This window comes from Budorcas taxicolor, chromosome 7 (assembly GCF_023091745.1).
Source record: "Budorcas taxicolor isolate Tak-1 chromosome 7, Takin1.1, whole genome shotgun sequence".
NCBI classification, from domain to species: Eukaryota; Metazoa; Chordata; class Mammalia; order Artiodactyla; family Bovidae; genus Budorcas; species Budorcas taxicolor.
This window is the reverse complement of record NC_068916.1, coordinates 70,839,351-70,977,377: the sequence shown is the minus strand read 5'-3', so window position 1 is coordinate 70,977,377 and position 138,027 is coordinate 70,839,351. Positions and strand designations below refer to the sequence as shown.

Genomic DNA, 138,027 nt, shown 5'->3' with positions numbered 1-138,027 from the left:
GTGGCAAGAATACGCAGAAGAGAACTATACAAGAAAGATCTTCATGACCCAGATAATCACAATGGTGTGATCACTCACCTAGAGCCAGACATCCTGGAATGTGAAGTGGGCCTTAGAAAGCATCACTACAAACAAAGCTAGTGGAGGTGATGGAATTCCAGTTGAGCTATTTCAAATCCTAAAAGATGATGCTGTGAAAGTGCGGCACTCAATATGCCAGCAAATTTGGAAAACTCAGCAGTGGCCACAGGACTGGAAAAGGTCAGTTTTCATTTCAATCCCAAAGAAAGGCAACGCCAAAGAATGCTCAAACTCCCGCACAATTGCATTCATCTCACACACTAGCAAAATAATGCTCAAAATTCTACAAGCCAGGCTTCAATAGTATGTGAACCATGAACTTAGAGATGTTCAAGGCTGGATTTAGAAAAGGTAGAGGAACCAGAGATCAAATTGCCAACATCTGTTGGGTCATAGAAAAAGCAAGAGACTTCCAGAAAAACATCTACTTCTGCTTTATTGACAACGCCAAAGCCTCTGACTGTGTGGATCATAACAAACTGTGGAAAATTCTTAAAGAGGTGGGAATAACAGACCACCTGACCTGTCTCCTGAGACATCTGTATGCAGGTCAAGAAGCAACAGTTAGAACTGGACATGGAACAACAGACTGGTTCCAAATCAGGAAAGGAGTACGTCAAGGCTGTATATTGTCACCCTGCTTATTTAACTTCTATGCAGAGTACATCATGAGAAATGCCAGGCTGGATGAAACACAAGCTGGAATCAAGATTGCCGGGAAAAATATCAATCACCTCAGATATGCACATGACACTACCCTTATGGCAGAAAGTGAAAAAGAACTAAAGAGCCTCTTGATGAAAGTGAAAGAGGAGAGTGAAAAATTGGCTTAAAACTCAACATCCAGAAAACTAAGATCATAGCATCTGGTCCCATCACTTCATGGCAAATAGATGGGGAAACAATGGAAACAGTGACAGATTTTATTTTGGGGGCTCCCAAATCACTGCAGATGGTGACTGCAGTCATTAAATTAAAAGACCCTTGCTCCTTCAAAGAAAAGCTATGACCAACCTAGACAGCATATTAAAAAGCAGAGACATTACTTTGTCAACAAAGGTCTGTCTAGTCAAAACTATGGTTTTTTCAGTAGTCATGTGTGGATGTGAGAGTTGGACTATAAAGAAAGCTGAGTGCCGAAGAATTGATGCTTTTGAACTGTGGTGTTGGAGAAGACTTGAGACTCCCTTGGACTGCAAGGAGATCCAACCAGTCTATCCTAAAGGAAATCAGTCCTGAATATTCATTGGAAGGACTGATACTGAAGCTGAAACTCCAGTACTTTGGCCACCTGATGCAAAGAATGGACTCACTATAAAAGACCCTGATGCTGGGAAAGATTGAAGGTGAGAGGAGAAGGGGACAATAGAGAATGAGGTGGTTGGATGGCATTACTGACTCGATGGACATGAGTTTGAGTAAGCTCTGGGAGTTGGTGATGGACAGGGAAGCCCAGCATGCTGTAGTCCATGGGGTCACAAAGAGTCGGACATGACTGAGCAACTGAACTGAACTGGATGAATCACAAGGTGGAATCAAGATTGCTGGAAGAAATATCAACAACCTCAGATATGCAGATGATACCACTGTAATAGCAGAAAATGAAGAACTAAAGAGCCTCTTGATGAAGCAAAAGAGGAGAGTGAAGAAAGCTGGCTTGAAACTCAACATTAAAAAAATTATGATCATGACATCCAGTCTCATCACTTCATGGCAAATAGATGGAGAAAAAGTGGAAGTAAAGACCGATTTTATTTTTTTGGGCTCCCAAATCACTGTGGCTGGTGACTGCGGCCACAAAATTAAAAGACACTTGCTCCTTGGAAGGAAAGCTATGACAAACCTAGACAGAGTATTAAAAAGCAGACACATTACTTTGCCAACAAAGGTCCATTTAGTCAAAGCTATGGTTTTTCCAGTAGTCACGATGGATGTGAGAGTTGGACTATAAAGAAAGATAAGTGCTGAAGAATTGATGCTTTTGAACTGTGGTGTTGGAGAAGACTCTTTAGAGTCACTTGGACTGCAAGGAGATCAAACCAATCAGTCCTAAAGGAAATCAACCCTGAATATTCATTGGAAGGACTGATGCTGAAACTAAAGCTCCAATACTTGGGTCACCTGATGTGAAGAGTGAATTCATGGGAAAAGACCTTGATGCTGGGAAAAATTGAAGGAAAAGGAGAAGGGGGTGACAGAGGATGAGGTGGTTGGATAACATCACTGCCTCAATGGACATGAATTTGAACAAGCTCCGGGAGATAGTGAAGGACAGAGAAACGTGGCATGTTGTAGTCCATAGGATTGCAAAGAGTCAGACACAACGTAGCAACTGAACAACAAAACAGTGGTTACTCCCTCTTCAGTTTTTTGGCAGAAAATGATATAAACTAGAAGACAAGGACCCACAGGCTTGGCACATAATATTTAATGCACATTAGAGACAATAATAATATGTGACAGGCCTTATGACAATAGCTGGGTACAGGACACCTAATAAGAAACAGTCCCTGCCTTCTTCCATCCTCATGAGCTCACAGGCTAGAGGCGAAGGCTGGGAGACTGGGAATGAAGGAAGGCATTAATGAGCCGAAAGGAAGAAGCACTCCATTCTTTTCTTTTTATATCAAGAACAAACAAGCAGTTCGACCTGTTTGGTAGATCTTCACTAAGAAGATATCTGAGTTAGTCGGTTGGAGGAGGAATAATTCATTAAGAGGATAAAAAGGACAAAAAGAGAGGTTGGAGGACGTCAGGAAAACCTTTGGAGCATTTTGGGGAACGAGGAGGAGTTGGGTGTTGCAGAGGTATAGAGCATGAGACAAAACATTTTTAGAGATGCAAGCCCACCAATCAGTTCTGGAAACTAGAGATTTTGTCTCTTCGTTCTTGCAACCCTGCTCTGTAAAAGGAAAAGAAGTGTTTTCCATCCAGGGGGTGGTTCTGTTGTGATTTTCCCAGTGCAGAGACCATGTCTGCTTTGTTTACAGTTGTAAGGGGTCAGTGAACATCCTGCTATCACATGGGTGAATGACCCTCTTTCAGGAATTTATAGCCGAAACACTGAATAACCCAGTGCTCTCATGGGTTGTGTAGTATTTTGAGGCTTCTGGAATTTCCTTACACCATTGTTGTGAGAATTAAACACAGAAAATTAAGTGCTCAAGATAGAAAAAAAATTACTAAGTGCTAACTAATAAAGTGATAGTAATATTAATAGTACTTAGCATGGCAAGTGCTCCACAAATATTATTAATGAAGGTGTTACAGTATTACCACTATTAAGACCAATTACTAATAGTAATATAACTTGATTATTAGTGTTACTAATGATGACCAGTAATATTACTAATAGTGATCGTATTTGTGAAGTTTTCATTCACATCTCACAAGACAGGGAACTGATCACCTAAGTTTGTTGAAAGAATGAAAGCTGAACATGAATGAATGAATAGTGAATGAATGCTAGGCAGCATACTAGACCCTGTGGTGGGTACAGTGATACATCTGGAGAATAGCAAAATAATCATTTACTCTTTATTTTTCTTTCTGGAGGGAGCAACTGGGTGATTTCTCAGTGGCACACACCCATCTCTCAATCATAAGGAGTTGCTCACTTAGTCGTGGCCTGCTAGCTCAGGGCTGGGAGCAGAGGCGGGACTAGCAAGGGGTAAGCAAGTCTCAGCAATGGCTAGAATTGATGGAAGTAGAGAAGAAGTCTTATATTCAAGGGTGGTCCCTTGGGTCACTGGCATGTCAACAGGATTACTGCCTGTATGGGAACTAAGAATGTAGGTTCTGGTGTCAGGCTGCCTGGGTTTGAATCCTTGCTCTGCTTCTTAGCAGCTGTGTGATATGACTGATCTTGGACAAGTCACTAAACCTTAACACCTACCTCAGAAAGTTTCATGAAGTTTAAATGGGGTGACAAACCTAAAGCACTACATACAGACCCCGGTACAAACTTCAACTATACTTTAAGTTAAAGCAATTTATTTAATTGCTTTGTGGAGAATCTGCAGGCAGAGATGGAAATCACTCCTACCTCTCCCAGTGATTTACTATGAATACACTGTCCTAAACCTTTAGGAGGCTCTGTGCATCTATGCTCCCTGGAGCTGGAGATTTCAATCTCTGCTAGACTTACTCGATCCTTCTCTTGCTCAAAGTGGATATAATAATACCACAAGGTTACTAAGCCTGGCTTTGGGGATTCAGCTTTACACCTGCAGGTTCTCTAAGTCCTGGCTCCTTCTCCCAGAGTTGGAGTGCTTGAATTTGCTAAAGTAAGGTTCAATATCCAGGAATAGTCAGGGATGCCAAAAGAATTCCCTGAGGTTAAGATACACATCAAATATATAATTAACATGCAGATTCTGTATTCTTAGTGTTTCCAAAAGATGCTATTGCTTTTTATTTTTTGCCAGTTCTAATCTTCAAGTTGAGATTTCTAGATAGGAGACATAATCAAGAGTTAACATCCTGTGCATTTAAATTTCTAGATTTCTGTCTCTGTTTGACCAGCATGTCCAATAGTAATACACGTGAGACACTTATGTGTAACACACAAGAACAAACCTGACTCCATATTGGATCTATTTCTTTAGCTCTAACCCAAGTGCTCTGTGGCCCATGCTTAGTCATGCTGGCTTTGCACCTTTGTAAAAGAATGTTGCCTATAGCCTGCAATATACAGGAGAACCCATTCTCAAGGCTCTGACCTTTAAAGATACAACACTTTCCCTCTAAAGACCACAGAACAAAGAATGACATTTGTCTTGTTGGAGGTTTACAGGAACATTGTTACCAAACAGACCTACAGGGAAGGCAGGAACAAAGGATTCTGGCACCAAGGTTTGCAACATCGAGCCACACCCCCTTTCCTTTTAGCATAAAAGAAGCCTGAATTCTAATTTAGGGAAGATAATTCTTTGGGACACTAGTCTGTCATCTTCTCAGTTGGCTGGATTGCTGAATAAAGTCTCTATTCCTGTCCCAACATCTCATCTCTTAATTTATTAGCTTGTTGTATGGCAAGAAGTAGTAATCTTGGACTCAGTAACATATGTTAATTTAAATTTTTTTAAAGCTTTAAAAACAGTAAAATAAGTGAAATTAATTTATTTAAATAATATTTAATTTAATCTAGTATGTCCTAAATTTGAACATGTAATCAATATGAAAATTATTAACAATTTTACATTTTCTTTTTCATACTAAATCTTTGAAATCATGTGTGCATTTTACTGTTATAGAACATCTCAAAATTTGGACATTAAATTTTCATCAAAAATAGTTGAATCTGTACTCAGATTTCATAAAATTTATAGCTAAAAAATAGATTCATATATCCAAGTTTTTCAAAAGTACTTCCAAAGTGACGAGTCAAATACTAGTTTTTAAATTTAATTAATATGAAATAAAATACATTTGCATGATTGCACTAGTCACATTTCAAATGCTCAACAGCCACATGAAGCCACTGTCTACTGTATTAGATAAGACAGGCTTCGATTTTTCAGAAAAACAGCTAACTAGCATTCATAGAGAAATTCTTTGTGTCAGGAGGTATGCTCATTTTTTTACCTTTGTAATTTTAGGTAATCCTTACAACCTTGGCCTCCCTGTTTTTACTCTTTTCCCCTATAATCCCTTCAATATGCAGTAACCAGACTGATCTTTTAAACATGCGAACCCTATATGTATCTCAATCACTTTCATTGGCTTCTCAGGCTAATTAGAATAAAACCTTCAACTCCTTGCCATGACCCATAAGGCCCATGTGAGCTGGTCTCTAGCCACCTCTCTGACCTTGTCTTGTACCACTGCCCCTGTTGGATACTGACTACTCTGTCTTCCTAAAACACATTTTCCCCGCCTCCAGACCTTTCTGCCTCTGCCTGATGTCATTTACAGCTCTTCCCATGGTTTGCTCATTCTTATTCTACAGGTCTTACCTCAGTATCACTTAAGTAGTTCATTCTATTACATCACCCTGTCTCCTCCATATCACTGATCACATCTGTAACAATCTTAAGTATTTACTTGATTATAATAACTCCCTCTACTAGACTATAAGAGCCACAAGGATTGAGATCCTTGTTTGCTGTGAAATCCAAAGAGCCCAGCACGGTGCCTGGCACATATGAAACACTCAAATATTGTATAAATGGATGACAGTAATAGATATTATTATTACAAATGACAAGACTGAGGATCAGAGAAGTTAAAAGTTTTCCCCAAGGTCACACAGCTAGTTGAACAGAACAAGGACATAAAGCCAGGTCTAACCACAAAGTCTGTGTTTTTCTAAAGAACCAAAGGGGTGGGCAGATATAGTAACCTTAACTGTTAAGAGGAGAAGTGGCTTTGAAGGCAATTTATATCTATAAAAAATATATGGATATATACTTGGCAGGAAAACTCAGCAGTTTTTCACTGTCAAGCAAATGGCCCAGAGCCCGGTTAAAGATGAGGCCTTTAATGTTGGTAATGGATGGATGAAGGTACCATATAAAATGGAGACTGACAGTCTTGGAGGGACTCATGCAGAAGACTGACAAGGCAAGCATCGTGCACCCACTTGCCCAACCCCCCCTTTGCCCTCAGCCTTGGCCATTTGGATCAAGAAAGGGAATCTGCACCCCAACCACAAATGGAATGACTTAGCTAGCACATTTTTCCCCCTTGGGACTCATCCACTGGACCAAACAATTTGTTCTGAGTATAGGACACATACTTCCAACCCTCACTTTACTATATTAAATGTCAATGCCCATTTTAAAGCATAAAGCATTGTGTTCATGATGTATAAACCTTTGCAAGTTTAGGCAGCAGACCAATTTTGGTTCAGCTGGTGGCAAGGATGGGAGACAGAAAGAAGAAGGGCTGTTTGGAAAGTGCCAGCTGGGTGTCAAGGACCATGCTGAACATTTTTATCTGTCATTCCCCTCACTGAATCCTCCCAGACTCCCATTTAAAGGGAGAGGCAACCTTTTAACTCCAGAAAGGAGACTGGCTTCTTTGTCATCCTTTGCAGATGTAGTGGATATAGGGGGAGCTAAATAAACTACAAGTTCTTCAGCGAGAAGCTCTGTCCCAGGTTTCAGATCTTAGTTTGGAGGTCCCCTCTCTGGGGACTCACATTTTAAAGAGCTCATGCCCCGCCACTCCAGTGATTCTCTTTCACAGGGTTCCATTTCATGAATCATGGTATGTTAAAAAATTATTTTCAATTATTTTACGTACCTCTTGTCATTTCTGTGGGAGAGGAAGCAGCAGGAGTTGGAGTTTTAGAGCAGTCTCTTTCCTGTAAAGGGACAGGTAAATATTTTAGGCTGTATGGGCCACGTGGTCTCTGTTGCAACTACTGGACTAATACTGTTACATGGAAGCTGCCAAAGGCATCATGTAAATGAATGGGAACTTGTCTGTTTCAATAAAACTTTATTTACAAAAGCAGATATTGGGCTGGACTTGGCCAGTGGGCTGTAGTTTGCCAACCCCTGTTTCAGAGCACAGATTGTGGCATCAGATTGGCCAAGACTGAATCTCAGCTCAGTCCCTGACTAGCCCTGTAAACCTGAACAAGCTCCTTAAACTTGTGATTCCTTACCTGTAATGTAACGTGGGGTAACAGTATTTTCCTTCTAGGGTGACTGGGAAGCGTTAATGAATTCACATAAGTAAAATACTTAGCACAGAACCTGTCTCTCAAAATTTTTAATGTTATCAACATTAGTCTTAAGTGTTAGGAGGGCAGGGGCCACATCTGTTGTGCTTGGCATAGTGCCTTGCTAAAGGTGGGCAATCAAGGAACACTTGTAAATAAATGAATGAATGAATGACCTCTTATTAATATCAAGATAAGAAAATCAGAGTTTTTTCTCTGTTTTTTTTTTTTTTTTTGGAATATAGAAGTAGGCTTTTCTTTTTCTATTTTAGTAGAATAAAAATTTTCCTCAATTCTATCTTTTAGCCGAGTTCTTCTCTATCTGGCTAAGACAGCAGAATCAGACTTCCATTCTCTCAAAGCCAGAAAAAAAAGGGTAGCTTCCGTTGTGCAAACCAGACATCCTCTTCAACAAAAACATCCCAGGGTATTTCCAAAAGTCCCTGGGGAAACCGATCAAAATATCACCTTGTTTAGGAACCATCTTTCTTGGCCAAGCTGACTACCTCCCAGTACACTGTGTCTTTGAGTTTAAGACTATGAAAGCATGAAGTTAACACCCCAAACAATTTGAGCTCATTTCTAAAATATTGTTGAACAAATAAGATATTTGCAGATATTTACTTTGCTACTTAAAACATTAATTATATTCACCTCAGCAGATTTCTTGGATGAATAAATATTTGGTAAATACTCACAGATATTTTAAAGGCACAGACTATGAAAGAAACAAACCAACTTTCCCAACTTTCTAGTCATTTGTCCAATTATCCCTGTATTTAAAGATTACAGAGGAAACGACTGATTGAGCTGTGATTTTTTTCTTTTAACCATGGTTTATTGACTGAAGTTTTTCAGAAGTGAAGTGAAGTCACTCAGTGTGTCTGACTCTTTGTGAGTCCATGGACAGAGGAGCCTGGTAGGTAGGATTTTCCAGGCAAGAGTACTGGAGCGGATTGCCATTTCCTTCTCCAGAGGATCTTCCCAACCCAGGAATCAAACCTGGGTCTCCTGCATTGTAGGCAGATGCTTTACCATCTGAGCCACCAGGGAAGTCCAAAATACTGGAGTGGGTTGCCTTTCCCTTCTCCAGGGGATCATCCCAACCCAGGCGGATTCTTTACCAACTGAGCTATCAGTGAAGTCCAGCTTCCCTGGTGGCTCAGACAGTAAAAGTGTCTGCTTGCAATCTGGGAGACCTGGGTTCAATCCCTGGGTCGGGAAGATCCCCTGGAGAAGGAAATGGCAACCTACTCCAGTACTCTTGCATGGAAAATTCCATGGCTCCTAGGCTCCTAGTTTCTCAGAGCCTAGGATAATTGGAGTTATATGATCCATTGGGAAAAATCTCATTTTATCTCCTGTGTTCTTAAGTAGTTCTATCCAAGTGCATTTAAGGTGCAATTTCCCCTTTATTATTGAGTTTTTTCCTAGTCCCAATCTATATGACTATCTCAGGACACTTATCTAGAAGTGATTGGAAAAATCAGCATCTCTGGGAAATAGGTCTAAAGCTGAACAACTTAATGACCCTCATTTATTACCACTTCAGAAGCTGACTCTGCACAGCTGAACAGGCATAAGCTCTGCATCTGTGTGTACTCACATGCAGATTTCTCTTGTTCTCTTAGCTCTTAACTAAATAAGGCTAGTATTATTCCCATTTTACAGAAGAGAAAACTGAGGAAATAGAGCACTGAAGGAAGTTGTTCACGATGACCATGATAGTTAGTGGCATAGTCTCATTTACAGCCAGAGAGGCAGAGTTCTCATATTTCAGGAGCTTTGTCTTATTTGTTCCATGGGCTCTTTGGCAGTCCAATGAAGCCTATGGATCCCTTCTCAGAAAAAGTTTTTAAAGGCGTAAAGCAAAATACACATGATTATGAAGAAAATAAATTACTTTGAAATATGCATGCTCAGTCACTTCAGTGATGTCTGACTCTCTGCAACCCTATGGACCTTAGCCCGCAAGGCTTGTCTGTCCAGGGGATTTCCCAGGCAAGAATACTAGGGTGGGTTGCCACGCCCTCCTCCAGGGGATCTTCCCAATCGAGGGATCAAATGTGAATATCCTGTGTCTTCTGCATTATAGGCAGGAGAATCTTTATCACTGAGCCACCAGGGAAGCCCCATTTTTTTAAGTTACTAAAATATTAAAAACAAAATTTGTAAAGTAGATCTATATAGATGTATGCCTCTCAATTAACATATTAAATATGGCAGCTCTAATAATGACCACAGTTTTAGGTAGTGATGAACATAAATGACATCTTAACATATCTGAAACAACTATAATAGGCTGTAAAATATCTGTGAGTTCCTTCGGTAAAAAAAAGTCACAGAATCTGCTACTATTATTGTGGTCTGTTGCCTACAGTCATAATAGAAGGAAATGCTAAATTTCAACTAGAGGTTAGAGAAAATAAGAATGAAATGGTTTTCCCCATCCAAATTCACAACCCTTCTTCCTGGGTTTTATCCATGGTCCCTGTAAAGGTCTGGAGACTTTAAAAACTCCTTCTCTAGTCTGGTCCTTCATAAAACAGATGAGAAAACTGGGGGTCAGAGACAGAAAGTGATTACTTTGGATTGCTTAGCTATATAATAGCAAGGATAAAACCAGAGCCCAGGGGTTGTAAAGAGCTCTCATACAGGGCTGTTATGAGGAATAAATACAATACATGTAAATGTCTGGCACAGTATCAGGCACACAATAGCCATCTTGCAAAAAAAAAAAGGCCAGGTGATACAGTAGAAGCACATAGAGATAGAACTTTCTAGAAATCTCCTTAAATAAAAGGGGGACAGAGTCAGCAGTATGTACCTTTTGTTCTTGTCCCTTTCCTTTTCCTGTCCAGAAGAGAGACTTGGTTTCCACATTAGAAGGACAACGCAGGCAAATACTAGAAGGGACACGGGGCCTCCATCCTCAATGGTAAGGAACAACCACACAAGCCCTGGGTTAACTATTCCCCAACTTCTCACATGAGAAAAAACATCTGAGTTGTTCAAGCCACTGCTACTTGTGTTCTGTTATGTGTAGCCAGTTCACTCACTGACACACACCTCTTACTGGTTGGTGGCTGACTCTCTCTGAGCTTTGCATCTCTAAGAACAACATCAAGGTTTTCTGGTGAGGATCAGAGGATACAGAGGACTCAACACAATGCCTGGTTCAATTTGAAGTACACAGTTAAACGCAGTTGTTGTTGCTCATACAACTTAACAAAATAAACCGAACAACCCAATCAAAAAAATGGGCAGAAGATCTAGACATTTCTTCGAGAAAAAAATGCAAATGGCCAATGAGCACATGAAAAGATACTCAACGTTGCTAATTATCAGAGAAATGCAAATCAAAACTATGGTAAGGTACCACCTTACACTGGACAGATGGCCATCATTAAAAAGTCTACAAATAACAAATGCTGAAGAAGATGTAAAGAAAAGAGAACCTTCCTACACTGTTGGTGAGAATGTAAGTGGGTGCAGCCACTATGGAAAACTGTATGGAGGTTCCTCAGAAAACTAAAAACAAAATTACCATATGATCCAGCAATCCCACTCCTGGGCATATATCCAGACAAAACTCTAATCCAAAAAGATACATGCACCCCTATATTCCTAGCAGCACTATTCACACTAACCAAGACATGGAAACAACAGATGGATGGATGAAGAGGTGGTTCATATATACAATGGAATACTACTCAACCATAAAAAAGAACAACAAAAAATAAAAAAGAACCAAACAGTGCCATTTGCAGCAACACAGATGGATCCAGAGTTATCATACTAAGTCAGTCAGAAACAGAAAGACCAATACCATATGTTATCACATATGTGGAATCTAAAATGACATAAATGAGCTTATAGAGAAACAGACTCACAGACATCGAGGACAGACTTATGCTTGCCAAGTGGGGAGGAGGCTGGGGGAGGCATGGAGTAGGAGGCTGGTGTTAGCAGAGGCAAACTATTATATAGAAGGGATAAAAAACGGGGTCCCACTGTATACCACAGAGAACTATATTCAATATCCTATGATAAACCATAATAGAAATGAATATAAAAAAGAATTTGTACATATATATAACTAAATCACTCTGTTGTACAGCAGAAATTAACACAACATTGTAAATCATTATAAATCAACTACATTTCAACTTTTTTTTTGGAAAAAGGCAGCTGCTGTTACTATTATTGTTTCAGTGCCTTGCGGTTCATTTTAGTGTCTTGCGGTTCAGTGCTCTTTCTTCCATATTGGCTCACAGCTGCAAAACCACATACACAGCCTCACCATTCCTATCCACCCTCCCACCCCTCAAACCCCTCTCCCCCTCCCTCTGGTACACATGCCTCTAACTCAACCTTGATTAAGTGCTTATCATGTCTCACAAAAAGGAATAGTTTGTGAAAATACTGACAGAGGCAAAACACCTAATAATTAGTGGCTAACAACCACAGACATGGAAGCAATTAGGAGGTTTATACAAATTCAGGGAATGAAAGCAACTTCTCATTTATTCCTCAGATTTCTTGCATAAGCCCTGGAGATGTTATTTCCAACCAACAATGCTGACTTCACAGGAAGACTGTGGGATGAGAAGTGAGTGGAGAGGTTGGAGGGTGTTGTGAAGAACCTTCAGACCCCAAATGCCCCTTCCACCCTGCTCCTGTGGCTACTCTGCTGGACCTTTACCACCCAAGCTGGGGTCCTATGGATGGCACTCTTGCCTATGGGTCTTGACAACAGGATGGTGCTATTTCCCCACTTGGTTGTTTCTTTCCTTAGACATCACTTGTCCCAGCAGTGATGGGCTGGGGACCACTTGGGATGCTAATGCCTTCCAAGTAGGCTTCCTTAGCCATGGAGCACTTCTCTGCACTCAGGGCTGGTTGGGGCTCTATATGTGTAGCGGGCAGCAAAATGAAGACTATTTAACAAATTACCCAGTCCTCATAAACAGGTCCACACTATGCATTATTTAGTATCAAAGTTTCAGCTATGGTGAGGCTAACTTCAAATATTTTTGGCATGCTTTAGTTCTATTCCATCTACATGGTTCAAAGAAATTTATCACTTTTTACCACCAGGCACTTAGGAAGAAAACTACTTATTCTCTCATGTAGGCATAAAGGAAAAGCAAGAAGCAACATCAACTGTCTACCTTCCACTCCTCTTTCTCCTGACTTCGGGACAAGGGCCACCCTGAGATTGGGACCTATTTTCTAGGTGGAAATCTCTTACCCAAAGTCACTGTTCCTTCTGGATCAGAGTGTAGAACTTGGGTCTCTCCCTCCTGTGTCTAGAAAAGCCCAAGGACAGAGCTGCTCATGAGGCCATGTGCCAATGATACATATGAGAAGTTCCGGGCTCCAAAAAGGATCCCTTCCATGCCTGACCTTCCAATCTTGCCCCTAAACTAGAACCAGGTTCCTACTGCCCATCTCTTCCATGTTTGTAAACAGGACTATTCTACCCTAGGAGCTGAGTTCAGCTGGGGAGGGCTTTCTTTTGGCTAGGGTCTGCTGGGGAGTTATACAAAGTTATATGTTGATTTGTGACACATTTTGTGCCAAAATACAGTCACTATTTGAACGTCTTTTCTTTTTTCCTTAATTGTTTTTAAAGGGAGAAGAAACATTTGTATGAGAATGTTCCCAGGCACAGGCAGAAGTAGAACTTTAAAAATACTCTCTTTACTGTGATTACTAATGTTTTGTTGACTCTGACCAAACACGTGTATTGCACAAAGTTAGGCCTGTGTAAGGCAAGAGTGGGTTAAAAAAAAAAAAGTCCACATCAAGAACTGTCTTTTAGAGCACGAATGAGACCAATTAACTTTTCTACTTATTTACGCCAGTGAAGTTTTAGCATTTTTTATAGATCCCGCTACAGAACTGGTGTTCTATTTAATCCAGTTGTCTACACTAAAGTCCTGGGGCTCCCAAAGCATCAGTTTGAAGGACACTGGAAACACCTCAGAATGTTTTTTCTTATCTAGGAAGATTTTTCTAAGAACTAAAATGCAGAGAGCTGCTTTTATTATACCTTAAAATGAATAGCCTTTTAGATCTTAGATTTAGAAATAGTGCTCATTTGGGGGCTTCTTAGTAATCATTGCTCTGAGGGGCTCCTTGAATGGATGAATGATGAAGTCTGAGTGCTTGTCGAGGCTACTTAGAGAGCAGTGGACTCTGCTAGTAGCATGCTCGTGGGAGGATAGCTATAACCAGCACTGTGAACATAGCTCATGAAGACCCGTTTCTAGAAGATCCTCTCACTTCAGGAGGATGAATTGGGGTTTGGGAAGTAGTGAGACTGACAAGACTGACTGATTCTTGGGGACTTTCCTGTCCAGTGGTTAGGACTCGGAGCTTCCACTACAGGGGGCATGGTTCCATTCCTAGTGGGGAAACTAGGATCTCACACGCTGTAGCACAGCAAAAAGAAAAAAAAAATTAAAATAGTTTTGAAACACATCAAGTTGGTTGATTCTTGTCACCACTCATCCATCCCTTCCCCTGTTGAGGACTTCTGTGAGAGAATCATGGCTGAGTCCCCAGTTACCCTCGAGGTCAGCTCCAAGGGCCTTGGGGGAAAAGCCAGATTCTGCCTCCTAAGCTTTAATTTCCAAGCCGCAGGCCTCCCTGGCTCACTCCACTTACTCCCTTAGAGTGACACAGTGACAGGGTGGGGACGGGTGGGGGCTGCTACAAGTTGAGCCTTAGCCAGAACTTGGTCCGCAGCCTGTAATTTCCACAGGTTTGATGGGCTCCAGTTCCTGAAAAGTAACAGTATTTGAACAGTGTATTGTTTCCCAAACTTCAGTCATTAGTACAGTCACCACATAATTTTTGCTATTTCTGGGGTCCTCTATTATTTCTGTATATTTAAGATAATACAAATAATAAAATATGTATATTTAAAAATAATGTCTGACTGAACGAAAAATAACTTCACCACTTAAAAAATCTATTTTAAAAGGAAAAATTTTATGTCATCTGCACAGTTGAAATACTAGTGCCGCTTGCTCTAAAGAGAAGCTTTCAGCAGAAGTAAATACAATGAAAACGAAACAATATGATTAAAGTTGAGCTCTGAGGCTGCCTGCCTAAAGCCCTGGGCCTGAGGTGTGCTACTACTTTACTTAAACAAGAGAGGGAGGGAGGAAGAGAGAAACAGAGAGGGGTATTTGGGCTTTACTAGCATCAAAGTCAGGACTAAAAGAAACTGAAAAGAGAGTACTTTCTCATTTTACGGTCTAATATTATTGCCTATTCAGTGTTCTACTTAAGTCATCCTATAGGTAGGCAGCGTGCAAAGTACACTAGCTGAGCAGTTACGGGATCTTAAAAAGTTAAGATCAGGGACTTCCCCAGTGGTGCAAGCAGGGACCACGTTTGATCCCTGGTCAGGGAACTAGATCCCACATGCTGCAACTAAAGACCCCATATGCCACAACAAAGATCAAAGATCCAGAGTGCAACAACTAAGACCCAGCTGCTGTTGCTTCAGTCGTGTCCGACTCTGTGTGACCCCATAGATGGCAGCCCACCAGGCTCCCCCGTCCCTGGGATTCTCCAGGCAAGAACACTGGAGTGGGTTGCCATTTCCTTCTCCAGTGCATGAAAGTGAAAAGTGAAAGTGAAGTCGCTCAGTTGTGTCTGACTCTTAGCGACCCCATGGACTGCAGCCTACCAGGCCCCTCCCATGGGATTTTCCAGGCAAGAGTACTGGAGTGGGGTGCCATCGCCTTCTCCATAAATGTTTCTTAAAAACGGATCAGAAGGTCATAATGAAATCAATTTCCTTCTTGCATAGATAAAGGGAGATGAGGACAAACTAAATTTTTTATTGTAGTCAAATACACATGAAATTCACTTTAGTGACATGTAGTATATTCACAGTGTTGTGCAACAATCACTGCTGTCTAGTTCCACAACACCTGCATCATCCCCAAAGGCCTCCCTGGACCCATTATCAGTCATTCCTCATTTCCCCCTCTCCTAGCCCTGGCAACCACTAATGTGATCTCTGTTCCTATGGATTTGCTCACACTACAATTTTATATAAATGGAATCATGCAACATCTGGCCTTTTGTATCTGGTTTCTTACACCTAGAATGATGTTTTTAAGGTTCATTCATGTTGTAGCACGTATTAGTACTTATCATTATTTTTTATGGCTAAGTAATATTCCATTTATATTCCACCAGGGACTTCCCTGTCGGCTCAGACAGTAAAGCATCTGCCTACAATGCAGGAGACCTGCCTTCAATCCCTGTGTTGGGAAGATCTCCTGGAGAAGGAAATGGCAACCCACTCCAGTATTCTTGCCTGGAAAATCCCATAGATGGAGGAACGTGGTAGGCTACAGTCCATGGGGTCACAAAGAGTTGGACGCGACTGAGTGACTTTACTTTCACTTTACTTTCAATTTTCCATTTATAGTTTTACCACATTTTGTTTAGCCATCAGCTGATGTACATTTGGGTTACTTCCTCCTTTTGCTCTATGCTGCTATGAACATTCATATACAAAGTTGTGTTTGAGTTCTTGTCTTCAGTTCTTTGGGGTATATACCTAGGAGTGGAATTGTCAGGTTAAATGGTCATTCTATGTTTAAGTTACTGAGGAACTGCCTATCTATTTTCCACATAGGTTATACCATTTTGCATTTCAATCAGTGATGTACAAAGGTTCCAATTTCTCTGTATCATTGTCATCACATGTTATTTTCTGAGGTTTTTGTTTGTTTGTTAAATTGTAGCCATTTTAGAGAGATGGACTAACTAACTTTGATTGAACACTAACTCTCCATTTCTTTTCTGATTAATTCTCCACTCAGCAGCCAAATTAGTCTTTCCAAAATGCACATTTGATCACATCATCTGATTTTTGATCCCAATCTCTTAGGATGAAGACCAAAAACATCCCAAGTTCTCCAGACTTTGGCCTGGTCCTTGTCTGCTTTTCAACCGGCACCATTCCACCCAGGCCTTTTCAGAAAGCATCCTCTTGCCAGAGCATGGAGAGCTCCCTCTGCCTGGAATGCTCCCTTCCCACACCCTCAAAGCTTAGCTCAGGCTTCATTCTCTCAGGAAAGCCACCCCCCACCAGGCCAGCGGGCTTGTCCTCAGCTCTTAGAGCACTGTGCATTTCGCCTTTTTAACACTTTTGCCTGTTTGCAGTTACATATTTATTCATGCCATTATTTGGTCCTGTTGGAGAGCTCCACCTTCACTCTACAGAACAGTTAGCAATGAGGCCTTGGACACTCCTTGAACTTGGACCAGCTGTCTTTCCCCTTTTCCATTCAGTCCTCCCAACGAAGGAGGATGAATTTTCCTTTCTCTGCATTCCTTTGCTCTAAGAGCAAGTTTTCCCTTCCTCAAAACCTCTTCAAGCATGCAGGGTTGTCTGCTGGGTTTGCTTGATTCTTAAATTCAAAAAACACTTATAGGACAATAAAAGCATGAACACTGTTCAGGAAATGAAAAGATGAGACAAACTGGGAGAAAATATTTGCAAAGCATATATACATTCAAAGAATTGTGCTTAAGATATATAAAGAACTCTTAAAAGTCAATAAGATTTAAAAAAACAAAAATGAGCAGACAATTTAGACATATGATCAAAGATGTAAGCACATAAAAAGATGTTCAATATCATTAGTCATTAGGGAGATGCAAATTAAAGCCACAATAGAAGCTATATACCTACTGCTGCTACTGCTGCTGCTAAGTCGCTTCAGTCGTGTCCGACTCTGTGCGACCCCATAGACGGCAGCTCAGCAGGCTCCTCTCTCCCTGGGATTCTCCAGGCAAGAACACTGGAGTGGGTTGCCATTTCCTTCTCCAGTGCGTGAAAGTGAAAAGTGAAAGTAGAGTTGCTCAGTCGTGTCTGACTCTTAGTGACCTCATGGACTGCAACCTACTAGGCTCCTCCGGCCATGGGATTTTCCAGGCAAGAGTACTAGAGTGGTCTCCATTGCCTTCTCCGCTAGAATGACTAAATTTGAGAAGACTAGCATTACCAGGTGTTAGTGAGGATATGGAGCTTCTAGAGATCTCACACATTGTTGACAGGAATGCAAATGGTACAGTTATTTTGGAAAACAGTATGGCAGTTTTAATAAAGTTACCATACAACACAGCAATTCCACTCTTAGCTATTTACCCCAAAGAAAGGCAAACATCCATATGTTCGCACACGAAGATCCTCAGCTGCTGGCTGTGCTGAAGAGGTCTCCCCAGCAGAGGTCAGTCTGCTGTGTGTTGACAGGGTATTTTCAGCCATCACAAAGGAGACATATAAGAAGTTATCAGTCTTGCCTTTGCTTTTACAGAGTTTTCCAGGGGATGAAGTTAAAAAATGCCAGATAAAAATGCTATATAGGCTTTGTTTTCAGACACTAGAAAAAACTCCAAGTAGCTCATAAGATTCCACTGTGAGAAACACAGAGTCTGATGAGGGGAATGAGTCAGGCTTCCCTGTGGCTCAGCTGGTAAAGAATCCACCTGCAATGAAGGAGACCTGGGTTAGATTCCTGAGTTGGGAAGCTCCCCTGGAGAAGGGAAAGGCTACCCACTCCAGATTCTGACCTGGAGAATTCCATGGACTGTATAGTCCACGAGGTTGCAAAGAGTCAGACATGACTGAGTGACTTTCACTTTTCCCATATTTAGTTCCCATAGGGAGGATTTCTTATCTATGACACTGGGGAAAACTATAGGGAAGATCAGTGGTTTCTAGGACTGAAAGTGGGAGGAGAGCGGCTACAAACAGGCATGAGTGAAATTTGGGGGTGTTGAAATCTAGATCTTGATTTCAGTATTGGTCACACAAATGCATACAGTTGTCAAAATTTATCAAACCATACACTTCAAAAAAGAGTCTAAAAAGATTTTTAAACTAAGAAAAACTGAAGTATAATTAATTTACATGTTGTATTAGATTCAGGTGTACAGCAAAGTGAGTAAACTATATATTTTCCAGATTCCGTGGCATTACAGGTTATTAGAAGACATTGAATATAGTTCCCTGTGGTATACAGTAGGTTCCTGTTATCTATTTTATGCATAGTAGTGTGTATGTTAATCACCAACTCCTAGTTTATCTCTAAGAGTTTTATTTGATATAAATTATACCCAATAAAACTGACTTAAATACTTGAAATTCAACCATAAAAAAGAAATAATTTAATTTAAAAATGGGCAAAGGACTTCCAGCAAGCATGTAAAAGACGCTCAACATCACTAACCATTAGGAAAATGCAAACCAAAACCACAGCAAGAGGGTCTTCCCTGGAGGTCCAGTGATTAAGACTGCCTTCCAACGCAGAGGGTGCAGGTTCAATCCCTGTTGGGGGAGCTAAGATCCTACAAGCCTTCCAGCCAAAAAAACCAGAACACAAAATACAGAAGCAATATTGTAACAAACTCAATAAAGACTTTAAAAATGGTCCATTAAAAAAAAATCTTAAAAAACCACAATGAGATACCATCTCATACAAATTTAGATGGTTACTATTGAAAAAAAAAAAAAAACAAAGTAACAACTATTGATGAAGATTTGGAGAAACTGGAATACCTGGGCACTGTTAGTGTGGATGTCAAATGGTGCAGTTGCTATGGAAAACCATATGTTAGTTCCTCAAAAAATTAGAATTGTCAGATGATTCAGCAATTCCATTTTTGGATAAATATCTAAAAGAATTGAAATCTGAGTCTTGAAGAGGTATACATACACCCATGTTCATAGCAGCATTATTCACAAAAGCCAAAAGATGGAAGCAACCTACATGTCCATTAGAGAATAAATGGATAAACAAACTGTGGTATATACATACAATGGAATATTATTTATCCCTAAAAAGAAAAGAACTGACATATGTTACAACATAGGTGAACATTATGTTAGGTTAAATAAGCCAGTTGCAAAAAGACAAATACTGTATGTGAGGTGTCTAGACTGGTCAAACTCAGAAAACAGAATGGTGGTTGACAGGGGCAGGGCAGGGAGGTGGAGGGTGGATAAGGAGCTGTTTAATGGGTACAGAGCTTCAGTTTTGCAAGATGATTCTGGAGATTGGTATACAATAATGTGAATATATTTAACTCCATTGAATTACACATTTAAAAATGGGTATGACAGTAAATCTTATGTGTGAGTGAAGTGAAAGTCACTCAGTTGTGTCTGACTCTTTGCAACCCCGTGGACTATACAGTCCATGGAATTCTCCAGGCAAGAATGCTGGAGAGGTGAAGTAGGTAACCATGCCGTTCTCCAGGGAATCTTCCCAACCCAGGGATCGAATCCTGGTCTCCTGCATTGCAGATCGATTCTTTACCAGTTAAGCCACCATGGAAGCCCTATGTGATGTGTATTTGACTGCAATTAAAAAAAAACACAAAACACCTTAGAGCACTTTAGGAATGTGTGTGTGTATATATATGTCCTGTATACAAAAAAGCCAAACAGGGAATATATGAAATAAAAAGAAAAACCTTTCTCTGTTCTTTTTTCCCTCTAGTACATACTCTCATTCCCATTTCCTGTTAAGAGTCACACACACAAATATATAGCTTTAAAACGTACATAAATGGAGTGAAACTATATGTATGGTTAGGTAACCTGCCCTTTCCCTAGTGTCCACCTCATTTTAGTGATTTTCTATGTCAGTATACAGCCAGTGACTGCATTCCTTCTAACCATCATACTGCATTTCATAGCTGGGCTGTGCATAATCTATTTAAGCATTTTTCTCTGGATGGATAGTTACATAGTTTCCATTTTTTCCTTCCCCTGACAAAGCTGCAGTAAAGATCCTTGTACATCCCTGTGGGCTTGTAAGAGTCTCCCTGTGGGTCACAAGCCTACAAGTGCTCTGCTGAAGGAACATTCCCTTAAAATGTTACAGATATTGCCAAACTGCCTTCCAAAACATCTTCGCTAAGACCACCCCCCAGTACTGCATGAGGTTGCTTTGTATTCACACTCTCACTAGATTATCAATTTAAAAAATATTTCCTGCTGGGCTTTCAGAAGCCCCCAGAACCCCAGCCAAATAGCCCACTTTTTCCACTGACACAGTGGCCACCAGCTAGGTCTTGTTCTTGCTATCTCTTTCTCTAGGAATGTCCTCCCGAACCCCACTACCCCCAGTCCCTTCCAAATCCTTCAGGTGGGCTTCAGCTCCCCCACCTCAGCGTTTTCCTGGACACCCGGGCCTCACCTCCTGCCTGGAGGCCTCCATGGAGTCCAGGCCTATCTAACTGCACCTTCCACTGCTTCTTCAACAGCACCTGTTTCTTAACCACCAAAATCTCTCTACCCACAGGAGAGAGTGAAAGCAGAACCCGGAGTGTCTGGGGAGCACAATTGCAAGGCTTCCCCGGTGTCTCAGTGGTAAAGAATCTGCCTGCCAATGCAGGAGATGCAAGTGACATGGGTTCCATCCCTGGGTCGGGAAGATCTCCTGGAGGAGGAAGTGACAACCCACTCCAGTGTTTTTGTTTGGAGAATCCCGTGGACAGAGGGGCCTGGCAGACTGCAGTCCATGGGGTCTCAAAGAGCTGGGCACGACTGAGGATAGGGAGAGGAAAATTTCTTTCAAATCCCTCGGTTTCAGATTCTAGTTTTATATTTTAAATGTTTTAATACATGTCTCACCCCACACAATTGGTGGTTCAGGAGAGGCCCCACATCGATCCCACATTTCTGTGAAGCCCCTGGCCCATCTGTATACCCAGGTAGAAAAATGCAGTCTTAGTTAGATCTTCCTCACTACTCCTAGAGTTCTCCAAAAGAGACAGACTCAGATGTAGACTTACCTGTCCGGTACAGGGAGGAAGTTCAGTAAATTCACTCAGTGTTTGGTGCACTTTCCCTCTCTTTGACTTGTCAGTTGGGGAGGTCACGGAATTGCAAAGCAGTTTCATGCCTTCACACTCCTCTCGCTTAGGCGCGCTGGACGACAGGTGGCGCCCGGGTCCGCCTCACCGCGGAGCTTGTCCCGCTCCCAGCACCTGCTCCGGAGAAGGAGCCCTGGAGCGGTGTCGGTCACTGCAGTGTCTAAAGTACTGTTTCCCAGTCTCTGCACGTACACAGGAAGGAAGCTCGACTCTGGGAGGCGAGGAGCGGTCCCGGGAGGCTTCATCTCTGCTGTGCGCAGCTGGAGACGCGGGGGCGCCAGCCCCGCAGGAGAGCCCAGCGCACCTCGGCGCACTGAGTCCCCCGCCCCTGAACAGCGATCCCAACTCCTGGCAGCAGCAGAAAACAGAAATCTTACGCCACTTATTTATGAGCCTGCTAGAGAAGGAAATTGAAACCTCTTGGTGTGACTTAAAAGACATGGTAACAACTGCTGTGTGATTTCTGGGAACTGGCTCCCCAAGCTTGTTACAACACCGTCCTTTCCCCGCCTCCTCTCACCCCCTCTCCTCTTCTCTCCCCGCACCCCGCACCCCCACGCCCCGGCTTGGCTTCTTACTCGCTGGTGGCAGAGGTGGGAGGTCAACAACTTGGGACAGAAGGATCAGAGGAGAAAATTCGTTTTTCTGAAGCCACCTAGGCTTAAGGCAGATGGCCAACTCACTGTTTACCCAAGCACGTCCTGGAAAACAGCAGACTCTGGTGTATGTGGAAGGGGAGTAAAACCTGATCCTTTTCCTGACAGGGTGCATGTGCTTCTCCAGATGTGGTCTACCCACCAGTGGAATCATTTGCGAAAAAATGCAGATTACCGGGCTTTACTTCCATATAACAAATCAGCTGGAAGAGGCCAGAGGTGGGTCTGTGTTACATTTGTGGGAGAAGTTCTCTTCGGAGAAGGCAATGGCAACCCACTCCAGTACTCTTGCCTGGAAAATCCCATGGGAGGGGCCTGGTAGGCTGCAGTCCACGGGGTCTCGAAGAGTCGAACTCGACTGAACGACTTCACTTTCACTTTTCACTTTCAAGCATTGGAGAAGGAAATGGCAACACACTCCAGTGTTCCTGCCTGGAGAATCCCAAGGATGGGGGAGCCTGGTGGGCTGCCATCTATGGGGTCACACAGAGTCGGACACAACTGAAGCGACTTAGCAGCAGCAGCGATTATTCTAGGGATTATCTCACTACCATCCACCCAACCCTTTGAGGTAGGCATTTGACCCCCATTTTACAGGGGTCCTAAGATGATATAAAACTTTCCCAACCCAAACATCTTCCCAATTCTTAGCAAAGGTTCTTCTCCAGGAAGGACAGGCGACATTGGAAAACAGTTACAGCTGAGTTTCTGGTCTGAGATAAGTAGAAACCCTCACCTGGAACAGCATTCCTTAAACTACGGTTCTTGCACCGTGAAATTGAGTTAGTGGGCCACAGTTAGCACTATTTTAAGTGACCATCTAATTAATAATACAAAATGAGAAATAGAGTACATTCTGTAAGCAAGTATAAACTTTATGAAACTCTTGTTCCTTATATCTGTATGCCTCAATGGTTTTCAGCCGTGGACAATTTTGTCTCCTAAGGAGACGTTTGGAAATGTCTGGAGACAGTTTTGATTGTCACAACTATGGTGAGACAGGAAATGCTTCTGACATTGAGCAGGTAGAGGCCAGGGATGCTGCTAAGTAACCTACAGTTCACAAGAGAGCCCTCTCCCCACTCCCTTAGGAATAAATTATCCAACTCAACCCCTCAAGAAACCCTGGTATATGTATATCTATATATCGATTATCTACGTGTACTGGGTTGCAGTGTGCAGTGTTTCATTCTGTGGGTTGTAGTCAAAAAGCTTGAGAGCCCGTAGCCTAGAAGACTCCTTGGAAATCCAGCTCCTGAACCTAGTTCTGCCACTGAGCTTTGCTCGCCAGGCCTTAGTAGCATCTGTCCCTGCTCAGAGGATCTGAATGCACTATTTGTTTTCTCCTGGTTTACCTCGATTGTCAGATCTCCCCAAATAGGATTTCACCCAGGAGAGTTGGAGTGTGGACATAAGTAGCTTCAGAAGAGAACCTTCTGGGACTTCCCTGGTGGTTCAGGGGTTAAGACTGTGCACTTCCAATGCAGGGGTCTCGGGTTTGATCCCTGGTCAGGAGACTCTGATTCCACATGCTGGAGCGGAGCAGCAAGAAGAGAACCCTCTAACACCCATTAACCCTGGTTCAGACAGAAGATTTTCACTTTCCTGTTGGCCAGTTCTGAGACCCTTGGTTTTCCTTGTGTCCCCACACTGAGCTAATCACTAACACTAGTTGAACACTTTCTGTAAGCCCAACACTTCTCAGTTCCATGCATTGGAAATATTTCTTCCTCATAGCAACTGTGTGAAGACGATTCTGTCATGGAGGTTTTACTAGTGTGGGAACTAAAGCTCAGAGAGGTTAAATCACTTCACTAGGACTGCACAGCTCGTAAGTTGCAGAGCTAGGGTTTGAACTCAGCCTAATGGCCAGGCTATACTGCCACTTTCCAAGCTATGTTCTGATTGGAACCTAGGCTTGAAACATGCCTATCACACAGACAGACCTGGTAGGAGAGGACGAATTCTAGGCTGGGGCCAGGCAGTGTTTAGTCTTGTTCTGACTCTCCCCTTTATCAGCCATGTGACCCCGGGAAGGAACTTTTAGAGGTTCAGCTTCCCAGTCTGTCAGGTGGGGATTCCTGTACTTGCTAAGCCTGTCTCAGGAAAACTGCTCTGGGAACACTATGGACATGGAACGGCTTGGGCCAGTCCTTTAAAGACATCCACCCTGTCACCTCTCACCTCTTTGACATGCCTCTTCATCCAGGTTCTCATTTGTTGCCTCTTAGAGCCTCCTGTATCCATCAGCTTGGGCTGCCAAACAAACTCTACAGACGGGGTGGCTTAAACAACAGACATTTCTTTCTCACAGTTCTGGAGACTGGAAGTCTGAGATAAGGCACGAGCAGACCTAGTCCTTGGTGAGGACCCTGTTCCTGACTTGCAAGTGACTTCCCTCTCACCGCATCCTCTCATGATGGAGACAGGATGCTCTGGTGTTGGTTCCTCTTATAAGAGCACCCATCCCATCATGGAGGCCCTACCCTCCTGACCTCAACTGAACCTAATTACCTCCCGAAGGCTCCACCTCCTAACACCATCACATCGAAGGTTAGGGCTTCAACTCGAATCCTTTCTCCCTGGAACTCCCAAAGCCCTTTATCTACTGGCCTCCAATGGCAACGACACTGGGTCCTTCCAAAATTCCTGTGTCTTCAGGGAATGTCCAATCTCCTCTTCCAGACTGAAATTTTCACAAGACAAACCTTGTGTTTTATTTGCTTTTGTTTCGCTGGCTCCTGGCTTTGTGTGGGTGCTCAACAATCGCTTGTAGGATAAATGAAAGGACAAGTGGGGGAGTGAAGTACAGGTGTGAGTGGTTGCCGGCTTTCAGGTGGTGTTTGGCAGAGACTCAAATGTGCTTCCAGCAGTAGCGGCTGGCACTACACGTGAGAACAGTCACCAGGTTTTTACACTTTCATCTGCTCCTGAGCTGTTCTGGAAGCTTTGTATATAGATGCTGCTTTTCTGAATGAGGCCATCAGCAAGGGCCAGTGCTCTTTATCTTACTAATCCCAATGAAGTTGTCTCCACAAATAGCTTGTCTCTGAGGATTGTGCTTTGAGGAGAGAACAAAAGCGGAATCATAGATTGGCAGAGCTTAGGGGTTGTCTTTGACTCAGGGCCTCTGAATGTCAGACAATAGACAGAAACCTAGAGAGGGGTGGGGACCTGGGGGCTGGGCTATGACCAGATGCCTGGCCTTCAGACTCCCACCTCCACTGAGGGGTATATGAAAGCACTAACTACGAAAACACAAGGGTGCTGGGTAGGCAGGACCCAGCTGACATTCTTCAGATGCCACTTCCTACAGGAAGCCTTCCCTGACCAGGACTGCCCCTGGCCCAGCTCCCAACATCAGGTTAGAGGTAGGAGCCCCTGCCATGAGGTCCCTGAGCACTCTGTTCTGCTGTGAGAGCATTCTGACACTCATGGGAGGTAACATATACTCATTCATTCAAAAATATTCAAGCACCTACTGTATGGGAAGCACTATTTTAGATGCTGAGGATATAATAGTGAACAAAACAGACAATAATACCCACTCTCATGAAGCTTGTATTTCTAGTGAGCATAGGAAGACAAAAAACATGAAAACAGATAAAAACACGTAACATGCTCAGTTCAGTCACTTGGTTGTATCCAACTCTTTGCTACCCCATAGACTGCAGCATGCCAGGCCTCCCTGTCCTTCACCATCTCCTGGAGCTTGCTTAAACTCATATCCATTAAATTGGTGATGCCATCCAACCATCTCTTGCTCTGTCATCCCTTTCTCCTCCTGCCTTCAATCTTTCCCAGCATCAGGGTCTTTTCCAGTGGGGCATATGACATGCTAGGCATCAATAAGCGCTGAATGATGTGGGCGGTGAGGAGGTCAGTTTTAAATAGGACAGCCAGAGGAATCAGATGACCCCTGAGAGGTGACATTTGAGGAAAGATGGAAAGGAGTTGAGGGAGGAAGCCACATGGACAGAGGGGGAACTAGGCAGGGGTGTCAGCAAGTGCAAAGGCCCTGAGTAGGGAGCAAGGCTCCCCAATTTGAGGACCAGCAGAGGCCAGTGTGGCCACAACGGAGCGAGGGAAGGGGCGGGGCCTGGGAGAGAACGTCAGAGCAGACTGAACATTTGTTCACTCCCCACTTCCCAACCCACACTCTTCAGTGAACTAAACAGGAAGACAAACACGACCAATTCCTGGCTGTTAAGCTTCAGAAGGTAGGTCCAGGTACAAGGTGGGAGGACTGTGAGAGGATGCAAGTTCTTCTGAAGTGACATGACATTTCTTCATATCTTCACTCTCACCCTCAGCCAGCCTAAATAAAGATTCTGTGGACTGATGGGGTAGGGTGAAGATGGTCCTGAAGGAATCGACTGAGAGCAGGTGGGGTCGCTGGAAGCTACCGTGTCTGTTTCCAGGGCCAGGTGGAAGTCCATGGGAAGTCCACCTCCATGCCCCAGATGGTAGATGAAGCCTGACACTTGGGGTCTCACCAGGAGAGGATGGTGGTAGGCACCACCCCACCCCCAATCCTGTCACACATGTAAATGGGATTCCCTGGTGACTCAGCCACCTCTCATCCAGGCTGGGCTCCATGAGGGCTCCATCTCTCCTGTGTATGTTTCTCTCTTGATTTGGCTACTTCTCTATATCAAGAGAGTAAAACAGATACATGTATCTGTTAGGAGATTTGGGTTGTTCTGCTCAGTTTTCTCTGGTTTTTATCAGACTCTCAAAGGAGCTGTTGGTTTAAGAAGGTTCAGTACACATAAGTGGCCCACAGATATTAAAAATAATGCCCAGTCTGGCCAAGCTCTTCTGTATTTTGTCTCATCCCAATGTGAGGTCAGTGCTAACTGTATCCACTATTTTCATGCAGGGCGTTCAATCTCAGGCCTGAGTAGCTGGTTCAGACAGTGGAGATGGGCCTTGAACCCAGGTACATGTTCAGAGCAACCCAGTGTCCCCTCCGCCCACTCCTTTATCATGGGATGCACTGTCTCTAAGACACCCAGGCTTCCCTCACACGCATATTCTGGCTTTGTCACTCTAGACTGTTCTATAACATTATTATTTTTTTAAATTAAATTTCACTTTTCCTTTTAGTTTGGGCTGATCACTGCTTTGAGTAATATGTTTCTTCATGCTATAAGACACAAAATTCTTTTACTCTGTTATAAACTTGTGTCTTTTTTCCTCAAGTTGGACCTGAGTCCTAAAACCCTGACAATAGCACTGAATTTTTTTTCTTTGTCCTTTTACTCAGATTCTCTAAACTTCATATATCAAAGTAATGAATTGAATAACTAACACTCTGCGAATAGCTACCCTTTACTGGATGTTTTCCAGGTGACTGGCACGGTGTTGTTTTACCCTCGTAATCTCATTAGATCTTTCTAATATCCCTATGAAGTAAGTATTATTATTATTACTATTTTATAGTTAAGGAAACTGAAGTTGTGGCAGGAGTGGGATTTGAGCCCAGAACTGCAGGATTAACTACTGCCCTTGCCAAGCCACTGCCCTCTTTACTTTAGTTGCTGTAAAAATGTATCCCCGTGCATGCCTCAGGGGTTACAAATGACCCAGCAGTGGTTGGGTGGCTGGAGATGATAAAGTAGGGCTGCTTTATGGCTAGTTGTGAGGTCAGAGCAGAGAGGACCTGCTCTCCCCAAGGGCTCTTGATGAACTCGTGGCTTTGGCTGGGGTACACCGCAGTGAGGCTTCCTGGAGAGGTCAGCGTAATGCAGGCCCTGGCTGGGGGTAGATCTGGAACCTAGCATTCTCCGGGGATGTGAGCCATGGCTTGGTCAATTTTCCTTCTGGAAAGAGGTATGAGGCTGTCACTGCTATTTTGTGCTGCCTGGGTGGCCTCCAAACACCAATCATGTCTGAGGTCATTGGAACTGAGCAACTCAAGGAATACCTTTGGTGACTGTGGCTTCAGATACCCGAGGTCCAAATTATAACTTGCGTCCGCCCAGTGATTCACAGTTCAGTGTTTACACCACAGTGAGCTCATTGAATTCTTTGTGCTTCCTGCTGGGCTCTGATGATCCTGTCCATTTGATAGATGCAGAAACAGATGAGAAGAGGCAAGGTAAATTGCCCAAGATCTTGAACCCAGGTCCTGTTGACTCCAAGTCCCGTTCACTGGTGATCTTCAGACTTCATGCTGTGGAGCCCTTGAGTGTTTGGGGCAGGCCAGGGAAAGGGCTGAGGAGGTGGAGGAGGAGGCCAAGGGGCTGAGGCTCTGTCTTCCTTTTCCTACTTCACGCCAGGCCACACTTGCATCAGGATTCTGTGACAGACTTCTTTGAAATGTTTGTGTTGCTAAGAAAATATTTCCAGAGGACTCTCTCAAATGGTACTTTCTTCTCTGGGAATTGGGTGCAGGCTCTTCCTTCCCTAGGACTCCCTTTTTTCTATAGTGGCAGGGAGATACCTGCTCTTTGTTGGAGAATATACTCAATCCCAAGGTGGCAGCACAAGGGAAGGGAAACGTACTGGACAGGGTTGCAGCAGGTCTTAGCCCTAGGTTAGTGTGACTTGGCAAGTTATTTACCTCACCCTCTGTATCTGTTAAGACAAGGGCATTGGCCTACATAATTCTGAACATCCAGTTTCATTCAAGTCACACCAGTGAATCTGGGATATCATGCTTAGTTCATAGGATCTTAAACAGAGCTGAGTCACTTGAAATTTGATGAACATGTAGTAATTTTTTTTGTATGCATTTTTTTTTTTCCCCTGGAAGGTGTACCTATAGCTTTCATCAGAGTCTCAAAGGGGTCCGTGATACAGAACATCTAGCATCTAAGGATTTTTTCTTTTTCTCTTTTTGGCAGATATGCTGGGGAATCATATTTCTTCTTAGGGAGGGGGCTAAAGTTATAAGAATGGTGTGAGAAAGCTATTTGGAGAAAGGAAACAAGGGAAACTTATGAAGACAAGCAGAGCTAAAAGATGGAAGCTATATCAATGAGTAAGAGCCTGTGAGCAAGTGGGCAGTACTATTTAAGCTCCTGGATCCAGCCATGCCTGATACCCCAACACTTGTCAGCTAAATAAATGACTGCTCCTCCCTTCTTAAGGCACTTTCTATTTCAATCATCTATAGGATAAATAACTGATGTGCTAACATTATTGGAAGAAGCTACTGCCATTTAAAAAATTAATGAATCACAACATAGAAAAAGCAAAACAGGAAGAGAAAGGGATTGAGGGGGTTTCCTCTTAGGTTTTTTGTTTTCAACTTCAGGGAAGAAGAATGCTCCTTATTTTGTTCCCCATCCTTTATTCTTTTAGCAAACCAGTGCCTTTGAGAGGCAGAAAAGACCTTAGAATCAATCTTGACATTACACAGATGGGAAACCAAGATCCAGAGGAGATGCGACTTTCTCAAGGTCATATACTAAATTGGAAGCAGCACTGAGAGTCGAACAGAAGTTACCTTCTGCAAGGTATGCTCCGCCTCTCCGCAAATCTTTCCTCAGTGATTGTTTTCCAGGCAGGCTCTTCAGCTAGCAGAGCTTAGGAAAGTTCTTACACCCACATGTGTTGTATCCACACATGGATCCTTATCTTGTCCAAAAAATTCTGCAGTCTGGCTTTCTTTTTCCAGTTCCATGGGCACAGGCAAACAATGCAGTGTTTTGTCCAAAGATGCTGGAGGAGGTAAGGGACCCAAGCCCTCACAGGTGACAGGCCCACCTAGGTAGCCCCAGCTAGGATTGGGGTCCTGGGGATCTGGACCAGTGCAGGCATTGCCCACGGCAGGAGGATTTACAACTGCTAAGGGTCAAAAGGAGACAAGCGGGATTTATGGGACAAGTCCAGGGGTCACTTTCAGCCGCAGGGTTAGATTAGTGCAGCCCTCAAAGGCAGGAATAGCAAAGGCACAAACCCGGGCTAAGCCAGGGCCAGTACAGCCATTACCCATAGGGTCGGCAGGAGAGAGGGGCATACCTGAACGCGAAGGTAAACGAAAGTCAAGAGCCTACCTGTCACTGCATTCACAAACCACTCAAAGCTGCACAGGAGAAATGACCTTTAATGACCAAGTTTTGTTTCCAACCCCGCCAAAGTGACACCCTTCAGGGAAGTACAGGAGGGGCTTGAGAGGTAAGAAATCAGCAGACAGACAGCGCCCCGGCGCCTCCTGGGCGCACGCACACTCGCTCTGCCCCCCTCGCGGGCGGCCCCACACACGCACACACGCAATACACGCACATCGTACAGACACACGCACGTGACCCCACAGTTAAATACATGTACAGAGGGACTCGTTTAGATATATACAGAGAGAGACGGAAATCCCGGCCGGCGTCGGGTCCCCCAGGCTCCCAGCATGCTCGGCCCAGCTCTCCGCGCTGTACCTGGCACCCATGCCCCTGCCAGAAAAGCAGCTGCCCCTCTTCCCGCCCCCCTCCCCCCGTTTCCCGGTGGGGCCCCGAGTCTACCGGGCGCCGACACTCCCCTCCCCCCTCCGCCCGCCCTCCCCCCACGATGATGGGCTCCCCAGGAAAAGGAAGCGGTGCGCGGGGACCCTAAAACTGCCCGGGCGCCAGGGGCATGTTGCTTTTGAAGCCGGGCTGCCCGTTGGCCACGTCGGCTGCGGCCTCGTGGCCGGCGTCCGCGTCAGTCCCGGGGCTCTCGGGCTCGGCAAGGAGCGTGAAGGTGAAGAGCGGACCCGAGTCGCGGCGGCCGCGGCGGCCCGGGGGCTCGGGCGCGGGCAGGCTCAGGAGGGCGCCGGGCGCCTTCCACTCCGGGAAGGCGCACAGCTCGACGGGCGGCGGCGCGCCGCGGCCCAGGTAGCCGGGGCTCGGCGAGGCCGAGGGCAGGGTCCGCTGGCTGCCGCTCAGGCAGCTGCCGCTGTCGTCCAGCGAGTCCTTGCGCGACTGCGAGCGCTCCAGCGAGCCGCCGCGCGTCCACGGCCGGTAGGTGTAGCCGCAGCCGCCCAGGCGCCGGCGGCGGCGGCGGCGGCGGCGGCCGCGGCACTGGCACCCGAGGATGCGCACGAAGGCGCGCTTGAACTCCTTGCTGGAGCACGGGTAGATGATGGGGTTGAGGCAGCTGTTGAAGTAGCCCAGCCAGAAGACCACCTTGAACACGGCGTCGGGGGCCTTCAGGGTGGAGAACAGGGAGCCTGCAGGGGGAAGGGGTGGGGTGGGCACGGGCAGAAAGACAAACAATCGGTGAGCAATCAGACCCTCGCTTCCGCGTGATTTGCCCACAACTGTCAACCGGTGGTATTCCTGTCTCCTGCCTCCTTTGCCCAGGCCAGTTCCTCTGCCCGGAATACTGCCTTTCCATCTCAAAACACATGACTCCTACATGCTTTTTTAAAGTCCAACCTCCATCTCTTCACCTTCGCCCATAAAATCTTTCCTGATTTAGCTAAACAGGATTCAAACAACTGCATCTATAACGTTCTTGGGACAGCGCTTACCACTTTCTTCGTGAATGATAACCACACACAGCTCTTGTACAGCTGTTGGAACGGCACTGTATTGGTTCTTCACCTATTTTATCCTTCACAGAATGCTATGAAATATGAGACGTGTTAAAGACCTAAAGGTGAAACCTTTATAAGGTAAAAGAAGACAAGGTAAACGACAGTCTTAGATGGAGAGGTGAAGAAAAACGACTTTTAGATGGGGAGGTGAAGAAAAACGACTTAACACTTCAAAAAGATAAACTATGGGGCAAGAGTCAGAGAAGATATTTACAATGTCTTAAGACTAAGGTCCGTCTAGTCAAGGCTATGGTTTTTCCAGTAGTCATGTGTGGATGTGAGAGTTGGACTGTGAAGAAGGCTGAGCGCTGAAGAATTGATGCTTTTGAACTGTGGTGTTGGAGAAGACTCTTGAGAGTCCCTTGGACTGCAAGGAGATCCAACCAGTCCATTCTGAAGGAGATCAGCTCTGGGATTTCTTTGGAAGGAATGATGCTAAAGCTGAAACTCCAGTACTTTGGCCACCTCATGCAAAGAGTTGACTCATTGGAAAAGACTCTGATGCTGGGAGGGATTGGGGGCAGGAGGAGAAGGGGACGACAGAGGATGAGATGGCTGGGTGGCATCACTGACTCGATGGATGTGAGTCTGAGTGAACTCCGGGAGTTGGTGATGGACAGGGAGGCCTGGCGTGCTGCGGGTCGCAAATAGTCGGACACAACTGAGCAACTGAACTGAGCTGAACTGGACACCTAGTAACCATGATGGGGTGAGTTCTTTCTGCCCATGCAGATGGTCTTGTTTCTGTCACAGAGTCTAAAGGGAATAGTTAAAATGGTCTTGACAAAAATGGGAAACTGGAGAATAAGTCTGGGATGAGGAGAGAGGGAGCTAACAGTTGGAAACCTTCTGCATTATTCTGGAGGGTAAATGTTGGTGAGCATGTGCACAGGTAGGCACATCATCCATGAGGACATGTTAAGACCTGGATTGAGCTGGGGGGAGGGCACAGACAACTGTGGCAAAGGCGGGGAGGGTCCAGAGCAGGAGAGCATCCTTGCTGAAAACAGACTTGTAACTCTGCTTGCCAACCCTGTTGAAGATGGTAGTAAAATGGCCTAAAGAGGGTGTATCCTGAAGGACCAGCTTTTAAAGGATACACGAATTACAATAATACTAATAGCTAATATTCATCAGAACCATCAGTCACATTGTGTGTGCTTTATGTACATCCCGCACTAAACCCTTTACACCATTCACCTGTTTAATGATCACAATAGTCTCTAGATGAAGGGACTATAGTTGGTCCCATATTATGGATCAGGACACCAGCATATGAGTGGTAGCTTTTTACATATTTATACATTCATTTTTTCATTTGTTCATTCATTCATTCCACAGATATGGAGCTCTGCTAAGTGTCAGGCATGAGGCCAACCTGTGGGGATACAATTAGGGGTGTTTCTGTCCTGTGGCAGTCCACAGGCTTCTGAGGAGGCAGTTCATTGCACCGGAACACACACAGCATTATGATAGGGGCATAAATGCCATTCTCTCCTTCTGTGCCATACGGCATTTCTCTCTAGGTTCTTCTTCACCTGCATCACACTGAAAGCACCTTGTTAGGGATAAAGATGGGCTGGAAGTTTGTCTTTATTTTTTCACAAAGCACTCTCCAAGGACCAGTGGGCTGAGATGTGCTCAGCCAAAAGGAAGGGGGATGATGTTCATCTTCTTATGGTGTTCACTTACAGCCACAATTTGAGCTTGGGCTCCCTGAGATGCCTGTTCCTCTGAGAAGAAGGTCATTCTTTGCCTTTAGCCAATTTAGGCAATGTGGCCTGGTGAATTGAGCTCAGAGTTTGGGATCACAGAGGCCTGGTTTTGCATCCCTTTTTTTGGAGTATTGGCTGTTTGACTGTTGAAAAGTTAATTGGCTCTCTCAGGCTAAATTTTCTTATCCATAAATTGGGGTAACATCTGCTTCATAGGATTATTCTGAATACATGAAAATATCCATGTGAAAATACTTGATATGGGGTCTGGCACCTTGAAAATTGATAAATGGTGGCCATTTTCCAAATATACATTGTATCCTGGCCCATTCATTGCCATCCTCCAGGAACTCTGCTGATTAACCCTACCCGACTCAGAGTGACTCCCTTATTCTGTACCCCTCAGAACATAAACAATCAGATCTTATTCTGTTATTTTATTGTTTGTTAATGTTGCTGAGCCATCCCAGGGCTGACTAAGTCCTTGTTTGCCACCCAGACTGTAAACTCCTTCTGGGCAGAAACCATATCTTTATCTCTTTTCCATTCCAGGAAAAGAATATTTTTATTACATTTTATTAATATTTTATATTTTTATTATAAAAGTGACACAATGGAGAATGAATAGGGGGAGCACAGAGAATTTTTAGGGCAGTGAAATTTTTGGTATGATACTATATTGGTGGATATATGTCATTATACATTTGTCCAAACCCATAAACTGTACAACACTAAGACTGATCCCTAATGTAAACTGTGGACTTTGGGTGATTATGTGTCAATATAGATTCACCACAGTACCTTCCTGTCAATTTGGACGTGAACCTAGAACTGCTCTAAAAAATTAAGACTATTAAAAAAACCTCACATCCTTAAAAAGAGGGTTTCCCCGGTGGCTCAGATGGTAAAGAATCTGCCTGCAATGCAGGAGACCCAGGTTCGATTCCGGGGTCAGGAAGATCCCCTGGAGAAGGGAATGGTAACCCACTCCAGTATTCTTGCTTGGGAAATCCCATGGACAGAGGAGATTGGTGGGCTATAGTCCAGGGGCCCCAAAGAGTTGGACACGACTGAGCGACTCACACACAATACACATATCTTCACAAAGCTAAAAATAGAGTTTCCATATGATTCAGCAATCCTATTTCTAGGCACATATCTGGAAAAGATGAAAACTCTAATTCAAAAAGATACCTGCACTCCAATGTTCACAGCAGCACTGTTTACAATAGTCAAGACATGGAAGCAACTCAAGTGTCCATCACCAGATGAATGGATGAAGAAAATGTGGTGGGCACACATGCACTTGCACACACACACACACACACACACACACACACACACACACAGAGGAATATTGCTCAGTTACTAAAAAAATGAAATGATGCCATTTGCAGCAACATGGATGGACCTAGAGACGGTCATATTAAGTGAAATAAGTCAAAATGAGAAAGACAAACACCGGATGGTGTCACTTACATGTGGAATCTAAAATATGACACAAATGGGACTTTGTTGGTGATACGGTGGTTAAGACTCTGCACTGTCAATGCAGCGGGCCCGGGTCTGACCCCAGGTCAGGGAGCTGGATCCCACGTGCTGCAACTAAAGCGCCTGCATGCCACAACTAAGACCCAAAGCAGCCAAATAAAGTGATAACACAAATGAGCTTATTTACAAAACAGACTCACAGACACAGAAAACAAACTTACGGTTACTAAATGGGAAGCAGGGCAGGGATGCATTGGGCGTAGGGGACTTAGAGATCCACACTACCATATACAAAATAAATAAACAACAAGGATTTACTGTCTAGCACAGGGAACTATCTTCAATAGATTGTAATAAACTATATATAACACCATTGGAAAAGAATATCTATCTATATATATATAGATATAAACAAATCACCTTGTTGTATACCTGAAAGTATCAAATACTATAAATTACTTAAACTTCTACTAAAAAAACCTGTCTTATTTAAAAAGTGACACCTGCTAAATTACACACTATAAAAAAATCTATGGCGGAGCCTGGTGGGCTCTTGTCTATGGGGTCGCACAGAGTCGGACACGACTGAAGCGACTTAGCAGCAGCAGCATAGAGTGAAAATTTTTTCTCAAGTAGATAGGACCAGAGTTAACAGTTCTGTTTTTATCCTTTCAGATGGATTTTTAAAATGGGGTCATACACATACCTTTCCCCAAATTTATTTCTTCACTTAGAATATATAAAAGACATTTCCTCATGTCATAACATTACATCCTGCTGTCTGGATATACAGTAGTTCACTTAACTCTTTCCTGATAGTAGTCAAATAGGTAATTTTCAATTTCAGGCTATTACAAACTGCAGTAATGAAAAGCCTTGTGCATCTTGTGTTTTTGCACACTTGAGGGTTTCTGCAGGATAACATTCTTCATGAGGAATCACTGGGTAGGTTCCCCATTTAACTTCTGACAGCTAGCCAAACCGCCTTCTGACTGGCTGTATCAATTTACTATCCCATTGACTGTGTAATGAGTGTGATATTTTCCCCACATCTCCACAACTTTGTGGTGTGGTGAGTTTTGAATCATCGTGTATCTGGGAGCTGAATAATGACCTTGCCCACCCTCTTGTTCCATTTGCATTCTCCTTTATTTTGTCCTCCAGCAGACCAAAATGGCTCTCCCACCTTGAGCAAGCCCTCAGTGATTTCTGGCCCTTTTCTCATTAGATTCTGACTCTTGGGATGGAATCCTGGTTCTCTCACCAGACCCATGACCTTGGGCAAGCTTCATACTATCCCTAAGCTTCTTCAGTTTCCTCATCAGTAAAATGGGTCTAATAAGAGTATCACCTTCCCTGGGTTGTTTTGAGGATTAAACAAGATAAAACATGTAAAGCTCTTATTAGCATGCTGGGTGCCAGGTTCCTGCCACCTAAATCAACTCTGCATTAATGCTAATTAACCAAATGGTAATTATTCCTATAAACCACTCATTGGGCTAGAAATCTAACTACAGGAGATCGATGTTTGTTAACTTGATGTATCATTTTGGGTCAGTTGCTTTCCCTTTCTGGGCCTCAGTTTCCCTCCTTTAAAAATGTATTTATTGATTTTACTGAAATAGAGTTGATGGACAATATTATGTTCGTTTCAGGTTCAGTACCTAATCACTTGACGTAGTTTCCCTCCTTTAGTTGAGTGGTTTGATCCAAGTCCTGTCCAGCCGTATCATTCACAGTCTCTATGAGGCCAGCGCTAGAAGCCCTGCCCATCCCTGCTTCTCCAGACCCACCACAGAGGGGCAGTGCGGGTCAGGGACTGGACTGCCACGCGCCTCGGGTTCCACACATATTTCGGCCCCTTCCTTCCTCTCTCTCCTGCCAGCAGCAAAGTAGCCATCGGGATTAGGGGCTCTGTGTGCAACACCAGCATGCCCCGGTGGGAGCCAAGAGCCCTCATTAATTAGGGAAGGTGCCAAGCCTCCTTGGGCATGAAAGCATGTTGGTGACAGGAATCCTTTTTTCTCTGGGCACAAAAACAGACCTTTGGGCACCAGTGAAGATGCCAAGGGGCTTCCCTGATGGCTCAGTGGATAAAGAATCTGCCTGCAATGCGGGAGACACAGGAGATGTAGGTTCCAGCCCTGGGTCATTTGGAAAATCCCCTGGAGAAGCAAAGGGCAACCCACTCCAGTATTCTTTCTTGGAAAAGCCCTTGGGCAGAGGAACTGGTAGGCTATAGTCCATGGGGTTGCAAAGAGTCAGCCATAACTGAGCAACGAGCATGAAGATGCTAAAAGAGGGGGCAAATATCAATGGGAAATGTAGGTTCCTGGAAGCCTGCTCTCTCTGCTGGAAGTAAGGCTGATGTCTGCTCTTTGCCAGGGTTACCAGCTCTCAGTGCATGTCCTTGAGCCTGGCTCCACATCTCCTGCCCATGAAATGTTCCCACGTGCCTTAGCCTTGAGTCTTAGCATCATGGCTTGGCAAAACTGAGAAACCTTCTTCCTTAAGGGAAGGTCAGTTAGGGTGAGTGACTTTTACAAGGTCACTTGGCTGGTGAATGGCAGTACGAGAGCCAGAACCTGTTCAAGTGTCCTTCACTTGATCCAAAACAACATTTATCGAGACAGTGGAGCTCAGTGATTAAGGACCTGTTCAGCTAACACAGGCAGGTACACCTGGGTTCAAGACCCTGACTTCTTAGCTGAGTGAACTTGGAGAAACTGCTTGAGTTCTGTTTCTTGGGAAACAGGAATGGTCATAATTCTTTTCTGAATGGATGAGTTGAGCTTAGGCTTGGTAAATGCTTGGCATGTTAAAAGTACTCAATAAGTACAGCTATTTGACTGCTGCAAACACAATTACTGTTACTACTGCCAGTACTACTGCTATCAAGATGAAGGGAATGGAGAAGAAGACGAGATCTCCTGTCTAGAGCAGGTGTCAGGACTCTCACCCTGCTGCTCTTCCCAGCACAGGCCCAGGGATAGGGCTGCAGGTGGTTCTGGAACTTGATGAAACTGTGTGTGATATTCATGCAGTTTTCTGGGGAGAATCCATAGCTTTCATGGGCTTGATGGGGTCAGCAGCCCTCAAAGGTTTAAGCCTCACCCATCTCAAGTCTAGAGCTTCCTAAGCATCAGTCACTCTACTCCTTGGACCACCCATTACTTAATGTTTTTCTCTAAATCAACTCACTTTTGGTATCTAAATTTTTTTTTAAAAGAAAGCTTTTTATTACTGTTTAAAAACCTGCATTATTTGCTATAAGCAATGCAATGGCAGAGAAAAAGAAGATGAAGATAAAATGTTATTAGTAGCTCTGGATGGCTCCATAGTGTAGCGTGTCTGAGCCTCCTCTCTCTTTTTCAAAGAGGGAGATTAGTTCGGGTTGAGGGGTGTTGAAGACTTGCTGGCCTTAAACTGAGGGGGATTCATTCCTCTTTGAGGACCTGAAGGATTGAAAGAGAAGTGAACAGGGAATATTTCCTCACTAGAGAACCCAGCCCCTGGCACATAATAGTGCTAAATAAGTATTTGTTCACTGATTGACTGACTGAATATGTGAGTCAGTTTTTTGGTGCCATCTCTGGCTTGCATCTCAAGCCATCTTGCACATCACTCAGATCTGTAGTCATTTTGACCAGTGTGGGCACAGCTCTGGGAAACCACCTGCAGGAGGCCCCATGCCTCCATTAGGGTGCCTCTTGCTAGTGTCTTACTGAGGTTTTTTAAAGAGATCAAATGAGACAACACTTCTGAAAGGGCTGGGAGGGGTTGAAAGCTTCACATCTGGGTGGGGCAAGTAAGAGGTAGAACTTGAGAGGAAAGGGATAAAGCAGCAAGCAGATGGTGCAGTGAGCCCACTCATATCACATGGGCTTTGCCTGCTGAAGGGTGACTTAGAGGGATGAAGTACAAGGTTCCAAAAGCTAAAGTGAAGCAGGATCAGCACAAGGAGAAGCACTTCTTGGCTGGACTGTGGTCCGGGTGGGTCATCCTTAAAGTGCTGTTCAATGAATCTGAACAGTGAATCCCCACTCTTCAAAACCGTAAGGTTTGTTTCTAGAATAGTAGCTCCTATGAAGATCCCCTGGGGAAGGAAATGGCAACCCACTCCAGCATTCTGCCTGGGAAATCCCAGGGACAGAGTAGCCTGACGGGCTACAGGCCATGGGGTCACAAAGGAGTTGGACGTGACAGAGGGACTAAACAACAACAACAAATTCTGTGTCAGTCACTGGCCACACGCCTAATCATCTTTACAGCCTTTTTAACTTCGTCACCCACCTCTGTTGCTAGGACAGCTCAGCGTGACTGCACCCTGTCTGGCTCTAGGGGGCGCCATTCTGCCCACTTGGACTCCTTGGTGTCTGAGGGTCCAACCTAAGGGCACTCACTGGAGGCCACGACTATTACACTTGAGGGGACGGAACTAGCTCCAAGTCACAGAGCTAATGGGGGCAGAGTTTGAATATGAGTCCAGGAAGCCCTTACAGAGGCTGTTAATCACTTTCAATACAATTCATGGGGAAACAAAATACACATGCTGATGTGTAAAAAGGCCTGGAAAAATAGACATGAAAGCAGACATCAACTGTGTTTATCCTTCGGTGTTGAAAGTATGGGTGAATTTTTATTTTCTGGGCTTTTTGGTGTTTTCCAACATTTTCTCCATAAACATGAATTACTTTTGTAATTGGGAAAAATCCAATGAATATTACTTAAAAGATGAAAAAATGAACCAAAATACACTTTTTTAATGTTCCATTTAAATATAATCCACATGACAGTTCTTTGAGCAAAGTGGGATTATCCATACTTTTCAGATGAAGAAATAGAGCTGTAACTAGAAGGCAGCGCTTGCTCAAGGCTCTCTACAGGTAAGGGGGGGAGGGGGGTTGAAATGAGACCTTTTGTTGTTAAGCCCAGCGGCCTCCTTTGTTAGTTCCTGATGTGTCTGTGGTCCCCTGATGTACCTTATTCTTTTACTATGGACCCTGTAATATTCCTTCATTAAATACTGGTTGAAGGAATGACCAGCGGGTGGGGATTGCACCAAGGCATAGACAGATGCAGAGCATCATTTGTCCGGTCCCCCCAGGGCTGGGTGGTTTGTAACATCCTTCTGAGTTCTGACAATCTGGGTCTCTAGGATTATAAATTTGATTTGACTTATTTCACAGTCAGCATCACACGAGCAGATGACCTCAAGGGAGCCAGTGGGTGGTAAAACCATTTTGATCAGCTTGTAAATAGAGTGGAACTCTCTTTCAATGGGGCTGTTATTAGGAGCATTTGGCTACACCTTCAGCCAAGCCAAGTCTTCCCAGTGCAAACAGTTTGCCCAATAAAAACAAAACAAAACAAAAAATGTCAAATACTAGTTACTAATTCTTTCAGCATTGAGAAGGAGGTTTCCTTGGATTTGGAAATTCCCTTTGAGGTTTTTCCATTTTCATTTGCCACTTAACCCTGGAAAGAGATCACAAAATTGTCCAACAAATACAATATCCTCAGGGCCAAACAGACCCATGTTAAGTTTTAAAGCAAATGCTTAAAACAATAATAATCACCAGAGCCACCATTTATAATGAACTAAGAACCAGTTATTAGGTACTATGCTTACAAACATTCTTTCATCCAATCCTTCCAGAAGCATTGCTATTATTATATTTCATTCTATGGATGAGGAAACTGAGGTTTAAGAGATTAATGAAGTCACATGTCTAGTAAGAGGTAGAGTTAAGATTAAAATCTAACTCTAAAGTCTGGGTTCTTACTCATTGCTTAATAATAAGAAAAAGAAGCTTCTATTCATTTCTTTAAGTACTAGGCATTTCCCCCTCAACTGGAACAATCTTTCTCTTCACTAAACTGTCACAGTATTTTATCTGAAGCTAAAATATGGCATTTATTACTCTCTATCTTGAATTACAGTTGCTTAGGGCTATGCCTCATCTAAGATTAGACTGTGAGCTTCTAGAAAAGAGAGTTCATGTCTGATTCTTCTCTTTCTACTCAGGGCCTCGCACAGTGCCTGACACAGAATAGTCACTCAGTCAGCATGTGTTACAAGGATAATAATTAGTAATAAAGACAGCAAGCCAAAATACATTAGCCCTTGGCTAATCAAGGTGAGGTTAACGGATAAACAACATCAACATCACCTGAGTGCTTGCTAGAAATGCAGAATCTCAATGATCCAGTGAATCAGAATCTGCTATTTAACAAGATCCTGAGGTGAGAAGCATTGCCTTAGTCCACATTACAATTTTATTTTAAAACTTGTTTTCCTGGGTATCTTGGAATTTATGGATGATGAGCAAAGGCTGGGCCGAAAGCCACCTCAACATGGGACTGACTTCCTTGTCCCAAACCCTCCAGTGGCTCCTGTAGTTTATAGGATAAATTTCAAACTGTTTAGGTTGGAATTTAAGACCTGTTCAACCCGGCTGCAATGGACTGATTCTTCGCAACGTAAGAGTTGACTTTTCTTGCTCTTTTCCTTTCATCTACTCTGTCCACTGATTTGAAATGCCGGTTCCTTTCCCCTCCTCCTCTCCATCCCTTCTAGGCCTGGCTCAAATTCCTCCTTCTCATAACCTCAGCCCACAATGCCCAGCTTCCTCTGAAGTGTGAACATAGAAGGAAGGGGCAGGCTGTGAAGACCTGCTCAGATCCAGGTAACTGACACAGCTTAGCTAACCTCACTCTCACTGTGAGGCAGGAGGGAGAAGTGGGTTCTGTAATTAACTTAATTTAGAGATGGGGAAATCAAGTCTTCATGAGCTACCCAACCCTGCATGAGCTTCCCTGGTGGTTCAGACAGTAAAGAATCTGCCTGCAATGCAGGAGTCTCGGGTGTGATCCCTGGGTTGGGAAGATCCCCTGGAGAAGGTAATGGCAACCCACTCCAGTATTTTTGCCTGGAGAATCCCATGGACAGAGGAGCCTGGAGGGCTACAGTCCATGGGGGTCACAAAGAGTCAGACATGACTGAATGACTAACACTTCACTTCATTGCCTGTCCCAAAGCTGGGCATTTTTCGTAACAGACAATACAGCCTCTGAACTCTTAAAACACTTCTAAGTTGGGGGAAGACCAGAATTATTTACTTTCTATTTGTAATGGTGTCTTTATCTGGCCATTAAAACACAGAAACCAAGAATTTTGTGGCACTGTACCTCAGTGGTTCTTAACCTGAGTATTCTGGTTATGCAAGTAATTTAGCACTGCATAATTTCAGGAGTTCACAGACTCACTGAATCCCGTCCATGGGTGCCCAGGAGATGCAGTCACCAGATTAAGAGTCTCTGCTATTCTCTCCACAGAATTCTATCACAACAGCTGCTGAACTTATTTATCTAAGAGTCTGTCTCCCTTGTTCACAAGCTCCTCAAGGCCAGGGTCAGTCTTACTCGTCTTGTTTTTCTAGCACCAAACACAGAGCTTGGGTTATAGTGAATGCATACAACTATTTGTTGAGCACATAACCTCCTCTTCACGTGCCTAACTCAGTATCTATGTGATTCATGGCAGGTGTGGGGTGATTTTCTTGCTTATAATGTGCTTCATTCCTCTTCTTTATTTGTTTAAATGGTAACCTCAGGGACTTCGCTGGTGGTCCAGCGGTTAAGAATTCACCTTCCAATGCTGAGGACATGGGTTTGATCCCTGGTCAGGGAACTAAGAGCCAACACGTCATTAGGCAACTGAGCCCATGCACTGTGGAGTCTGTGCACCATGCCTATTGAGCCTGCACACTCTGGAGAGAAGCCAGTGTGCTGCAACCAAGACCTGCCGCCCCCAAACAGAGAACTATTTTTCAAAAGGTGACCACAGGCCAAGGCCCAGTTCAGTTTTTGTCTTCTTCCTGAAATCTTTCCTGACTTCTCCAGGCCTCTTCTCCTGTATTTTCCATCAAAACACAGGCCATGTCACATAGATCAATACGGAGTGTCATTCTTAAGTGCCATTTGTCTCTTTAGACAGCATCAAAGCTGTTTGAAGATGGAGTCTGTCCTGTATTTCTAGCACAGGACTGGGGATCAGGTCAGGGACATCAATTGCCACTGGTTAATTGATGGACCCATTCCCACATCAAAGAGGGAAGCTATCTCTTGGCTTAGGCCCAGAGTTGGGAGCAGATGGGATGGAGTGGTTTCTATAGCACTTAAGGGTCTATCTTTGATGCCAAACTGAGTGTGTTCCACACTTTGACCTTAATGGCAATTTCCCAATAGAACCCTTTTAAAACTGAGCATTGATGGGATCTATGTGAAGGAAGCCATACGACTTTATGAATGGACATCAAAGGAAGATGTGTAAAGGGAGAGATGTAGCTTGCTTTAGTATGTTGCTGTTGTTCTGTTGTTAAGTCATGCCCAACTGAGACCCCATGGACTGCAACACGCCAGCCTTCCCTATCCTTCACTATCTCCTGGAGTTTGCTCAGACCTGTGTCCACTGAACTGATGATGCCACCCAACCATCTTGTCTTCTGTTGTGCCTTCTCCTCCTGCCCTCAATCTTTCCCGACATCATGGTCTTTTCTAATGAGTATAGAAAGTCTCTATCCAAGACAACTTCATTTCTCCTTGAATTCATCCGTAAATTCAAGACAATCTCATTAAAATACCATCAGGGTAGTTTTTAGGGACTGGGGTGGGTAGAGAGAAGAACCTAAATGATCCCAAACTAAATATATGGAAGAATATAGATGATAAAAGAATAACCATGAAAAAAATATCCAGGTTAATTAAAACAAGTAAAGAGGGATGACAGGTGTGGTGTGTGGAAGCTTACCTGTATAGATAGTAAAACGTACCAAAAAGTCATCTCCCATTATAAAAGTATTTAAAAACTCTAGGGCAGGAAGTGCAAGAAAAGGCAGATAGATCAATGCAATTATATAGTTTATAAAGAGAACCAAATATCCACGAGAATTTGATATGTCATTTCAATGCTTGTGGGAAAAAAGATTATTCTGTAAGTGGTGTTGGGACAACAGTCTAGCTATTTAGAAATAAATAAAGCATATTTCTATATTTCTTACATTAAAATAAACCCAGATGGATCTAATATGTTAAATATTAAACATTATTAAAAATATCATAAAATATAATAAACATTTTTATATGATTTTGAAATAGGAAAGACCTTTTTAAGCATGACAGGAGTTCAGGATCTGTAAAGTATTGCTGTATTTGCCTGGACATTTAAGGTCACAAACTTTGAAAACAAAGCTATAAGAACTGAGAGAAACATTTGTAACTCAAACAAGAGTAAAAGCAATAATATTTCTAAAACACAAAACTCTCTTTCAAATCAAGAAGAGAAAAAATTCAGTAAAAACAAAGGAAACCATATGGATAAGCAAATAACAAGAGTAAGTACAATGGCCAGTGAATTCATGAAAACACCATAAAATTCCTTTACCAAGCAAATAATGCAAATTAGGAAGCTGCAAAATATTTCAGGTCTATTAGTTTGGCAAATATATGGAAGATTTTCATACATTCTATGTGGGAGTGCAAATTTTGGAAAAAAAAAAAACTGGTGTTATCTAATACAATTAAAATGATCTTAGCTTTTGCTTTTGATATAAATACTCCACATCTAGGAATATATCCTACAGAAGTACTCATAAACACAACAAAGGTAAAAGTACAGAGGACTTCCCTGGTGTTCCAAAGACTAAGACTCTGCACTCCCAATGTAGGGTTTGATCCCTGGTCAGGGAACTGGATCCACCTGCCACGGCTAAGAGTTAGCATGCTGCAATGAAGATCAAAGATTCTGTGTGTTGCAACTAAAATCCAACACAGCCAAATAAATAAATAAATATCTTAAAAAAGTACAGGATACTCCAGTAATGTCCCCCCCAGATGGGAAATTACCTACATTCCAGCAATAGGGGATTGTGAAATAAACCATGAAGCATTCATGCATTGAAAGACCATACATCTATTAGAATGGTAAGCTAGGTCTACCTGGAATGAGGCTCATGACCCAGTTAAGTAGAAAAAAGCAAATTTCAGGAAAGAAAGTCTAGTATGATCTGATTCTTGTAGAAAAAATGTGTGTGTGCACACGTGTGCATGTATGTGTGTATGTGTCTGTGTGTATGTTCTTAGGGCTTCCCAGGTGGCTCAGTGGTAAAGAACCCACCTGCCAATGTAGGAGGCGCAGGTTTGATTCCTGGGTCGGGAACATCCCCTGGAGGGGGGCATGGCAATCCACTCCGGGATTCTTGCCTGGAGAACTCCATGGACAGAGGAGCCTGGCAGGCTACAGTCCAATACGGTTGTGGAGTTGGACGGACATGAGCACATATACACGCGTGTTCATAGGAAAAATCTGGGTGGAAAAAACTTCGTAACGGTTATCTTTGGAGGAAGGCTTTAGGGGAAGATTTTCACTTTTTATTTAAAATTATTTTTGCAATGAATAATCATTACTTTTGTAATTAGAAATAGGGAGAGAGGGGAGATGGGAAAAGGAGCTAGAGAAAGAGAAGTCAAAAATATTAGCAAAAAGAGCCAGCCTAGGGCTAAATAGCTGACTGACATATATGCACGGTCATCACATTTCTGGGCCCCACTTCCTCATGTGTGAAACAAAGGGGTTGCATTAGCACCCCTGCTCCCTGCTTCTTGGATTCTCAGCTGTGTTCACCCCACTGTCGAGGTGAAAGGGAGACTAGAGGAGAAGGCAGGAATATACCTGTGGCCAGAGTGCCTTTGAGCCTGTAACAAACAGGCAGTGAAGTATTGGAGCCTGCCCTCTGAGGAGCAGATAGCTTGCTGCCTGGCCGAGATGCTCAGAGCAGTGGGATGAAAGGCTCCAGAGAGAACAGGGACCATTACTGGCCTTGGGGAATCAGGTGGTAAAACGCTGAGATGGGACCACTTAGGCCATTAGGCACTGTGCGATGCCTTTCATCCCTTCTCTGAGCAGCTGTCTGCTGACCCCCACTGCCTTCCTCTTTCTGACTCATCCCTCTGTTCTGTCCTTTGGCTGGTGGGAGTCCAATCTTATCTGCTGGCTTGCCGGGTCCAGGCTGGGACCCCTGGACAGCTCTGCATCTCCTCTCCACCGGTCTGGCCTGGTTTAGGACACGCTCCTCCAGAGGGGACCAGACCCGGGCGTCATGCCTCCCTTGTCACCTGCGGCCCTCAGGGTGCATGGTGCCAGCCCGCTCTATCTAGGACGTCTTGCCTTCTCACCAGAGCCCTCGCCTGTCTTTCTGTATCCCGAGGGCCAGGGACATTGCTGGTGTCATGAATATTGTATGATGAAATGATTAGTCTTTGCTGCTTAATACGTGCTGCTGTCCAGATTTCAGCAAATCCTCGTCCTGCTCCTCAGCCCAGGTTCACAGACCTGCCATAAAAGGACCCCCAAACTGCTGCCCTTTCTCACAGCTCAAAGGCTTCTCGCTGCTAGGAAACTTTGCGGATGCAAGTGCCTAGGAGACCGTTCAGAGCTCAACTCGGAGATGGCCTGTAGGCCAGAGAGCTGGCTGGGCTTGCTGAGACCCTGGAAGAATGTTTTCTGAGAATTTCCGTGAAGGGACAGGATGTAGTTGTGCGGTACTTACTGCCTATGCTGTTTATATACATACGTAGGCCTGACATAAATTGGAGCCTTTCCTCCCCTTGAAAGCTAGGCAAGGTGATCTTGAATGTCCCTTTTCCATAACCCCGGGATGTCTGAAACTCTCCCTCAGTGTTCCTGGCTCCTGGGTGGGGCAGGGGGGATATCTTCATCCCTCTCTCCCCTGTTTCTTGGCTCTATTTCCCTAGATGCCTGCTGTGCTTATAGCACCCTGGAGCAGTGAAGAGGAAAGTCGCCTGCACCAAGTATTTAAAGCAGTGCTCAGGGCTGGGCTCCCTGCCCCTCTCCTTGCCCTCTCTCACCTCAACTCCTTTCCTCCCACATTGCTTCAGGGGTTCCAAATTCTTATTGTTTTTAGGGCAATAATTTCTGTGCTCTCTTCTGGTAGCTTTGGCATCAGCATTATTGAGGGCAATGAGGAAGACAGGATGTGGGTAGTGATGTGAGGAGATGGATTTCACTTTCCACCTTCAGCTCTAATTAAGATATTTTCTTAAAGACAGTTCCTCTCCTCAAAGAACCATATTTTCAGAAAATACAATTTCTTCACCTCTTTCATGTAAACAAATGCTTCTTTCTCAGTTTGATGTAGGTTTTTAGGTTACTGCTTGCAGTGGGAGGGCCCCAAACTTTGATCCATTTCACAGAGTCTTTATTGAACAACATCTCCTAGGTGTCTGGAACTGGTTGAGAATTTAATCCAGGAGATTAACACTGACTGGGAAAGCAAGGAGATTTAAGCCACTGAGTTTAAAACAACCATCATGCCCATTTTATGGATGAAGAAAACTATGGTTTAGAGCAATTAAAGATTACATAGTGGTGGAGATAGGATTCAATCCCAGGCATAATCCCAGAGCATCTGATCTTTCTGCATCTCAGTGCTGATTCCCACAGACCAGAGATTTGCTATTGCCCTGGAACATTCTTTGTGAAGGGGCCTAGAAGAAAACCAAGAGATGCTGGTTACTTGCCAAAATGGAGAGGTGTTTGTGGGTGATAGTTTCGGAAAGGGTCATTAGATTTTATGCTTCCCTGATGGCTCAGCTGGTAAAGAATCTGTCTGCAATGCGGGAGACCTGGGTTCAATCCCTGGGTTGGGAAGATCCCTTGGAGAAGGGAATGGCTACCCACTCCAGTATTCACACTGTAGAATTCCATGGACTGTATAGTCCACGGGGTCGCAAAGAGTTGGACATGACTGAGCGACTTTCACTTCACTTCATTAGATTTTGCTACTTTCAGAGAAATTTCCTGCAAAACCAATTCCATCTTGGCACATTTTGAGGAGACAGGAGCTGAAAAGACAGGGAATTGCTTCCCCTTTGTGAGTGAGGGTGTAACAGCAGTGGGGCAGGTGTGTTTCTGGGGGCAGGTGTGTTTCAGAGAGCTGGTGACCTTAGACTATTTAGTGCTTGAGTAGGGAGGTCTGATGTCCTATGCAGTGTCCTGATCACAAGGAAGGTGGAGAAGTTGGGGTGACTCTCATGATAGCTAGAAATGGACTCAGTCCTTATGATGTTGCCCAAGAAGATACAGAAGATGGTGGTGATCTGAATTTAACAATAACAACAATAATAATAGCCGTTACCATCTACCAGGAGCATATCAGAGACAAGGGCTGTACTGAACCCCTAACACGCATTATCTCAGTACCCAAAACAACTCAGTGTGGGAGGTACAATTACTGTCCCCATTTTACAAATACTGAAATTGAGGCTTAGAAGAGAAGTCACTTCTTCAGAATCACAGAGATATTAAGTAGTAGTCTCTGCTCTCCTATCTTTTGCCATTTGGACCTGGTGAGAAAGGCCACCAAAACAACAAGGACAAAAAGGACATTTTAAAAAGTGGAGCGAGAGGATACAAGAGGGTGAGGGGAAACAGAAGAGCTATGTTGGGGTGTGAATATATTAGTTTTCAGATGACTCATATTCCCAGCCAAATCCAGGAGGAACTGTAATTATTTAGAATTGAAAAGTCATTGTCTGTCAGCTCCTGGCCTTGTGAAAGTAAGCTCCAGGGGCCCAAAAAGGTGGGGGGTAAAGGGACATTTAACCCACAAACCCTTCCATCGCCTGCAATGCTGAGAACAAATGTGAGAGGATAGGGCCTAGGATGAACAAAAAGTAATAAACAGAGATGAAAAGAAAGAGTTAAGCCAGACAATAAATGGACAGAGCAACTCCCTTTTCATTACCACTCCTCCTCATGTTTCTGACAAGAATATGGTTGTCCTGTGCAGAATAAGACCTCCGAGGTGGCCACGGACAGGCAGCAAGGACAGGGAGCCCAGGGTTCAGCCTGAGGAGCTGCCTGCAGCCTTCGTGTGTGCCTCCTGGTGGTCTGGTGGCCCCAGCCTGTCTATCCAGATGGAGCTAAACCTTCCACTGGGTCACCCCAAAAGGCAGTGCACTCAAGAGTGCTGATTCCTCTGTCCCCCTCCTTCCTTGAAGGCTTGGACCAGATGTTCCACCCCTAATTCTGAAAATGCCACTGAGCCCTCAACAGATCATTATTAAAAACGGCCCCCAAAGCATGTGCTCTGGCCAAAGGAAGTTCCCAGAAAAAACCTTCCTGGCAGAGCGGCATCACAGCAGATGGATGGGCGAGATCCCGGCCCTCATGCTCCCCTCCCCTCTTGTCTTCCTCCACTGCTGGTGATAGGAGAGGCTTGATGGATCTGGGATGAGGTTTTCCAAACCATAAAGGAGCAGGATGTGAGGGGAGATCGTGAAAGACACTGGTGTGTGAAAAAGTGCATTTGGCAGAAGGAGCCCAGCCTTGTTCTTCGGAGGCTGCTGAAGCACAGGAATGGGGGCAGGCCAGGGCTGGCCTGTCCATCTGCTCTGAGGTCTTGCTGGTTTGGTGAAGGACAGCACGATCTCAGAAGAGAGTTTTGACCTGGGTACCACCCCTCCACAGGGCAAATGGACTATTATTGTGCCTGGGCATTTTATTCCAGCTTTTTCTGATCTGGTTCCTTACACTGCAGGACTGTTAAAAAGAATCATCTGGTCAAACCAGCATTTGACGAGGTTCATTAGCCCTGTTTTTAGTTTTAGTTTCACTGAGAGCATAGGAGTCCTTAATGGTGTCCGTGAATTCCCAAAAAACACAAGGTCATCTGATGTGCATGTGTGCGTTTTCTGTGTAGCTGCTTTAGAGCTTCCATTAGATTCTCAGAGGGGCCTACATACCAAAAAAAGGATAAGAACAATTGGTTTAAAGAAAATCAATGTTTTTATTGGGAACCAGATTGCACGCATGCTCTAAAAAGCATGAATAAGCTATCAGAAGTCTGGACTTTATTTCTCTAAGGACAACACAGATTAATAATGCTCAGTGTTGGCGATGATGCAAGTGAGCGGGCATTCATATCCTGATGGTGGAAATATGAATTGGAATATGCTTTCTAGAGGGCAATTGGGCAATATGACTCAGAGATCTTACAATCTGATGTATTTAGTTATCCTGAAATTACAATCCTAAGAATTTATCTTAGTGATTAAGGACGTTGCCTCTGGAGTCATTATCTATGTCATTGTTGGCAAATTACTCAATCTCTCTAGGCCTCAGTTTCCTCACCTATGAAATGAAGGTAATATTATTTATTCATAGGACTCTTGGGAGGGTTAAATTTGATAATACAAATGAGGTACCACCTCATACTGGTCAGAATGGCAATCATTAAAAAGTCTACAAGTAACAAATGCTGGGGAGAGCATGGAGAAAAGGGAAGCCTCCGACGCTGTTGGTGGGCATGTAAGTTGGTGAAACCACTATGGAAAACAGTAGTGGAGGCTCCTCAGCAAACCAAAAATAGAATTACCAGGGACATATACCCAGACAAAACTACAATGTAATTCAAAAAGATACACGCACCCCCACGTTCACAGCTGCACTGTTGACAATAGCCAGAACATGGAAACAACCTAATTGTCCATTGACAGATTAACGGATAAAGAAAATGTGGTACTATACAATGGAATATACTTCCCTGGTGGCTCAGATGGTAAAGCGTCTGCCGATAATGCGGGAGACCTGTGTTCAATTCCTGGGTTGGGAAGATCTGGAGAAGGAAATGGCAACCCACTCCAGTATTCTTGCCTGGAAAATCCTATGGATGGAGGAGCCTGTAGGCTACAGTCCACGGGGTCTCAAAGAGTCGGACACAACTGAGTGACTTCACTTTCACACAGTGGAATACTACTCAGAGGTTTGACAGAAAACAACAAAAGTCTGTAAAGCAATTATCCTTCAATTAAAAAAATAAATTAAAAAAATGAAATAATGCAATTTCCAGCAACATGGATACAACCATAAATTATCACACTAAGTGAAGTAAATCAGAATGAGAAAGACGAATACTGTATGATATTGCTTGTATGTGGAATCTAAAGCATGGCACAGATGGACCCATCTACAGGACAGAAACAGACTCACAGACATAGAGATCAGGCTTACGGTTGCCAAGGGGGAGGAGCGGGGAAGAGGGATGGCCTGGGAGTTTGGCATTAGCAGATGCAAAATAGCATATATAGAAAGGATAAACAACAAGGTCCTACTGTATCACACAGGGAACTATATCTAGTCTACTGGGATAAACCATCACGGAAAAGAATTTTTCAAAAATGTATACATATATATGTGTATAACTGAGTCACTTTGCTGTATTGCAGAGAGGGGCACAACATTGTAAATCAAGTATACTTCAATAAAAATCAATCAATAAATAAAGATAATACATGTAAAATGCTTAGTACAGAATCTGAGTAATAAATGCTCAATAAATGTTAGTGATTATTATTTAGATAAAAGAATTTTGTTGCCACATTATTTATCATAACTAAAATTTTGAACCAATCTCAAATATTCAATAAAAGTCTTTGGTTTAATGATCCATATATCTCAACCATTAAAGATTAAATTAGTGAATATGTTTGGAAAAATGTTCACAATAGTAGGTTACAAAATAGCATGTAGGGTATCATCCCATAGAAAAATGGCTGAGTAAATAAATATACATCAAACATTTCAGTGGTTATGTGTGAACAATGGCATTTTATTACCTTTTTGTTTTTCTGTATCTTCTAAAAATGAACAATAAGACAAAACTAACCCAATAAAGGAGAAGGCAATGGCACCCTACTCCAGTACTCTTGCCTGGAAAATCCCATGGACGGAGGAGCCTGGTAGGCTGCAATCCATAGGGTCGCTAAGAGTCGGACACGACTGAGCAACTTCACTTTCACTTTTCACTTTTCACTTTCAAGCATTGGAGAAGGAAATGGCAACCCACTCCAGTGTTCTTGCTTGGAGAATCCCAGGGACGGGGGAGCCTGGTGGGCTGCTGTCTATGGGGTCGCACAGAGTCGGACACGACTGAAGTGACTTAGCAGCAGCAGCAGCAGCAACCCAATAAAAGTTACTTATATAAAAAATAAAAACAGATGACTAATCTTAGTTGAGAAATACTGCATGGCCTTGAGTAATTATTTCTGTGAAGGTTCCTTTCTTTGTGTCTAAAGTGAGAGCTGTGCCTCTTTCTTCCTGAGAAACCGGGAAACCCAAATGGATGGGTGGGGTGAATGTGCTTTGTGAAGGGTGATACCTGACGTGCACAGAAATGCAGGGGCTCTTAACCAGAATAGCTTTCCCCAAATAATCTGCGTTGTCATGCAGGAGGGCCCCGGAGACCCAGTTGTCTGGACTCCGAAAACCTGCCCCCAGCTCTGGACCAAAGTCCTGTTATGATTATCTCTGGGGAACTTGGTATGGATTGAGGATGAGAGGCACAGTGACTTTTAGCTACGAAAATTGGTCTGCAGTCAGGATCCCAAGTTTAATCTCTGTGAAATGGATGGGCAAGTGTGGCCATGCTTACTAATTAGGCAGCAGCAATGTAATTGATCAAATCAATTCCCTTCATGACGCAAAGCCAAAGAACCTAGGGACAGCTTGAGCTTGGAGCTTCCAGAAAGCCAGAGGACATGAATTGCTCTGCCAGAGATGTTAACGCGGTTAATTTAGATTGTTTGTAAATTGCTGACTCCCTTCTCAATAACAGACACACTGTGGCTCCTATGTTCCTCGAGTAGCCAGGCTCTGAGTTGGGGGATTTAAATTGTGCTCATTCATTCTTTTCCTGGATTTACAGCAAGCATTAAACTTCATCAGGTTTAAAGAGCCCTTGTTTTCTGGAAGAAAGCAAAGTTATAGCCAGGTTTCCCATTTCATTTACAAATTGTTGTTGTTGCCTCACCGTTAATTTCAAACTCAATGCATTAAAAAATGTAAATGGGAAACCATTAGAAGAAATGTGGCTTATTTCAGGAACAACATTTTCAATTTATTAAGTACAGATCAGAGGAAAAAAAATGAGAGAGGCTGCTTTGGTTGAGTGAAATGAGCATGGGGATGTGGAGGCAGACAGAGCTGGTTCCAAGTCTGGTCACTGTGAGTCCTGAGAACTTGGCCCAATTATTTTGCCTTTAGCCTCAGTTTCAGGCTTCCCTGGTGGTTCAGACGGTAAAGAATCCACCTGCAATGTGGGCGACCTGGGTTCAATCCCCGGGTTGGGAGGATCCCCTGGAGAATGGCACGGCAACCCACTCCAGTATTCTTGCCTGGAGAATTCCAATGGACAGAGGAGCCTGGTGGGCTACAGTCCATGGGGTCGCAAAGAGTTGACACGACTGGGCGCCTAAGCATAGCATGGCACAGCCTCAGTTTTCTTAGTTATTCAATGGAGAGAATGACTTCATCCTCAAAGGGTGGTGAAGGTTAAATAAGAAAACATACTGCAACACCTAGTTCAGTGCCAGAGACATAAGTGTTCAGTAAATATTGGTTCTCTGCCAGTGTCTTGTCCCCTGAACAAACCCTGGAAATCATGGCTTTGTTCTATTACAGACTCATGTATCCCAGTCCTATAGTCTGTGCTGTTAGATTTCCAGACTGTTCTAGACAATGGCAACTTGCAGTCTTAACAGAATTTGGACATGTGATTCTCAAGAGAGGGGGGCCTAACAGAATCTGGGAGTGGGAGTTTATGTCAGGTTTGAAAAAAAGCACATTCAACATTATATTAGAATTTTTGTTTATACGAAAATACTGTTGTTTTCATACTACCCATCACAGAATGCAAGGCTCAAATCTCTTGGTTGGCTGTCTAAGAGAATCTCTGATGGCAGAGGGCATGCAACTTTGAGTTTGGAGAAAGGGGTCATAGGTTAGGCAAGACTGAGAAAATTGATTTCCAGAATGTCATTCTGGAAAAACATACTTGGAATGCCAGAGACTGACAGGACGGGGAGCTTTGGGGTGTGGAAAAGTTTTTCTTTCTTGGTCTGGGTGCTGCTTACAGTGATGTGTTCACTTTATGAAAACCAACAGGGCTCTGTCCTTATGATTGGTTCGCTCTTCTGTATGTATGTCACACTTCAATAAAAAGTGTAAAGAAAAACAAGTAGTAATATACTTGCATACATTTAGTATGAGATGGGACAAGGCCTAAAGATGTCTCAAGTCATTTAGTAAGGAAGGAAGGGTTCTCTGTAAATCCTACATCACGTTTATGTTTCCTGGATGGTTTCACTTTTTATATATAAAAACAGAGCACAGTCCCAAGCCATCATCACCTCTCTCCTGGACCATTTTTTAAACTGCCTCCCAAAACTGTCCTTCCTGCTGCCACTCTTGAGTCTCTAAAATCAATTCTCCATTTATGCACAGAGGTCTTTAAAAAACATAAATCAACCTATATTATTTCCTGTAAAACCTTCCAATGATTTTTTACTACATTCAGAGAAAACTAAACTCTTTATCATGACCAGGAAGACCATACAAAATGTCCATGCTGTCTTTCAACCTGACATCCTTTGTCACCTCTCTCCTCTTTCTCTTCACTCTAGCGCTCTGGCTGCCACTTTCTTGTACCCTTCTAGTCCACCGCTTTGTTTTATTTCCTCTCTCGGAGTTACAGTCACAGGACATATTGTTCACTTACATATGGAGTATTTGTCCAGACCCACTCCCCAAGAATGATGGCTTCAGGAAAGTGGAGGCTTTGCCTGTCTCATTAGAGCTGCAGTGCCTGGAAGAGACTTTGACACAAAGTAGGTACTTAACATGTGAGCTGACTGTGTGATTTTTTTAAGCCTTTCAATCTCTGAACTTCAATGCGTCCTCCCTTCCTGCCTTTACAGACATCTGTAAAATTAGGTTACTAATAAGCCTCTCTTCTCATCTCTAGGGTTGTTGTAGAGACCGCAGGAGACAATGTATATAAGGCACTTAGCACAGGGCCCGGCACATCGTACAAATGGTGGCTGTGCTGGCTGGTGCTAACAGCAGGGTCTTGTTAATCTGACACCTACTAGAGGGCTCTGATTCATTTATCATGAGCAAGCAGTCATCTTTTATTAGGGACAAAAACTGTGACAAAACTGTAACACGGTATGTCGAGGGGCCAGGTTTCCCAACATCATCCTGATGTTTCTTTGGCTGTTTGCCATTCTCTCTGCATGTTAATCAATTATTGACTGATTAACAGAGACTCTGTGCTGCGATCATCCTTCAAAAGGCAGGGCAGATGAAATTTGTATCTAGAAGAATGAGCAGCCTGCGGGACACTGTGCCAGGGTCAGATGTAAGAAATGAAAACACAGAAGCAGGAGACTCCAGCCAGGAGATGTTGGCCGGTGAGAAAGCAGATTGCCAAGGCTCTCCACTAACAAATGGGATCATTTGTTCTTGGGACATTCTGAGTAAACTGGTATCTTTAGAACTGTTTTGTCAAAAAAAGGAAAGGCTGCTTGAAAGGTTCAGAGGAAACAGAACTTGTCTGTTTTAAGAAGTTCCCAAAGGTAAACATGCTGTCTGTAAGACGATGATGTAAATAAATGGGCACATCTTGAGTAAAGATCCTCATTGAATGATAAAGAGCTACTGATCTGAAAGGAAGAGAACACACAGAAAAATAAAACTGGAGAATGAGAGTTAGAGAAAGAGAGAGAGAAGGAAGGAGAATGGGAGCCAACTGTGGTCGTCAGTCAGTCACTCACTCAGTAATAACATACTGATTGGAAGAGAATCACCATGGCATTTTAGCTACATGATGAGAAAGTATTCCTTTGTATTCTTTCTCATTTTACCTTTTCTCCTTGTGATTTGGGGAAGAAAAGATTGGGAAAAAAATTCGGAAAAATCGAATGAAAAGGATCTCTCATCTTCCCAAACTCTGGGGAAAAAAAAATCCCCTAAATAGGGTCACGTGCGGCGTTCTCAACCATCTCAGCAGAGGCACAAGGCTACAGGAAGCATGAAAGAATCTCAGGGTTTCACCGAGATAGACCTCTTAGTGAGAGGTGATGTCGGTGACAGAGAGGAACTCACCCAGCTAACAAATCTAATCAGGTTGGAGTGCAGGCCCTTCAGGTCTGGGGCTCCCTCAGCAAGGAAACCAGAGGAAGGAGCCCCACAGGAGAATTTCCAGCCCTAGAGAGTTCAGGGGGAGGCAGAGTTGAAGTGTACACAGCAGCTTCCCACGAGTTATTTGTTTCACACATGGTAGTCTATATACGGTGAATGCTCATCTCCCAGTTCACTCCACCGTCCCCTTCCCCCAGTGGGCCCTCATGTCCGCTCTCTACTTCTGTGTCTCTATTCCTGTCCTGCAAATACGTTTATCAGGGAGCTCAGCTCAGTGCTCTGTGATGACCTAGATAGGTGGGATGGGGGGAGCATGGAAGGGAGACCCAGGAGGGAGGGGATATTTGTATACAGACAACTGATTCACTTCATTGTATAGCAGAAACAACATTGTAAAGCAATTATACTCCAATTTAAAGAAAAAAAAAAGTAGTTTGCTTTACCTGGGAGAATATGAGGTTAATTAACAAAGTATCTGATTATACATAGGTAGTTTATTTCTTTGAAGCAAGCTCTTTGTTATATTTTTCTTTATTCCTATAGGGATGATCTAATGTATACTTTTATTTTAATAAAGAGAGCTTTAAAAATCATTAATTACACACACAAATGAGAAATTTTTCTTTGTAAAAATTAAGAACCTATCTTTGACAATTGCCTCAATTTCAGAGTCCTTCCTTTATGTAGCTATTGATGATATCTTTTTGGTGAATAACCTTACAGTATTATTCCCCTTTGTACAGGTATTTGGAGATATTGCAGGTTTCGGTTCAGTCCATTGTGACAAGGTGAATATGCAGGAAAGCGAATCACCTGATTTTTTTCCCATTGTATATAAAAGTTATGCTTATATTATACTCTATTTTAAAGTGTGCAATAGCATTATGTCAAAAAAACTACATATAGTACCTTAATTAAAAATATTTTAATGCTAAAAAAATGCTATCCATCATCACCATGAACCTGCAGTGAGTCATAATCCTTTTGCTGGTAGAGGTCTTGCCTTGATGTCATTGACTGAGGTTGCTGAAGGTTGGGGTGACTGAGGCAATTTCTTAAAATAAGACACCAGTGAAGTGTGCCACATCTACGGCTTCTTTTCAGAACGATTCCTCTGTAGCATGCAATGCTGTTTGACAGCATTTTACCCACAGTAGAACTTCTTTTAAAACTGAAGTCAGTCCTCTCAAACCCTGCTGCTGCTTTATGAACTAAGTTTACATAATATTCTAAATCTTTTGGTGTCATTTCTCTTCCTTTCATGAATGATTTTTCTGTAGCTTGCAATGTGGTTTGATAGCAAACTGCAGTCAGTCCTCTCAAACCCTGATGCTGCTTTATGAATTACGTTTACATAATATTCTAAATCCTTTGGTGTCATTTCAACCATATTCACAGCATCTCCACCAGAAAGCAGATCCCATCTCAAGAAACCACTTTCTTTGCTCAATCATAAGAAGCAATCCCTCATCCATTAAAGTTTCACCATGAGACTGCAGCAATTCAGCCCATCAGTCACATCTTATTCCAGTTCTCTTGCTGTTTACACCCCATCTGCAGTGAACTCTTGAACCCCTCAAGGTCATCCATGAGGGCTGGAATCAACTTCTTGCAAACTTCTGGGTTTTGAAAAACTTTTAAAATTGAAGTTTAGTTGATTTACAGTGTCGTGTTAGTTTCTGATATACAGCCAAGTGATTCATTTATACATAATTATGTATATTATTTCTCATATTCTTTTCATTATGGTTTATTAGAGGATATTGAATATAGTCCTCTGTACTATACAGCAGGACCTTGTTGTTTATTTTATATATAGAAGTTTGTATCTGTTAATTTCAAACTCCTAATTTACCTTCCCTTACCCTCTTTCCCCTTTGGTAACTGTCAGTTTGTTTCCTATGTCAGTGAGTCCATTTCTGTTTCATAGATAAGTTCATTTGGATCATATTTCAGATTCCACATGTTAGTGATACCATACAGTATTTTCTCTTTCTGACTTATTTCGCTTAGTATGATCATCTCTAGGTTCATTCATGTTGCTGCAAAAAGGATTATTTTACTATCTTTTTTTATGGCTGAATAGTATTCCATTATGTATATGTACCACGTCTTCTTTATCCATTCATCTGTTGATGGACATTTGGGTTGCTTCCATGTCTTAGCTATTACAAATAGTGCTGCTGTGAACACTGGGGTGCCTGTTTATCTTTTCAAATTACAGTTTGATCTGGATATATCCAGGAGTGGGACTGCTGGATCATAGAGCAACTCAATTTTTATTTTTTTAAAGGAATCTTCATATTGTTTTCCATAGTGGCTGCAAAATTTATATTCATACCTACAACATTGGTAGCATTTCTCCAAACCCTTTCCAGCATTTGTTATTCATAGATTTTCCAATGATGGCCATTCTAACTGGTGTGAGGTGATACCTCATCGTAGTTCTGACTTGCATTTTTCTAATAATTAGCAATGTTGAATATCTTTTCACGTGCCTATTGACCATTTGTTATGTCTTCTCTGGAGAAGTGTCTGTTTAGATTTTCTGCCCATTTTTCAGTTGGGTTGTTTTGTTGTTTTTGTTGTTATTGAGTTATATGAGCTGTTTGTATATTTTAGAAGTTAAGCCCTGTTGGTCACATTATTTGCAAATATTTTCTCCCAGTCTATAGGTTTGTCTTTCATTTGTTTATGGTTTCCTTTGTTGTAAAAAAGCTTATAAATTTGATTAGATTCCATTTGTTTATTTTTGCTTTTATTTTTATTGCCTTATGAGATTGACCTAAGAAAACACTGACATGATTTATGTCAGAGAATGTTTTGTCTATGTTCTCTTCTAGGAAATTTATGGTGCCATGTCTTATATTTGAAGTCTTTAAGCTATTTTGAATTTATTTTTATATAAGGTGTGAGGGTGTGTTCTAACTTCATTGGTTTACATTTGGCTGTCCAGCTTTACCAGCACTACCTGTTTTAGAGACTGTCTTTTCTTCACTGTATGTTCTTGCCTTCTTTGTAAAAGACTGACTACAGGAATTTGGGTATATTGAGTATATGGGTTTATTTCTGTCCTCTCTATTCTGTGCCATTGATCCATATGTCTGTTTTTGTGTCAATACCATGCTGTTCCAAACTTCTGTTAATATTGATTAATGACCTCTTCCCATGAATCATGAATGTTTTTAACGGCATCTAGAATAGTGAATTTTTTCCCAAAGTTTTCAATTGACTTTGTCTTGATCCATCAGAGGAATTACTGTCCATGCTGGTTACAGCCTTATGAAATGCATTTCCTAAATTATAAGACTTCAATCTGAAAATCCTCCTTGATCCATGGGCTGCAGAAAGGATGTTGCATTAGCAGGCATGTAAACAGACATTAGTCTCATTATAGATCTCCATCAGAACTCTTGAGTGACCATGTACATTGTCAATGAGCAGTAATATTTTGAAAGGAATCTTTTTCTGAGCAGTACGTCTCAACAGTGGGCTTAAAAAATTCAGTAAACCATGTTGTAAACAGATGTGCTATTATCCAGACTTTGTTGCTACCTTGATAAAGCACAGGCAGAGTAGATATTAGCATATTTCTTAAGGGCCCTAGGATTTGCAGAATGAGAAATGAACACGGATTTTAACTTAAAGTCACCAGCTGCTTTCGTCCCTAACAAGAGAGTCAGTTGGTCCCTTGAAACTTTCAAGCCAGGCATTGACTTCTCCTCTCTAGCTATGAAAGTTCTAGATGGGATCTTCTTCCAATATAAGATTGTTCTTTCTGCATTGAACATTTGTTGTTTAGTGTAGCCACCGTCACTACAATCTTAGCTAGATCTTCTGGAAAACTTGCTGCATCTTCTACATCAGCACTCGCTGCTTCACCTTGTACTTTTATGTTGTAGAGTGGGCTTCTTTTCTTAAACCTCATCAATCAACATCTGTTAGCTTCAGGCTTTTATTCTACAGCTTCCTCACCTCTCTCAGGTTTTGTGGAACTGGTGAGATGGTCTTGCTCTGGATTAGGCTTTGGCTTAAGGCAATGTTGTGACTGGTTTGATCATCTCTCCAGAATACTAAGTTTCTCCACATCAGCCAAAAGACTGTTTCACTTATCATTCTTGTAGTCACTGGAGTAGCACTTTTAATTTTCTTCAAGAACTTTTCCTTTACAACTTGGCTAACAAAAGGCCGAGCTTTTGGCCTATCTTGGCTTTCTGCATGCCTTTTTCAATTAAGCTTAATCATTTCTAACTTTTAAGTGAGAGATGTGTGACTCTTCTTTTCACTTGAACATTTAAGAGGCTACTGTAGGGTTTTAATTGGCCTAATTTCATGATTATTGTATCTCAGGGAATAGGGAGACCTGAGAAGAGGGAGAGAAATAGGGAAACAGCCAGTGGGTGGGGCAGTCAGAGCACATACGATATTTATCAGTTAAGCAAGTTATGTATGGATGTGAGAGTTGGACTATGAAGAAGGTTGAGTGTCAAAGAATTGATGCTTTTGAACTGTGGTGCTGGAGAAGACTCTTGACAGTTCCTTGGATTGCAAGGAGATCAAATGTGTCAATCCTAAAGGCAATCAACCATGAATATTCATTAGATGAACTGATGTTGAAACTGAAGCTCCAATACTTTGGCCACCTGATGCGAAAAGCCAACTCACTGGAAAAGACCCAGGTGCTGGGAAAGATTGAGGGCAGAAGTAGAAGGGGGTTACAGAGGATGAGATGGCTAGATGCCATTACTGACTCAATGGAAATGAATTTGAGCAAACTCCGGGAGCTAGTGAAGGACAGGGAAGCCTGGTATGCTGTAGTCCCTGAGGTTGCAAAGAGTCGCACCTGACCTAGTGACTAAACAACAACAATAAAGTCTTACACAAGCATGGTTTGTGTTTTGCCCCGCTCCTTACTATAGTAAACATCAAAGGTCACTGATCACAGATCACCATCACAGATATGACAATAATGAAAAGGTTTGAAATATTGTGGGAATTACCAAAGTGTGACACAGAGACACAAAGTAAGCAAGTGTTGTTGGAAAAATGGTGCCCATAGACTCAATGCAGTTTTGCCACAAACCTTGAATTTGTAAAAAGCACAGTATCGGCTAAGTGCAATAAAGAGAAATGCACCAAAATGTCTGCATTTTTAGATATACATTCATAGAAAATAAAACATTGGGGATTAAAAAAAATGTTACATTTTACACGGTATGCAACAGGCTTTAGTAATACATGAACTGTGAACTTCCTGATGTTCAAGCTGGTTTTAGAAAAGGCAGAGGAACCAGAGATCAAATTGCCAACACCCGCTGGATCATGCAAAAAGCAAGAGAGTTCCAGAAAAACATCTATTTCTGCTTTATTGACTATGCCAAAGCCTTTGACTGTGTGAATCACAATAAACTGTGGAAAATTCTGATAGAGATGGGAATACCAGACCACCTGACCTACCTCTTGAGAAATCTGTATGCAGGTCAGGAAGCAACAGTTAGAACTGGACATGGAACAACAGACTGGTTCCAAATAGGAAAAGGAGTACATCAAGGCTGTATATTGTCACCCTGCTTATTTAACTTCTATGCAGAGTACATCATGAGAAACGCTGGACTGGAAGAAACACAAGCTGGAATCAAGATTGCCAAGAGAAATATCAATAACCTCAGATATGCAGATGATACCACCCTTATGGCAGAAAGGGAAGAGGAGCTAAAAAGCCTCTTGATGAAAGTGAAAGAGGAGAGTGAAAAAGTTAGCCTAAAGCTCAACATTCAGAAAACTAATATCATGGCATCTGGTCCCATCACTTCATGGGAAATAGATGCGGAAACAGTGTCAGACTTTATTTTTTTGGGCTCCAAAATCACTGCAGATGGTGATTGCAGCCATGAAATTAAAAGACGCTTACTCCTTGGAAGAAAAGTTATGACCAACCTAGATCAGTTCAGTTCAGTTCAGTCGCTCAGTCGTGTCCGACTCTTGCGACGCCATGAATCGCATCCCCGTCCATCACCATCTCCCGGAGTTCACTCAGACTCACATCCATAGAGTCCGTGATGCCATCCGGCCATCTCATCCTCGGTCGTCCCCTTCTCCTCCTGCCCTCAATCCCTCCCAGCATCAGAGTCTTTTCCAATGAGTCAACTCTTCGCATGAGGTGGAAAAAGTACTGGAGCTTCAGCTTTAGCATCATTCCTTCCAAAGAAATCCCAGGGTTGATCTCCTTCAGAATGGACTGGTTGGATCTCCTTGCAGTCCAAGGGACTCTCAAGAGTCTTCTCCAACACCACAGTTCCAAAGCATCAATTCTTCAGTGCTCAGCCTTCTTCACAATCCAACTCTCACATCCATACATGACCACAGGAAAAACCATAGCCTTGACTAGATGGACCTTAGTCGGCAAAGTAATGTCTCTGCTTTTGAATATACTGTCTAGGTTGGTCATAACTTTTCTTTCAAGGAGTAAGTGTCTTTTAATTTCATGGCTGCAGTCACCATCTGCAGTGATTTTGGAGCCCCCCAAAATAAAGTCTGACACTTTCCGCATCATTTCCCATGAAGTGATGGGACCAGATTTCATGATCTTCGTTTCTGAATGTTGAGCTTTAAGCCAACTTTTTCACTCTCCTCTTTCACTGTCATCAAGAGGCTTTTTAGCTCCTCTTCACTTTCTGCCATAAGGGTCATGTCATCTGCATATCTGAGGTTATTGATATTTTTCCCAGCAATTTTGATTCCAGCTTGTGTTTCTTCCAGTCCAGCATTTCTCATGATGTACTCTGCATAGAAGTTAAATAAGCAGGGTGACAATATACAGCCTTGATGTACTCCTTTTCCTATTTGGAACCAGTCTGTTGTTCCATGTCCAGTTCTAACTGTTGCTTCCTGACCTGCATACAGATTTCTCAAGAGGCAGGTCAGGTGGTCTGGTATTCCCATCTCTTTCAGAATTTTCCATAGTTTATTGTGATTCACACAGTCAAAGGCTTTGGCATAGTCAATAAAGCAGAAATAGATGTTTTTCTGGAACTCTCTTGCTTTTTCCATGTTCCAGTGGATGTTGGCAATTTGATCTCTGGTTCCTCTGCCTTTTCTAAAACCAGTTTGGAAGAAAAGTTATGACCAACCTAGATAGCATATTCAAAAGCAGAGACATTACTTTGCCGACTAAGATCCATCTAGTCAAGGCTATGGTTTTTCCAGTAATCATGTATGGATGTGAGAGTTGGACTGTGAAGAAGGCTGAGCACCGAAGAATTGATGCTTCTGAACTGTGGTGTTGGAGAAGACTCTTGAGAGTCCCTTGGATTGCAAGGAGATCCAACCAGTCCATTCTGAAGGGGATCAGCCCTGGGTGTTCTTTGGAGGGAATGATGCTAAAGCTGAAACTCCAGTACTTTTTCCACCTCATGCGAAGAGATGACTCACTGGAGAAGACTTTGATGCTGGGAGGGATTGGGGGCAGGAGGAGAAGGAGACGACCGAGGATGAGATGGCTGGATGGCATCACGGCCTCTATGGACGTGAGTCTGAGTGAACTCTGGGAGTTGGTGATGGACAGGGAGGCCTGGCGTGCTGCGATTCATGGGGTCGCAAAGAGTCGGACACGACTGAGCGACTGAACTGAACTGAACTCTCTGAAACTTGTTTCTGCCCTGCAACAATTTGTCTTGCAGATCTTTCTTCACTAGATCAAATCCAGTCTTTCTAACTGCTGCACTGAAGTTCACTGTATGGATGTGTCAGGGATATTTTCTCACTTGCCTACAGGTGGACATTTAGGTTGCTTCCCAAACAGAAGAGTTTTTTTTTTTTAAAATTACAGGTTCACTGAGACATCACACCATAAAATTCATCCTTTTAAAGTGTACAATTAGTGGTTTCGTGTGTATGCACAGAGTTGTACAACTATCACCACTATTTAATTCCAGAACATTTTCATCATCCTCAAAAAACACCTAGTACCCATAGGCAGTCACTTCCATTCCCCCTCTCCTCAGCCTCTGGCAACCACTAATTTACTTCCTCTCTCTGTGGATTTGCCCATTCTGGAGATTTTGTATAATGGAATCACAGAACATGTGACCTATTTGGCTTCTTTCCCTTAGCCTTTTCCAGGTTCATCCATGTTATGGCATGTATCAGTACTTCATTCTTTACTTTGGCTAAATAATACTCTATTGTATGTATTTATCAAATTTGTTTATCCATTTTTCAACTGATGGACATTTGAGTTATTTCCAATTTTCATCTATTATGAATAATGCTGTCATGAGAGTTGATGTACGATTTTTTCTGTGAGCATATGGTTTCAATTCTTTTGGGTATATATAAGAAGTGGGATCACTAGGCCATAAGGCATCGCTATGGTTAACTTTCTGAGGAACTGCCAAACTGTTTCCCAAAGTCACTGCATCATTTTACATTGCAATGAATATATATAATATAAAATATAAAAAATATGTATGTATATATTATTTTTTAAGGGCTTCCTGGTGCTCAAATGGTAAAGAATCTGCCTGCATTGCAGGAAACCTGGGTTCGATCCCTGGATCAGGAAGATCTCCTGGAGGAGGACGTGGTAACCCACTCTAGTATTTTGCCTGGAGAATTCCATGGACAGAGGAGCCAAGCGAGTTACAGTCCTTGGGGTTCCAGAGAGTTGGATAGGACTGAGCAACTAACATTCATGCATATTTTTTAAAGTAAGAGGTAACATATTCATGGGGTAAATGGATATGTTTATTCTCTGGAGATATCACCAACCACGTTGACAGCAAGCTGAGAAACACACTAATGCAGCGTTGCCTGGTAGAACCTTCTGAAAGATATGCTGTCCAATATGTCAGCCACCAGCCACATATGGCTACTGAACACTTGAAATGGGACACCGGTGACTTAGGAACTTTTAATTTTGTGAACTTTTAATTGCATTTACTTTTAGTGAATAAATAAAGTATGATTCATGTTTTCTGACCAATGGCTACCGTATTGGACAGCAGAGTGCTTGTTCTCTCCTTCCTGTAAAAACTCCAAGTTCCCCCCAAAAATCACCTTGAAGATACTGAGAAAGTGACCTTCTGCCTGATCTGTACCTGATCTGAGCTCCAAATTAGCTCCTGTCACAGACATGATAGAGAAGAAATTCAGAGACCTCAAGGTCTTAAATCAGAACTGCACCACACTGAAATTCAGCAATCTCCCAACTTTTTCAGAGATATGTTTGGAAAACCGGCCCTTTGCGTATCTCCTTTATGCTTTCAGCTCACTCAATTTGAAGAACTGTCTTTATTATTTAGTTCTTATTACAAGAGCAACACATATTTGGCATAGAGAAGCATGAGAAGAAAACACAAACTACAGGTAATTGCTGCTAATATCTTGTGTGTGTAAGTGTGTGTGTCTGTGTGTGTGTTTGAATGTGTGTGTGATCATGAATGGAATTTATTTATATTTCAGTTTTGAGGACAGGAATAAAAGTGACAGTGGAACCAACCAATCTTGTTTTCTCGTTCACAGCTCCTTTTTATAGTTCCTGCAATAAGGTGCTATTCACTTACTGTGTTCTCATGTGTGCTGGGCTTGTGCTGGGCAAGACCCAGTCTCCTGGGGGAGAGGGACATCAAGAATCCACTCAGCCCAGGGTGACAAAGTTCTGATGGGGTGAAGCAAGGGTAGGGGAGCACAGGACAGGAGTGTCCACTACACTGTGGGGAGCTGTAGAAGATGGCAAATGTACATTTGATTACATTTGAGTTGGAAGAATTCACGACACAGAAAAGAGGGGGAGGGGTACTATAGGCAGAGAGAAGAGCGTGTGCAAAGGCTTTGGACACGAGGGAGCAGGCATGTTCAGGGAAGGGAGAGTGCTCTCGTGTGGTGAGAGACGTAATACCAGGGTCCCCTGTGGCTCATCTGCTTTACTGTCACTTAATCCTCCTATTTCCCTGATGAGATAAGTCAAATGTCATCCCCATGTTATAGGCAGAAGGTGGGAGCTGAGAGAGGAAGTAATTTGCTCAAGGCTGCCCACTAGTGAGGGCAAAGCTGGGACTCCTGTTTGTTGAGCATAAAGCTTAGCTTTTTTTTTTTTTTCTATTTAACTTTTATATTTAATATTTTTTAATGAGACATCTTTGTGACAGCAATCCTGGTGCATTTACTGGCAGTTCAGAAAATTCAGTCTTCAGTTCAGTGCAGTTGCACAGTCGTGTCTGACTCTGCGACCCCATGAATTGCCGCATGCCAGGCCTCCTTGTCTATCACCAACTCCCAGAGTTCACTCAAACTCATATCCATCGAGTCAGTGATGCTATCCAGCCATCTCATCCTCTGTCGTTCCCTTCTCCTCCTGCTCTCAATCTTTCCCAGCATCAGAGACTTTTCCAATGAGTCAACTCTTTGCATGAAGTGGCCAAAGTATTGGAGTTTCAGCTTTAGCATCAGTCCATCCAAAGAACACCCAGGATTGATCTCCTTTAAAATGGTCTGGTTGGATCTCCTTGCAGTCCAAGGGACTCTCAAGAGTCTTCTCCAACACCACAGATCAAAAGCATCAATTCTTCGGCCCTCAGCTTTCTTCACAGTCCGACTCTCACATCCATACATGACCACTGGAAAAACCATGGTCTTGACTAGACGTACCTTTGTTGGCAAAGTAATGTCTCTGCTTTTGAATATGCTATCTAGGTTGGTCATAACTTTCTTTCCAAGGAATAAGTGTCTTTTAATTTCATGGCTGCAATCACCATCTGTAGTGATTTTGGAGCCCCCCAAAATAAAGTCTGTTACTGTTTCCACTGTTTCCCCATCTATTTCCCATGAAGTGATGGGACCAGATGCCATGATCTTGTTTTCTGAATGTTGAGCTTTAGGCCAACTTTTTCACTCTCGTCTTTCACTTTTATCAAGAGGCTCTTTAGTTCTTCTTCACTTTCTGCCATAAGGGTGGTGTCATCTGCATATCTGAGGTTATTGATATTTCTTCCAGCAATCTTGATTCCAGCTTGTTTTGTGCTTCTTCCATCCCTGCGTTTCTCATGATGTACTCTGCAGAGAAGTTAAATAAGCAGGGTGACAATATACAGCCTTGGCGTACTCCTTTTCCAGTCTTGAGTGATGGAGTCCAACTGTGGAAAAATATTTCTGCCATGCTCAGAAGCTCAGAAGTTACCCGCTGGTAGTTCAGCAGGATGCTAGTGTGACTGGATCTGTGTTTTAGGAAGATCGTTGTGGCAGCAATGCACTGGTGGTTTTGGAGAGAGCTCAACCCACACTGTAAGTAGGTCTTCAATTACCTGAGACTGAACTACTTTCAGCACATCAAACACACACACACACACACACACACACACACAGCTTCAAAGACAGGAGCCTCTGAGAAGCCAGTGCCTTTTGTTTCTCTCTTCCTTCCCAAATGAAAGTCCATACTAGCAGCTCGAGTTCTATGTCTTTTCCAGACCACAGCAGGAGGAGGTTGTGGAGAGGGGACATTGCTCCTGGCTGGAAGACCTTGAATAAATCATTTCTTAGGCCCTCTTTTGTAATATGAAGTTCTTAGAATTTCCATCTTTAAATGCCCTTTCCATCCTTTTAAACTGTCTGGCTCCTAAGAGCAGTGGGACCTATTAAGGGATTTCACTCTGGCCACACATCATGGTTTTTGGAGAGCTGAGATAGTCTGAGACCAGCTGCCCTCAGATTCAGAGCCTCTCAGCATTTTCTGCATGAGACTAGAGATCTGGCTTTCTAGGGATCATGGAGGACATAATAGAATCTTCTTTTGTTCCCAGGCTAGGCCAATGGCAGCAAATAACCTAATTAGGACCTCACAAGCAGCTTGCCCAGTGAAAGGTAATTTAATTAAAGACTTATTAGTTGTTATAACTACTTTTTAATGAAGCTTTATTACATTCAACCACGCAGATACCAAGCAATTGTATTAAATGTTGGCAAACGGCTCATTAGTCTTTGATTTCACTTTTTTTTTTGCATCATTCCAACCTATCCTGATATTCAGATGCCAGTAGCTCACTGTTTCTCTTCAAAGCCAGATGCAACCTTGAAGGCATACTTCCCTCTCTTGTCCCATTTCTCATTTCTCCAGGATTCCCTGTCTATTAGAGTTGTATTGGAGCAATATGAAGGATAGGGAAAGGCTCCCCACTGGCCTTCCATATTCCCTAATATTTCCATCCTTAATCACTCCCAAGCTGCACAATTTCAAGGACTAAGGGCCTCTGGTTGAAGTGTAAATGGTATGGTGGAGGCAAACACAGAAAACCATTATTATGAATTAATACCTTAGTGAAGATTAGCTCCTCATAGTAGCTAATTGGCCAATAAATGAGACTGCAATAGAATCAACCCTGGACTGAGTAGTTTTGATAGCTGTTGGTGTGTAAAGCATGGGGAAGAAAAAACAAGAGTTAATTAGTTTTTACTATGCAACAGGCACTGGGCTAGATGTTTTCATATTTATTATCTCATTTAATCCTCTTAACAACCTTGATATGAATGTATTACAATAACTGATTTACATATGAGAAACAGAAGCACAGAGAGGTTAAGTCAGTTTCAAAGACACACAGCTAGTAAGAGGAAGAGTGAGGATTTGAAGTCCCAGGATATGAGGTAAGGGCTAGAAGAACATGATAGTGTGGGCAGCCTTGGCTTCTAGGGGGAAGAATCAGGTCACTGGGGGTTAAGCTTCCCAAGGGATTACCTATGGCCAGGTGAACCCCAGGACAGGTGACAGGGGGCACTAAAGACTAACTTGGCAAGGCTTACAGTTTGGCCCCAGCAGGGCTGAGGAGTTCGTGTTCTGTCTCTCTTCATCATCAGTGGGCAGCGTGATGTCATTGTTAAGAGGATAGGATTTGGTGGAAGGTTGACCTAGATTCAGATCCTGATTCCAGTCCTTTTCTGTAGCTATGACCCTGGGCAAGCTGTTTAGCTTTCTCAGCTGAAATTTTCTCATCTGGAAAAAGGGATAACAGTATCTCCCTCATATTCTTATGCAAGTTAAAGAATATATGTGAAGATTCCAGCCCAAGAGAAATGCCAATAAAGAGTAGCTCCTTCACTTTTGAATAGGTATTGATGAGCGCTGTGAGCTTTGTTACAGCAGTGAGGGCCATGGGCAACAGGAAATGGACCCACAGGGAATGTGAGATGTGGCCTTATTAGGTTGTGCGTATGCTCAGCCGTGTCCGACTCTTTGACACCCCATAGACTGCAGCCTGCCAGGCTCCTCTGTCCATGGGCTTCTCCAGGCATGAATACTGGAGTGGGTTGCCATTTCCTCCTCCAGGGGATCTTCCCGACCCAGGGACCCAACTTCAGTCTCCTGCGCCTCCTGTTTTGGCAGGCAGATTCTTCACTGTGAGCCATCTTATTAGATTGCTGTTGCTGCTGCTAAGTCGCTTCAGTCGTGTCCAACTCTGTGCGACCCCAGAGATGGCAGCCCACCATGCTCCCCCGTCCCTGGGATTCTCCAGGCAAGAACACCGGAGTGGGTTGCCATTTCCTTCTCCAATGCGGCTCTTAAACTTGAGAGTGCATCTGAATCACTTGGAGTACTTGAGAACCCAGACTGCCTGGCTGAACCCCCAGTTTCTGACTCGGTAGGTCTGGGGCATCATCTCTACTAGCTCCTGGGTGATGTGGATGCTGCTGGGCTGGGGACCACACTTAGAGACTCGGAGCAAGAGCCTTTCCTTAGTGGGTACTCTCTGCACGTAGCCCAGACCTGAGCCTGCGGTGAATCAGAGAAGCAGCGCTACGGCCTCTCTCCTTTCCCCCATACTCTACCCCGCTTCTGTAGTTTCTTGGGGTTTTGGGAGCCAGTCCTTGTGAACAGGAGCCAAAAAGACTAGCTTAATTACGATGCTTTAATTTTTTGCTATGCTAGTCCCTGGGCTTGCTTAGGTTGAAGGAATATTTGTGGTTTAAATGAACCCATTTTGTGGCTGAAAGTGCTGATACAATTTGTTCTTTACAGACAGCAAGGAAGGGTTAGAATCTGAGTAACAAATTCCAGTTAATCTATTAGCCTGAAATTTTATATTTTAAGTTTACCACTTTAACACTTAGAATAAGATATCCTCAGATAAGCAGACGCAACAGTGTTTGCCTTCTATCATTCTTTTTACTAAGAAGAAGCAACTCACTAACTACTAGTGAGATAATGCATGTGGAAATGTCTAACACAATATCGTAACAAATAAAATTATAATGTATTATGTTTATTGAATAAATATTTTAAAGCCCTTACAAAATGATAGAATGCTTTCTATTAGGGTTTCTCTACTTTGGCATAACCAAGATCTTGGGATAGGTTATTCTTTGTTGTGGGGGGCTGTTCTGTGCTCTGTAGGGCTCTTAGTTGTATCCTTGGTCTCTCCCACTAGATGCCAATAGCACACCCTAGTCATGACCATCAAAAACGTCTCCTGACACTGCCAAATGTCCCCTGCGGGGCAAACTGATCCTCGATTGTGAACCACTGCTTTACATGAATAGTCTTATCTCATCCTCACAAAACCCAGTGAAATGTTATTTGTCCCATTTTTGGAGAATACCGGGGGAGAGGAGGAACAGAGAGGTTGAGCAATTTGCTATAGGCTACCCAGCTAGTAAAGGAGCAGGAGCAGAATTTGAACTCAGAACTGATCTAATCCAAGGCCTCATTTTGGACCACTCTCCTCCTTCCTTCTGAGAGGACCCATTTAGGAAAATGTAGAGAAGAGAATCTACTCAATCAGAGGCAGCCTGGTGATTGCCTCTGGGAAGGAGAGAGATGAACAGGACAAAGAGTGGGCCCTTTCAGATGTGCTTGCAACATTTTATTTCTTAAGAGAAGAAAGAAGATAGGTAGCAAATTCAGCAACACGTTAACATTGGTTAAATCTGGATGTAGGAGTCATGTGTGTGTGTGTTAGTCTCTCAGTCACGTCAGACTCTTGGCAATCCCATGGCCTGTCCATGGAATTCTCCAGGCAAGAATACTGGAGTGGGTTGCCACTCCCTTCTCCAGGGGATCTTTCCAACCTAGGAATCGAATCAGGGTCTCCTTCATTGCAGGTGGATTCTTTACCATCTGAACTGCCAGGGAGGTCCCAAGGAGGGCTGTCATAGATACCAGTTCAGTTCAGTTCAGTCGCTCAGTCGTATCCAACTCTTTGCGACCCCATGAACTGCAGCACGCCAGGCCTCCCTGTCCATCACCAACTCCCGGAGTCCATCCAAACCCATGTCCATCAGGTCGGTGATGGCATCCAACCATCTCATCCTCTGTCATCCCCTTCTCCTCCTGCCCTCAATCTTTACCAGCATCAGGGTCTTTTCCAATGAGTCAGCTCTTCACATCAGGTGACCAAAGTATTGGAGTTTCAGCTTCAGCATCAGTCCTTCCAATGAACACCTAGGACTGATCTCCTTTAGGATGGACTGGTTGGATCTCTTCACAGTCCAAGGGACTCTCAAGAGTCTTCTCCAACACCACAGTTCAAAGGCATCAATTCTTTGGCGCTCAGCTTTCTTTATAGGTATCATGGTGTTTCAAATTATTTTTGATCTCCTAATCTTTAAATGAGAAGGAACTGATCCCATTTTTATTTCCCCCCAATACATAGCCCATCTTGTCAACAGATACTTATTAAATGTATTCTGCAAAGTTGATATTATATTAAAGGCTTCAAAATGTTAATAGCTGAAATATTAATAGTTAATAGTTTTGAAATATTTACAAGTGTCTGGGACTCAGCTGAGTCCTTTTCATATATTTTCTTATTTATTCCTCACTCCAATCCCACGAGATGGTCTCAGTCTCGTTTGACAGATGTATTAACTGAGGCTTAGAGAGATGAGCTTCAGAGACAGGACTTCAGACCTGGATTCATCTGATTTCAATGTCCCTGTTCTTTCTAGTACTCTAAGCTGCCAGTCAAACAGAACTTGTGAAGGGCTACCAAGAATGTTGCAGAGAAGGGAAGGTGCCAGCCCTCTTTAGTGGATGAGAGGGGTGCAATGGGCATGACAGAGACAGGTGACTGGAAAGGCTTTCCTGAGGTTCTGAGAATCCCTGGTTTAGAATCTTCTTGATCTCCCAACTTGGTGGCAGTGGGTCAAAGTTCACCTCCTCCCCTCCCTGTCCAGGATGCTGGTTCCAACACCTCTAGATTTAGTACAGTCTGAAAATAACCCTGCCTCTCCATCCAGACCAGCAGTTCAAAGTCAAGAGTACATCACCACCCTGATGACCAGGGCCCCTGGACTGCCTCTCAAAAAGCCTTCTTCCCCAGCAGGATCTGCTTGACAGGCCTTCTCCTTGCTTCTTAAGTAATGCTCAATTCAATTTTCACTTCGCGAGGCTGGCATTTTCCAGAGTCAATTTGAATTTTGCAGCTAAAATGTGGTGCACTTGCAATGCCCTCATCTAAATATAGACTGTCCACTCCTATTTCCTGGATCCGCATAGGCCCTCATGGTCGGGTGTGGCAAGCTTGTGTGACCGAAGGAATCCTTCCTTATTAACTCATCCTTGAGTGCCTCAAAGCTGACTGTTTTCCTGGGGTGTGTGGGCAGGGAGGTGGGGGAGTATCTTGTTTAGTTATTGTTTTTAATGGGTACAGAGCCCCAGGGCCTCGAACCATTGATGTGGATCGCGGTGGGTCTGCCAGCCCTGTGAAAAATCAAATCTGTTTAAACGCTGTGGGCGACTGCTTTTTGTTCTTGGATCCTGTATGAAATATACACATTCCAAGGCTGCCGCTTGCTCGGCTCCCCTGATGGATGGGATGTTGCATTCCAAGAGGGCGGCTTGCTAGCCTGAACTTTGGAAGGCTGACACCAAATTAGTTGGAAGGATTTGAAACTTTCAAGCCATCTTATCACCTCTGAGGGGAAGCTGACTTGTCACACAGATGTCTGAAGCTTCCCCAGGCAGTGAGGAGCTATCAGCATAAAAAGTGGTTTCTTTAGCTATGCTGAAACACACTTAGTGGGAGTGCAAATAGCTACATCCTTCCCAGAGGGTAATCTGACAATGTGTCTGAGGTGTTTCACATGAGTCTACCTTTGGATGCTAACCGTTCAAAGTGGATTTTATCCTAAGGCAATCCTGAAGAGCAAGTATACAAAAGATATTAAAGGAAAAATACATGTATAAGAAAATCTGCCACAGCTAAAAACTCAAAGCAATCGTACATCAAGAGGGGATGGATTATCAAACATACAAAAAGGCGTGTAACTTCATTCACAGAAATTTCGCCTATCAAGTTGGCAAGATCAAAAAGTTTGGTAGCAAACTATTAGGGAATGAGTGGTCACTCTCAAATGTCAGTCAAGGAAATACAAATTGGTACAATCACTATAAAGAACAATTTGAAAATGTTTATAAAAAATTAAAAGTTTCCTCAGAATAGTCCACTTCCAAGATTTTAATCATATTATGTGGGAAACAGTGAAGTATGTACAGGAATATTCACTACAGTGTTGTTTGTAATAATAAAAGAGTTGAAACGACCTGAATGTTCTTCTATTGAAGTCTATTGGGGAAAAAAGGAATACTATGAAGTTAACAAAAAGAATGAAGTTGCTCCGTTTATCGTGCAGTGGAAACATCTCCAAGATGCACTATTCAGCGAAAAAGCAAAGTGCAAAACAGTATGTTATCTATATTAAAGAGAGCATATAAATATATTTTTATATGCTTAGAATATTTCTGAAAGGATGTGCAAGAAACTGGTAATAATAGTTGCCTCCAGGGAGGAAAATTAGATAGGTGGGAGGGAAATTAGATAGGTAGGAACCAAGGAAGTGAGAGGGACATGCTTTGCATTCTACATTCGGGCCTTGTGAATGTGATACCTTGTGTGTGTCATCTGACCACTACTGTCATAAGTGGATTGGTTAATCACATTATGGTACTTCCTAGCCTGGTGGGCTGCCGTCTATGGGGTCACACAGAGTTGGACACGACTAAAGTGACTTAGCAGCAGCAGCAGATGGTGCTAGTGGGAAAGTATCTGCCTACCGATGCAGGAGATACAAGAGACATGAGTTCCATCCCTGCGCTGGGAAGATCCCCTGGAGAAAATGGCAACCTACTCCAGTATTCTTGCCTGGAAAATCCCATGGACAGAGAAGCCTGGCAGGTTACAGTCCATGGAGCCAAGAAGAATTAGACATGACTGGGCGACTAAACACACACACTTTCCATTATGGATTGCGATACATCCTTAAAAAGATGTGAAATATAAATTAGAAACTGAAATGACTGAGATTTATTGAAATGATAAGAAGTCCATACTTTATATTTAGTGATAAAAGCACTACGTGGTCCTATTTGTGTATATACATACAGGCACACACGTGAAATAATGTGAAATATGAAGTAACACAGAGGCGTATAAAAGTTAAAATCTACTCCTACTCACTTCACGATACTCCTGCAGGTGACTAATTTAATAGTTTTTAAAAATAAGATTATATATAATTCTGTGAATTATCGTTTGCACTTCAATATCATGAACAACCCTCCTGCCTGATAAATCTAACCTACTCATATTAACAACTTTACATTTTAAAATATTTTAAATTCCTCAGACAGTAAATTTTTGAACATAATCAGGTTAAACCCAAAATACCAAATATTTCTTGCTCCAGTGATTCCATTTCTCGGAATTTATCCTGAGTATGTGGGCACAGACACAGAGACAAGAGTCCTCATTGCAGCACTGTTCTCAGTATGAAAAACCCAAAATTAACCTCATGTCAATGAACGGGGAAAATGCTAAATAAAGTAGGATACTCCATAAACGGATTACACAGCCATGAAAAGGAAAGCAGTAACTATAGAATTCTGACAGAGAACTACGTCCAAGATATGCTATTGAGAGTAAAATGTAACCTCCACTATTGTGTTTATAAAATGATACCGTTTGTAAAAATACACAGTAGGCACACACACATTCCACACACATACAACTCAAATATTTACACATACACACATATGTATGTGGGTGCTTACAAATAAACAGGCTATTTCTGGAACTATATGCAATCTGGTAACAATGTTTGCTCCTGGAGAAAAAGACTGAAGGTGCTGGATAGAGGGGGACCTGGGGTCTGGTGTGGTTAGAATAATTTTTCTATCTTTTTCTTCTTTCTGTTTTAAATAAAAGTCTATATGCTATTATAGACTTTTTTTTATTATGGTGCCTAAATAAAGAAACGAGATTTAAGAATTGCTACGAGTAAACATGCCAGATACTTATAAAGCACAAAGGTGTACAAGTTCCCTGTGGTCCCAAGACTATACAGTTTGAAAGAACACAGTATAGAAAACATCATGTCCTAAAGTACCTCTTTATAATGTCATAAGACACGGTCCTTGTTCTGGGGTTAGGGAGTTTCTGAATTAGGGTAGGAAAAATGACCTCTCTCTTTTTTTAAAAAAATTAATCTTTGGTTGAAAGTTAGCATTTTCTTCAGCAGGAAGGCAGGCAACCAGCCACAGAAGAATTAGCAGGGTTTGTCACCCGTAGAAATCAGATTTATGATGTTATATTACATTTGTTGCAGATATCTTGACATATTCCCACTTGTCACTACCTCAAATTATAGTAGTTATTTATTTGACTTGCTGCTAGGTCTTGTTTATTTAATATGTTAATAAAGAAGAACATTGTTTTACTCCACAATAAATTTGTTTTTTCAACATTATAATAGCTATTTCAACATAATTGATTTTCTTTGAAATCCTGTGTATCTTATTTTATGTATCTATTGTGAGAAGGGGCTTCACCAGATTACCAAAGGGGTCCATGGAACAAAAAAGCTCAAGAGCCCCTGTTTAAGATAAATTCTGAAGAGTTGGGGACAAGGAGCCGCAAATGACTCTCTGAGGGTGTACCTGGGAGCAGGTACCACTTTCTCATGATGCCAGGGGGTGACTGATGGCCTGAATATAGAAATCAGAGATGCAGTTTTTTTTTGTTTGTTCCAGTTGGTGGCCCCCCGTCCTCCCCCGCCAGCTGCCTCTCTGGATCTCTGCCCGGCCCTGTGCTGGTGGTGTGAGCCCTGGGGCCCGTGCTTGCGAATGACAGTGAGCCCAGCTTGCCCTTGGTCCTATTTTAACCTCCTTCTGGGGCATGGCCAGGGTGCTGAGCTCAGCCCCTAAGCGATGCATGTTAGCTTGGCAGGAAACTCTGTCTTAAAGAGGAATTTTAAAAAGTGTGCTAAGCCAAGCCCCAAATGCATCCCAGCTTCAGGGGAACAAGACACTGTGGGCAGATACCCCTGGAAAAAATTAAATGGGGCTCTGAAAGGAACGGTCCACTTGCCTGTGTTAGGACATTCTGTTTCTGAACGTTTCAGTGTGAAATGTTCATTGGTGTGACTTTTATAGTGCACTTTGTGAGCTCACACCACAGAAGGGCACTTGAGTGCTCCGAGGGGGCTCACGTGTCCTGCCCCTGGGTGTGGTCACGAGTGTGTTGTTGACAGAATTCTAAGAACACAAGCCTGCCAGTGAGGATGGTACCCTGAGCTGACCTATACTCTGTTGTCCCAGGACAGGCGTGAAGGATGGTTGGAGATGCCCCACCCCTACTGCCATTCCAGCCTGCTAAGTCCCTAAGACATAGCTCGCTTTTCTTTTCCTCCCTCAGATATCATTTTGGCCCACCTTATTTCTGTCTCCTCTATTCTGGAGACACTCATCATTCAGATAACACCATTTGCCTTATGCTGAAATGGATGTGCTCATGAAGTCTTTAGGGTCAGACAGCCATGGATTCAGATTCCAGCTCAGTGACTCACTTGTGCACAAATGGTAAACTCACTGATGAAGACAAACATTTACAACCAACTTTTACATTAATCCGTTTCCCACAAAAACACACACATGAAGTTGTGTCTTTCCTCCTTAAGTTCATGCCCAGTTCGTTCTCTCATTATTAATCTTTCTCTGTCCTGCTGAGGCCTGGGTGCTGTACTCCTCCCACCCCCATCTAAGGTTTCTCAGGGAAATCAAGGCACCCTCAGCTGTTACTTTAAACACCATTACTCCTGGGGTTAAAATATCAAGGCACTTTTATCATTCAAACTGAGACACTTTTGAGAATAAGAGAGGGTTACAGTAATCATCAGAGCCCTTGGTAACAGACGTAAGTGGAGACTGGCCCAGGCAAAGTGGGACGTCTGGTCACCCCATTATGGAGCAATGCTATGTCACCCACAAACAGACTCAGTGTATCTTTAGAGTGTTAGCAGAGCTGCTGGGCACCTTCACTTTTTTAGGAGATGCTTGGGTTTGATCCCTGGGTTGGGAGGATCCTCTGGAGAAGGGAAAGGCTACCCACTCCAGTATTCTGGCCTGGAGAATTCCGAGGACTGTATAGTCCATGGGGTTGCAAAGAGTCGGACATGACTGAGAGAGTTTCACTTTCACTTTGATGTTAAAGAAATCAAAGTAGACTTCCTGGGAAAAATTAGAATCTTGGCCTTCTTCCCATTTATTTTAAGGCTGTGTGTGTGTGTGCCTGAGGCGAATTTAGACTTTACATTTGGAAGTGGGGGCAGCATTCACTTCTCAGTATCTCGGACCTTTCTAAAGGTCTTAATTGGGCCCTGATGTAGAGTCACCAGAATCGTGCCCTCCTCTCCCACTTCTGTGGTGATCAGCTCTGACCACAGCCCTCCCAGAGGTGAGAGGGAGGTGACAAGGGCTGAGAAGGTCAGGGAAAATGGGGACTGACTGGCAATAGACAGGTCTCCCAGAGGCAGTGGAATGGCAACCTTTCATAAAGAATTAAGATGTTGTCTAATTTTCAAGCTCATACCTTGTGTCCATGCTGGTCTTCACCTATCTAATCTTTCTTCATTGGCCCCATAAGCAGACCCATACTGACATTTTGGTTTCACAAAAGCAGTCAAGGCAGTTTCCTTTCAACAGGCTTGTGGTGGTCTCAAGGAATGGGACAAGTCACCTAACCTCTAAATCTGTTTCCTCAGTTGTAAAATGAGCAGAACATTAATACCTATCTGATAGGTCATTGGCAGGTTCAAATAGTAGGTGAAGTCTGGTGTATACTGTTCGAATCAGAGCTGCAGTCGCTGTTCTTATTGGGAGTCTAGCAAGCACATGTCTCTGGGCCTGAAGGACAGGAAGATGAGCGAAACCTGGACCCTTTCCTCCAGAGGTTTGCAGTCTGGTAACACTGCTGAAGATGTACCTGTCAGTCCTGATTCCCATGAACAAACGTGACAAGCACCACACACAAGGTATAAAGGCAACCATCACTGCCTGGGAAAGAGGTGGGGGCCAGGAAAAATTCCTAAGAGAGGTGTCCTCAAAATCAGGGGTCTACAGGTGGGCAGGATATGGATATTCAAGGGTACAGGAAGAGCATTCCTGCCAGAGGGGACAGTATGAAGAAACACATAGGAGGAGGAAAATACAAGGTGTTCTTGGGGAAACGACAAACGATTTGAGTCACAGCACTCACCTAGCACTTGTATTAGGCAAGATGGAAAGATGTGGTCCCTGCCTACAAGAAGTTCTCATGTAAGTCGCGAGGTTGCTAGAGAGAGCATTGCTGCAGTGTTTGGGGTGGACCATGGGCACTTCCTTAACCTCAGGGCTCCTCTCTTCATGGGGCCCTCCAAAGCCCCAGGAAGGATCCCAGTGTGTCTCCTCCAGGTTGAACTATTTTGTAAAGTTCTCATGAGTAAGATCTATTACCTGCAACATGTTAGGACCACTGTGTATTTCCACTCCAACTTCCCTCTGCTGTACTTCCCTTCATGTGCATGTTAGTATAGGGGTCATGGACATTTTGGGGAACCAGCTAAGAGTTAAAGATTCACTTGGGTTCTTTTGAAAATACATATGTGGTGTGCAGTATTTTCTTTTTGTATGGCTAGGTTATCACTAGTCAGGATTACTGCAAAGTGGAAAACCAGCTTTTAGAAATACTCTCTTGTCCATGATGCCAGCCTTTGTGACTTCAAGAGGTAGGACCAGAGGCTGATTCAAGGTAGGAGAGAGTCCTATGGTGCATGTGGTCTCAACCACACCTATGTGGAGCGGAGGTGAATCCAGCTCTGAAATGTATACAGACAGAAATTAGGCTGTGAAAAGTGTTCTAGATTTTATGTGTTTAACCCAAAGCCCAAATTTGATAAAAGCCTTAAAGGGTATATGGCATCACTCATGTGTTGAGAAGCTGAAAAAAGTCTAAAGCACTCATAATAAAAGAGAAATTGTGACTTAGCTTGCTAGGGGAAAGACCCAATTATTTTTATATTCTTTATGTTCTCACCAGGATATGATGCCTCTTGGTGGCTGAATAATAGGCAGCTACTCGCCCTTCCTTTCCACTTTCTCAGAATAGACTCTGCTTTCCCTAGGGCCTCTTTAAGCTTCCAAAAATCAGGGCTTAGAGTCCCACACCTAGGATCCCCCTGATAATGAATCCTTTCAGTCTTATCTTATTGCCTAGATGTGAATTCAGGTTCTGGCATTAATCAGCTGAGTGAAAAAAGTGAAAAAGTAAAAATGTTAGTCGTTCAGTCATGTCCGACGCTTGTGACCCCATGGGCTACAGCCCACCAGGCTCCTCTGTCCATGGGCTTCTCCAGGCAAGAATACTGGAGTGGGTAGCCATTTCCTTCTCCAGGGGATCTTCGCAACCCAGGGTTTGAACCCAAGTCTTCTGCATTGCCGACAGATTCATTACTGTCTGAGCCACCAGGGAAACCTCAATCAGCTGCGTAGCTTGAGGCAAATCACTCAATCTCTGAACTCCAGTTTCCTCATCTGTAAAATTAAGGCAACAATAGTATCCACTTGGTAAGTCTCTGGAGAGGAGTGAATGAGAGAATGCACGGAAAGCACTCATTGCGGTGTAAGCCAGGCACACGGCAAGACCTAATAAATGGAGCTATTAGTATTATTATTAGCAGACATGGTTAGGGAGCACAGTGACTGCAGAAACATCCTGCAGATGTGGGAGAAAGCAATTTCCCAGTGTGGCCTGACGGCCATCCGTTATTTTTACGAGCTACGCACACTCAGGTAAAGGCATCGCCTGCATTACAGACCTTACGAGGGCCATCTGTGACGGCACTGCAGCTACACACACGCCCGCTGGCATTTCTGTGCTGTTTCATCCCAGCAGTACTGGGTGCTTCCACAAATGGCCCCCAAACTATCATATCTGACAATCATGACCCTACACATATCGCCCTTCCCCGTCCCCAACCCCTGCCCCAGGCCTCTGACTCTTACAGCAAAGCTGAGGCTAATTTGTTTATCCATCACTGAGAGGATAAATCCTCCTCCTCCTTTCTTCCACAAATATTTTTCATGTCTAATCATCACAGTGTCTTCCATGATTCTAAGACTTTAGGAAACTCATAGAGAAATTTCAAAAAAATTTTGGTGGGGACAAACATAGGGTTACCAACTTTTTATCTTGTCAAGTAAACACTGCATACACACACACACACACACACACACACGCACACAGTGACTATCATCATCACTCATTACCATCATTCCATTAAAGAAATGTTACTTCAGTTTCCCAAAATAGGACATAGTCTTTAGAATAAAAGAACAGTCATTTATATTGAGCACATTTGGAAAAACACAGAATTTTCCTAACTTTTTTTTCTCATTTTTGTCATGAGCCAGTACAAATTTTATCACTCATGGGCACTAGACCTCAGATAAATGTCTGGAAGTACTGTAGCAATAGCAAGAATAATATAACAAATGTTTACTGAGTGCCAAATATGGAGTCCGATAGACTCCATTTGCTAGCTGTGTGACCTTGGGAGATTTTATGAACCTCTCTAAACTCTAGACACAGGGTGATGATACTGGCTCTGCAGAGGGGCTGAGAGAATTATAAGCTGTACAGAATATTCAGTGTTGAGCAGTGTACCCGCTACACTGGAGACCTGCTTCCACAGTGCTCACTCAGCTCGCCTTCTCCAGGGAGGCTCTAGCTTGAAGAATTCACTTTCCCTTCAATCTTCTGCCATATGGACTGGCCTGAAGGACTGGGCAGGAATGAGGATGCTTCTGGCTACACTGGGCGAAGTTTAACCAAACCCTCTTGGCTCCCCATGGAGTGTTCATTCCAGGTACCAGGCATCGGGGGGACTGGTGCTATGCTGGTGACATAATTGCCTGGGGGAACTGGTTAAAAGTTGAGACTCATGGTCCCATATGACAGAGTCTGATACAAAGGGTCTGTAAGGGGAATTCCAACAATCTATGCATTTGAAAGCAGTTCCCTGCCAGATGTTTCTACTGAGCACGTGGGTTTGCTGATGGGTTCTGACTTTTGCGTTGGGACATTTTGTCTACTCAGCTCAGAAGTGTTAATTGCTCAGTTGTGTCTGACTCTGGAACCTGACGGACTGTGGCCCGCCAGGCTCCTCTGTGCGTGGAATTCTCCAGGCAAGAATACCGGAGTGGGTAGCCATTCCCTTCTCCAGGGGATCTTCCCAACCCAGGGGCTGAACCCTAGTCTCCTGCATTACAGACAGATTGTTTACTGTCTGGGCCACCAGGGAAGCCCCTGTTCAACTCAGAAGAGTGTCTGGCATATCATGGTGTCTTGTGAGCCCTGATAAATGGGTTCTGAGGAGAGCCTGGGAGGAATCTTCTTGGTTGTGTTTCACCTAGTAACCTCAAGGATATTCCAGATATATCTCTTGCTCTCCTGTATTATAACCAATCCATCCCCAGGTCTCTGAACCATCTTCCTTCCACCTTCACTGCCACCAGCCTAGTCTAAATTGCCATTAGCTCTCACTGGGATTATGTTCTAACTGCTTCATCTCTGCTCTGTGCCCCATATGGCTGCTTGAGTCGTCTTTTAAACACATAATTCATACCGTATGCCTTGTTGGCTTCAAATCCTTCAGTAGTGGCTGGTGCAATTTATCATAAAACCTAAAATCCTTAATGTGGCTTAAAAGCCCTGGCGTGGCCTGGCCTCTGCCCACACCTCCAGCCTTGACTCATACCTGTGGGCCCTCTATTCTCCAGGCTCTCTTAGTTCCTTGCCAGCTCCTGCCTCAGGACTTTCAGGTGTGCCCTTCCTTCTGACTGGAGCTCTCTTCTTCTCCCTGCTCTGTCACTGAATTAACTCGTCCAAACTGTTCAGGGTTCTGCTTAAATGCCACTCAGGAAGCCCTGTGATATACTGATCCCTGGTGTATACTTCTAATAGCAGCACACCCCTTTTCTTAAAACCATTTATGTTTATTTGCATGTGGGTATTTTTCAGATTACCTGTGTTCCCCACTAGAACTAAGTTCTATGAGAACATGGAATAGCTGCTTTGCTCCCCACTGGATCTGCAGCACAATGCCCGGACCTAGTAGGCTTCCAATAAATATATAACTATTCAGTGAATGAATGAATGCATGATAAAGATGTGGAACCAGGTTTCCAGATGAAGGTCAAGATCCCACTTTCTCTTCCTGGTTGGGATGACTAGATGCCCAGCGTAGGGAGACCCATATCCTACACAGTACAGGAGGTAAGAGAAGGCCTGGCCTTGAACTAGAATGTGGATGATCTTCTCTAATATTTTATGAGTCAATCTTTTTAAGGGGTGAAAAGGGAATAGAAGGTTTTGTAACAGGGTTTTGTAACAGAACTAGAATAATCAGCTTTTGACAAGGTGGCTCTGGGGTTCCTGGAGAACATTTGCTATGAGAGCAGGTTGGGACCAGAAAGCGAAAAGATCAGACATCGCCTTTGTGCACTGGGCCAAGTAAGTACCTGTTCTGACAGACATGGATTCAAGTTTTGTCTCTATCATTTACTGGCTGTGTGAATTTGGGCAAGAAGTCTAACCACTCTGAGCTTCAGTATCTTCTGTCAAGAAGGAGCTCCCCTGTCAGGGCAGCTGAGAGGATTAGTGGGATAATGTCTGTAGAGGGTCTAGCAGAATGCCTGGTACATAGTATGTGCTCTATGATAATACGACCTCACTGGGCTATGAGCCTCCTGCAGGCAGGGACCATGTTTGCTTTGGCACAAGAACCCAGGGATTAGTACAGTGTCTAGTACATAGTAGGTGCTTTAGGAAGTCTTCATTAATGATGTCAGAGGTGGCTGAATATATTTTCTTTCAGTAAGATTTCCCTTTTCTAGGAAGCCTTGAATGCATATAAGTTGCTTCTCTGGTGTCTGACTCTGCAACCCCATGGACTGTAGCCTACCAGGATCCTCCATCCATGGGATTCTCCAGGCAAGAAGTGGAATGGGTTGCCATGCCCTTCTCCAGGGGATCTTCCTGACCCAGGAATCAAACCCATGTCTCTTATGTTTCCTGCACTGGCAGTTGGTTTCTTTACCACTGGTTTCTTTGCCACCTGGGAAGCCCCTAGGAAGGGTTCCCTGTGTATAAAATTTCCCCTCACTCAAACCCAGTTACTTTCCTTGTGAGCAACTCAAATCTCTGTGTTTTGAAACCTCAGAACCAGAAATTTCTTGTGTTTGTCGGGGTGGCTCTGTTCTGAGTCATCCCTGGGACCCCCACCCTCCCTTATGCTCCTGTGGGAGGTGGAAGTTTATCAGGCCTGATCTGAATGAGAGAACTAGAGAAACAAATCAATGGACAGAAGGATTCCGATTTGGTTCCAGTACTACAGAGAGCACAACTGTTTCTTTGAAATTGACCTTCATTTATTTGGAGGGAAAAGCAGTTAGTTCAATAATGGCTTCCTGGTGCCTTTCAGCATTTTAAAAGACGGAAGAAAGATTTGGAGCGAGGCAAGGTTCCAGTGTTTTCTAAACAACACACCAAGCTCAGCTACCAGTTGGCTGCCCAGCGTTTCCTGCTACCCACCCCCACTCCCATCTTAAACCCCTCCCCCACCCTCCCCAGTGCAATGCACATCCCTCAATAGCCCAGGCACTTCTTGAACCCTGACCAGCCCAGATGGGTGGGAGTTGGCCTTCATTATAATGCCAGGCAGCCGAAGACTCCTTGGACGTCTTGCACATGGCCCATCAAGTAGGAATGCTGCTATATTATATTCCAATTATTTCCTGTCCCTCCGTGGCCTGATTCCAGGGGCTGAATAAAGGCGTTCTTGTTTGGTGGATCCATCCCTGCTCCTGAGCAAGTGAGAGCTGGTCCCTGGCCCAACCGTGTTGAAGCCACAGGGAAAGGGTGGGGAGGAGATACGGAGGGTGTTACAGGTGGGGAGGGCTGCACAGGAGATAGGAGGCCTGTCTCTGCAGGCAGCCCAGCCATGCTCTCCAAAATAAAAACAAGGGAGGAAAGAAAACAAATGGAACCCCTAACCAGGACCCTGTAGGGGGCAAAGCTATTTCCTTCCCAGGAGGAATCCCAACCCTCCTCTCCCATGGAGAAGAAAAACACAGAGACAGAAATCTGGTGCCGCCCAGGCACCTGGCTGTCTATCACCACTGGAGGTTTACTCCTACCTGGACCTCTCTGTTTGCCAGCCGCTGTCTCCCCCCAGATCTGCTTTCTCCTCTTCAGAGTGAAAAGCCTTTCATGGAAAATTTAGAATTTGGAATCTGCTTCAGATTCCAAAGGAATTATTGTTCTACATCGTGTTACTTTTATTTGGGTGTTATCTGAACTCAGAGCAAGCAGAAGTCCATCTCTCCATTTTGCTCAGATGCTCTTTCTAAATTGATAAGAACATGTTAATCAAATACCTTCTCTGTTTGAAACTCTTGAGTAACTTTTGAAGTCCATCCCAAACTCAATGCCTGGAGTCCACATTCCTTACCCTCCAGGGGCTGGAGGTCCTCGGGAGAAGCGTGTGGATGGAGTCTGCTCAGGGACAGCACATTGGCAGACAATGGCCGGCCAGAAAGTGTTCAAGTCAAGCAGAAGAGAAACAAGCTCTGATAAATCTCTAGGTGGCAAGAACGCCTCACTTTCTGTGGCATGGAAGCCAAGGACCTGAGCTGTTAGGAAGATAAGATCTCAGAAAGGGACGGACAGAAAGAGGGCAGAAGTTGAAAGAGTATAAAGGGAGAGAAAACTGAGGGTGGGCGTGAAGAGCGGAGTGCAGACAGCAGCCACATTGTCCTGCACCAGCATGTGGGTGGGCAAGTGCTAACAACCTGTGCAGTGTTTCAAAACCTCGGTGTCCAGAAGGCTGGCGGCTAAAGGGAACTGAGGTCCCCTGGCTGGTGCTTCTCAAAGCCTGGTGGTGGGCTGGTTAAGCATGTGATTCCTGGGATTTACTGAATTAGCTTCTCTATGTGTTAGGCCTTAGAAGCTGAATTTTTATTAAGATCCACAAATGATTCTGATCTTTATTAAAGTTTGAGGGCCCTTGATTTAGTCCAGCCCTTGGTGTTCCCTGGAAGTGAGACCGGAAGCCCAGAAGGTAAAGCAACACACCTAGGGTCACAGAGCTAATTGATGGCAAAGCTCACATACACACTCTATTGCTCCTGACCCTCAGAGCAGTGCTCTTTCCATTGGAACATGTTGGCAGCCTTTTCACTTGTTTCCCTTGCCCCTAAAGTGAAAGTCTGCAAATGTGATTCATTCCCGCATCTTGCTGGGACCTTGTCTTTCCTGAGGATGCTCTGGTCACAGCCTCTGTCAGTTGAGGATCAGGGGAAGAAGGAAGAAAGGATAAGATCTAGTCAATAGTTCCCTTCTGAGCCTTTAATAACAGGGATAGGATTATACCTATAATCGAGCATTTGCTGTGTACCAAACACTGTATTAAGTCCTTTCCATGGACTAGCGCAAACCTCATGGAGCCAATAGTAATTAGCCCTACTTTACAGGTGAAGAAACTGAGGCTCACAGAGCAGTCATCATTTGCCCAAGGTCACATGGCTAATTAGTAGCCAAATCACCCCGTGTGACCATGACCTTTGTATGGTCCAGTGCAGTGTGAACTGTCATGCACTTTAACTGGACAGGCCTGCAAAAGGGCCCTGAGACCTCAGGAAAGAAAAGAATGCTGGGCAGTGGGATGTGACCGCTACTGTGTATAGAGCTACGAACCCTCTCAGCTCAATACAATGAAAATATTTCTGAAAGGCACTAGCTCAAAAGCTAGCCTTAGAAATTACAATATGAGAGTAGGTTAAACAGCTTTTTTTCTTTGTCATTCTTAAACGGAAACTCCTGACATCTGCTTGCCCTCTTTCTATTTGGCTCTTTCTTTTGGAAGCAGTGTGTCTTTAGGATTTTTGTGACTTGAGGGATTGGTTATGTTCGGTTCCAACTGAGCCCCTGGTGTGACTGCAGCATTAGTGGTCCATGGCACGTAGCAGCCATGGCCTCTTCTGATATCATAGCACATGACTGCCATGATCACCTCCCTCCATTCATTTTCTGGAGCGTCCCCCAGGGACAGGAAAAGAAACTAAAGCAGATCGCTGCCTCAGAGAAGGGACAAGTGTTTCCTGAGCTATGTGGACACGATGGCACAGAATCCTCTTCTAGGTTTACCTCCTAACCATACCTCGGCTTCATCCTTAGAGGAAGTCAGGTAGCGTTTTGAACAACTCACTTAGTAGGACTCCCCAGTCAAATGAAGATGGGCACATGCTTATAGGATAGGAAGGGCTCAGTTTCATACTAGCAGGATTTGGTGTCTAGCAGCTGAAGGTGAGGGGCAACTATAATTTAATTCTGGGCATTCCATCAATCACCAGAGTTTGGGACATTTTGGGATATTTTTGGATAACCCTCTGACCATCATCCTCCTCTTTCAAATCTCAAAGCTTTAGATTAAGGTTGGTTGGGGGTGTGAGGCATAAAATGCTCTTACTAACTCATAATGAAGGGAGTACATGGAGGTGAGAGGAAGTGGTAAGGGATGGGGGCAGAACACAGCCTCTGCAAAGCTTTAGAGGACCGTGGGTCTCTGCAAAAGCCCTGGACATGCTGAATGAAAACTGCCTTCCCATGTCCGAGCTGCCTCTCTGCTTCCCAAATGCCGTGTCTGCGGTAACTACAAACTATTTTGTATGCTGCATTAGTGACAGACACTGCCTTAGCCGACACATCATTACAACTGAAATAATGCTGGTATGATGTTCAAGTCCAGTGTCCTTTTTAATTATTAAACCAAGGCTGTTGAATCAGTCATTCCACATACCAGATTTTCCTCCCATGGTTCTATTTCGAGTAACTCGTACCTCCCCTTAGCATGTTCTGCTAACACCTGAGTTGGTTCTTAGCCAGCTACCCATTCTGCAAAGCCTTTGCAGAACAAACAATATTCCCCAGCCTCCAAACACACACAAACTGCATAAAAAACCCCAAACCCATGAAAACTTTATAGTAAGCTCATCAGTAATCCCCAAAGCTGAGGATGCCCAGTTCCCCTCGGCCAGTCCCCAACTTACCAAGTGGTAGAGCGATGAAGAAGGGTAACCAACACAAGATGAACATGCCGACCACAATGCCCAAGGTCTTGGCTGCTTTCTTTTCCCGGGAGAACTTAAAAAGTTTGACAGCTATGGAACTCCTGGGGTTATGGCCCTTGGCCTTGGTACTGCTGAGGGTATCCTCGTGAAAGTTCTTGGAGTGGATCCTCAAGGTCAGCTCCTTGGAGTTGGACATCTCCTTCATGACTCCAGCCTCCAGGTTCTTGGTGGTCCTCTTGGCAACGATGTATACGCGGCAGTACATGACCAGAATGACCGCCAGAGGGATGTAGAAGGAGCCCAGGGAGGAGAAGAGGGCGTAGAAGGGTTCTTCAGTGACCCCACATTCCCTGTCGTCGTTGGGTGCCGGCTCCTTCCACCCAAGAAGAGGCCCAATGGAGATGACTGTGGACAAGACCCAGACACCAAGGAGCGCCAAGATGGCCTTCCTCCTGGTGACCAGAGATGGGTACTGCAGAGAGTAGCGCACCCCAATGTAGCGGTCGATGGAGATGGCGCACAGGCTCAGAATGGAGGCTGTGCAGCACAGGACGTCCACGGCGGCCCAGATGTCACAGAAGATCCGGCCCAGCACCCAGTAGCCAAGCACCTCCAGGGCAGCAGAGAAGGGCAGAACGGTGAAGCTTAGCAGCAGGTCGGCAATGGCCAGGTTGACGATGAAGTAGTTGGTGGGCGTCCGCAGGTGACGGTTGCAGGCCACAGACAAGATGACTAGGATGTTGCCCACGATGGCAAAGAGGATGAAGGCGCCCAGCACCAGGCCCACGGAGATGGCCCTGGTGATGTCCAGCTGAGGCAGTGTGGAGTTGGTCGAGGTCTGGTTGGGGCCAGTGAAGTTGGCATTTTTCAACTCTCCCCAGTGGGCAGGTGCTGATGTGTTGTGGCCGGTGTCCAGATCGGGATTCATTTTAGAGTCCGCCCTCCATAGCCAGCGGGGTGACAGGGCTCAGAAGGCTGCGGGGAAGGCTCTTCAGCTAGCTGCCCTGAAACTTTGCTTCCCCCGTGGTCTTCTTCCCAGAGGTGCCCTCCTGGCGAGAAGTCATCTCCCCCGGGCAGCCCAGCCCGGCAGCACGTCTCCTGCCTGCACCGAGCCGCTCGCTCGCCTGTCAGAGGGAGGAGGAGGAGAGAAGGGACGAGGCGGCAGCTCCAAGTTTAACGGTCCACGTCAGGCGCGCCAGGCCGGGCTCGCGGGGAGCGGCGGGGAGGAGAGGGCGGCGGGGCAGGGGGCGCCCGGCTCTGCCCGGTCCGCGGCGGGTCTGCGGACAGCGGCGCCTCCGCCCAGCCAGCGCCGAGGAGGGTCTGCTTTCAATGAGCCGCCTCTGGGCTGACTGACTGCACGGCGGTGACATCAGGCGGGGGAGCCCGGCGCCCTGACTCCGCGCGGCACTAGGGGGCAATGCGGGTCCAGCCAAGGCTCCCGCTGCCCCGACGCCGCCACCCAGGAGAGCTCCGAGGCCGGCTGCGCCCCCGCCGCCCCCGGGGGGCAAGCCGGTAGGGTGTGCAGTGAGGGGGGCGGGGTAGGGCGCCCTCAGCGTGGGGATTCCCCCTGCCCTCCATTCCTCCCCAACCCCCCACCCCGAGTGGCCCTCTGGGGTTCTTTCGCCTCCTGTTCACCGCGCAGTTTCAAAATGGGGGTAGGGGTGCTTGTTTTTAATGAGGGGGCTCTGGAGTGAGCTATGCAACTTGCGTGGAACCTAAAACAGGCAGAATTCGATGGTTAAGCAGGTTAGAGGGCCTTGAGTCAGGTCTGAGACCAACCCCCATCCTTACCTCCCTGTGCAGCCTTTCTGGTGGAAAGCTTCTTGTCATTCATTCATTCGCTCACTCACTCATTCATTAAACAGGTTGTTAATCGGGCGTCCACTGTCTGCCCTGGGTTCTCTTCTAGGTGCTGTGGGTATAGCAACTGAACCAAGCAGATAAAGACCCCTCTGTCCTTGGGGAGCTTATATTCTAGTGGGAGGAGACTGACAAATAAGTCGGCAAATTCTGAGGTGTGCCCTAGGTGGACAGGTGTAACAGAAAATAAAGCAAGGTTGGGGAAATGGAATGGTTTGGGGGCACATTTGAAATTTTATCTGGGTGCTCAGGATTTTACTGAGGTGATGTTTGAGTCATGACCTGAAAGAAATGGCAACAAACTGTAGGCTATCTGGGGGTGGCAGTGGGGGTGGGGGTAGGGCGGCGGCTTGGAGAATCCATATTATTTGTTGATTTTTTCCTCCCTTTCTGCCTGATATCCATGTTGGACACTCAGCTATAGGGACACACTCTCCAAGGTGGATGAATGGTACCTAGGAGAGAAGGTGTGGCTAAGGATGCTGAGGGAGAGCCTCATGTTAGTTAACATTTCTCCATATGTCCCAGTCCCAGACAGCATGCTAAGTACTTTTCCTATTTTCTCACAACACTAGGAAAGATAGACTGTTCTCATAACCATTTCATTCTGCAGATGGGATGCTAAGGTGCAGCAAAATTGAACTCTTTGCCTATGTTCACACGGCCATCAAGCAGAGAATTTGGGAGCTGAACTCAAACGCACGTCTACCCGAAGTTGAGCCTGTAGCTGCTATGTCACGCTTTTCCTCCAGAAGAAAGAAGGGGGTGAATCCCAACCCCAGCTTTATTGAGATATAACTGATATATAACATTATGTAAGTTGATTTGAGACCCTTATAAATTGAAAAATGATTACTATCATACTGTTAGCTAATACCTCCAGCATATCACATAATTACCATTTCTTTTTTTGCAGTGAGACATTAAAAATCTGCTCTCTTAGCAACTTTCAGTATATAATATAGTATTACTACAATCACCATACTGTACATTAGATCCTCAGAACTTATTCATCTTATAACTGGAAGTTTGTATATTTTGACCAACATCTCCCCACCCGGTCCTTCTCTGCCAACCCATGGTAACCACTACTTAACTCTGTTTCTATGAGTTTTTTTTAAAAAAGATTCATATATAAGTGATATCATGAATCACTGATATCATGTAGTATCTGCCTTTCTCTGTGTGACTTATTTCACTTAGCACAATGCCCTCAAGTTTTATCCACGTTGTTGCAAATGGCGGGATTTCTTTCTTTATCTTGGCTGAATAATACTCCATTGTGTATATATATCAATCTTCTTCATCCATCCATCAGTTGGTGGACACTTATTTCCAAGTGTTGGCTCTTGTGGATAATGCTGCATTGAACATGGCGGTACAGATATCTCTTTGAGATCCTGTCTTCATTTGCTTTGGATATATACCCAGAAGCAGGATTGCTGGGTGATATAGTAGCTCTATTTTCAATTCTTTGAGGAACCTCCTTATTGTTTTCTATAGTAACTATACCAATTTACATTTGAGATAAATGTTAATTGATTGTTATAGGTGGAGCTATCTTCGAAATAGTCAATTTTGGGATCCGAGCCACTAGTGGCGGGAAGAAACTTACATTTATTGAGTTTCCACTGATAGTCAAGCATTTACTCAATTTCTTTTATTCTTCACAACAACCTTTAAGAGAAACATACCACGCTCCACTGAAAGTTGAGAAAACCATGATTCAGAGAAGGTTAGTGGATTCCTGAGGTTGTATGGCTAGCAGACAGGCAGCGGAGCAATGGGTAGTGATAGCTGGAGGTTGAGAAGTAAAGCCTATGCTTTCCTTTATTCTCATCCAGAATCCTGCATCTTCCTACTTCCTGCCCTTGACAATCAGTATAGCCTGGTGTTCAGGGATGGGGAACCGGGAAACCACTCAAGATGATTTACACTTCAGTTCTTCATCCTAGAGGTGGGTCCCTAACCTCTTCTGGGGAATATTGTACACCTATCTAAGGATTTACTCTTCTCCCACCAAAATTTACAGACTCTCAAATGCATAAAATATAAAATTTCAAGGGGTTCCCTAAGATTAAGGAATCTGTGGTTGAGAGAACCCTGAAAACACTTTTTCTATTTCAATTAAACTGGCTTAAGATGTATTTGAAGATTTTAAAATAAGAGATTCACAGGTTTATAGTGATTCAGGTCTTCCAGAGCTGGCAGAGCCCTCACTCGCCCATTTTCTCATTTTGGAGGTAGTCCAGGAGGTAGAGGAAGTTGGTGAACTCCCGTAACTACTCAGGTGCAGAGCTGGTTCTCAAACTCCATTTCCCTGGCCCACAGAGCAGAGGGAAGCCACACATGGCAGCTACTCATGACTTATACAGTGAGATGTGAGATGGGGACAACTCAGGCAGGCCTCTGCCAGGGGTCCTTGTGAAGAGGAGACTGTCCTTTGTCTTGGGTGGCTCATGTACTAATCTGTCTGGAGATAGGGCCTGAGCTAGACGGTCTTTTGAGGTTTTCTAGTTTCCAGTGGTCAGCTTCCTTTGCTGGATAAAGTGGCCTCTTACAGCAACCTTGCTGCCCCCTTCTCCCATGCATCATCCATAGTGGGGTGGGAGCCGGGTCTCATACGCTCAGCTCCCATCATCTTCATGTATCTTCAAGTCTAGGATGATGACACTTCTCTTGAACTGGTTTACTCCCAAGGCAGAGTGGGAGGAGGAAGAGAATGCCAGTAAGTCGGCAGAAAGCTGGCGATTAGCACAAAGTCAGGGATGTGGGAGGGAAAGAGTGGGGCGAATGAGGAGCAAGTTTGAAGTCCACATTTTGATTGTGGTGGCCCATTTCCCACTGCCCTGGGCATTAATTTTACCAGCTATTGAGCAGCCAGCAACACACACTGAATTTACAGAGACTGTGTCTACATAATCACAGTAACAGTGTGAAAACTTGGCCTATCTGACATTTTTCTACAGTGGCAAAAGGCCAGGAAAAAAAAAAAAAAAAAAAGAGCAAGTATGAGATACAGATTTGGTTTATACTTGTTACAAAAGAAGATAGTTTGTTACCTAATTGAGAACTTATGGACTGATTTAGGTGTCTGGATGTGGATTTCAGACACGCTGTCATTTATCAGCATCTTTCACGAAAGCAAAACACACATCCCATCATAAGGCAAACAGGGATTAGCCTTAACAGGAGCCATGTACCCGGACTCCACTAAGCACCGTGTTCACGATCTGCTGCTCCTTTCCTCCCTTCACTGGAGATGCCTCTTAACCCCTCTGGCTGATATTTGACCCACGGAATTGACCATTTGTTTAGGTGTCACAAGGATATTTCATTTTCTTGGTACTCCCCGGGGCAATGCCAGGCACAGAGCTCTGACTCACTCAAGGCTCAGGGAAGAAGAACCTTTTCATTATCCATCTGATTACATTAGAAACCTCTGATGTTGCAAACTCCCATTTCTGTGGGCCCTCTAGGAGAAGATGCCACTGCGTTTGACCTGTGGGGAGACCAAGGCTGTGGGAAATTCAGAGATCTGCTTAGAGACCTGTGGGAAGAGACCTCTCAACTGGTCGTGCACTTTTGCATGGTACTCCCTCTCCACCTCTCTCCAGTTTTTGGTTCAGCCAGCCATACACAGGAGCACCTACTCTGTGTAAGGCATCATGCTTGGCACTGTGGGTGAATCAAGTTGAATCAAATCAAGCAAATAATAACCTAGAGTGAGCTAAGTGCCTTAGGAGATGATGATGATGGTAAAGCACCCTTCAGAGAGGACCTACTCTGTGGCAGGCACTGTTTTAGGTACTCTGTGTGCACTTACTCAAATCTTTACAACAATGCAAGGTGGGAAATATCTCCTTTTACATATGAGGATACTGAGGTTCAGAGAGGTCCTGTGACATGGCCAAACCCATTCAGTGAATAAGCGGCATGAGTGTTCAAAGCATTATTGTCTGGCTCCAAAGCTTGCATCATTCTCTCTGCATCAGATTGAGATTAAAAAAAAAAAAAGGGAGCAGAAGGTTCAGTGTTAGCCCTGAAGGAAATTAGAAGAGAGAATGATCAGGCTCCTGAGCGAGGCAGAGGTCAGGCAAGGGACGGCATGGCAGAGCTGTCTGGGTGAAAAGGTTCTGTAGAGGAGCTCCTTGGGTCAGGCTTTCCTGCCTCCCAGGACAGCACTCAGTCTGCTGAAGATCTAAGAGCCAACTTGGTGACTAATCCTGCTTCCTTTCTTTAGTAGCTGCTAATGTGACCTTGGGCAGGCTAGTAAAGTAACTAAGAGTCTGAACACAGCCACCAAACAGACCCGGGTTTATGTCCCAGGCCCATTAATTTATTAGTTGTGTGTCCTTGGGCAAGTCACTTAACCACTCTGAGCTGTGGTTTCCTCATTTGTGACATGAAGATCATAATAGTGCCTATCTCAGAGGACTGAAGTGGGGATTAAATGTGATTCTGTGTCGAGTGCCTAGCACAGTGTAATAGTCTATCAGCCAAGAGTTTTAGTGCTTACCACGTGCTAGAGTAGACACTGTGCCCCAAATGCCTTATGTACATTTTCTGGTTTAATTCTGATAATAATATTATAAATGCTGTTATTATTGACATTGTAGAGATGAGCAAACTCAGTCTCAGAGTGGTTGCCCAAGGCAACAGCTGGCAGGTGGCACAGCTGGAATACAGAGTACTCAGTAAATGAAACTTAAAATGAAAAAAGAATTGGAGGTGTGAGGCCCCTGCTTCATGAGGTACGCTAGGGTCTCTGGGGACCTGAAGGAGGATTTCTGTCCGGGCTGTGGTCCAGGAGGGAGAGGAGAAGCACCCTTTCTTCTGAGCAGGAGACACTGGCTGCTGTCGAGGCATCCTGTACCTCCAAAGTCAGCAGGTCAGAGGCTCCTGGGAGTGAGGGATTTGAACTCCCTCGGGGAAAACTTGCTTTTCTCTCTGGTGATTATAGTTTGTCAATCTTTGGTGAGCAACGATTTCCCCAGCCCAAATATTCTAGTTGCACTACATCTCCTGGTAAGCGAGTGAGTGAGAGAGAGAGAGAGGGAGGGAGGGAGAGAGAGAGAGAGAGAGAGCGAGCGAGCTCAGAGCAGCCCTTTGCAGTAAGTTGGTGAAGATTAATTGCCAAGTTACCAGGGGCTAAAATCACATCACATGGTCCAGGAGAGCCCAGGAGCACTGAACTGGGAGGGGCGGGGTGGGGTTTAAGGGGGTCAAAGCACAGAGTGTGAAAAGCCTATTGGGTCTGGAACCAAGAAAGTGTCCTTTCTTCCTTAAGGGGAGCGCATGCCGTTTTCTTGAGAGATTCTGGTTGTGCCATTATCATCCATGGGCTTTGCCCATCACTTTGTTTAGAAATCTGTGGTGGCCCCCACATTTCTCAAGAAATGGTCTTTGGGTTGCAGTCTGGTTTAAAAGCGGGCACACAGCTGTGTTTGCACCATGCTCTTCACAAGACAGATGTATTAACAGTTGTCCACATCAGGTGTCAATGGAGATTTTGCTGGAGCTAAATCTCGTCTGAGCTGCTTTGTATTGCCACTGCCAGGATTTACTTTCTTTTTTTTTTCTCCCTGAGCAATGGGTTTGCTTGCTTTCTTTTTTAATGTGGGTGTGTGTCTATATAATTTCATTTATTTATTTTTGGCTGTGCTGGGTCTTCGTTGCTGCGGGGGCTTTTGTCTAGTTGTGGCAAGCGAGAGCTACTCTCTAGGTGCAGTGTGGAGGCTTCTCATTGTGGTGGCTTCTCTTGTTGCAGAGCACAGGCCCTCGGAGGTGTGGGCTCAGTAGTTGCGGTTCCTGGGCTCTAGAGAACAGGCTCAATAGTTGCAGCACACAGGCTTAGCTGTTCCATGGCCTGTGGGATCTTCCCAGACCAGGGATCGAACTCGTGTTTCCTGCACTGGCAGGCGGATTCTTCACCACTGAACCACCAGGAATTCCCAGGATTTACTTTCTAACCACACTTGTTGACATTGTCAAACACGACAAAACAAAAGTTATGGGAACAAGCTCTGTACAGCTGACTTTTCAAGGCATTGGTCCCTTTGGGCTCCACTGCTAGAATCAGGACCCAGACTTCTGAAATGTCAGACTCAGAAGGACCCTACGGATCATCTGGTCCAGGGTCAGCAAAGCATAATCTCATGGACCAAATCTAGCCTTGAACCTATTTTTGTACATAAAGTTTTATGGAACACAGCCATGCCTGTTCACTTGGGTATGTCTCTGGGTGCTTTCACGGTACCATGACAGGGTTGTGGAGCTGTAACAGAGACAGGCTGTCTTGCAAAACCTAAAATATCTGCTCTCTGACACATCACAGAAAATATCTGTTGCATACTTTGTAAACACTGTTGCATCAAATGTTTATTTAGTCTCACTCTCTTCTTTTACATGCAGGGATACAAAGGTCCAGAAAGGGGGAGGGATTTACCTCAGGCAGAACCAGGGTCCATAGCCTGAAGGTTTGACTCCTCCCCCATGGCTTTTTATGCCACTGAGGTCATCAATTCCTGCAGCTTGGCATGGACTCAGAGCTGGAATCCTAGCTTTGGTTGACCAGATGTGTGATCTTGGGCAAGCTACCTAAACTCTTTCAGCCTTCGTTTTTTTCATCTGAGACTTGAGAATAATGCTTTCTATTTCTTGAGATAATGCACAGCAACATAGGTGGTTGCAAGAACTAAGGGAACTATAGTCTGTAATGATTTAGCCTGGGACTTGGCTCATAAAAAACACTCATCCCAAAACAGCACTACTATTATATTGATGTCCTCTGTAATATCGAGCTTCCCAGTGGTGCTAGTAATAAAGAATTCTCCTGCCAGTGCAGGAGACGTAAGAAACATAGGCTCGATCCCTTGGGTCAGGAAGATCTGCTAGAAGAGGGCACAGCAACTCACTCCAGTATTCTTGCCTGGAGAATCCTATGGGCAGAAGAGCCTGGCAGGCTGCATGCAGTCCATAGGGTCCTACAGAGTTGGACATGAAGCCACTTAGCACGCCTGTAATTTTATATGCATTAATCTTATTCCTTGCCCTCACTCCAAATTTCAAAAGAAAAAGTGATATCCCTTCCCAGTTGTTCTTTATCTTTTTGGGTCTTAGACCTTATTGAGAATCTACTGAAAGCAGTGGATACATTGCTTTACTCCACACTTCTTCTGAATCCCTAGTAGGGGCTCCTTCAGTGACAAATTCTTGGCAGGGCCCCTTGATCAGTTGATCGCCACCCTTTTGCTTCTTATTTTTGTTTGCTCCTGCTAACTTTATCTTGGTGTAACCTCTTCTACTCTTGAGCAACAGAACAAATTCAGTGGTTTACCATTCATTGTGGAGGAGAACTTGCATAGAATAAAGTAAATGGATGCTGGCCTTCTTGGTCCTCCTGGAGTTCACAGTGTAAGATGGATAAAGGAAATGTGCATCTGAGGATGTAGAGAGAATTGTGCCTGACATTGAACAGTAATGTGAGTTAAATAAGGAAACACATAAATATATGACATAGGTCTCGTGTTTCTCTGACTTCCTCTTCTTCCTCTTTTGGGTTCTTTGAACCAAACCATCAAACCTCTTTTGGGGGATTTTCACTTGTGGTGGCCACCAAGTTCAGAAAGGTCTAAAAGAAGTGGTGGGAAACTTTTTCCTTGGGGGCATCTAAAAATTGTATCTGGACAAAGTGTTAGAGCCAAGCTTTGGAGTAGACAGACCAGGCCCCTAGGGAGCAAGGCAAGGAAGTGATGTCATAGAGTGATCTCTGCCTCCTCTGGCAGAGGTGACTGGGCAGGACACAGGGATTGGGGTGGATATGTTTGGGAAATGTGTGTGAGATCACGTCAGGCCCCGTGGACATGGTGGAGGAGGGAGGCGTGTGAGAAAGAGGCAGTTGGCTTTGCCCATCTCGATCGAGTCCTGAGGAACTCTGGAACAGGAAATGCCCAGCGTTTCTCCACTGTTTACTGGACGCCAGACCCACAGATTTGGAAGGTTGCCTTGGGAGTCATGAAACGATGAAGGGAGAAGGAGGAGGAGCATTGGTTTTCTGCCTCTTGTGGGACTGCCCTGGTAAGTGCTCGGGGATAGGGTATGTGGAAGATTTTGTAGAAACTTCTAGATAGGGGCTTCCCTGGTGGCTCAGACAGTAGTAAAGAATCCACCTGCAACACGGGAGACCTGGGTTTGATCCCTGGGTTGGGAAGATCCCCTGCGGGATGGCATGGCAACCCACTCCAGTCTTCTTGCCTGGAGAATCCCCATGGACAGAGGAGCCTGGCAGGCTACAGTCCATAGGGTCGCAAAGAGTTGGACACGACTAAGCAACTGAGCACACAGCCCGGAGCAGTTAGGGCGTGGTGTGAATTACAAGTTCTTGGAAAAGCTTCCAAATGTCCCCCTAGTTCTTTAGAGTACTATCCGTTTAGACATAAGCATTGCCCTCTTCCAATAGCCCTATGTTAATTAACTATGAGTATAGTTACGAATCAAGCCTGTGTCAGGCATCATCTTATTTAACCCTGCAACCAACACTTTTGTAGAAGACATTATTGGCTCCAATTCACAGGTGAGGAAACTGAGGATAAGAGTGCTTTATTAACTTGCTCAATATTATTCAGAGATGGGATTAGAACAGATATGGTTTGACTCAAAGGCGGCGCTTTTCACCTCTCAGATAACCTGAGTTTGACTGTAGGCTGACCTCACAGATAAAGTGACAGGAATTTCTGGGCATCTCAGCAGGTCAGAGACCTTGGTCAGAGAGACAGAATTTGTTCTGGTCTGTGTGCTACCACACAATGTGGGCCCTTCTCTGGGTGAGATCTGAGGACTGCATCTTTCCTGCTAACCCCTCCCTGGGAACCTCAAGTGAGGGCAAGAGCTTGTATCAGGCTTGAGCCTTACTTCTTCCAAGAAGAAGTATAGGGGACCTGATTTAAAAATTGCCTTTAAGGACTGCAAAAGTTATTGATTTTGTGATGGAAATCAACTGTTTATTTGTCTATCTCAGACAGAGAGACAGAGAGAGCAGATATAGCCTCTTAAGACAGCATGAGAGACATCAGTTAGACCTAAGGAAGTAGCTTATTAAACATCGGATTAAATTCAAGTTGCTGCCATTTCCTAGCTTTGTCACTTTGGGACTTTGTTTAGTTAAGCTTCTGTTTATTTGTAAAATGTGGATTTTAATAATTCTTATGAGGATTAAATGAAACTTTGCCTGGTCCTAGAAAGCTCTCAGCTAGTTATTATTGATGTTTTGTCTATTTTAAAAACATACAACAGGATTCTCAGTATCTAGAACATGTAGGTACAGATTTTCCTAGCTGATCTCTCACTGATACTTTCAACCTCTTACTTGCCAGTTGATATAACTGATTTCTTTTTTCTTCCCTTATAAATACCCCTAAACAAACAGTGGCTGGAAAAACAACATAAATATAAAGGACACTAACATTTGTTGAGAGTTTTCTGTGTGCTAGGCTGGAGTTATGTGCTTTATATGCACTATTTCATTTTAATACAAGCATTTTGGCCAGTAGGTGGAAATAATATACCTGGCCTTTGAAAGGCAACTGGTGAGACTGGCTCTACCACACCTAGAGAGCTCAGGGCCTGCTGGAAATATTTCTTCACACAGAGACGCAAAATGAGGTTGGAGACCACCAGTATGGGTGTTAGTGCCTTGGGGGTGGGTGGGGTATGTGGGTGGTGGGTTCTGTGAGCTTGCTGTGCAGAGGGAGAGGGAAACAGCTTGGCCCAGCAGGCAGGGCAGCCAGTAATTCTTGGTCTCCGGTAGAATCAATGTCAACAGGAGTTTTGCATATCAGACCAAAGAGGCTCACAGACTATAATCCATCACATCAGAGGTGACTATTCATGCCCTAGAAAGGCAGGGAAGGAAGGGGAGACCTATGTGAAACTCCACTGGCTCCCAAAACTGCAGAGAACGAGAGTCATGAGAAGGGAAAGAAGAAGGGAGGGAAAAGGGCAGGGAACAGACCAGTAAATATATATTTTCAAGTAAATCCCAGGAGTGGCGTGGAAGGTGAAAAGGAAAAAAAAAAAAATTCAGGGACTTCCCTGATGGTCCTGTGGCTAAAATTTTGCACTCCCAATGCAGGGGGCCCTGGTTCTATCCATGGTCAGGGAACTAGATCCCACATGCCTCATCTAAAGATACCACACACTGCAACAAAGATCAAAGGTCTCATGTGCTGCAAATAAGATCCAGCATAGCCATGTAAATTAATAAACAAAAATAAATATTAACAAAACACTCATAAACCTTAAAAAAATAATCAGTCTAGAGCTATTTCCTCTCAGGTCAGTCTGGGGAACTTGTCCCTAAAACAGCTGGACCAACTCCAGGTATAAAAGCTCAGACCTTTTGTTGTTACCTGAAAACTTTAGTAGGTTCCTTTACTCAGTCTGGAGGACTGCCCTCTTTACCTCTTCTTGGTGCTGCTCCACTTGGAACCTAGGAATTTAGAAAGAAATAAAGAGCCACTTAGCAGGTAAAAGTTTGCCTACCCAGATGCTCAAACTTTACTGAGCATAAGAGCCATCTAGAGTAGCCTTAAAATGCAGATCTTGGGACCTAGCCCCAGATATATATATGTAATTTTTTTTTGACTTGTGAGTTAAATTTTATTTAGGAAGATAGCATTTCAGACAGGGCTGAGAAATAGCTCCAAAGAGATAGAAGGGAAGGTTGATACATATATGATTTTGGTGAAGGGGGAGTACCTGCAATCAAGCACATATTTTTTTTGCAAAACGTTTCTGTTAGTCACAAGGAGCAGACATCACCATGAAGAATTTTAGTTCTTTTCTAGATATGAGAAGGTATAAGAATTGTAGCCCAAGATACTCTGATCCAGTAGGTATGAGGTGAGGTCCAGGAATTTATATTTTTCACAAGTAACCCATTTTTCATGTGTCTTCTGCTGCAGAAGATCAGAAAACCACATTTTGAGAAATGTCATTTTAGTCCATCATTCCCATTTTACAGAGCATCAGATGGAGGCCCAGAAAGTACAAATGACTTTGCTGAATATCTCATAGGTGGGTTCTTAGAGGGTGTAGGTCTTAACCTTAGATAGTCTGCATACCAGTACTACTAGTCTTGCTTTGGCTAGACCCATTAAAAATGACTCGTCTCCACTTGCTGTGATTTATTCCTTGCCAGGGGCCCATGGTTCTTCACATCTCAAGTCAGGGGTCAGTTCCTCAGGGAAGATTGTCTTTCCCCTCCCCACCCTAGTCTAGGTACTGTTCCCTTTTTTTCTGCTCTCAGAAAACCACATCTCTCTCCTTCATGGCATTCCCCCTGGTTTGTGTTTTATACTCACACTTTCATGTGATTATTGGATCAATATCTGCCTCTCTCTCTAGATTTCAGACTCAATGAGAGCAGGCGCATTGTTTCTTTTTGCTCATCTGGGGAGCCAGTACACTGTCTGATGGATCCTATTTGCTCAATAAATATTTATTAGATGAGTAATAGAATGAATGAGTGAGTGAAAAGGGCAGGTTGATTTCAGCCTTAACTGAAACTCAAAATAAGGAAAACTTTCTTCCTTCAATGGACTTTCTCTAGACATTTTTTTTTTTTGTTCTTGTTTTTGACCCACTTTTTTGATCCCAACATCTAATCCCATCCCTAAAACCAGAGCTTCTTGTAGGCAAAATTGTGTAGAAGGAAGTTTGATCTGTTTGATTGTCTTTCTTTTACTCTTTCTATTTTTCCAGTGAATTTTGGGTTGGAAATCCACTCTCCTCCTGCCATCTTCCCTTCCGTTCAACTCTAACCCTTGTCCAAGATCCCAGTGCTCTCTGACAGGTGTGAGGTGATATCTCACTGTGGTTTTGCTTTGCATTTCTCTGATGATTAGTGATCCTGAACATCTTTTCATGTGTCTGTTGGCCATTTGTATGTCTTCTTTGGAAGAATATCTATTTAGGTCCTCTGCCCACTTTTAAATTGAGTTGTTTATTTTCTTGATATTGAGTTGTGTTGGTTCTTTGTATATTTTGGATATTAATCTCTTACTGGATAGATTGTTTGCCAATATATTTTCCTATTCAGTAGGCTGCCTTTCTATTTTACTGATAGTCTTTGCTGTGCAAAAAGCTTTTAGTTTGATATAGTCCCATGTGTTTATTTTTGCTTTTGTTTTCCATCAAAAAGACAACAAATAAGTGTTGGCAAGGATGTAGAGAAAAGGGAACCCTCTTGTGCTATTGGTAGAAATGTAAATTGGTGCATCTACCATGGAAAACAGAATGGATCTTCATAAAAAATTAAAAATAAAATTGCCATATAATCCAGCAATTGCACTTCTGGGTATTTACCCAAAGAAAACAAAAATGCTAATTAGAAAAGATATATGCACTCCAATGTTCACTGCAGCATTATTTACAATAGCCAAGATACAGAAGCAACTTAAGTGCCCATAGATAGAATGGATAAAGATGTGATATATGTATACACACAAACACACACCCAGTGGGAAATTACTCATCTAATAAGAAAAGGAAATCTTGTCATTTGTAACAACATGGATGGATCTAGAGTATATTATGCTCAGTGAAATAAATCAGATAGAAAAAGACACTGCATGATCTCATGTATATGTGGAATCTAAAAACCAAACCAAACAAAAGGAAAACAGACTAATAGGTATCGAGGAGAAACAGAATGAAGAGAGATGACAGGGTAGACAAAATAGGAGAAAGGGATTAAGAGGTACAAATCTCCAGTGATAAAATAAACAAGTCACAGGGATGTAATATCCAACATAAGGAATATGGTCAGTACTGAAGTAATGACTCTGTATGGGGACAGATGGTTGCTAGCCTTATTGTGGTGATCATTTCATAATGAATGTAAATGACAAATCATTATGGAGCATACCTGAAACTAACATAATATTGTAGAGCCACTGTATTTCAATAAAAAGAAAATTCCCAGTGCTCTCAGATTGCTTCCAGACACCCCCTAATCCTGACCTTTCTAACCTGTTCCTGATCAAAGTCTACTTGTCCAATGTCCTATTTCCTGAATGCCCTGTGCATAGCAGGACAACTCTTTACAGTGACAGCTTCCTGTCAACAGTGGATAATCACCTAATCTGCTGTTTCTTATCCTCCCCTTTAATGTGATCATCATTCTCTTAACCTAGGAGATGGTCAAACCTTTGATATTAGGAATAATCCTCTATGGAGCCCAAAAAGCAGTGATAGGAGGAGGTTTCTAATGATCAGCAAGTGTTTATCGAGCCCTGTGTTAGGGTCTGAGGGACATATGAAGATGAACAAAGAGCATTTCTTCCTCCCAAGGATCTTTATGGGAAGGCAAGCATTCAATAACGGTGCAGGAGACTTTAGTATTTAGTTGCTTGTAGAATAAATGATGGTAACAACATTATGAGTTTAAATCAGATGATGTGTATAACACACTTTGTATTAGGCCAGACACATAGTAGGCCCTGTCAGTAATGTTAATTCTTCTCTCTTAGGGATGGAGAGATTTCTCAGGGCTGGAGTCAGCTAACTGGTCTCCACTGAGGAGGGCACTCTTTTAGTAGCTCTGGGAGCATCTTCAACTTCTGAAGAAACTTTCTCAACTATATAAATGTGCCCATTTTTATTCAGAACTGATTTCTATTAAGCAATAATTACAGAAAAAGAATATATATATATATATATTTATACAGTTGAATCACTGAATGGCTTTGCTATATACTTGAAACTAACTCAATGCAGTAAGTCTACTTCAGTTAAAAAATTTTACAAACAATCAAAAACAAACCAAACTTCCCTGATGATCCAGTGGCTAAGAATCTGCCGATGCAGGGGACACTGGGTAGATGTCCACAGGCCTGGGAGCAACGAAGCCTGTGTGCCACAACTACTGAAGCCCACTTACCCTGCAGCCCGTTCTCTGCAACAAGAGAAGCCACTGCGACAAGAAGCCCATGAACCGCAATGAAGAGTAGCCCCTGCTTGCTGCAACTAGAGGAAGTAGCAGTTGGTTCCAGAACACTGGGGGTGGGGAGAGGGGCTGAGGAGGAGTGTAGGGGTCAAGACAGAAGGGTTTGCAGTCAGCCCTGGCCTTCTGTATCCACAGATCAATTGGGGATTGTGTAGTTATGTTACATAGTACATATTCACTGAAAAAAAAATCTGTGTACGAGTATCCACAGAGCTCAAAGCTGTGTTGTTTGAGGGTCTCTTCACATTCAGGCGGATCTCCTAGGACCCAGCAGATCTGCACCTTTTCACTTGCTGTTTGTACACAGAAGGGGAGAGAATCATAACTGGAAGAGACTGCAGAGGTTGTGTGACCCTTCTCTCATTTACGGATAGTGGAACTGAGGCCAGACAAGTGACATGACCGTGGTCATTTGGAGCCAGAACTGGGACTGAGGCTTCAAATATCCAGCCCCAAACTCTTAAAATTCAACGTATCTAATATAACTGTATATTATTTGCATTATTTAACCACTAAATAAAAATAGCTTTTAAAAAATTATCAAACTATGTGCTTATTTATGGTAAACCTCTGGAAAAGATAGAAAACAAAAGAGAAATCAACTTCTTATTCCACTATCCAGAGAGAGCATCTCTGTAAACATTTTGGCAAATGTTTTAAGACCATACACACACACACATCCTGCTTGGGCCCTTAGCCTCCCTCCATTCCACATACCTTTGTGCCCACTGCTGTCTGCTGGGCTTAGGCTGACCCTCCCTTCCAGCTCTAGAAGTGGACACTCTGACCCAATCGGAGCCAATGAGAGCCCAGGGCCTCCTTGTTCACAGGACTTGAGGATTTGACTACAAAGCGTTTAGAGTAAGTTCTGGAAGCATTCCAGCCATCACGCAACAACAGTGAGGGCACCTGCCTGGCTCTGGAGCTGAATGGAGCTGAATGATAGTGTCTGTCCTTCCCCTAGGACTTAGCAGAATAATCCCTGTGCATTATAGTAACTAGCTGGCTATTAACCAGTGACTTTGATTCTCAGTAGAAGCACTTTGAGTAAGTCACTTTATCTCTCTGGTCCCAGTTTCCTCATCTCTAAAGTGGGATAAATGCTTTGGAGATTATAGTGAGAACAAGTTACTATTGCTGCTATCAGTACAAATAATAATAATGACATTTACAACTGCCTCTGTTAATTGTTTGCTGTGATCAGGACTTAAGCCAAGCAGTTTAATATAATGTTTCATTTACTCCTCACACCTGCAGAGAGGAGAAGGGGGATCTGCCTATGCTTGCCTGTGTAATGGTGGAGGAATGAAGTACAGAACCAGATTCCAGCTGCCCTGGTTCCTGTCACAGTCATTTTGCTAACTGATCCCTTCTGTCTCTCTGAATGTCTGGTAGGAGGATCTTGGTGCATTTCAGAACCTCTTGGCTGGAGGCCACCTTTGCCCTCTACAGGGGACAGGACCTTGGATCCAAACTAGAGAGAGGGAAGTGCTGGCTGGGCTGTCGCTGAGAGGCTGGGACACTGGCCAGAGCCTTCTCTGTCTGCAGTGCCCCTCTTTCTGGCTGGGCCCCAGGGTTCCCTAAGTAACCACAGGGACGCAGCATAGATTTATGGCCCCGCTGCTCCTGAGCAAGTACCTGACATGTTCTGTCTGAGAGCGATGGTGTCTGGCTCCAGATGACTCATCAGGAGGAGAACAGACATATGCAGGCAGCACAGAAGGAAGAAAAACCCACTTCTCACCTCCCCAAAGCCAGGAGACCAAGAGGAATCACTCTGTCACACAGGCTGTTCAAAGGGCAGATGTTCAAGACTCCCACTTTATAGATGAGGACATCTGCTCCTTCATGGAGTACAGGAGCATTGGTTGAGCTTTGTGCCAGGCTGGGTTAGATCATGTGGGGAACACAAACATGGACAAAACATAGACTCTGCCATCAACAATGCTGAACTAAGCAAAGGGAGAAGACATGAAACAGAGAACCATCACCAGGGAGGGATGTCAAAGTGTGGCAGGGCTCCAGAGAGTCAGCGGCTCAATCATTTGTATTTAAGTAGGTTCAACTTCACTTCGCCTCACTTCACTTCATTCTTTTAGCATCCTATAGGTGCTGAGGACAGCCAAGATAAACAAGAAACCCCTCAAGAAACTTTTAGAAAAGTGATGTGATGAAACAGAGAAGTCAGGACATTTCTCTCTCATCCTCTTTCTCAGGAGTCCTTCCATAGCTCCTGCTGCACCAGACAGGTTCTACAATGTCTATCTCAGTCTCTGTTACCTCCACCTCCATCTATACATACATATTTCTCAATGGCTTGCTATATACCAGCATGAACTTTCTATAAAGTATTATGCCGAAGAGACATAACTCACAATAGCAAATAAATGTGTAACACCCAGGAATAACTTTAACAAGAAATGTACAGGACCCAAATGGAAAAAATGACAAAATTTTAGTAAGGAGCATGAAAGAGGACTTGAACAAACAGAAAGATGTATTGTGCTTCTGGAAGTCTTGTAAAGATGTCAATGTCCCACAGTTTAATCTATTAATTTAAGGCAGTTCCATCCAAAACATTCATGGGATTTGGAAGGAACTTAGCAAAATGATTCCAAAGTACTTCTGGAAGAATAAATGCTTAAGAATAGCCTTTTCTTTTTTTTCCCAAAAAAGGAAGGCTACATGGAGGGAATTGCCCTACTAGATTCAAATGCTGGATAATGAGACTGGCAGAGGTTAGGCTGGCAGATCACTGGAAGAGCATAGATCATCTGAAACAAGATCAACTATGATTGAAAATTAATATGTGATAAAGGTGACATTAATATGTGATAAAATTGACACAAATGGTGTCAGTTTTGGATATTTGGGAAAAAAAGTTAGAGCCTTATTTCTCACTTTACATAAAATATAAATTCCACACAAACAGAGATTGAATGCAACCATCTAAATCATGAAAATGCTAAAAGAAAGCGTAGGTGCATAGTTTTAGCTTCTTAGGGTTAGGGAAATTCTTTTTAGCAAAGGCATTAACATCAGAAACCATAAAAGAAAGATATGACTATAAATAAAAATGTAAAACTTATGTCGCAAAACCTCCCACATTATCAAAGGATATATTTGAAACATACATTCAACTTGTTTAAATAATAGGTAATTAACATTAGATATTTTAAAAATTCTTTTGATCAATCACAAAAAGGTAACATTCATTATAAAAATGTGAAAATGATATGAATGGATAAATCATAAATAAAGTACATGAGTGATCAATAATCATATAAAATTTGTATATTAATCAAGGACATGGAAATTGTATACAGTGGAAGTGAGAAATAGATTTAAGGGACTAGATCTGATAGACAGAGTGCCTGACGAACTATGGATGGAGGTTGTACAGGAGACAGGGAGCAAGACCATCCCCAAGAAAAACAAATGCAAAAAAGCAAAATGGCTGCCTAAGGAGGCCTTACAAATAGCTGTGAAAAGAAAAGCGAAAAGCAAAGAAGAAAAGGAAAGATATGCCCATTTGAACTCAGAGTTCCAAAGAATAGCAAGGAGAGATAAGAAAGCCTTCTTCAGCGATCAATGCAAAGAAAAAGAGGAAAACAACAGAATGGGAAAGACTAGAGATCTCTTCAAGAAAATTAAAGATACCAAGGGAACATTTCATGCAAAGATGGGCTCAATAAAGGACAGAAATGGTCTGGACCTAACAGAAGCAGAAGATATTAAGAAGAGGTGGCAAGAATACACAGAACTGTACAAAAAAATCTTCATGATCTGGATAATCACGATGGTGTGATCACCTAGAGCCAGACATCCTAGAATGTGAAGTCAAGTGGGCCTTAGAAAGCATCACTACGGACAAAGCTAGTGGAGTTGATGGAATTTCAATTGAGCTATTTCAAATCCTAAAAGAGGATGCTGTGAAAGTGCTGCACTCAATATGCCAGCAAACCTGGAAAACTCAGCAGTGGCCACAGGACTGGAAAAGGTCAGTTTTCATTCCAATCCCAAAGAAAGGCAATGCCAAAGAATGCTCAAACTACCGCACAATTGTACTCATCTCACACGCTACTAAAGTAATGCTTGAAATTCTCCAAGCCAGGCTTCAGCAATATGTGAACCGTGAACTTCCAGATGTTCAAGCTGGTTTTAGAAAAGGCAGAGGAACCAGAGATCACATTGCCAACATCCACTGGATCATCGAAAAAGCTAGAGTTCCAGAAAAACATCTATTTCTGCCTTATTGACTATGCCAAAGCCTTTGACTGTGTGGATCACAATAAACTGTGGAAAATTCTGAAAGAGATGGGAATACTAGACCACTTGACCTGCCTCTTGAGAAACCTATATGCAGGTTAGGAAGCAACAGTTAGAACTGGACATGGAACAACAGACTGGTTCCAAATAGGAAAAGGAGTACATCAAGGCAGTATATTGTCACCCTGCTTATTTAACTTCTATGCAGAGGACATCATGAGAAACGATGGGCTGGAAGAAGCACAAGCTGGAATCAAGATTGCCGGGAGAAATATCAATCACCTCAGAGATGCAGATGACACCACCCTTATGGCAGAAAGTGAAAAGGAACTAAAAAGCCCCTTGATGAAAGTGAAAGAGGAGAGTGAAAACGTTGGCCTAAAGCTCAACATTCAGAAAACGAAGATCATGGCATCCCATCACTTCATGGGAAATAGATGGGGAAACAATGGAAACAGTGTCAGACTTTATTTTTGGGGGCTCCAAAATCACTGCAGATGGTGACTGCAGCCATGAAATTAAAAGACGCTTACTCTTTGGAAGGACAGTTATGACCAACCTAGACAGTATATTAAAAAGTAGAGATGTTACTTTGTCAACAAAGGTCCATCTAGTCCAAGCTATGGTTTTTCCAGTAGTCATGTATGGATGTGAGAATTGGACTATAAAGAAAGCTGAGCACTGAAGAATTGATGCGTTTGAACTGTGGTGTTGCAGAAGACTCCTGAGATTCCCTTGGACTGCAAGGAGATCAGACCAGTCCATTGTAAAGGAGATCAGTCCTGGGTGTTCTTTGGAAGGACTGTTGTTGAAGCTGAACTCCAATACTTTGGCTACCTGATGTGAAGAACTGACTCATTTCAAAAGACCCTGATGCTGGGAGGGATTGGGGACAGGAGGAGAAGGGGTCAACAGAGGATGAGATGGTTGGATGGCATCACCAACTCTATGGACATGAGTTTGGGTAAACTCCGGGAGTTGGTGATAGACAGGGAGGCCTGGTGTGCTGCAGTTCATAGGGTCTCAAAGAGTTGGACACAACTGAGCAACTGAAATGAACTGAACTGAACTGAAATTGTATAAACATGATATCTGGATTTTACCTACTGGACAGATAGTAAAGAATAAAACTGAGTCTAAAAAGTCTGTAAAGAGTGAGGAAAATGGATTGTTTCATACAGTGATGGTGGGCATGTAAACTGGCACATTGCTAAGGGCATTTGACAATATATATGAAAGGACTTGAAAATATGAAAGTCCTTTAACACAGCAATCCCACTTGTTGAAATTTATCTTAAAACAAGCAAACAAATGTGTAAAGATCTGTCATCATGGTTTTTTATATAAAAGCAAAGACACACACACATATACTTGCAACCTGATTGGAAGCAGCTTAAATGTCTGCCAAGGGGGAACTGCATATCTGAAGTTATTGATATTTCTCCCGGCAATATTGATTCCAGCTTGTGCTTCTTCCAGCCCAGCGTTTCTCATGATGTCCTCTGCATAGAAGTTAAATAAGCAGGGTGACAATATACTGCCTTGATGTACTCCTTTTCCTATTTGGAACCAGTCTGTTGTTCCATGTCCAGTTCTAACTGTTGCTTCCTGACCTGCATATAGGTTTCTCAAGAGGCAGATCAGGTGGTCTGGTATTCCCATCTCTCTCAGAATTTTCCACAGTTTATTGTGATCCACACAGTCAAAGGCTTTGGCATAGTCAATAAAGCAGAAATAGATGTTTTTCTGGAACTCTAGCTTTTTCGATGATCCAGTGGATGTTGGCAATGTGATCTCTGGTTCCTCTGCCTTTTCTAAAACCAGCTTGAACATCTGGAAGTTCACAGTTCACATATTGCTGAAGCCTGGCTTGGAGAATTTTGAGCATTACTTTAGTAGCGTGTGAGATGAGTACAATTGTGCGGTAGTTTGAGCACTCTTTGGCATTGCCTTTCTTTGGGATTGGAATGAAAACTGACCTTTTCCAGTCCTGTGGCCACTGCTGAGTTTGCAAATGGTGATTGCAGCCATGAAATTAAAAGACGCTTACTCCTTGGAAGAAAAGTTATGACCAATCTAGATAGCATATTGAAAAGCAGAGACATTACTTTGCCAACAAAGGTCCAAGGCTATGGTTTTTCCAGTGGTCATATATGGATGTGAGAGTTTGACTGTGAAGAAAGCTAAGTGCCGAAGAATTGATGCTTTTGGACTGTGGTGTTGGAGAAGACTCTTGAGAGGCCCTTGGACTGCAAGGAGATCCAACCAGTCCATTCTGAAAGAGTTCAGCCCTGTAATTTCTTTGGAGGGAATGATGCTGAAGCTGAAATTCCAGTACTTTGGTCACCTCATGCGAAGAGTTGACTCATTGGAAAAGACTCTGATGCTGGGAGGGATTGGAGGCAGGAGGAGAAGGGGACGACAGAGGATGACATGGCTGGATGGCATCACTGACTTGATGGACTCTGAGTGAACTCTGGGAGTTGGTGATGGACAGGGAGGCCTGGCGTGCTGCGATTCATGGGGTCGCAAAGCGTCGGACACTACTGAGCAACTGAACTGAACTGAAGGGGGAACTGGTTAAGATATTACAGTAAACCCACACAGAGAATGCCGTGAGGCCTTTTAATGATGATGTAGAATCATGTTGTGTATATTTAATGATATTTTGCTCATAAAATATTGAAAGTGGAAAAAAACTGGGATGCCACACTGTATCAGTGGCTCAAATCTACTTTTATATAAATGTTTAGATGCTTTAAAAAGAGGTAATAAGCAGATAGACAAATATTAGTTGAGATTGTATCTGAGTAGGTGGAAAGATTATAGGTGATTTCATAATTTTCCATATTTTCTGAAGGTATTTTTTTTTTCAAAGAGCAGGCCTGTAATCAATTGTCTCCCTCCCCCTGCAAAAATTTTTTGAGAAGGATGAAGTCAGCTGGAGTCAAATCTACTGAATAATATAGGAATCAAGATGGAAGGCTTTTTTTACTTAGGGTTCCACTAAAGCTGGACTTACCCATTTCCTCACAAACAGTTTGGCCTCTTTTGTTCCTTCTGCTAGAAGTATTCATTTCAAGTTTCCTTCCACTTAATAATCCCAGTCCTCTCCACTGATTAGAGTCCCACCAGTCTTGGAGGGTTAGCTAAATCCCTGTGGACCTCCCTGGCCCTTGTAGCTGGATCCGCTTGCTCCTTCCTCAAACTCCCCCACAGCAGCTCTGGCACCATCCGACACAGCTTCGGCACTGTCCACACCTGCCCCTGGGTGTCACAGTTTCTTTGAACCTGTCCTATACCCCTGTCTTCACAGGAGATTCAAGGTGGAGTTTTGCAGAATGGGATGAGGGTGGGGAAGCCCCAACTGAGAGAACAGGTAGGTCAATGCTCACATCCAGGAAGGTCTAAATGCAGGAATCAGGCAGTGACCAAATCTGGCTGGGTGGACTTAAACTGGAACCAGAGATGTGAGACCTACCAGGACCATGTGCTTTTAAGGACCCTTGGTTCTAGAAAACTAGTTTCAAGTGGATTAAGTGAAAACAGCAATTTACTGTGTTAGTTGAGTATCATAAGCAATTTAAAACCTGGCATGTATCTGTGCTTCAGGAGCAATTGGACTCAGGGTTCAAGACCCTTCGAATAACTCCTTACATACCTTCTTTCATCTTTGTTTCTTCCCACAGGATGAAACCCTCTTCCTGTGATTTAGAAGATGAGAAACAAGGCCACAAAAAGTCCTAGTTTTTATACCTTAGCACGTGGGCAGCCACAGAAAGCCTGGGTCCTTTACATCAGTCTTGTCCCAAAACTCCCATGGAAGGGTTCAGGTAAATCTGAGGCTCGGGGTTCATATCTGAACCAATCAGCTGTCACTGGGCAATGGCTTCTGTCATTGGACAGGCTTTGGCAGGTGACCAGCCCTGAACCATCAACACTGGCCAGGCAAAGGGCATCATATTTTTATGGGATGGCACCCATGGTGACCATATGGATAAGAGAGGGACAGTTCTTAGTAAGGAGCCTTGTAGGTGTTTACTTCAGAGCACATAAGGATCCAGAATGGAATGAAGGAAAGAAGAGCTTGACAGTTTGCCTAGAAAACCACTTAACATTTGAAAATTATTTTTATGATCCATCCAGCATATAACGTTTGATTTGATTGGACACCTGCCTTATTTTTTCCTTCTAAATTGTGAATGCTTTGAGGTTCTGGACTTTTTTGTTGTCATTGTTGCTGCCCATCTCTCAGTGAGAGTGTCTCTCCCAAGTCTCTAGCTTAGCTTCTATTCATTGATACTAACATCAGATAGTGAGAAAACTCTCAAGCAAAAGGAGCAGTCAATACTGCCAGGATAATGTCATAGAATGTTTTAAAGATTAAATGAGGTAACATATAAAATCCTTGGATAGTGACTGGCATCTTGCAAATGGTCAATAATTAATAATAAAAATGATAATAAAATATTTAAAAATCACCTTGTTGGAATATATAAACATATGTTTAACGTGATGTCTATATTCTTGATTTAACCCCTAGGTTACGAATGTAAGTCAGAGGCATAATTTGCTGAGTATAATTGATAATTAGATGCTTATCAGATGGTAGGAATGTAAACTGATACAGCCATTATGGAGAACAGTATGGATATTCCTTTAAAGGCTAGGAATAAATCTACCATACGACCCAGTAATTCTATTTGGCACATGCCCTGAGAAAGCCACAATTCTAATAGACACACATACCCCAAAGTTCATTGCAGCACTGTTTACAATAGCCAGGACATGGAAGCAACCTAGATGTCCATCTATAGGTAAATGGATAAAGAAGATGTAGTACATATATACAATGGAATATTACTCAGGCATAGAAAGACTGAATTTGAGTCAGTTCTAGTTAGGTGGATGAACCTAAAGCCTGTTATACAGAGTGAAGTAAGTCAGAAAGAGAAAAACAAATATTGTGTATTAACTCAGGTATATGGAATCTAGAAAAATGGTATCGATGAACCTATTTGCAGGGAAGGGATGAAAATGCAGAAGTAGAGAATGGACTTGTAGACACAGTTGGGAAAGGAGAGAGTGGAATGAATGGAGAAAGTAGCATCAATTTATATATACACTATCAGGTGAAAACTAGATAGCTGGTGAGAAGCTGCTATATAACACAGGGAAGCCAGCCTGGTGCTCTGTGATGACTTAGAGGGGTGCAAGGTAGGAGGGTAGGGGGCTCAAGAGGGAGAGTATATATGTATAATTATGGCTGATTTGCACTGTTGTATGGCAGAAACCAACACAACATTGTAAAGCAATTTTCCTCCAATTAAAAAAAGTTTTTTTTAAGTATGTAAAAAAATCTGTTAAGCATATGGCTCCCCCACCAAAAAAGATGCTTATCGTAGTTTCAATTGTCTCACACACACACACACACACACACACACACACACACACACACACACTCTTTCTGGGGATCAGGTTCTGTGATCTAGTGACTTTTAAAATTTAAGGGCATAATTCTGTTATTATGCTTTATGACTATCTCAGGAGTCTCTCTCTCTCTTTTTCTCTCTCTTTTCCCTTGCTTTCTGTGTTCGCAGGAAACCACTGAACTTGTTGGGTTGTGGTGGTGACAGGGGTCAACAGGGACAATTCTTCAGTAGTTCTTACGGGTGATGCAGAAGCAGCCAAATACGTTCAACAGAATCACAGACCAGCATAATTTGTTTCTTTCTTTAGAAATGTTTAAAAATATTATAGTTGATTTTCAATACTATATTAGTTTCAGTATTTTAATAAATTATAATCCATTTAAAATTATTATGAAATCCTGACTACATTCTCTGTGCTATATAATATACCCTTGCTGCTTATTTATTTTATACATAGCAGTTTATGTCTCTTAATCCCATACCACTATCTGGCTCCTTCCTCTCCTTCTCCCCACTGGAACTACTAACTTGTTTTCTGTATCTGTGAGTCTGTTTCTATTTTGTTATATTCGTTCATTTATTTTACATTTTAGATTTTACATATAAGTGATCACATATATCAAATATAGTATTTATCTTATTTTACTAAGCATAATATACTTTAGGTCATCCACATTTTTGCAAATGACAGAATTTCATTATTTTTTATGTCTAGAATATTTCATTGCATAGATATGTATATATATATGCAGTATATATATATATATGGTATATAAGATGTAGTATGTATATATATCCATTCATATGTTGATGGACACTTAAGTGGCTTTCATATCTTGGTTATTGTAAATAATCCTGCATGTATCAATAAACATTGAGATGCATATATCTTTTCAAATTGCTGTTTTCATTTTCTTTGGCTATATACTCAGAAGTGAAATTGCTGAATCGTACGGTAGCTCTATTTTTAGTTCTTTGAGGAAATGCTGTACTACATACATTAGTTGCTGCACTAATTTACAATTTACATTCCCACCAACAGTGTATGAGAATTCCTCTTTTTCCACATTCTTGCCAACATTTGTTATTTGTAGACTTTTTGATAATAGACATTTTGACTGGTTTGAGGTGCTATCTCATTGTGGTTTTCATTTGCATTTCTCTGATGATTAATGATGTTGAGCATTTTTTCATGTGTCTGTTGGTCATCTGTATATCTTCTTTGAAAAAAATGTCTATTCAAGTCTTCTGCCCATTTAAAAAATTAGGTGGTTTCATTTTTTGATATTGAGCTATTTATATGTTTTGAATATAAGCTCTTTATTGGTCATATAATTTGCAAATATTTTCTCCCATTCAATAGGTTGTCTTTTCATTTTGTTGATGGTTTCCTTTGCTGTACAAAAGCTTTTAAGTTTAATTAGATCTTATTTGTTTATTATTGCTTTTGTTTCTTTTGCCTTAGGCTGCTGCTGCTGCTACTAAGTCACTTCAGTGGTATCGATTCTGTGCGACCCCATAGACGGCAGCCGACCAGGCTCCGACGTCCCTAGGATTCTCCAGGCAAGAACACTGGAGTGGGTTGCCATTTCCTCCTCCAAAGCATGAAAGTGAAAAGTGAGAGTGACATCGCTCAGTTGTGTCTGACTCTTTGTGACCCCATGATTCGCAGCACGCCAGGCCTCCCTGTCCATCACCATCACCCGGAGTTCACTCAGACTCACGTCCATCAAGTCAGTGATGCCATCCAGCCATCTCATCCTCGGTCGTCCCCTTCTCCTCCTGCCTCCAATCCCGCCCAGCATCAGAGTCTTTTCCAATGAGTCATCTCTTCACATGAGGTGGCCAAAGTACTGGAGCTTCAGCTTTAGCATCATTCCTTCCAAAGAACACCCAGGACTGATCTCCTTTAGGATGGACTGGTTGGATCTCCTTGCAGTCCAAGGGCCTCGCAAGAGTCTTCTCCAACACCACAGTTCAAAAGCATCAATTCTTCGGTGCTCAGCTTTCTTCACAGTCCAACTCTCACATCCATACATGACTACTGGAAAAACCATAGCCTTGACTAGATGGACCTTTGGTGGCAAAGTAATGTCTCTGCTTTTGAATATGCTATCTGCTGCTGCTGCTGCTAAGTCACTTCAGTCGTGTCCGACTCTGTGTGACCCCATAGACGGCAGCCCACCAGGCTCCCCCGTCCCTGGGATTCTCCAGGCAAGAACACTGGAGTGGGTTGCCATTTCCTTCTCCAATGCATGAAAGTGAAAAGTGAAAGTGAAAGTGAATTCGCTCAGTCGTGTCCAACCCTCAGCGACCCCATGGACTGCAGCCTACCAGGCTCCTCCGTCCATGGGATTTTCCAGGCAGGAATCCTGGACTGGGGTGCCACTGCCTTCTCCGATATGCTATCTAGGTTGGTCATAACTTTCTTTTCAAGGAGTAAGCGTCTTTTAATTTCATGGCTGCAATCACCATCTGCAGTGATTTTGGAGCCCCCCAAAATAAAGTCTGACACTGTTTCCACTGTTTCCCCATCTATTTCCCATGAAGTGATGGGACCAGATGCCATGATCTTTGTTTTCTGAATGTCGAGCTTTAAGCCAACTTTTTCACTCTCCTCTTTCACTTTCATCAAGAGGCTTTTTAGTTCCTCTTCACTTTCTGCCATAAGGGTGGTGTCATCTGCATATCTGAGGTGATTGATATTTCTCCTGGCAATCTTGATTCCAGCTTGTGCTTCTTCCAGCCCAGCATTTCTCATGATGTACTCTGCATATAAGTTAAATAAGGAGGGTGACAATATACAGCCTTGATGTTTGCTTTAGGAGACAAATTAAAAAAAAAAATTGCTATGATTTATGTCAAAAAGTGTTCTGCCTCTGTTCTCTTCTAGGAGTTTCATGGTTTCAGGATTTACATTTAGGACTTACATTTAAATACTGAGAGTTTATTTTTTTTGGTATATGGTGTGAGAAAATGTTCTGATTTTATTCCTTTACATGTAGCTGTCCCATTTTCCCAGAACCACTTATTGAAGAGACTGTCTTTTCTCCACTGTATATTATTGCCTCCCTTGTTGTTGGTTATTTCTGAGTTCTCTATTTTGGGAGAAAATATCAGGGAGCATAATATCTCCAACTTTGTTCTTTTTCTCTCAAGATTTCTTTGGCAATCCAAAGTCTTTCATGGCTCTATATAAATATTAGTATTATTTGTTCTAGTTCTGTGAAAAATATTATGGGTATTTTGATAGGCATTGCATTAAATCTGTAGATTGCTTTGGGTTATATGGACATTTTGATAATACTAATTCTTCCAACCCAAGAGCATGGGATATCTTTTCATTTCTTTGTATCATTTTCAATTTCCTTCATCAATGTTTTATATTTTTAAGAGTATTTTATTCTTTTTGATGCAAATGTAACAGAGTTATTTTCTTAATTTCTCTTTCAGACAGTTTGTCATTAGTGTATGGAAAGGGAACAGATTGTTATATATTAATTTTGTATGCTAAAACTTTACTGACTTTATTTATTAGTTCTAACAGTTTTTTGATGGAGACTTTAGGGTTTTCTACACATAGTACCCTGTCATCTGCAAATAGTGACAGGTTTACTTCTCCCCTTCTAATTCAAACCAGCGCAACTGGTGGAATCATAGACAGAACTAGTGGAGATACCACAGATCAGCCTTGCCCAGGGCTTCTCTGACTGTGGTTTGCCATCCTGGCCAGGCAGGAAGAGGAGAGAGGGAGGGAGAGAGAGAGCGGGAAAGAGGGAGGGAGAGAGAGAGGGAGAGAGGGAGGGAGAGAGAGAGGGAACAGGGAGGGGTGGTGAGCATTATTAGCTTAATGGCAGTGGAAGTGGAGCTATGCCAGCCCCTGGGCTCTCAGGCATACTTGTTTTTTCAGGCGCCAGTGTCCCCTGTTCTTATCCTGCTACTGAGCATTTTATAACTGGATAAGGAAGAGGTGGCCAAACTACTTATATATCCATGTAGATCAGAGTGACAGAGAAGGTCCCAGCAGGAGGGAACTTTGAAGATCATGGACCCAAACTATTCATTTTAAAGATGAAGGCACTGGGAGTCTGGAAGGAAAATCTTGACTCAAATGTTTACCAGCATGGACAGGTCTGGGTCCTTTTGAGGACCTAGCTGGGACAACTCTGTGAAGAGTTACCTGTTGGCATTCAACCTTGAAGAGAGGTGGACAAAGATTTTAGGAAACTTGGAAGATCATTGGAGGAGACATTTCTGGAGGCAGAGAAAGTTTTAAAAATCTGCTTAAATGACTACCTGTTTCATCCACAGGTGGGGCTGGTCAAGACAGTCATAGGAGCCAGTGGGAGAGGCCAAGGAGTTCAGGGAAATAGCCCCTGGAGTCCAAAGCTTCAGTTCCAGCTCTGCCACCTCCTTGCTGTGTGACTTTTGGTCAGTTGCTTGATTTTCTGAGCCTTGATTGCCTTCTCAGCTACATGGTGATAACAAAGCTGTTGTCAAAGGTTTCAAAGGGTTTCTGGGGGAAAAAATGAAAGGAAAGAAATGCAGGCAATTTCTAAATTGCCCATATTATATAAATAATTATTTGGGACTTGGATAGAGTTTGGTTACATGGAGCTTTTTTTTTTTTTAATATATTTTTATTTATTTGGTTGTACCAGGTTTTAGTTGAGGCATGTGGGATCTAGCTCTCTGATGAGGGATCAAATGGTGGCTCCCTGAATTGGGAGCACAGTCTTAGCCACTGGACCACCAGGGAAGTCCCACATGAATTTTTTAAAAATCACTTCAGAAGGGAATTCTTGGATTCTTATGTGCTGGGCACTGAGTTAGACACTTCCCCCAATCACTGAATATGTTTGATGATCCTGCATCTGTCTTAGCAACCTGGAGGAATAAAATGCTTGATCTGTCCTGTCCTAGGCAGTACCCTCTGCCCTTGAGAATTTTGTCCAGGAGGATGTTACATCTGAGATTCCAGTGGAGCATGGCTGATGAATATGTTTCCTGAGATGATCACGTAGGAAAACAAGAATGAATTTGACAGATAACTTAATGTGCTCTTCAACATGTGGTTGGTTTTGCATTATATTAAATTTTCAAGCCCTGGGAAATAAGGGATTCATGGGTCCCTCTCCTTCCTCCCCACCCTTCCACACCCACATTCACTGAACAATAGAGATTGTCAGATATTCCCTCCCTTCCCTGAGTCAGGAGTACACTGGAGAATTCCAGGAACACATTTAATCACTTAAAATTGGTCGGTGCCATCAATCTCTGGGGAACTGATAAAAAAGCTGGGAATTATAGCAAATGTTCTTCCGGAAGCACACTGCTGAAAAGATATCTCTTTTCAGGCTCAGGTTTGGTTTCAAATCTAAGGCTTTTAACATTTTAAGTTTATCTGAACTAATCTTGAATAACTGAATTGAAAGTGTTTTCTCTTCTTTCTTTGCCTATTGATAGCTTGCTTATTGAAACAGAAGAATGTTCCATTTAAAATTCATTTTCTTTTGAATTTTAGATAATAGAATCAGAAATTCTTAGTTCTGTTTAATCTGTAAGTAACAGGAGTGTTCTCTTATGATTCCACAAATCTTTACTGAGATCTTTCTGTAAGCCAAGCACTATGCTGGGAACTGGGATACAAGATTCATGGGTAGATGCTCAGCCATTCTTTCATTAATCTATTCATTAATTCAACAGGTATTTACTGAGTACCTCCTGCAGGTGTCAGGCACTGCGCTTTGTGAAGGGGACACAGAGCTGAACAAGACAGAGATGATCCTTGCTTTCTTAGATCTTACAGTCTTTAGGAAGCACTAAAACATGGGCTGTGCCTTCTAGGAGCTCTCAGCTTGGTGGATGAAAATGACAGAGCCACACCACCTGCAAACTGCTATGTAAGAACTTTAGTAGAGCCGTGTAGCAGAGCACTCTGGAATGCCAAAGGGAGGATGGGAATGATACTGGGGAAGGCTGCAGTTACAAATATTGAATGCAAGCTTTCGATGTCTGAGAGGTGAGTATGAATTCCAATTCTACCTCTGGTTGCTCTGTGACCTTGGCCGCCCCTTGTCTTAGTGTCCTTTTCTTTATTTGTGAAATGAAGGTAGTTGTGTCATCTACCCCAGGGTTGTCAAACTTGAACAAGGCCCTATTTGTAAAGCACTTAACACAGTGCCTTGGAGAAGGCAATGGCACCCCACTCCAGTACTCTTGCCTGGGAAATCCCATGGATGGAGGAGCCTGGTGGGCTACAGTCCATGGGGTCGCACAGAGTCAGACTCGACTGAGCGACTTCACTTTCACTTTTCACTTTCATACATTGGAGAAGGAAATGACAACCCACTCCAGTGTTCTTGCCTGGAGAATCCCAGGGACGGGGGAGCCTGGTGGGCTGCCATCTATGGGGTCACACAGAGTCGGACACGACTGAAGTGACTTAGGTTAGCTTAGCTTAGCTAACACAGTGCCTAGAGGCTACTTCTTTTCTTCAACCCTCAGAGTTTGTTCTAGACACATTCCTGGGAAGATGAAGACTCCTTTGAGTCTAAGATGTGGGGTGAGCTGGGGAAATAGGTCCATTTGGTCTTCGCTGCCATCCTGGTCTAGAAAGGTAATGCCTGGCAAGAGGAAGAATACTGAGCTCAGGCTGAGTTCCACTTGTTGGCCTAGGTCAGCATTTCTCCAAGTATGGTCTACATAGATAAGTTTAGGTGGTGTGGAGGCCAACATTTTTAAGTGTACTGCAAAGATACCATCTTTCCATTTATGGTGGTTCTATAATGCTTCCTTTAAAAACAAATTTATGTAAGTTCAAAAAACTGATTTGATTTAAAGGAGAACCCTAAGGACAAACCCTAAGGTATATGAACATGGTAAAACCACAAATGGTACCTTTCTGTGGGGATCTGGGAAATACTGGCCTAGAACGAGGTTCTGAGTACCAGTTCTCCGGTCCCAGTTAAGTGGAAGTTACAGCGTTACATCCCAGGGAGTAGAGGCTTGACCAGAGACAGTGTTTTTTAAGGCCCTGCACGGTGCTTCAGGTAAGAAGCCATCTTTGAGAGGCTGCTCTGTCGCTGCCTCACTCAGGATTATATGAACCTCTTTTGGTTATCTGCATTGTCTGTATCACTATCTAAAATTATCTTGTTTACTGTCCTCCTCCGTGATTCTGAAATTCCAAACGCCCTGAAAATGGAACATTAAAAAAAAATGGGTTTGGCACTCATTAGTTTGTTCTTGATATAAATTTTCAGTTTTTGTAGCAAAATCAGACCTGAACGGATGTGAAACGATCTGTCTCCTTAATTTATCCATCTTAGTGTAAATGTGGATATGTGCAGCTACAGAGCTGCTAAAGTGTTTGGTTATGAAGAGCTGGCCCAGACTCTACGGGGTATAAAGTATGTTATGAAATTTGAACAGCATGACCTCTCTAAAATGTGAAAAATTGTCTATCCCTCCAGAAAACATCTGGTGGTGACTATTTCAGATAAGGGATTGTGGCTCTCTAGTTGTTTGTTTCCCCAACCTGAACATATACCCCAAGGGGCAGGGACCTCATTTGTTTTATTTAATACTGTATCTCCAGGCCTAGACCAGAGACTGGCAAATAGTAAGCTCTTGGTACATGTGCATGGACCAAGACACTAGATAGATGTCTCCCTATGAGCCTGGCTCTGGTGAGGGAGTGTCTGGCAGTTCAACGAGGACGGTTTTGGGCTGGCAGTACAGAGCACCTCACATGTAGCAAGGGCCGGGGAAATATTTACTGAATGACTGAATGGATGAAAGAAATAGTGAATTGTATCTTTCTTGATATTTGACCTTTTCCCTTCTTCCTAGCTTGGTGTCACCCCAAGTCTTTACCTTTGAGGTGCTGACATGCATATGTTGTTCCCCATTTTGTTTTACAATATGCTCAGCTCTCATTCTTGGTTTCCAGGCTGTGACTGTCACTTGGAGACCCTCCTTCTAGGCTGCATCTTCATCCTCATCTTCATCTTTGTTAAGCATTGCACGAACACTTCTTGTGGACCAGGGACTATATTTGAGCTCATTGTCTTATTTAATTATTTTATCTCATCTCACTTGGAGTCAAACCTAGCCTAAAGCAAAGGACTGAGGGAGCAAGGTTGCGGGAGAGTGTTGTGAAAATTCTCAGCAATGAATCACTGATGCTTTGCCCAAGAGCTAAAAGCAGTCAATTTATTTGATATCTTTTCACTTCCATATCATCCACCTTCTGCAGGATCCTTTGCTTGGGGACGTTAATTCAAGTTTAGGGCCCCCTTTTTCTGTTGTGGAAGCCACCATCCTACCTGGTTTCCTTTCCCACCTCAACAAGTTTGCTGATGTGGAATGTATTTTATGCTGAGGTGTCAGCCCTCGAGGCGCTAGGTCTTCATGAATATAATTCAAGGTGGCAGAAGTTGAGTGGAGAAAGTGTAGAGTGAGCAATTTTCAAGCCACGTTTGTCCTTAATACTGTGTAGTTTTATTTATTTTTTATTATAAAAATCATCTTGGAGTTTATTAAATAAGCTATGCAAGTAAAAGTGCAGTGAGCCATAAATCAGTGCACAGCTCCAAGGCGTTACTGAAATCAGTATCTTCAGGTTCATGTGTGTAGCAGAGAGCTCTATTGAGATGACATTTGCATTTATTTGCTTCTTCTCAGAAGAAGGATCCACAAGAACACCTGGGACTCACTGAGTGTAGTCCCCTTCCTAGAAGGTGGATGGACTCACTGAGGATGGGATACTTAGAAGGTCAGGTGCAGAGCGAGCTGCTACACAACCAAAGGAGAATGAATCCAAAGGGGCCCTTTTAACCTGAGAATTACTTAATGTGACTGGGCAGAAAGTATTTTCAAGGAAACCATGTAAATGTATTTCCCATTCCACAGGCTTGTCTTACAATGTGACATTTCTCCATTGAGAAGTGGAGGTCTTTGTTTTCTTCCCTTGAAATAAGGTGGATCTTTGTAACTACCTTGACTGACAGAATGTGGTAGAAGTGATGCCACATGGCTTCTGAGGTTAGAATGTAATACTGCTTCCACCTGGCTCTTGGAACGCAGTGCTATATTGTAAGAAAGCCCAAATTGTGGAGAGTGCATGCATGGGTAGGAGGTATTTCAGCTGGTCACCCCAGCTAGGTCCTCAGCCAGCAGACAGCATCACCTGCTAGATATATGAGTGCATGAGCCCTTAGATGTATGGACCCTCCAACATTTGAGTTTTCTAGCTGAGACCCTCAAACATGTGGAGCAGAGATAAGCCATACCTATTGTGCCCAGACTGAATTCCTGACCCTCAAAATCCATGAAAGGTAATATACTACTCTTGTTTTAAGCCACTAAGTTTTGAAGTGACTTATCATGCAACATTAGATGACTAATTTAATAGATGACAATTTAGAATAAGAGGAGTGGGGTGAATGTCCTACTGCTTAGAGATCCTTGGCTAACATTGCAAGGAGGCTGGAGATTCTGAAATTGCAAGGGGTTAGAGTTTAGTAATTGGGAAAGGCAATGGCACCCCACCCCAGTACTCTGGCCTGGAAAATCCAATGGACAGAGGAGCCTGGTGGGCTGCAGTCCATGGGGTCGCTAAGAGTCAGACACGACTGAGTGACTTCACTTTCACTTTTCACTTTCATGCATTGGAGAAGGAAATGGCAACCCACTCCAGTATTCTTGCCTGGAGAATTCCAGGGATGGGGGAGCCCTGTGGGCTGCCATCTATGGGGTCGCACAGAGTCGGACACAACTGAAGCGACTTAGCAGCAGCAGCAGAGTTTAGTAATATATATGATAGTGCTTGGTCTGGGAGAGGGGAAGATGTGATAAAGCCAAGAGCTTCCTGGATGGGGTGAATCTTGTGGGTTTTGAACTTAACCTTCAAGGACAGTGACTTTTCTTCAAAGTCGTGGCTGGAGATGGCTTGCTTCTACACCTCTGGATGTTGGAAGCTGGTAGCACACTTTAGCCTCTGAGGACTTCTAGAGGATTCTAAGTCAGTATGCTTATTTGCCATTGCCTATTTCTCTTGGATATTATAGGAGATGAAACTCCCTAAAACTCATGGGCAATCTTACATGCTAGACTGAAGACATAAGATCTCTGGTTACAAAACAAGGAAGGAGCTTATGCTAGCAGAGGTTCGTGGTTGCAAGCAACAGACAATTATTATAGAAGATTTAAGCAGAAAATGATATTATTAGAAAGATTTAAATAGTTTTCAAAATCCCTGGGCGTCTAGATCATGTCTAACTAGTTTTGTCAGGACATAGTTGCCACAGCACTGGAAAATCTGGATATGTCTACTTCTCCATCAGGATGGAACCTCCCTGTCTCTAATTCTTTGTGTCACTAGCTCCTGGTTCCAAGTCTAAGAATAGATGTATCTGATTGGTGGAGCCTTGGTCATATGTTACCTCCCAGTTACAAGGGAAGCTGGGAAATTCAAGATCTAAAGTTTCATCTTGTACAGTGGGAGATTCCCCCTCCTAAAAAAGGAAGATACTTCAGGTACTGGACAGATTAAAAAAACTGCAGTGTTTACTACTGGGTTGCTATTGTGGGTATATCACTTTGTCAATTATAGGGAGAGCACAGACCCTGGCAAAATTCCTAGGAAGAAGGTAACATTCAAAAAATGTGGTGTGCTGATTATTTCCTGCTTATTCTCAGCACCATTCTTACCTTTCCACACCTTAATCTTCATTACAGGGCCTGGACTTCTGCAAACAACAGTTTCCATATCCCCTGTGTAGCTTCAGCCAAGGGGAAGCAGTGGTAGGATGTTGGAAGGTGGGAGGAAGTGACAAGATATGTTCTTTGTGCAATTTTTGGGAGTGACTGCACTTCTGAAGATTCTAACCTTAGGCACAACAGTTCAGTACCAGCTTGGAAGAACCCTCCCTGGTGGTCCTACGACAGACCCAGAGGTCCCTCCTTCATGATTCTATCACTCTTTCTGGTACCCCTAGAAATGCAGTCATAAGTACATTCCTGCACTTGGATAATAACATGCTGTTGTCTGTCTGAACCCTTGGAGTAGTAGCTGCTTTCTGCTTTTTCCTAGTCTCCAGCTTACCTCAACTTTTCCTATTTATTCTTCTAGCATTTCCAACACTTTGTAAGTATTTCATTGGATTAAATCCTCTGATTTGAAATATTAATATGCTTGGTGTTTCCTGACTAGTCTCTGATTGATACACTTGGTAATTTGGTCAGAAAAATAGGCTTTATATTTATAACATAGTTCTCAATTTCAAAGAGGTTTAATGTTTGGAATTACTCCCATTTCTTCCTCTTTCCAACTGGTTAACTCGTATGTACTATTCAAAACTTTGTTCAGACATTAGTTCTCCAGAAGCTTTCCTGATATTACCCCTGCATTCTGCCCCTCTAAGCCCTACAGTACCACACACTTATAGGGAGGTATATGACAATGGTGTTTGTTGATATTCATAGTGACAGTTATGTAGATTAGAAGTGTATATTTGGAATAGAATGCTTCAGTAGCTTTACTTAGGCAAGTGTGCTGATCTCTGAGTCTGGAATTCTAGTCCTGATTCCATTAGTAGCTACTGTGCAAACTTGGAAGTCAGATGACTTCTCTAGGCTGTATTTTCCTCTCCTGAAAAATGAGTAGGTTCAATCAGGAGAGTGATTTCCAAACTATAAAAAATTTTTTTTGGGTAATATTACATGAAAGCCCGACATGGAAACCAGAAACAGATGATCTAGTGGAAGTCAGGGGTGGGCATTCTGGAGTTTTATGAACTCTGTTCTTCCTCTAGCCCCAAACCCTTGATAGCGCTTTCACCATTCCTCTAGGGCTCCATGGAGCAAAGTTATAACTCTGCACTAGATCATCTCTTCTATGTATTTCAGCCTTACACATATAGGCACAAGTAGGTGATCCAATTAAATATGATGCCCACACATTGCTCAAATTATAGTCTGCACATGCCCCTGCTTCATCTTTATTGCCATCATCATTGTAGCCAGTTTCATTATCTTCAAAGGCATTGAGCATTTACTATGTGCCAGGCAGAACGCTCATCATGTCTAATCCCCATAGTCATCCTATCCTTATTTTTCTGGAAGAGGAAACTGAGTTTCAGGGAAGCTCCATTACTCACTTTTTTGCATTCACTAGTTAACAAGTAACTGTATTGGCAGTCAAATCCATATGGACTTAATTATGAAACTATGCTCAAAATCATGACATCCTACTGCTTATTTACTTCTAGCACCCCACGGAGTAAGGAGGGGCTCCTTGTTTCTGTGTGTCCTATTAGCATGGTGATATCAGTCTGTCAAGTCATTGCCAGTCTGTCTGCTTACTCATGGACAACGCGAGGGGCCCTGGTGACCCATTCTCAGCTTGAAGCAGTTTCCGGTGTCTGCCTTTTTCCCATGTCTGGGACTTCTGGCCACTACAGAGCTGTCACGTGACTTGGGAGACCCACTGAATCATAACTGAAATCAATTGGCAGGGGAAACCTGCCAACTCACCCTCCAAGTCCCCAGCTGACAGCCTAATTTCCCTGGTGGTGAGAACTTCCCACTGGCAATGATGTTACCCCTGCTATGGGGAATGTTCCAGGATTATCATGTCTTTCTTCAGTGGCTGCAAAATAGTCACTTAATGAGCTGAAAAGGCTGAAATGAAAAATGAGGTGGAAGGGCATTGAGAACCAGGTAATGTGCCAGTGATTCAAGAGAAGGGCCAGACATTTAAGCCAGAGTGTGGGTCCCATGGAAAAGGATATCTTGGTTAAAGGAGAGACCACACTGTCTCCTGATCTCTGAAATCCTCACCATCCACAGGGGCATTGAAAGAGCACTGGACCTCTGTTTCAATCCCAGGATGATATTGACTTCTGGTGCTTTTGGAGCAAATCTTTTCCTTCTCTGTTATAGGTCATAAAGGCTAAAAGTGTAGGCCCTGGAATCAAGTGCTTAAATTCTGAATCTAGCTTCTACCACTTAGCAGCTGATTCTGGCCAATTATTTAATCTCCCCAAGACTTAGTTTCCTCAGCCGTAGAATCACATAACAATGATATTCATCTCACAGGATTGCTACAAGGTAAATAAGAGAAAATTATTTCCCTTTGGCTTATAGGGTACCAGGCACAGTGACTGGAACATAGTAAGCATTCTCTAACTTCGGATGTTTTTTGATGCAAGTAATTGAAACTCTATCCAAGAGTGGTTTAAAGAAGGAAGTGTAATAGCGCATATAACTGAAAGTTTAGGGAGAGGATATCTGCAGGGTTAGTTAAACTAGTTCCTCAGTGACATCATCAAGAACCTGGCTCTTTCCATATTTCTACTTGTGATCCTGAGTGTTGGTTCCACTCATAGGCTGGTTATCAGGATGGCTGCCTTACTTTCAGGCACCATATCTAAATACATCAACGCCCTGAGGAAGAAGGATGTCTGTCCTATGACTCTCTATCTGAAGCAAAGAAATTTTTGTTTTTTAAAAAATCTCACCAGCAAGCTTTTGCATATATCTTATTGTTAAGAATTGGGTCACATGCCCATTTTGACCAATTACTTATAAGAAGCATTTAACCAGTGGAACTCACCTTGGCTCTGAGGGGTACAGTCCGCTTCGCCTGAGGCTACATGGAGGGAGGTTGGGTGTCCGAAGAAAACGGAAGCTCTGTTTGGAAAGAAGAAGGGACATATGGATGCTGGCTAGGCATTTGACTAAAATCTCTACCATTCATAAGTTTCACTATTATTGCTTTTATTATTCCTTTTTTTAATCATCAGCTTTTGCTTTGGACTGCTTGTTCTCTGTCTCTTTTCTGTTCTGAGAGTCATGAGTCTGATCTTACTCAGCATTCTCAGTGTGTGCTGGGCTGTTTGATCCCTGCCTCTTCTAATGAGAGGGCAACTGAAATGTACCATTTCTATTTCCAACTTTTATTCCCTCCTCAGAAATACTTCAAGCCAAACACTCCAGGTGTGCAGAGTTACTCAGAACCAGCCAACGGAAATTGATTTCAAGATCCCAGCAACTGTCACTTACAACAGGGAGTTGTGTAACTGAGCTGATGATACAGTTGACTAAGTGCCAATGTGTCTGCCTTTCTCTACTTCAGAAACATACCTGGGAATCCTTCCTCCACCCAAGATGGCAAGCCCACCTCAAATAGTGTTTTGGATTGAAGAGTGGTACACTTGAACAATTCTAGTGCCTCTGTGTGTTGTGGTCACATATTGTATGGCTAACACTTTTTTTTAAAAAAAGAAGAATCAGTGTGGATGCTTGATGAAAAAACCATTCCCATTTTGGAGAAACAACTCAAAACATACTGGCATGCCATTTGGAGATTGGGAAAATATTCTTCAGTTATGTGGGACAACAAATTTCTTTTTAGTTCTCTCATCATGAAACACAGCTTAGTCACATGCATAATTAAATTGATTTTTTTTTTCTTTTTAATTTACCCTTGGCTTTTGGCCACAATGAAGGCTGCTTGTTGAGCAGATGGCATAGACCATTTTTCCGGTCTGTTCAATCAGCTATCAGCAACTGCTCAGCCTCTGGTCAATTGGCCTGAGTCAACCAGAAAGTGATGTTTTTGGTTCCAAGGGTAGACAGAGTCTATCACCTCATGGTTTAGATAACATTTTTCCTCCAAGGGTCAGGTCAGACTCTGCTCTCTGATGTCATAAACTCCCAAGCAAATGGCAGAAATTCAGCATTATGGTAGTGTTCTCAATGATCAGCCAGGAAGTCTCCAGCATCTGGCAGAGTGAATTATGGCTCATTGAGTAAGAAATTCATCACCCTCTTCTTAGAAATAAATTCCCTTTGTTTCCTCAGAGAATCACAAACACTTAGAGCTAGAAGTGACTTTGGAGGTTATGTGTTTAAATGTTTCTGCAGCAAAATCCATGGGGTGAACCTAATTGTGTCTGCTGCAGGGACTCTGATGTAGGGATTCAGTCTATATGAAGTTCCCATAGATCTTCTTGGAGAACTAGTGAGGAAATATGTTGGAGCTGACTGTTTGCTCTAGGCTAAAATTCATGAATGGAGATGGGGAACAAGAGTTGCCCCTTAGCTCTTGAATTGAACCAACTCTAAATTTGAGTCCAGTTCTTAGATGGTCTGTCAAAGAAGGGGGATAATTCTGAATGCTATGCTTTTTTGCATCTTGCCCTCTATTCTGGCCCCAAAGTAACCATCCCCAGATTCCCAGAAGAGAGGGCACAGTAAGAAATTGTATGTTGAGTCGAAGGAATCATAACACTAGGTTCCAAGATACTGAGACAGCAAGGAAACTCTACTTGGGGGGGTTTGACAATAGTTTGGTGTTATGATTCTTAGTGATGAAAGCCTGACCAAAGGCAGGTCAAGGCGGGAGAGGTGAGAAGGAGCAAGGGCCACTTGTGAAATAGGTAGCCTGTGACTGCTTGAGCCATGCTATCCAAGACTTGGCTCAAGGGAAGCAGTAAATATGGTGACCTGGAGAGCCTGGAACAAGCAGTTGTACAAAAGAATATCAGTGGATACGAAGGAGGTGGTCATGTGACCTATGTTCATCCATCTGTCTCCTCCCATGACCTTGCAATCTTGGGAAAATTGATTGACCTTCATTCATTCCATCCATGGTGACTTGACATTGTCAGTTTGGAAGGCTCTTCAATATTCTCTCTCAATCTCTCTTTCATGCTAGTTAGAGTTGGGCTCTGTTGATTGCAATTAAATTACCCTAACTGCTACGAGGTCCTTTTATGAATTAGGTAATTGCAAAATAGACACCTAAGGAGTGATTTGGCCCTTTAGGGGGTTTGAGCCCTGAAGCTACCAGTTCATCACTGTCCTATCGCTTGAACATTGCCAAGCACAGCTGTATGTCTGGGCTACCGGGTGATGGAAAAGTGTCAGGAGTGAACGCCTGACACTTTGCTGTAGGGAGAAAACACAGGTGGTTAGCTGTTATGATACTTATCCCTGTCAAAAATCATTGTTCCCTTTCTTCTCTCAGTATGACCTGTGCCAACAGAGAGAGAGGGCTCTGGGAGTCAGCATAGCTGGAAGCAGCTCTGCTTGGACTCTGGCTATCTGTGTGACCCTGAGCAAGTCACTCCTCTCTCAGCAGTCAGTTTACTCACTTATAAAAGAGTGAAATAGCACACAGAAATGCAACATATAATATTAAGAACAGCAGAACTGCTGTGCTGCTGGGAAAATGCAGGTGAGCTGCTGGGAAAATGCAGGTGAGCCAGGTGGCAGTGGTGGGTGAAAATCTGCTTACTCAGCTTCTCCTGTTACCTCTTCCTTTGGTTTTTAAGGAACCCTAGAGGTCTGAGAAACACAGTTTGATGTCTACAGGGCTAGATGGTCTCTAAGGGACTTTCCAGTCTGGAATTCAATCAATTTTAATTTCTTTTTACAAAACAGCCACATTCCCCTTTTCTCTAGCCCTTCCCTAACCATAACCCTCATCACTCCATGGGCACATACCTTCTCTCTGCATACAGGGAAGAAGAAAATGGGCTGTTTATGTGTTTATTTGCTGACTGAACCTTCTGTATTAGATGGCCAAGATTACTGATAAGATCTAAAGAGCCACAGTAACTCCAGTAGAACATCCTCCTGCAGGTGCACCTCTCCAGGCCACCTATGGCCACTGGTCAGGCTTTTCAGGGCCTTATGGCCCTGAAGTGGAATTACAGAAACACTAGAAGTTCTGAAAGTCCCTAGTCCCTAGAGCCCATGTCTAGACAGCCTAAGGATAAACTGCTTCTCTGAGAGCATCATGTGCCATACAGATAGATGTATAATCTGATACTTAAAGGTGTACAAGAGGTACCATCATTTCTACTCACCCATATTCCTTTTTCAAAGAGTCTTCCCTCCCTTTTAAACATGCTCTTGGAAGCTTTGCTAAAGAGGTACTAAAGGATGCATGTTTGTACTTGATGATCCCTCCCTGTTGCCTACTAGCCTTTGCTGACTGGCCTAGAATTAGTCACCTGACTCAAGTATGACCAATCAGTTCCTCTCTACTGAGACACAGACTCCCTGATACTTATGCTGATGGACATGGAGCTATATGGGAATATGGCTATGGGACAATCATCATGTTGGACCATGAGCAATAGTGGAAACCAGCATGCAAAGAGAGAACATAGTAGATACAAAAAGTGAAAGTACAGATCAGAGAACATGAGGAAGCAGAGAGAGGGGGTGGTAGGTGCTCTCTGATATTGTTCTCATTCCACAAGTCCCTTTAATACTTTCATATTTAGCTTACTTTAGAGTCCCTTGGATGCTTCCTTTAAACCTGAATTTTCAGTTGAACTGGTCAGAATAGGCACATTGGCAATGGAAAATCCTTAATTAAGATAAATATCTTAATGAAAAAAGTCACGATACCATCTACCCTGAAAGGGCTTGTTTTAGACACTCAACTGATATTTACTTAACCAAACTGTGTCAGTACTGTGCATACCAGCATGATGGATACAGTGATGAACAAATATTTAGAGATTCAAAATTATCTCAAGTGTGGAATGGTTGAAGGAAACATTGGTGAGGAAACAGTCTGACAGTAGTCATCCTTTATTTGAAGGGAAGTGATAGGAAGAGGAATTAGACTTTGTTGGCCCAGAGGGCAAAAGAGTTGACAGGCAGAAATGAGATGAAGGTTGATGGGGATCCAACATAGGAGAGAACTTTCTAGCAGTTTGGCACTGTCTATAGATAGAACAGTTTGTCTAGAAAGTTGAGTTCTCTACCAAGGGGCCAAATGGCCAGTTTTAAGGAATTTTATAGGGTTGATGCAAATATTAGATGAAAGTTTAGATGCTGCTGCTGCTGCTAAGTCGCTTCAGTCGTGTCCGACTCTGTGCGACCCCATAGACAGCAGCCCACCAGGCTCCCCCGTCCCTGGGATTCTCCAGGCAAGAACACTGGAGTGGGTTGCCATTTCCTTCTTCAATGCATGAAAGTGAAAAGTCAAAGTGAAGTCGCTCAGTCGTGTCTGACTCTTAGCGACCCCATGGACTGTAGCCTACCAGGCTCCTCCGTCCATGGGATTTTCCAGGCAAGAGTACTGGAGTGGGGTGCCATTGCCTTCTCCGGAAAGTTTAGAGGAGAGGACCTCTAAGAATTGCCCCAAAGTTCTAGGTTCTTATTTTACCTTGGACCTTTAGGGTTTGCATGATTTCAGGTAAGCTATCTAACTTCTCTGAGGCTGTTTTCTCATTTGTGGGATGTTCTTGTTATGAGAAATAAATGATGGGGCACTTAGTAAAGATCTAGTACAGAGAAGGAACTCAGTAATTGTTTTCTTGATTCTCCTCTGCCTCAGGTGAGGCTTTTCCTGAAATGCTTTCTCAACTGCCACTGCCAATTCAGGGATCTTATTTGCTTTAAGCAGCTGTAGTTAAGATGATATAGCTATGTCTTATTCTCCTTGCTTAGCATAGGGCTGCGCACAAAGAAGGGTCTTAATAAATACTAGTAGATGTGACTTAATATGGAGGCTTAGCTAACAGTCCTTATGGCAAAATTTATGTGAGACTTCATGTTCTTTTTATCCTCTAAAATTAAATACTGAGTCACAAATAGATATAGTATACACACAGAATTCCATGCACAGATACACATGCATGCACCCAGACTGCACCTAAACAAATGCACACAGCATGCAGACAAGCATGGCCATGCACACTCACTCACACAGACAGGCACAGACTTTCACTTCCCCCTCCCTATAATCAAGAAGATGGAAGAAGAATCTGCCTGTGGGATGAGTCACAGAGGCGATTGGGATAAAGGGCAGGATTCAGCATCCCTGGGGAGTCTTTATTTATAGCCCTGGCTTCTGGAGAAGGGGCTGAAATCATTCCTAAGGAGCTTCAGTGATGGAGAGCGATAAGATAACCAAGAGATGTCATTCCCACCACTGTGCTCTCTTAGAAGCAGGCGCCTGTTGCTGCCGGAGCCCACAGAAGTGCTGTGTCACTCCAAGGCTTGTTGTCCACGGGGAGGAGTTGAGCTGACTGTGTTCTAGCTGGGCCGTAGGCAGCCACTGGGCCCTTTTTCCTGGTGCGCAGACAATCTCTATGCTAATCTGAGCAAATCCTCCCAGCTCCAAACAAACAGAAGCCTCTCTGAGCCTGTAGAAGCCTCTGATCACAGAGGATGCAGTTTAGATTCAAAATGATCCAGTCTAATCCACTCACCCAATGGTCCTGCACCTGTCAACACCATGGTTTCATAATGGGCAGAGCAAGTTCATGGGGCAAATGCAACACCAGACTCAACCTGCCCTCCCAAGGGCCAGGGAAGGATAAGGAGAGGAAGCTGGCTTTTTGCTGGGCTTTGAGGGACACTGGCAAAGTCCAGTGGGGGGTGGGCAGGGAGTTCTTCAAGTGCAGACTCTGTGTCTCATCTCCTGTTGCACTTGAGGTACCCAGAACACTGCTGACAGAGGCAGTATCTAGAAGATTTTATCTTGAAGATCTTAGCTGACAATTGGATACATGCAGGATCTCTTTAGTTTCCTGGTGTATGAGGATGCCAGTTAGAAAGGAAAGAAAATTTTCTGGGGAGTCAGGAAGACCGGGCTCCAATCCTGTCTCTTCTCCTAGAAGACCTGGGGCAGGTCACCTAAGCTCTTCAACCTTCAGTTTTCTCATCTGTAAAATGATAACTCACTGATATCTACTATGTTTTGGGGTTATGCTAAGGATTTGAGATGGTACAAGTATATTGCTTATGTGCCCCCTGAGAGAGATGAATTTGAATATGAAGCAGTCAATAATACTTCAGTTGAACTAATTGGTCAGATTGTACCCGGCAGAACAGGGACCGCCAAATTTGTCTGAGACTGTTTGTTCTATTGGCCCCTTACTTCTGAGCCCTCTGCATGGCCCAGAGTCCTGCTTTGAGTGTGGGTCCCCCTCTTAGCTCCCATGGCTCTCAGGTGGCTTACGTGTGAGCCTAAGCCTTTGCTCCTAGCTGAGGTGGGCAATCCCTTGGACTAGATACCTGTTGTCCAAGTGCAGGCCCTGTGTTCTTCCCTCATATGCTCTTCTTCTTGGTCCCTGAGTTTCACATTGGCTCCTGGCCCTGAATGTGGCATAAGTAGGAGATGTTGCTCACCTATGAATTCTTGATTCAAGTGGGTCCTTCTGGGCCTGCTGGTCCTGACCTCCCCAACATGTCAGAATTGCCTGAGACTAGTCTGGTGTTTGGTCCTGCCAGTTTCCACCTCTGATTCTCAGGCCTAGTTCAGTCTTGGAGTCCTGATGGGACAAAGTTGAAGAGCCCTAGACCTGTTCTTCCAGGTAGAGAACCCAACCCAGAACTTGAGTCTTGAAGGTTTTCCCAGGGAAAGTCAGAGGGCAACAGAGAGCAGGAAGTGAGTCCAGGGAGAGAAGGAAGAAGCAGGAAGTGGAAGGGAGTCACATTAATGGTAAAGTGCCCAAGCTTATGCATGAGATGAAGAGCAGTCACTCCAGCCACCATTAAAACACCACTGAAAGAATAACATAGTGATTACTAAAAGCCCAGGCTTTGGAACCAGACAGACCTGAGCTTGAAACCTGGCTCTGTCGCTTGCTACCTTGGGCAAGTTGCACCACCTTTCTGCGTTTGGGGTCTCTCACTTGTAAAATGGGGTCAGTAATAATACCTGCCTCTCAGGGCTGTTGAGAGCATTAAATGAGATGGATGTAAAGTGCTTAGCACAGTGCCTGGCATGCAGCAGGCAGTTAATAAGATGGTGGCTATGATGAGAAACTTGTTCTTTGATCCCATCACTGGTGGCTGCTCAGCGTCATCAGCAGTATCTGATGAGGCAGTGGGTTTGAAGGTATTCAGAAGCCTGGAGAGCATGATGTCAATATAAAGTATAGAAATAATTATTTTATTTCTCAGTTTTTGAAATTTGCTAACTGATGTGCTATTTTGGATTGGGCATCTGGCAAATAGTGCATGAAGGACTCCCATGACTAGGCTCCTAGTCTGATATTTTAATATGCAGTGGGATGGAAAGGGCTTTGACAGGGTCTTCCTATTGTCCTGGGGCCTTCTAGGACCATCAACATCGCTCAGTCTTTCCAGTTTAGCAGAGTAGGTTATAAGAGGAGAGAGTACATAGGACCAGGAGCTAAAGTTTTACTCGCTAACCATTTCCCAGAGCCTGGGACTCTGAGGATGCCTGGGACTGAGTGAGCCAAGGAAGAGGTGACAAGGGACCAGGCAACAAGCCCTGATTTATGACCCGAGGCTCTAATTCCAGAAGCCACATCATCGGTTCCTTTGGGAAAGAGCTTTAGCCGAATGAACTGTCCTTCCAGCTGCAGGACTGAGTCCCAGCCCTGCTCCCAAGGGCAATGGTGTTTTACGCACCCTTAGGGGAAAGAAAACCTGGAGAGCAAATTCTGGGATGAGGTCAGGATGGGAATCAACCCTCCCAATGGCCAGATGAATATCTGAACGAAATGCCAGGCCCTTAACTGTGGAAAGGGGTGATAGAATTCATAACAAGATGATCTTACTGTCAGCTAGGCAAAATGGAGTCCATAAGAAGGGGCAATGGTCCTTCACTTTATATTCCATCCTTATCTTACCACTCCTACAGACGCCACAGGGGCTGATTCTGCTCAGCCATATTTTAGGTCTTTCCCAGCATCCCAGCTAACATGGAGCCATCTTAGTAGAATCTTGGGATGTCCCGTACGGCCACACCTTTCACAGGTGGTATGTTTTACAAACACCTACATTCTTCCCTTCTTTTTGGCAGAACTGGTTGGGTAGCAATATACAAAGTGGACCCCTCTACTAGATCCAGGGATGAACCATGTTTGGGCTCATTCAAACATGATGATCCCATTCTCATTTGCTAACAGTTGGCTTAGCAGTGGTCATGTGGTTTTGCTCCCACCAATGAGACCTGTGGCAAAGTCCTCTGGAATCTTCTGGAAAGAAGTTTGTCTTTGATGAGAGACATGAGAGGAGAAACTCTAGTCTCTCTTTTCTTTCTTTCCTATGTCATTCAGTCAGGATGTGGTATTTGGAGCTGTGGCAACCATCTGGTCACCATGAGGAGAGAGCAACAAAACACTTCAGAGAAGCTGACCCAGAGTCTTGAAATTGTTGAGCAACTGATCTAACCCTGCATCTGCCAACTTGCCAATTTCTGTTAAAGCATTAAAAGTCCTTACTGTTTAAGCAACTTTTAGTCAGATATGTTGTTATATATGTACATGTATCCCAAAGCATTTTAACATACATACATCATGGATATACATATTGTATAAATAGTACCTCTTCTCATTTGACTTTCTCTCTTTTCTCTCTGTTCCCTGCCTTAACCCAAGAGACTCAGACTTGGTTGCCTGTAGGAGCCATATAGAAAGGTGAAACAGGCCCTGTGTAAGAGAAGCAAATTGGAGAGTGAGGATTTCTTGTAAAGTGGCTGGGGTCAGTCAACCAGCTCTAGCTGGTAGTGGCCATCAGCAATTCTAGCATGATGTGGTAAGGTGATTTTATTTTTCCAGAGAAATCAGAAAACTATATTTTTATGTCTAACTTCACAATTTTATATGCACATTTAAATTTTAAAGAAAGGTACTACAGATGGTGACTGCAGCCATGAAATTAAAAGACGCTTACTCCTTGGAAGAAAAGTTATGCACAACCTAGATAGCATATTCAAAAGCAGAGACATTACTTTGCTGACTAAGGCCGTCTAGTCAAGGCTATGGTTTTTCCAGTGGTCATATATGAATGTGAGAGTTGGACTGTGAAGAAGGCTGAGTGCCGAAGAATTGATGCTTTTCAACTGTGTTGTTGGAGAAGACTCTTGAGAGTCCCTTGGACTGCAAGGAGATCCAACCAGTCCATTCTGAAGGAGATCAGCCGTGGGATTTCTTTGGAAGGAATGATGCTAAAGCTGAAGCTCCAGTACTTTGGCCACCTCATGCAAAGGGTTGACTCATTGTAAAAGACTCTGATGCTGGGAGGGATTGGGGGCAGGAGGAGAAGGGGACGACAGAGGATGAGATGGCTGGATGGCATCACTGACTCGATGGATGTGAGTCTGAGTGAACTCCGGGAGTTGGTGATGGACAGGGAGGCCTGGCGTGCTGCGATTCATGGGGTTGCAAAGAGTTGGACACAATGGAGTGGCTGAACTGAACTGAACTGCATGGAGTAAACTAACACATCTGAGAACTAGTCTAGAGGTCACACATTGTGTCCTGGCTTTAGCCCCAAAATTATATCTCTTCCTTGGTTTGATCTCAAGTGTGGGATGTGAGTGACTGCTTTCGGATTTTGCTGTTGGATGGGGTTGTTTGTGGCTTGGAAGATACAGAGATGGGAGCTAGAGGATGGGGGAAGTGACAGCAAATGCTGTAACTGTTGTCTGCCATCACGCACTACATCTGCAAGACTGCAAATCTTCGCCCTGCAGGATGGACTTCCTCTTTTTATACTGCTTGTGATTTTACTAAAAGGGTCACTGTCATTCTCTCTGCTAAGTCCCATTACCAGAGACCCCCTTCTCTTATCCACACATCACTATGGTTCAGGCTGTAAGGATGGTAGTGAGGAGAATCTATCCTACCAAACAGTCAAGAGGCTGATAAGGTTAGGGAGTTGGATGCAACCTCCTAGGAAGTTGCCAACCTATATGATGTCATTAGTGCTGTGGAGACACAAATCTTATCTGGGAGTAAGCCTCCTCAGTTCCATCTAGCCCAATAAGTTCTCAGTTCTTTTTAGGAAAAACATATCCCATGGAAAATCCAAAGACATTGTCTGCAGAAAGAGGCTTGCATTGAAGTATCATTCCTCTTCCATGCTAAGAGCATTTTGGGGGTGGGTGGATGTGTTCAAACACATCCTCCAACCAAAGGTAATGGACATTTTAGACTCTTGCTAAACTAACCTGGGGACTCTCCTCCCCCTAGGCAAGTCCAGAGTCCTTGGGTCCCTGCATGACCCAGGAAGGAGGCTTAATTTAAGTCTACAGGCTATAAAATTGAAAATCTTTGTGTTTTTCTTTAGGTCATCAAATTAAAAAGTTTCCAGGGAGCCTCTGTTGAAAGGCATCAGAGAAGAGCTAGCATGGATTTCATGTGGTGCATTGTACACAGCCCAATGATGCCCTTCAGCGACAGGAGAGGATGAGTCACCACCAGCTTTGGGGATTGAGAAGAAATGTCAATGAAGCCATGAATAATAGGTGCTGTACTGACACCTAAGAAGGTTAAGGGCAGGAATTAGTTGGCAGGGAAGAAAACAGGGTGTGTGGGAGGTTAGCTAGAGTCCTACAGAGCTTCTGCACCTCACTCCCATCTTATCTGAGAGCCAAGAAAAAAGGAAATTTCTTTCATTTTAAAGGAAAAATATGGGTGTGTTGGAGAGAGGGGTCCTTCTTCAAGGTCAGAGAGGCAGACTTGATGTCATCTAGAATTCCCTTCGTCATGGCTGAGAGGGCTGGGGGTCAGAAACCAATGAATTTAAGCACACCTTCAAGCATTTTGCAGAAAGGCAGAGTCCAATCTTGGCCACTTCCAGGCAGATTCTAACATGCAGAAGTGCTAAGGGATGCTAGAGTGGGCTTCTGTTCCTGCCATTAGGACAGTAAGGGGTTCTGAATGCATTTCCTACCCTCTGCACAAGAAACAAGCCACAAGGTTAAAGAGCTGGGGGATGTGCTTCTACAGAAGTTCTGATCAAATGCTTTCCTGGTGATTCATTCTGGGAGGACCAGCATAGGATGAACATGAAGAAAATGACCAAGTGCCTCCCCATCTGAGAGTTGTTTCAATTGCTTGTCAGTCTCAATCAGAACAATCTCAGTGAGGGCAGATTTAGAAGCCTGTAGACA

General features: G+C 43.4%; 1 protein-coding gene and 1 non-coding gene across 2 annotated transcripts; both read right to left on the bottom strand.

Moving 5' to 3' along the window:
- Nucleotides 1-8,734: 8,734 nt before the first annotated feature.
- TRNAC-ACA (transfer RNA cysteine (anticodon ACA)) lies at nucleotides 8,735-8,806 on the bottom strand. Its single transcript has one exon. It is a non-coding gene; the product is annotated as a tRNA-Cys (tRNA).
- Nucleotides 8,807-30,887: 22,081 nt separating this feature from the next.
- Nucleotides 30,888-88,607, bottom strand: ADRA1B (adrenoceptor alpha 1B). Its single transcript, XM_052643828.1, has 2 exons — nucleotides 87,528-88,607; nucleotides 30,888-31,486 (listed from the first exon to the last, which is right to left on the bottom strand). The coding sequence occupies exons 1-2, from the start codon at nucleotides 88,474-88,476 to the stop codon at nucleotides 30,888-30,890; spliced, it is 1,548 nt and encodes a 515-aa protein (XP_052499788.1). The 5' UTR covers nucleotides 88,477-88,607.
- Between the last annotated feature and the right edge of the window lie 49,420 nt (nucleotides 88,608-138,027).

Excerpts from the sequence above, each read along its gene's own strand:
- ADRA1B (XM_052643828.1), bottom strand. The coding sequence starts at position 88,476 with ATGAATCCCGATCTGGACACCGGCCACAACACATCAGCACCTGCCCAC. Across the intron at positions 31,487-87,527 it reads CTTCATCGCTCTACCACTTG|GCTCCCTGTTCTCCACCCTG; the intron begins GTAAGTTGGGGA and ends TTCCCCCTGCAG.